We start from the raw sequence: 143310 nt of genomic DNA, 5'->3' as shown, positions 1-143310 counted from the left end.
TATCATCCATGGGACTAGAACCACATATGGAAGATGGCTCCTGGTGGAAGAATGGTGGGTCCTATTACTCTGACAGCCTTTTGCAACAAAAGCTGATGGTGACTTTTGTTTGTGGTTATTCTCAATGGCTGTGGCTCCTTCTCCCAACAAAATGGAGGGATTTCCACTTGGAGGAAGCAGAGCAAAATCTGGCACTGCAATCTACAGTCTATAAGCCAGAAGACTTCTGTTTTGATTTTAAAATATCTTTATAGCTTGATCTACAATCCAGTTAAGCCAGACTGCTAGGACTTCACTGAGATTCTTTTTAAGGCCTGGACATTTTCAGTAAGGCTGAACATCTGATCTGATGTGTCCTATGCATTTTTACTCAGAAGTAATTCCTACTGTGTTCAGTTGGGCTTTTTCTGTAATAAGCATGCATAGGATTGCGGCTTTAGGCAGCTATCATGAACACACTTATGTGAACACACACACACACACGGTGCTTAAAGTAGTATCAGGAATAAAGCCCATCCTATTTAAGCGGTGAGAGAAATGCCCTCAATCTATGTCCAGAGATACTCCAAATTCACATGTTTCAGGGCTGAACTCAACCAATGAAAGAAGAATTCTAGAACTGAACACTGTTGCAGCTTAAGATCTGCATATGTTCCATTCCAGTCAGTGAAATTTAGTCCAGACTAAATGCATTTAGGAAAGGGAGCTGGTTCCACCAAAGGTCCATGCAACTAAGGCCAAAGATACGTATCTTGGAAATATTATTGAGTTCAATACTACTGCCAGATAGGGGGCTTAAGAATAAGGGGACAACCATTTCCATAAATCTTCTCTACTTAAAAGATAGTGTGCTCTAGTTGTTAGAGTGCTGCCGATTTAGCCTCAAGGATTCAGGGTGCTTCCAGATGGAAGGCTCCTAGCATCACCAGTCAAAAGGCACCGTGCAGTGATTCCATCCTTTTTCCTTAATGGATTTTCTACAGTAAGGAAAAAGATGAAATAAGTGGTAGGAAAACATGGGAGGGCTACGATGGAAAGATGTCATCATCTGGACCCCCGATCAAATTCCGTGAATGAAGCAGAGCAATGGTGCCATAAAAGCCTCATCTGGAAGCATCCTCAGTCTCTTTAAGGACTGGGCAAGGATGCAGTTCAAGGACTCAGTTCCCCGTCTGTAAAACTAGAAGAGGAATATTGGTAGGACAGCCAGGTGTCTTCTTTTACAGAGTACAGTCCTCTGTTTGAAGGGCTGCCCAAAGACTGTCCTCTATTTTGAAAGGCTGCCCAGTCCATAGCAAGTTTAAAGGGAAAGACCCATCAGAAGGAAGAGCTGGGTCTTTACGTTGCCCATCCACAGCACCTGGACAGCAGACTGAGCAAGGCTCACAGCTCACTTGAGCCCCATCTACACAGAGACACTTTCTGAGGTGATTCCATTTGAATCCGGATTTTCATGAAATCAGGTTTGCTCCTCCCATGGCAAACGTTGCCAGTAAAGGGGTGTATACATTAAAATAAACCCTGCTTTCATGGGGCAAACGGCACCTGAAACCACCTCAGTTGGGGGTTGGGCAGGCAGAGTCCCGCGGGTACAACTGAATGCCATCAACTGCGCGGGTGCAGGGCAGCGAACGAGCAGAGGCGTGCTCCCCCTCCCTGCTCCCATGCTCAGTGGAGTGCAATAGGAGAGAGTGAGTTCCTTCCAAGTGGACATGATTAGCCAATACCTCTCCTCTTGTCCTCCCTTTCTCTGCAGGAATAAGGGTCATTTGGGGGCAATCAGCTTTTAAAATTGTTACAGTCCTGCGTACCTTCGCTCTTCTGGAAGAGTGGATATTTAAAACAGCAGGCTTGCTCCCCGCCCCTCTTTCCACTCATGTGCTCAGTGAAGTGCAGTGGAAGAGACTGAATGAGTTACTTGCGAGTAGACATGTTTTGCCCACTCCTCTCCTTGTGTCCACCCCTTCACGATGTGCTGCTCCCTCCAGCCTGCGCCCAAGCTAATTGAGGTCACACAGACTCCCAAACTGCACCGAAGCCGCCACAGCAGGAAAATCCGGCGCAGAATGACTTTGCAAAGAAGCACCTTTTCTGGCAGAAAAATGCATGGTTGATGCCAAGTGGGGGTTATGTCATCTGGGGGCAGTGGAACCGGAGTAAATCCCCCTCATAGATGGGGCCCTGGTCCTAGTCTTCCCCATTATGGTGAGATGTATCGTATGTCTGATTAAATTAGAATAATTATTTCTAAATGTGTGTGTATATGTATAAAAGAGCATATGCAAATCAGTGACTTCTTTTGGGGGGAAACCTTTCCTCTTTTTTAGCAATTCATGACTGGCCAATACATATTAGGGCAGACATATGCTGTGGTTGCTGCAGGAGATGTCAACCTTGTGTCTCCTGCAGAAAACTCACCACATGCAGACCTCACATACTAGTATATACAGATCTGGGATAGCTGATTGTGCCAGGGTTGGCTCAACTATTATGGGTTTGCTGCAGGAAACGCAAATGTAACCCAAGTGTTGTAATATATGGAGCTGCCCATCATTAATGGCATATCACTCAAGGACGCTTTAAGACAGTGGTGCCAAACCAATGGGGGGGGGGGCTGAATTGCTTCCCACTGGGCTCTGTGCAGGCCAAGCTCACTGATGTCATCACCTCGCCCATTTTGCCTTTCCCCATGCTGAGGAAAGCACAGAGTTCCATGCCTCTCTCAGCAAGGAGAAAGCACTGGAAGGAGCCACCACTCTTCTCAAAGTCACTGGCTTTCTGCAGTGGATGCTGTCCCAATGGAGACAGTGCCACTGCATGAAAAGACTCAGCCAGAGCTAGGAAGCAGCCACTCCTCCCAGTGCCGCCACTTGCCACCTGCATCCCTGTTATCTCCAATCTTGGACTGCAGATAACAGCAGGGATTCTTCCAGAGGGAAGGCTTCATCCTGGGGCTGGGGCTTAGAGACCAAGCCCCCCCCCCCCCCGAGGAACCCAAGGAGGCTCTATGGGCCGGATTCACCGTGTGGGCTAGAGTGTCCACATCCCTGCTTTAAGAGGGATGATGAGATATAAAATGTAATGACACCACAAGATCCCTTTGTACATATAGCTGTGGTCCTTTGGACTTATTTTCAAGTGAGTGTACTCGGGACTGGTGGGTAAAGAAAAAAAAAGATGCCTGTACTATTAATGATAATCCTGCATCACAAGGTTGCAGATGGGGCTTTCAGTCTTGACTAGGGATGTTTGGATTGTATTTAAGAACATAAAAACATTTAATCCGTTCCACAAAAGTACCATGGATTGGGTGGAATTTTGAAGTCCATCATTTGCAAACCCATGAAATCAGACTTTTTTTTCCCACTCAGAAACTTACGTAAATAAATTTGCTGCAAGTTATGGAAGTGTGGAATGTATGTAACAATTTGCAGAATTTATGTATTTATGTAATTTTTTAAAGCCTTAAAACTTGAATATTCATTACTGTAATATTTGTAAATTGCATGATGTTCTTCATCTAATGTGCAGTTTCGTCTACAAATTTATTTATGTAAATTTCAGAATGGTGTTTTTTTTAGCTGCATGTCCACAAAATCCACCTGTTGTGCAGAAGTCAGTCTGGCACGGAAACTGCAGACCGGATTACAAGAAATCCGGACTCATTTCAGTCCATTCCAGATTTCTCCAACATCCCTAGTCTTGACATTAGGAGAGCTGAACATGCTTAAGTGGTTTCTGGATCATGCTATGGACACTGAGTATTGGAGAGTTGTTTTTGAGAGTGGGGATGCTAAATGCTGGGATATGAAGCCTAGACTATCTCCCATTCCTGCTGCAAAAAAAGACATAGCCATGTGCTTTTCACTGTAATTGTTGGGCGCTGGGGGGCTGGGGAATAGAGAGACAGATTTTTAATGGAAGTCAGACATTTTCTGCTGTGCAATTTATATCTAAACAGCCTTTCAAGGGTCTTTAACAAGTCTATAAACAGTCTCAGAGTTGCCAAAAATCATTTACAAATAAAGCTTTTCCAGAGCCAGGCCCAATCTGAGCAAAGAATACAATGCTTTCCTCTTCTTCTTCTTCTTCTTCTTCTTCTTCTTCTTCTTCTTCTTCCTCTTCCTCTTCCTTTTAATAAATATTTAGCTTCAGGGAAGGATGGAGGAAAAGGCCAAGGGTAACAAAGAACATCGGTTGTTTAGATTGCCTGGCCCAAGCTGGAACTCCCTCTTTGCAGCTGACCAGTGGTACATATAGGTTAATTTCCACATGGAGCTGTAGAAATTCTATCCCTGGTTTGTGAAGTTTGGGTCAGCCAAAGCATGTTAATCTGTTTAGCATGTGTGCTCCATGGAGGAGTCAGACCACCACCAGGCAAAGTGAAGCAGCAGCAGCAGCCGCAGTCCTTGGGGGTAGTTAATAAAGAGCTGAAGGGAAAGACATTCATGAAGAGTTCAGCCTGCAAGCTGGTGTGGCTTGGGGCAGATGTTTAAGGGTTGCAGCCTCTAGGAAAACTGAGAACTCCACAGATTGCTTATAGCAGGAGCCACACACCCAAGTGCATAGGGACTGGGGAGGGAGGCGGCAGTGGGGGCTGGAAAGAAAAATGGTTGTTGGAGTCAACATGATTGAGGAGGTGTTAGGAACTACTGTTGCAGCAGGAGATACTGCTGAAGGATTCGGCCCAAACACTCAGAGACAAAAGTGGCAGAACAGACCATTTCCATAAATGTTGTGCGCTGACAGACTCTCGTCATGTTTTCTCAGATGTAACTCCCACTAAGCTTGATTAGACTGACTCTCAAGTTAACAGTGTATGGCAGGAGTGGCCAACTTGCAGCCCTCCAGATGTTTTGGCTTACAACTCTCATCAGCCCTCGCCAGCATCGCTAATCGTGAGGGATCGTGGGAGTTGCCGTCCAACAATATCTGGAAGGCCACAACTTGCTCACCCCTGGTGTAAGGGATTATGGGTTTTGTCACATGTTGTTCAGTCATTCAGTCATGCCATTTTAAACCAGGTTTAAAAATCATGGGTTAAATCCAACATCATGCCAGTGGAACTCTACTAACGCAGCAACACTTTCTCCTCCCCTGCCCACCACAGCCCTCTTCACCACCCAAAAATCTGCTCCAGAGGGTCTCCAGATTTTGAAGGCACACCAGGGGCCTACAAGGAGAGGGGGAATTGTCCCTCTCCTGGTTCCACTGGTGGAATCAGTTCCATCAGTGGAATGACAGCATTGGATCCAACCCCCGGTTTTTGTTAAAGCAGGTGTGGGCAACTTCTGGGGGGGGATGACATTGTCCTACCCACTTACCCTTACTTGCCCCCCAACTAAATTTCCCACCCAAAGTTTGGCAGTGGGGGGGAAAGCAATGATTTTTCTTTAAAACAAGGCATGAGGGGAACATGTACCTTGTTGCAAAGAAAAAGTGCTGCTTTTTCTTTTCTTTTGCTGCCACAGCAGCAAATTCTGCAACAGCAGCAGTGAGGGCCACAAGACAGGCTGGGCTGCATGTGGCCTGCAGGCTGTATGTTGCCCATCCCTGCTTAAGTAATCTGGGAGTTGTCAGAGCCAGTCTTACCGCTATGACACATGGAGGCTGTCTGAGGTCAATGAAAGTCTGTTTGAAATGCCTAGCTTCTGCAAAGAACTACAGTTCCCAGGGTTCCTTGGTTGGGACCCATGACAGTTACAGAAACTTGAAAGTGATTTAAACATGTAGTACAGGCCCACTCCTATGCACATTTACTTGAAAGTAAGCCCAAAACAATATGGGACTTAATTCTGAGTAAACATCCATAGGATCTGGCTGTATCATGTCCCAACAATTTCAGTGAAACTCGACCTTCAAGTAAGGACATGTGTACAGTATAAATTTAAACCAGTTTCAAGTTTGTTTAAAAATTATTCTGGCTTCCAAACTTGGAAAATGGGGAACTGTAAGGGTTAGAGTTCTCTAACAAAATTATTTCCAGCATGCTCACAAAAAGCTAAAATTCTCAGGGGTTGCCTTATTGTTTTTGGGAGCAAGTGATGAACATTCATCTGGTTGCCAAACTGATTTTTAAAGTTGTTGTTTAGACATGCCCTAAATGAACTAAGCAGGATGAGCTGGGAATCATTTGGTTCTTGGCTATAAACCTCCAGCTCTTGCTTTCTTCCTTTCTCGCCCCATTTCTCTTGCAGAGGTAGACACTTAAAGCATTTTAAGCTAATCAAAATATTTGCTGATGAGTATTTATTTTTACAAGCTCTTGCTTTTGGCTTTAGACATCCCTTTAAACAACATATCAACTGCAGTATTAATTTGTTATAAAACCAAATGTGGTTGAGATTATTCTGCCCTGACTCTGGAGATCAATCACTGATGAGAATATATCTATTAAGAGTAAAATAAGCAGTGAGAAGCACATCTTTTGGTGTTCAACAACATAACTTGCCATGCCCTAACCACATGTTCCCAAAAGCAAACAAGGCAGGGTGAGCTTTTGAAGCAAAGTGGGGGCCCTTTTTGGTATCATTCCACCAACCAGAAAGCTATGACTGAGCAAATACAGTAGAGGCAGTAAATAGACTGAAGGTGGTTTTAAAAACCTGAAAAAAGTTTTTCATCTCTGGAAGTTCTCCACACTGTCAGACTTCTGTCAGTTGCCCAGCAAAAATTTGCTGGGCCCCCTACCTATGGATGTGGGAGAAATTCATTCAGTTCACATTTTAATGCAAACCTACCTAATTTTGCACTTTTGAACCAATACACAAATTGAAACTCAATTATCCTCACCTCCCCAAATTTTGCAATCAAAAAATGTGTACAAAAATATGCATATTAGGGGAAGGTGCATGCAAAAAGGCACATATTAGTGAAAATAACACTTCAAAGTGTATTATACTAGGAAAATTGCTTGCAAAAATGTGTACATTAGACAAAGAAAATTGCACACATTAGGAGAATGCACACCAAAAATGCAATCAAATTTTCATACAAACATTTTCCAAAAATTCTCAAAGTTTGGGATGAACCAAATTTAAGACTGCAAAAATGAGAAACAAAGAGAAACTGAAATTGACAGATTTGGCCATCCATACCTCTACCTATTCCCTGTCTGCTCCAGAGTAGTCACCTGAAAACAGCACAGCCTTCACTGTAGAAGATGTAGTTTTTTATTCCACCTTTCTGTCCGTAACAGGACCCACACAGATCAGCTGACAGCATATGTTGAAAACAAAAATAGCCTAAAAACTACAAGAACCACTAACTGCTATTCAGTCAAAAACATCAGGAAGGGAAGATCAGCCTGGCCTGAAGTGCATTCCAATGTCCGCTTAGAGCTCACCACCTTGTTCTGGCCTTGAAAACTGTTCTCCGTCCTCTTCCTTTTCCCTCCACTCCCCTTCCCTTGTGTGTTGTCATTTTAGTTTGTAAGCTTGGTGGCAGGGTTGGTGGCCTCTCTTTTTGTATTGATGAGAGTGACTTTGGGGTCATTTTTGAGGAGAAAAATGCAGCAAATAGGTAAATAAATCAGTCACAAAACATATAACTTGCATATACAGCAGTCCTGCTGCTGAGGACATGGTGAGAGTTTCCTACATAGTTAGAATCCGTAGTTGGCCAGCTCCTGATGCAAACAGGGCAATCACAAGACATTTTTTCAGTGGCAGCCATGTGGTAAGCTTTTATCTGTTTTTTTTTCCAAAAGACAAATGTATCCAGGCTCCATAACACAGCCACACACTGTATACCCCCAACGTGGTAGTTTTGCCATCAACAACCATGGGATCAGGATGTAACACTCACGGACTTCTTATATGCTGTTGATTTTATGCTTCCAAATTTTTGCAGGCATTTCATTTTCAAATGATACTGAGTATACTTTTGAAAATACATATGCCTTACTATATATGGCTGGGATTCACCGCCTATTTTCTTCAGAGCAGCTCACCTTGTGTTCATCAGAGCAAATGAGTTGTAGATTACAATTTATAACTTACATGTTTCCAATTTGTTTCAGTAAGAGGCAAATTTGCAAAAGAGATCCATTCCTAATTTATCATTTTCTCAGGCAAAATATACTCCATTGAGATCTGGCATGCATTGCTAAGTGCTCATCGCACAGAACGTGTTTTCACCTAATTTCTTCTCCCTTTAGTCTTTAGAATTTAGTCCCTAATTTCTTCTCCCATTTGGAAAATCAGTCTGAAGATACCTTCTCATGTTTCTTCCCAAAGTAAAAGAAAAGAACAAAGCCAGTGAGTTAAAACCTGGTGCTGGTAAACACACTAAAACAAATGGTCTGTTGCACAGAGGATCTCAAACATGCATCAGCAGATATGTAGCTACATTTCAGAAATGAATTACAACATAGAAATCTGGTTAGTCTATTCCCACGTTAATGGTTTAGCCCTTATATTTTTCTATATCAAAAGAAAGTAGGTAGATATCTGCTAAATATTATAGTATAAAGGACAAATAGGATATAAAAACCTGTAATTGCTCTCCCAGTTCTTGGGGCTCCAAGCCTTATGGTCTGATAACTATCCAAGTCTAGGAAATACCTGAAGACATTAGTGAGGTTAAGTCTAGGTCTTGTCTTCACTCCCAATTTCTATCAATGTAACTGACCTCAGACTCTGCCCTTGCTCTCTGGAAGCCTTTGTTTGCACAAGGAAAGTGATGGATTGTGCACATCAGTTCCAGTCGGTCAGATAAATAGGGGGACAGATGAAACAGCAAGATAGATCTGTGCTGCATAGAACTTATACATTTATTACAGAAGGCAGCTTATGCTGGAAAGGCAGCAATCTGTATTCACTTGAAAACCATAGCAAAAATGTCCACTGATTATAATGGATAGAACTGCACTTTAGGCCAAATTTTCAATTGGCACAGAAGGCAATTGCTGGCAAATGGATCCCAAATGTGTTTCCTGGGAATAATGCAGAAATTCCAAACATACTTATTAGAAAAGAAGTCCCCTTGAACTCAGTGGGACTTACTTCTGAGAAAATGTATTTAGGATTGAGCTCCAAGTCTTGTTCATTTTGATGGAACTTAACTTTCATGTATGTATTCTTAGGAAAGAAGCCTTGTAAAGTGTGCACTTATGCCAGACAAAATGAGTTCCTATTAAAACCATCAGGCATAAGAGGACTGTACTGGGTATAGTTATACACATCAGGCCATCATATATATATATACAAAAGAACAGTGGAAATTAAACCATCTAAAGAACTTTCTTGGAGGCTCCTCTCAAACAAAAAGCCGTCTTCTCATTACAGCTGAGCAAACAATATAGTCGGAAAGCTTGCAGCGGTAAGGCCAGTTCTACTAACTTCAAAGAAAATATCATTGAAATAAAAAATTAGCAAGATCTCATATTTGAGTTTTAGAAACAAAGAACATCATGATTAGAAGTCCTAACCATTCTATTTCCCTTGATGCAATTAGTGCTTTGAAATCTCTGACTCAATCTGCTGGAAACTTTTCCTGCAAAGATTTCCATTAAAACTAACAGGAGCCAATATCCAAGACCACAGTGCAGAGGATGACATTTCTGAAGACTGAGAAGGACTTTTCTTGACCAGTGCTGGAGGTGGTAGTAACCTGTGTAGAAGACATAAACTGTGAAGTCATCTTGGTACCCCTGGCTTGTTCATGCTATTCCCTTACCACTTCCCCTCTGATATCTGCTCTTTGCTGAAGTCTGGAGTACCGTATTTACCATTCTGTAGAACTGCCAGCTTCACAGTGGGAGATAGTGTGGCCAACGTATGGGCCAAACGGCACATTATGCTGACTAAGAGAGCAATCCTGTGGCCTTTAGACAAGAGTCTGGGGGCCACAGGATACTTTAGATTCCTGGATCTGAGGTATGAGATGGTACTCCAACCGTGGACCCAGGAGTCTGAGCTCCCTGCCCCTTCCCCCGCCCCCTCACAGCCAGAGTGGAGAGAACTGTGCCAGCTGCCTCTCTGAGGTCACAAAGGTGACTTTGGAGGGGAGCGAAAGGGGGCCTGCAGGGAGGGGATGGCTTATGCCTTATCCCCAGGCCTCCCAAGCCTCCATCCCTCCCCACTGCCACAGCTAGATGGGCAAAAAAGCCCAGCTAGCTAAATTGCAGAGTGGGAGGTGCAGCAGAGGCGAATATCACCTCCTCCATGCCTCCTGCCTTGGTATGCCTCTGAGTTCAGAGGCCTATGAGTATCAAGGGTGGATCCAATAGCACTGCACCCAAACTGCTGGTGGGGGGATAGAAAATGATCAGGGAGGGCCAAAGGAATGGACTCTACTGAAAAGTAGGGATGGCGGAGAATTTCTCCCCGAAACTTCGGGGGGCCGAGCGCCAACGTGTTCAGCCCCCCGAACAAGTTTCGGGGAGAAATCCTCCGCACCCCCCCTGCCTCCCGCACCCCCCCCGGGATGGGACTTACCTTCACCGAATGTCCCTCCCGGTGGCTGGTCCGGCCGGCGGTTCGGCGGGTGTTCGAGCGAGGCGGGAGCGGCAGCCGGTCTTTCGACCGGCTGCCGCCGCCGCCATTGCAATGAAAGGAGGGGGGAAAAAAACGCCCCCTGATAGGCTACGTGACGATTCACGTAGCCTATCACGGCTAGATTTGCAAAGTCAGCCGTGATAGGCTACGTCAATCGTCACGTAGCCTATCACGGGTGACTTAAAAAAAAAAACAAAAAAGAGTGTACGGATATTGGCGGCCCCCATAGGGAGCCGCCATTCCCGTTCCTTATTTGGTCGCTGTAGTCTACGTAAATCTTTACGTAGACTACGGTGAAAAGAAGGGCAACACTATGCCCTTATCAGGGGGCGTTTTTTTTTTTTTTTTTTACTTTCGCGTTCGGGCGAGGCGAGGCGCCTCCTCCCCGGCCTGAATTTCGGCTGGGCGAGGCGGGAAGCCTCCCCCCCGGCCTGAATTTCGGCCGGGCAAGGCGGGAAGCCTCCCCCCCTGGCCTGAACTTTGCGGGGGGACCAGCGAAGCGCCTCCCCCCCACCGCGAACGGCCTTCGATGACAGGTAAGTGACTTTCGTCCACCCCTACTGAAAAGGAGCACTCCACACTCCGGCATTCTATTGCAAGTTCCCCTTGTTTGGGTATAAGTCCATTCTCAAGTCTGAGAAGGTCCTTTCTACCATCACTTGTCAGCCCTAGATAGTGGATCAAATTCTATAGTTCATGAAATAAATTTGATAGAATATTCCACTTTGAGCCAAGAACAGAGAAGATAGATACATTTGGTGCTAAAATCTCCTGTGAAGTTGATTTGACTTTGATTATGCCCAAGACTGGAATGATGAAATGGAGCTATCCTTGGGCCCCCCAAATCAGGATACATGTGTCGATATAGTAAAAACAAAAAACAAAAAATGATTTAGGTTTTTTTTTTAAGTAAAAAAGAAAAGAAAAAGAGGTCACTGTGTGGCCAATAAATGTCAAATTATCAAACACCTACTAGACCATATTTTTACACATAGAAATTGTCCTTGCATTTTTTTAATTGTCTCTGAACTAATGAATTCCAAAATCAGACAATAAAATTTACACTCACTGGAGTAACAGAAGCCTAAAATATTCCAAACATGTTCCTTGAGCAAATAACATAATCCCCGGCACATGGGAACACATGGTTTGCTTCAAACATGTTTCATTTTGTCATCGCATTGAGTGTACAGTATTTCTCTTTGGGTGCAAGAGTGATTGATGCCCTTGGAAGAGTCGCTTGTAAGAACATGCAAGTTGCCAAAGCAAACACATTGGAGGGAAGTGTGCAGAAGGGAGAGCTATATTCTTCGAAGGAGATCTTGGTTCGGGGAGTTCACGTAGAGGTGAGACAGCTCGCTGTAGAACAAATACAAACACTCCACACACTTCATCTAAATAAATTATATACACTATTTGGCTTTCGGTAGATGTTAACAGACCATTGAGCATCCTTCCCTTGTGCCCATATAGAATGTGGGCAGAATGCCAACTTTCTCCAGCTAATGATTTGCAACTTTCCCTCTAATAGATCTATTACTGTTGAGATCTCTTCCATTTTATTCTCCCAAAGCTGTTGCCATTCCAGAACAGAAAAATCTGGTTACCTTCTGTTCTAATGATTCAGGACTGGCTTACTGATTTGCATTATTACATTTTTTAAAACTTATGCTAAGTTGAGCCAAAGGATGTTTTCACAGAAACTGTTGATCCATCTCCCTTGTTCAAACCAATCACAGCACTCTCAGTAGAAGTACGAATCTGAATTTGCAAGGATCTTTTCTCTGTTAACTGAGGGTCAGATCGCCTCTGTTTAGATCACACAACCAGCAGACAAAATGGTAAAACTATTTTAGACTGCTCCATTTCAAGCTACAGGTGGGGATTTGGTTCCTTGTCTGTGTGTGGGAGGGGGGATTCCTTGTAACTACAAAACTATTTGTATCAGGGAGAATGACTTTCCCTTGACATACAGTTTTCTATCTGTATGGAGTTTGTATTCGAAGAAGGAGGAACTATAAATCATGCAATTCCCACACCAACCCACTGAACGTACAGTCCAGGAAAAGTTTTACCATCTAATCTATGTAAAGTAGGCTCTTGTGAAGGGGAATTGTGAATTTTAGCATTTCTGATAGCTGAATGGAAAACCTAAAAGCTAAACCTTAGTGATGTGGTTCTAAAGCAAGGATATCAAACCTCTTTCAGCCCAGGGGTCAAATTCACTTTCTGAGATGCTCTTGGGGGCTGCATTCTGGTGGCTGGGGGGCCAAAATGCCAACATATTTGAGTTTAAAGCTCTTAGGAGAGTTGTATCCAGTGGGGTGGTGAATCTGCTCCGGGTTTCAGTCAGAACTCTAAATGAGCTATCCAAGGTGGTTCTGGCTGAAACCCGGAGCGGATAAACTACCCCACTGACATTAGAGTCACCAGCCTCCACTGGGCATATCACTTATTTAGAATGGGAAGAAAGCCCACCCTGGAAAAGCTGGAAAACAATCAAATAATGAGTGGCCAGAAGAAGGGGGCACGGCCACCTGAGAAACCCCAGATGGCTGGATTGGGACCCCAGGCAGACCAGATTTGGTTCATGGGCCCAAGATTCAACACTGCTGTTCTAAAGGATATATATACAATAAATACAAGTGATCTCATGATAACACCCTGAATTTAATTTGGCTTTTAGCAGCACTATCCTAGATGCTGGTTCATCAGTCCACCGATGCGATGATGTGCTATCACCACCCAACAATGTTTTGTGAATGGCCACTGTGAATAAAGTAATTATCACTGTCTGTACTTTACGCACTTCATTTCCCTCCATTCTTCCCCTACCAACCATGTGTGTATATTATTAGGGCTGTGCACGGACCCCCTGCTTCACTTTGGATGCCACTTTGAACCTTCCAAAGCAGCCCCGTTGCTTCGGACCGATTCAGACCCCATCCACTTTGCTTTGGATTTGAATCAAGATTCAGATATCCAGATATTTGGATATGACGTTTTTGCATTGACTTGCATTGGCCGTAACGTTTTCAGTTTTTATGATAAATACATGAAATTTGGAGATCTGTTAGCCCCCATGGAAGGGATTCCATCTGCCAAATTTCAGACAGATTGGCCTAGTTGTTTTTGTGCTAGCTAGGTGTGGGCAAATTTTATTTTTTCAACAAAAACTCTCAAAGCAAAGAGCTATGGCTTTATCCACAGAAGTGCATGAAATCTGGGCACCTAGTGGCCCCCATGGAGGCAACTGAACCTGCCAAACTTCAGACAGTTTCACCCAGTAGTTTTTGTGCTAGGTACAGAGATGAAATGTGCTGTTCTCAGAAAGTCGAACCAATGGATGTAAAAGGATTATCAGATAAGTTTGGTGTTTACGTGATGATTAGGAGGTCACTATCCCTAATCTCTGCTGTAGGTTTCTTTGAAGTGCAAATAACCCCCTTCCCCTAGTACTTTCCTATTCAGGAAAGTCAATGACCTCAGGCTGTCAGTTGTCTTCCCTGACAGAGGCAGGAAGCAAACACAGCAACACTGCCAAGTGGGCACATTGACTGGAACTGAGAGGAAGGACAAGCTCCCTATTTCCACTACAGAAGGAGATCCTGCTCCTTTTGTAAGACTCCTGCTGCTGCTGCCTGCACCAGCCTCCTCAAACAGTGACCTCCGGGCCCTGCGACTGGCCTCTGCACTCTGCTGCCCTACAACAGGGCACGCTATCCGGACTGGGGGTGACCCAGCTTGGCTACTGGTGCTGCTGGTCCCACCAGCACCTTGCCCACTTCTGCCCCTCCCAAGGCCCTGAAAATGCCTCATATTGGGCTTGCTTTGCCACACAGTGTAGCATAAAATTTAAATAATACGTGTTGTGTAGTGCTTTCCCACTGTTTTTTGAAATGATGACTGCGTAGTGCTTTGCCACACACTGTTTGCTTGTCCACAACACAAGCACATACACGCACGCACACACACGAGCAAAAGGAAAGCAAATACAACTACCTACAAGCAAAGGGGCAGGGGAAGGACGATCTACAAATTTAACAGAAAAGAAAAGGGTTTTTTATTTTATTAGGTAGAAGAGATCAAAAATGGGAAGGAAAGAAAAACAGGAGTTGAGAAGGGTGGTGGTGGTGGTGAGCCAAGAACAAGGAAAGGATATATAGATATATAATAAATCTAGACAGAAAGTAAGGGGAAACTAATGGTTGAGAATTGAGAAGGGGGAAGCTAAAGAACAAGGCAAGGGAAGGAAAATTACAGTACTTTTTAGAATTTTTGGTTTTTTAAATTAAACTCTCAAGAAAAGAATGAAAGGTAAAACCTATTAGAGAAGCGGGGAGACAACGAACCAGGCAAGGAAAGGGGGAAACTCAAATTAAGTACTTTTTGAATGCTTGGTTTTTTAAATAAAGACTCTACAAAAGAAAGAAAGAGAATAGTTGAATTGGGAACGAAGAAGAAAGACAAAGCTGCAGTACAAACACATACACACACCACAGGTCTACCCAACTAAGTAACCAACAGCTCTCTCTAGTAACCACCTCTCTCACACACAGTGAAACGAAAGCAGGCTGATCTCTTGAATATATCCAGTATTCCCCCCTCCCCTTCACCACTGTCACTGATTGGAGACCGCTGGGTTAAGTTCAGCCCTAATTTGGCAACTAGAGTTGCCATTTGCCAAGGATCACCATTTCCCCTCTCCCTGATCTTTCACAAGTTGATACATTGAGAGACAGGCTGTCTGGGAATGACTTCAGTAGCTCCTAAGCACCGAGGTGAACCAAGGCACCTTGGCAACGAGCCACTTCGCTTCAGGGCACCTCGGTGCTGTTCTGATCCACTTCGGCTCACACCGAGGCACCTCCAAAGTAGCCCACTTTGCTCAGGGATTTGGACTGAAGCGATGCACAGCCCTATATATTATATTTGTAACTTGTGCATCTGATGAAGTGGACAGTGTCCATGAAAGCTTATACCATAATGAATGGGTTAATCTTTAGGTGCCACATTTGTTGTTAATGGATCAATGTTCATGTGAAAGCAAGTCCCACGAATTTCAGTGAAATGATGCTGTAGAAATTATGAGGAAGGAAAGGAGGAGGCGCAGCTGGGGACAGTGGCAGTGTGGGAGGCAGGCTCACTGAGGGAGGAGGGCTCATTGAGAGTGTCTTGTCCAAAGGCCCCCAAAGCCTGGAGCAGACATTGAATGGACACCCACCGCTCACTCCCATTGGCTGTGGAGAGTCAAAGGGGCCAGGAGCAGGGGTAATAAGGCTGGCTAATTGCCTTAGAAATGAAAGCCGGGGGGGGGGGGGCTGGAGGATGAGCATAATGTGAAATCCACAAGCCAAACCCCAATTGCCTCCCCCAGTTTTAAGCAGATCATGACCCTCCCATGTAGCCTTCAGAAAACAGTAGCTTAGGGGAATGACAGAAAAGGTAAGAGGTCTGACACATAATACCTAGCCCATCTGTTATTTGAGTACTGCTTACTATGCCAGGGCATATACCCTGGAACACATAGAATCATAGAACAGAAACATAGAATAGTAGGGTTGGAAGGGCCCTGCAAGGCCATCAAGTCCAACCCCCTGCTCAGTGCAGGAATCCAAATCAGAGCATCCCCGACAGATGGCTGTCCAGCCTCGTCTTGAAGGCCTCCAGTGTGGGAGGTAGTTGGTTCCATTGTCGTATTGCTCTAACAGTCAGGAAGTTTTTCCTGATGTTCAGCCTGAATCTGGCTTCCTGTAACTTGAGCCCATTCTTCCGTGTCCTGCACTCTGGGATGATCGAGAAGAGATCCTGGCCTTCCTCTCTGTGACAACCTTTCAAGTACGTGAAGAGCACTATCCTATCTCTCCTCAGTCTTCTCTTCTCAAGGCTAAACATGCCCAGTTCTTTCAGTCTCTTTTCATAGGGCCTTGTTTCCAGGCCCCTGATCATCTTTGTTGCCCTCCTCTGAACACTCTCCAGCTTGTCTGCATCCTTCTTAAAATGTGGTTCCCAGAACTGGATACCATACTCCAGATGATGCCTAACCAGTGCTGAGTAGAGGGAAACTAGTACTTCCCAGGATTTGGAAGCTATGTTCTTATTAATGCAGCCCAAAATAGCATTGGCCTTTTTTGCAGCCATATGACATTGTTGGCTCATATTCAGCTTGTGATCGACATCAGTTCCAAGATCCTGCTCGCTTGTGGTGTTGTTGAGCCAAGTATCCCCTACCTTGTAACTGTGTGTTGTTGTTCAGTCGTTAAGTCATGTCCAACTCTTTGTGACCCCATGGACCACAGCACGCCAGGTCCTCCTGTCCTCCGCTCTCTCCCGGAGTGTGCTCAGGTTCATATTCATTGCATCAGTGATGCTATCTAGCCATCTCATCCTCTGCCGTCCCCTTCTCCTTTTGCCTTCAGTCTTTCCCAGCATCAGAGTCTTTTCCAGAGAGTTTTCTCTTCGCATTAGGTGGCCAAAATATTGGAGCTTCAGCTTCAGTATCTGTCCTTCCAATGAGCACTCAGGGTTGATTTTCTTTAGGATTGACTGATTGGAACTCCTTGCAGTCCAGGGGACTCGTAAGAGTCTTCTCCAGCACCACAGTTCGAAAGCATCAATTCTTCGGCGCTCAGCCTTCCTTATAGTCCAGCTCTCACAGCCATACGTTACTACTGGGAAATGTAACTGTGTATTTGGGTTCTTTTTCTTAGGTGCAGAACTTGGCATTTATCCCTATTAAATTTCATTCTGTTGTTTTCTGGCCAGCGCTCCAGCCTATCCAGATCACTTTGAATTTTGTTTCTGTCTTCCAAAGTATTAGCTATCCTGCCCAATTTTGTGTCATCTGCAAATTTGATCAGCATTCCCTGCACCTCCTCCTCCAAGTCATTCATAAAAATGTGGAAGAGCACTGGGCCCAGGACTGAGCCCTGCGGTACCCCGCTCATTACCTCTCCCCAGTTTGAGAAGGTCCCATTGATAAGCACTCTCTGAGTCAGATTCTGTAGCCAACTGTGGATCCACATGATCATTGTTTCATCTAGCCCACTTTGAGCTAGTTTGCTAATCAGGATATCATGAGGCACTTTATCAAAAGCTTTGCTGAAGTCAAGATATATGAAGTCTACAGCATTCCCACAGTCCACAAGGGAGGTTACTTGGTCAAAAGATGAGATCAGATTCGTCTGGCAGGATTTGTTCTTGACAAATCCATGTTGGCTTTGAGTAATCACTGCATTGTTTTCAAATCACAGAGCTTCTGAGCATGAACAGAATGCAAGGACCTAACTACCACCAAGTGACTAAGCCAGGGCACACACCCCTGAGGTTAGATAGGAGAGGTTCCGAGGGCCTGAGCCACTGGGCTCTCTCAGAAATCCAGCACAGTCTGATGACTGAGCTTCTGTGCCTCTAACAGCTACTCCAGCCTTCCCCCAAACTGGGGCCCTCCAGGTGCATTGGACTACAACTCCCAGCAACCTTCAGTGGGAATTACATTTAGGTGAATATGTTGGGAGTTATAGTCCAAGTAGTGCTGTGCCGAAAATGTCTCCCACATATTTTTTGGTTATTCCCATTCAATTTGATAGAAAGTAAATTGCTTTAGAAAAGAAATTCAAATGAGAAGACGTTTTGAGGCAATTCTCATGGGTTTGATTCAGGGTTTTTGTGTTTCACTTACTTATCGGGCGGCTGAGGAGAGCGCGCAAGCGTCCTGTCTTTCATTGTACAGTTGTGTCTCTGGCGGCTTCCTTGGCTTCCCACACTTCAATTAAAGCCCAGGGGAAGGCATCATGAGGTAATTCCTCCCATAGGGCTTTTCCAGATCAGGAAGTGCAGGCGGCCTGGGAGATTGCAGAGCTGCGCAGAGATGTGTCACAGAAAGAAAAATAGACAGTTCCCTTGGCCACCTCACAGTGATTAGGTAAGGTCAAAAACACCACCCAAAGAAATTGAAAATACGTTATAAAATGCCCTGAGAATGAGGCAGAAAAGTGGAAGCATTTTCCCAACAGGTGCACCAGGTCAAATGATGGGAGAGTTTTCTTCACCTGTTGAAAATCTCCCTCCGGCGCCCTCCCCACAGGCGGCTTTGCCTTTAGCATCTGCTAAAGGCCCAGCAGTCATGGCGCCCTTCCAGAAACAGGGGTGGAAACAGGCCAAAAGCAGCAAAAAAGCTGGAGCTTGGTGGCACACAAATCGCGGAAGGAAAGCAAACGGCTCCCCAGGGAGGGCAGCCTGAAAAGCAGCCCGCCCCAGCCTTCGGGTTTTATTCCTCCCCTGGCGAGCTTTAAGAATCCGCCCTTGTATTTATTTTGGTTTGCGTCGGTGTTTGCCTTGCAATTATTTGAAACAGCAGCGCCGAGCAAAAGATACACAAGGTTAGGGTGCTTGGGAAGGGAATGTTCGGCTCGCGGCGCTCCCAGGACCCGAGAGGCCGCCCCCCCCTCCCCCGGAGGCAGGAAGAGTGTCCGGGCGGCCGCTTTTCTGGACTCTCCGTCCCCAGGCAGGAGGACTGGAGAGGAGCGGGGGCGGGGGACAGGCTGTCATCTCCAGCTGGGCCCTTCGCCCTTCTGGGGCCCTATGGATGTTTTGGACTACAAGCCCCATCCTCCCTTACCATTGTCTCTGCCGGCTGGGGCTGATGGGAGTCCAAACATCTCGGAGGGCACCAGCTTGGGGAAAGCTGGTCTACACCTAGAGAAGGCTAGTTTGCACTCGGTTCAGTGGGATTCCTCGGGAGGGAGGGGATCTGATGATGGGGGACCCAATATTTTCTTGCAGCGGCAGCTCCTGAATATCATGCTGGGACTGGGATGGCACGTTGCGTTCAAAATGTTACACACGCACCCCACGCCCTATGTCTGTTTACTCAGAAGTAAATCATGCTGAATTCAGTGGAACTTCCTCTCGTGTCAGTACGCAACAGGATTGCAGCCCAATCCCATACACGTGTTTACTCGGAAGTAATCCCCACTGAGGTCAATGGAGTTTATTCAAAGTCATAGGTTGTATCCAGTGTTAGTCCTCCTTAGAATAGACCCATTGGAATGAATGAAACTTGTTTACTTACAGTTCACTGGGTCTACTCCAAGCAGGACTAACATTGAATACAAAATGTGGGCTGCGATCCTATACACAGCTAACTTGGAATAAGTCCCATTGAAGTCAATGAGCCTTGCTTCTGAGTAGACATGCATAGGATTGTACTTTAAGCGTCCTTCAGTGGGAATTACCTCCGTGTAAGCATCCGTGGGAATGGACTGTTAGACACTTTTTCTTGCCCCCAGTGTCATCCTTGATCAAGAGCCTTTTGCAAATGCTTTTTGAGGGGTTGTGTTTTTTTTGGGGGGGGGGTGTGCCTGAATGAAAACTATTTCTGATTGTTCGCATTCAGAGAAATGGAGAGGTAAAATGACTGAGAATATAAAGCTTAATTACTGGAAGTAATGTTCAGACAGAAACCAGATATGGCTAGAAATGTGAAATATGTTTATGCCGCCACCACCCCTTAGGTGGTCATGTGCATCACTGCAGTTGAGAAGCACAAACCTAACATCCGTCTTATCGGCCCCCGCTCCACCATTCCGTGCTTCAGAACTGCTTCTATATTTCTAATCAGCGGCGCCTGGGGGCTCTGATGTCAGTGCTGCCTTGCACCTCGGATAGCTCCTTTAGAGAGCCATCCTTTGGCCCGCTAGACACAGTCCGGAGGGCCACAGGACATGCTCTTTTCTGGGAACCGACCTCGGAGCCCGCGCTCCAAGGTCGGTTCCGGAAATCCGACATCCCCCTCGTCCTCACTGCCTCGGAGGCAGCGTGGAGAAGCCCCGTCCTCCGCGCTCGGAAGACGAGCGCGGGACTGAAAGGGGGCGGCGCTGGGGGCGTCCTGGGGCGGGGAGGGCGGAGCTGCACGTGCGACGCATCCTGTGTGTCCTGCGGCCGCCTCCTCCCCCGGCCGGCCCCCCGCTGCTAGACAGCTGTCTAGCGAAAAAGAGCAAGGCAGGAGAGGCGGGGAGGGAACGATCCCCCCGTGCCTCTCCTGCCTTGCTTTGGATAGGTGGTCACCTCCGAGGTCGGAGGCGGCCGCCTATCTACTTAGGACTGTGCCCTTAGCGTTCTGACTGGTTCCGACTGAAACCCGGAGCAGATCCACTGCCCCACTGACACTGGAGCCACCAGCCTCCATTGCTTCTAATATTTTATACCACCCAGCTATCCCATACCACAACAAACAAAACAACAACAACAACAGCCAATCCTGATTTTTAAAAAGAAACATTATTACTCAGTTACTCATTTTTTAATGTACTGACTCGATTATGGTCTCGGGGAGGCAGGTCTCTCTCTTCCCTAAGACTAGAACCCAGAGTCATCCCATGAAACTGAATGGTGGGAGATTCAGGACAGATAAAAGAAAGAACGTCTTCACACAGAGCATAGTTGAACTATGGAATTTGCTACCACAAGAAATAATGAGGCGGGCCACAAATATGGATGGCTTTCAAAGCAAATGAGACAAATTCACGGAGGAGAGGGCTATCAATGGGTGCTAGCCACAATACCAGTCACCGGAAGAAACTTGTGGGAGGGTGCTGTTGTGCTCCTGTCCTCCTTGTAGACATCTGGTTGGCCACCGTGCGAACTGAAAGCTGGACTGGACGGACCCTTGGTCTGATCCAGTAGGCTTCTTCTTGTGTTCTTATCTGAGACTCACTTGGATCATAGCACCATCATGACTACGGGAATAACATTGAATTTGCTTCTGTGGCCCTAAATCCAAACACATTTACTTGGGAATAGGTACCATTTTCTTTTAGAAAAGGATCTCTTTCTTTAACTAAAAAAAGAGCATATGTAACTACATGCCTGTAGTCCCCTGACTATAAAATGTGTTTGTTTTTTCTTTTCTTTAAATAAGAAAGAAGGGATGTGGTAGCAGCAAGCAACAGCAGCCCTGGTGGGATGGGACCAGCAAGCCCATGCTAGCCCAGGTACTGGCGGTGGCAGGCCTAATTGGCCGTGCCCCCCAATCACCTGCTGCTCTCTGGGTGGTCGTTTGGGGATGCCCCCCTGGGCTGGGCTCTGCCTGAGCTCCATCCCCAACTATAGGATTGCAGCCTCTGGTTTTTCAATCCAAGCCCCTGAGCCCTCTTCTTCTAACCAGCTTAGGAGCATCACTCTCCAGGGATTCAGACAGGAGTTTTTCCTGGCCCAACCTGGAGATGCTGGGGATTGAACCTGGGACCTTCTGCATGCAATCAGGTGCTCCGCCACTGAGCCACGACCTCTTCCATGCTTCCAGTATGGAAGTCCCTGGTGGTGGGGGGGGGGGTTGCAGTTCTTTCTGCAGGCTTAACAATGCTAGATCTTTCTTCCTCAGTATCAGAAGCACGCAAGCACATTTCCAGAGCAGAAGAGATCCTCCGCCTGCACTGATCCTCTCAAAATCCAAATGTGAACATCCGCTTTCTTTAAGCCCTTGCTAAGTCAACAGAGCTCCAACTGCAAAGCAGCAGCGTGAGGCTCTCTGGTCCAGAGTGGAGACTTCCTCGGCCTCCTTCCAGGCCAAGGCCTCCCCCCACAATTTGCTACTTGGTTGTGATTATATTTAATTGGCCTTACCTCATTCCCATCTCCTGGAAGGCATAATAACTCAGCTCCCTAGAGCTTCAGGAGTGTGCAGACAAAATCTTGCATCCCCCCCCCCACCAAGTTTGGAGCGGAGACACGTCTCTACTTAGTGCATTCTGTTATTTTAAAAGCCTGTTCTGATTTGGGTCCATAATGAAAAGCTTTTCTTCTGGAGTCCCGGGGAGGAAGCAGTCATATGATTTGATCTGCTGTTGTCTTTAAACACCTACTGGGCAGGTTCGACCTGGTGTAAAAGCTACACCTAGAAATCACTTATTCAGGCCAGAAGCCTTTAACCACCCAAGATGTCCATCAGTGCAGCTGTTTCCCATTTGGTGATGCCCTGCATTTTATGGTTAGGGCTCTAGCTGCAGCTTGGTATATACATGTTTCGTCCTTTGGCAATTGTGTCGTATTAAGATCTGCCAAGGAAGCCCTGCTCTGGATACTACCAGCTGAGGATACTAGGCTGTCCTCAACAGGGAACAGGGCTTTTTGTTTTTCTTGTGGTCCCTGTTCTTTAGAACTGAGTCCCACTGGAGGTTCAGCAGGCACAATGTTTTTTTTTTAATCTATATTTACTTACTTCATTTCTATACCACCTGATAGCTAAAGCTCTCCTGGGCAGTTCATACAATTTAAAACCTCAAAATACAACATGATAAAATATAAAAGCTTTGTAAGTTTAAAACCAAATTGAAAACCAGAGTAAAAACCAGCAGCAGTGTAAAAATCTAAAAATGCAATAATGCATTTAAAAACAAAACTGAAGGACTAAAAAGCCTGAGAGAATAAGTGTGCAATCCTATGCATGTTTGGACAGGAAAAAAACTATACATGCCCAAGCCAAACATGTATAGGATTGTGCCCTAAAAGGTCTTCACCTGGTGCTGAAAATATCACTTCCTAGATTCCAGGCCAGCCTCTCTGGAAAGGCGTTCCACAACCAAGGTCCCACCACTGAAAAGGCCCTCTCCTTAGTAGCTACCTATCTCACCTCATTTGGCAGGGGAAGCTTCGATACTGGAGGTAGCTTCTAGCTATTGTGACTAGCACCCACAGGAAGGCCTCTGAAGGTGGTATATTCCAGGCAGGAATATACCCAACTCTCTACCTTTTCCACTGTGGCTCCAGCAATCAGAAGGAGCATTAATTTGTTTATTTATTCATTCATTGTTTGCTCTTTCCAACTCTCTGTTTGGATTTCATGTTGCTGGGTTAAACTTTGTCTCCTGCAATTTAGACTTACTTTTATACTTGAATTATTTTAATTTAATTTTACTGTAAGCTGCCTTGGGAGCCCTTAGTAAGTAAATAAATAGTCATCTTTTAAAACTACAGTCATCAGGATATGTCTGCTTCCATCTTTTCCTGGCAAGGCTCCTGCATCTTTGATAGCTACATAACAAGCACAAACTCAAGAGGTGAGGTTTTTTACATCACTGAAACTTCAGGCTGATGAAAGCTCCACCTGTTAGATATCTGCCTGTCATGCAGCTAAAGGCTCAGGAAGACTGCCATTTAAAAAATGGGGTGGAATGGCAAGCCTGTATCCTCCTGACACCTGTGGGTACTAAACAGGAATGCAATACATAACTTATACTATACATTTGTTGTAAGCAGTGAAATGTACTTCTAAGTAACATGTTATGAATCCTTTCTTTTATATTTGTTGTTGTTCAGTCGTTCAGTCGTGTCCGACTCTTCGTGACCCCATGGACCATAGCACGCCAGGCCTTCCTGTTCTGCGCTCTCTCCCGGAGCGTGCTCAAGTTCATATTCATTGCATCCGTGATGCTATCTAGCCATCTCATCCTCTGCCATCCCCTTCTCCTTTTGCCTTCAGTCTTTCCCAGCATCAGGGTCTTTTCCAGAGAGTTTTCTCTTCGCATTAGGTGGCCAAAATATTGGAGCTTCAGCTTCAGTATCTGTCCTTCCAATGAGCACTCAGGGTTGATTTCCTTTAGGATGGACTGATTTGACCTCCTTGCAGTCCAGGGGACTCGTAAGAGTCTTCTCCAGCACCACAGTTCGAAAGCATCAATTCTTCGGCGCTCAGCCTTCCTTATAGTCCAGCTCTCACAGCCATACATTACTACTGGGAAAACCATAGCTTTGATTAGACGGACCTTTGTCGGCAAGGTGATGTCTTTGCTTCTTACTATGCTGTCTAGGTTGGCCATAGCTTTCCTCCCCAGGAGCAAGCGTCTTTTAATTTCATGGCTACAGTCACCGTCTGCGGTGATCTTGGAGCCCAAGAAAGTAAAATCTGTCACTGCTTCCATTTCTTCCCCTTCTATATGCCAGGAAGTGATGGGGCCAGATGCCATGATCTTAGTTTTTTTAATGTTGAGTTTCAAACCAGCTTTTGCACTCTCCTCTTTCACCCTCAACAAGAGGCTCTTGAGATCCTCTTCACTTTCTGCCATTAGGGTGGTATCGTCTGCATATCGGAGGTTGTTGATAATTCTCCCAGCAATCTTAATTCCGACCTGTGATTCATCCAACCCGGCATTTCTCATGATGTACTCTGCATATAAGTTAAATAAGCAGGGTGACAATATGCAGCCTTGTTGTACTCCTTTCCCAATTTTGAACCAATCGGTTGTTCCATGTCTGGTTCTTACTGTTGCTTCTTGACCCTCGTACAGGTTTCTCAGGAGACAGGTAAGGTGGTCTGGTACTCCCATCACTTTAAGAATTTGCCACAGTTTGTTGTGATCCACACAATCAAAGGCTTTAGCGTAGTCAATGAAGCAGAGATAGACGTTTTTCTGGAATTCTCTTGCTTTCTCCATGATGCAGCGAATGTTGGCGATTTGATCTCTAGTTCCTCTGCCTCTTCGAAACCCAGCTTGTACTTCCGGTAGTTCTTGGTTCGCATACTGCTGAAGCCTAGCTTGTAGGATTTTGAGCATCACCTTGCTGGCATGTGAAATGAGCGCAATTGTGCGGTAGTTTGAACACTCTTTGGCGTTGCCCTTCTTTGGAATTGGAATGTAAACTGACCTTTTCCAGTCTTGTGGCCACTGTTGAGTGTTCCAGATTTGTTGGCATATTGAATGCAGCACTTTAACAGCATCATCTTTTAGGATTTTAAATAGTTTGGCTGGAATACTGTCATCTCCGCTAGCTTTGTTGTTACTAATGTGTGTATATGTGTGTACAGTGGAGGCTGCTATTTCAGTGGGACAGTGAATCTGCTCTGCGTTTCTCAGAAACCAGTCAAAACTCAACAGGAGATAGCCAAAATGCTGAACACTATCCACAAAATGGGTTCAGCACCTTGGATAGCTCCTTTGGAGTTCTGGCTGAAACCCAGAACAGATTTACTTCCCCACTGAAATAGGAGCCACCAGCCTCCACTGTATGTGCATGAACAGGCCTGTGTTTTATGCCTCACTGCAGCATCAGGATTTGCATGGAAGAAAGATGGATGCTGCAGTGACTATAAGCAATTTCCCAACGTGGTGTATAATTAAGAAAGAGAGAGAAAGAGGAGAAGGGGAGGGAGGGAGGTTAACTAAGAGTGCAAACCTATGCATGCTTAGAGAGAAAAAAAGTCCTGCAGCTCCCAGCATTCTGCAGCCAGCATGGCTGGCTGGGGAATGCTGGGAGTTGAAGGACTTTTTCTCTCTCCAAGCATGGATAGGCTTACACTCTAACTTATTGATTATTTCCCAGGGGATAATATTGCTTCCCCAGCAGAGCCAATATATATGTATCTTCCACCCCAACCCCCCTCTTCTCACCCAGTGTAATGCTGTCTTGGCTCTCCGATGCACCAGCATCTTCCTAACTAGCCATGCTCAGCATGGGCATCTGCTGACAGTGGCAAGGGGGTGCAACTGCCCCCCATCCCGATTCCGACCATGATGTCATTCTGACAGCAGCAAGAGGACCCCAGTGCTACGCCTGCCCTGTCTGTCTATACTTTCAGTTTCCAGCCACATGGGCAAGGCTCAGGACAGGACAGTTGGTGTTTTAGGGGAATGCAGGTGGGGCTGTGAAACTGACTGTAGCAGCAGCAGTGCATTTCATTAAGGTTTAGAATGGGTTGTTTTGAGAGTTTTACACACACACAACTGCCTCTTGGAACCCCTTCCCATCTCTCTCTTAGTGTTGGCCTTGGAGCTGAGACAGTGTGCCATGCAGCTCCACAGAAGTTAGTGTTTCTCATGTATTGTAGAAATAAAGGAACCCCTTGCAAAGGTACCTGAATCTATCATGTGTTGCTTGCAGAGCAGAAGGGCCATTACAGGGGTGAAGGGAGTCATGGAAAGAACTGTAGGGTTCAGCTGTGGGTGGAGACATTGTCTGGACACCAGTTGTACCTAATGAGAAACAACAGAGGGGTAGACCCTGGGATACAAATTTCTTAGAGGTCCAGATAGGTAGACCTGGTGTCCAGGCCTTCTCTGCTCAGTCACCAGATCTACCAGAAATGGTAGACCTGTTCTCTGATGATATTAGGGCTTTTTAAAAGTGTGCAACCATACACAAAAGGTACAGTTCAGGGGAAAATATGCAATTCCAAAAGAACTTCGCTGTAGTTCAAAATTCAAGCTGTACAAAAGTTGTATCGTTAGCTGATGTAAAAAGTGGCTGATAACAATGTGAATGAAGTCATTAGCCCAGGCTCCTCTACATCCCTAATCAAGCAGACTCATTCCCCTTCCACTGCTAACGGCACTCCCCACAGACTCCACTGCTGTGCTCTAGAGCTGCCTTCCCCAACCTGGCGCCCTTCAGTTGTTTCGGACTTCAGCTCCAATCAGCCCCAGTCAGCATGGCCAATGGGCCGGAATGCTGGGGTTGCAGTCCAAAACATCTGGAGGGCACCAGGTTAGGGAAGACTGTTCTAGAGAGTGTTCACCAATGTTTCCAAGATGAAGGAAATCATTCTAGAAAGAGTCATGTGAACTTGTCAGTGTTATGATAAGGCCACTGATGCCAAAAAATATACATTATGATATTCTTTAGACAGCTGTAGTGTATTTGTGCATCTGGGTGTTTTTTCCCCTCTTGTTCCTGTGTGTGTGTTTTTCTAATCTCTCACTCCAAATAAAGCTTTGTTGGAGTTCATGATGCTTCTTGAATACAACACTCCTGCATTGTTGTTGTTCAGTCATGTCCGACTCTTCGTGACCCCATGGACCATAGCACGCCAGGCCTTCCTGTTCTGCGCTCTCTCCCGGAGCGTGCTCAAGTTCATATTCATTGCATCGGTGATGCTATTTAGCCATCTCATCCTCTGCCGTCCCCTTCTCCTTTTGCCTTCAGTCTTTCCCAGCATCAGGGTCTTTTCCAGAGAGTTTTCTCTTCGCATTAGGTGGCCAAAATATTGGAGCTTCAGCTTCAGTATCTGTCCTTCCAATGAGCACTCAGGGTTGATTTCCTTTAGGATGGACTGATTTGACCTCCTTGCAGTCTAGGGGACTCGTAAGAGTCTTCTCCAGCACCACAGTTTGAAAGCATCAATTCTTTGGCGCTCAGCCTTCGTTATAGTCCAGCTCTCACAGCCATACATTGCTACTGGGAAAACCATAGCTTTGATTAGACGGACCTTTGTCAGCAAGGTGATGTCTCTGCTTCTTACTATGCTGTCTAGGTTGGCCATAGCTTTCCTCCCCAGGAGCAAGCGTCTTTTAATTTCATGGCTACAGTCACCGTCTGCGGTGATCTTGGAGCCCAAGAAAGTAAAATCTGTCACTGCTTCCATTTCTTCCCCTTCTAGATGCCAGGAAGTGATAGGGCCAGATGCCATGATCTTCGTTTTTTTAATGTTGAGTTTCAGACCAGCTTTTGCACTCTCCTCTTTCACCCTCAACAAGAGGCTCTTGAGATCCTCTTCGCTTTCTGCCATTAGGGTGGTATCGTCTGCATATCGGAGGTTGTTGATAATTCTCCCAGCAATCTTAATTCCGACCTGTGATTCATCCAACCCGGCATTTCTCATGATGTACTCTGCATATAAGTTAAATAAGCAGGGTGACAATATGCAGCCTTGTCGGACTCCTTTCCCAATTTTGAACCACTCAGTTGTTCCATGACTGGTTCTTACTGTTGCTTCTTGACCCTCGTACAGGTTTCTCAGGAGACAGGTAAGGTGGTCTGGTACTCCCATCACTTTAAGAATTTGCCACAGTTTGTTGTGATCCACACAATCAAAGGCTTTAACATAGTCAATGAAACAGAAATATACATTTTTCTGGAATTCTCTTGCTTTCTCCATGATGCAGCGAATGTTGGCGATTTGATCTCTAGTTCCTCTGCCTCTTCGAAACCCAGCTTGTACTTCCGGTAGTTCTCGGTTCGCATACTGCTAAAGCCTAGCTTGTAGGATTTTGAGCATCACCTTGCTGGCATGTGAAATGAGCGCAATGGTGTGGTAGTTTGAACACTCTTTGGCGTTGCCCTTCTTTGGAATTGGAATGTAAACTGACCTTTTCCAGTCTTGCGGCCATTGTTGAGTGTTCCAAATTTGTTGGCATATTGAATGCAGCACTTTAACAGCATCATCTTTTAGGATTTTAAATAGCTCAGCTGGAATACTGTCCGCTAGCTTTGTTGTTAGTAATGCTTCCTAAGGCCCACTTGACTTCACTCTCTAGGATGTCCGGCTCAAATTCAGTGACCGCACTATGATGGCTATCAGGGACATTTAGATCTTTCCTGTATAGTTCTTCTGTGTATTCTTTCCACCTCTTCTTAATCTCATCTGCATCTGTTAGGTCCCTGCCTTCCTTGTCCTTTATCATGCCCGTCTTTGCACAAAATGTTCCCTTGAGATCTCCAATTTTTTTGAAGAGATCTCTAGTCTTTCCCATTCTGTTGTTTTCCTTGATTTCTTTGCATTGTTCATTTAAGAAGGCCTTCTTGTCTCTCCTTGCTATTCTCTGGAACTCTGCATTCAGTTGGCTATATCTTCTCCTTTCTCCCTTGCTTTTCGCTTCCCTTCTTTCCTCAGCTACTTGTAAAGCCTCATCAGACAGCCACTTGGCTTTCTTGCATTTCTTTTTCTTTGGGATGGATTGAGTTGCTGCCTCCTGAACAATGTTATGGACCTCCGTCCATAGTTCCTCAGGCACTCTGTCTATCAGGTCTAATCCCTTAAATCTATTCCTCACCTCCACTGTATATTCATAAGGGATATGATTTAGGTCATACCTGAATGGTTTAGTGGTTTTCCCTACATTCTTCAATTTCAGCCGAAATTTTGCAACAAGAAGCTCACGATCTGAGCCACAGTCAGCTCCAGGTCTGGTTTTGACTGACTGTATAGAGCTTCTCCATCTTTGGCTGCAAAGGACATAATCAATCTGATTTTGATATTGACCATGGTGATGTCCATGTGTAGAGTCATCTCTTGTGCTGTTGGAAAAGAGTGTTTGCTATGATCAGCGTGTTCTCTTGGCAAAACTTGATTAGCTTTTGTCCTGCTTCATTTTGTACACCAAGGCCATGCCTGCCTGTTATCCCAGTGGTTTCTTGACTTCCTACTTTAGCATTCCAATCCCCTATGATGAAGAGTACATCTTTTTTTGGTGTTAGTTCTAGAAGGTGTTGTAGGTCTTCATAGAACCGATCAGCCTCAGCTTCTTTGGCATCAGTGGTTGGGGCATAGACTTGAATTACTGTGATGTTGAATGGTTTGCCTTGGATTCGTACTGAGATCATTCTATCATTTTAAGATTGTACCCCAGTACTGCTTTTCCCACCCTTTTGTTGACTATGAGTGCTACTCCATTTCTTCTAAGGGATTCTTGCCCACAGTAGTAGATATGATGGTCACCTGAATTAAATTCGCCCATGCCTGTCCATTTTAGTTCACTGATTCCCAAGATGTCGATGTTCAATCTTTCCATCTCATGTTTCACCACCTCCAGCTTACCTCGATTCATTGATCTTACATTCCCGGTTCCTAAACAATATTGTTCTTTACAGCATCTGATTTTCTTTTCACCACCAGACACATCCACAGCTGAGTGTCCTTTCGGCTTTGGCCCAGCCGCTTCACTCTTTCTGGCACTACTTGGAAATTCCCTCTGCTCTTCCCCAGTAGTATATTGGACACCTTCCGACCTGAGGGGCTCATCTTCCGGCGTCATCTCTTTTAGCCTTGTGATACGTTCCATGGGGTTTTCTTGGCAAGAATACTGGAGTGGGTTGCCATTTCCTTCTCCAGTGGACCAGATTTTGTCAGAACTCTCTGCCATGACCTGTCCGTCTTGGGTGGCCCTGCACGGCATAGCTTATGGCTTCACTGAGTTACGCAAGCCCCTTCGCCACAACAAGGCAGTGATCCATGAAGGGGACTCCTGCATTAGTGCTGTTCAATTCCCAGAATCTTCTACTACTCTGTGTAGGCTTCTAAATATCATAGAATGTAATGCTAAGCAACAAAGAGCACACACAAGGAAAGTGCCCAAGAGCACTGTAGCAGTGTGTGCTATGCACACAAATTACAACCACAAACTGCTGTGAAGCTTTGCCCCCACCCCTCCGCCGCCACCGCCGCCACCGCCAAATTCCAGCAGACGCCCATGTTGCTTGGTGAAATTGAGGGCCAAACTAAACGTTGGGCTAGTCAGGCCACAGTGTAACGAACTCTGCGTGATCGTCCTATTTAATTTCCTTCATGTAAGCCCCTGCGATCCCATTCAGATCAGGGCCACAGCGCCCGGGGAGGGGGTGGTTAAACCTCCCCCTCCCCGAGATTCCACTCCCCGCACGAGGGAGGTTTTTTAAAAAAAAAGTTGGAGGGAGCCTCCATCGGAGTGGCATTGACAAAGCGTTTTCTTGCGCCTTCCTTTCCGTGGCGTTTTAAAGTTTGCTTGCGACCGCGTAGAGCAGAGCGGGCTCTCGTAAGCCGGACAGAAGTATTAAGAGTCGAGAGGCCTGTGAGATCGTCTTACACCACTTTACAGTAGTTGTGTCTGACTTCAAAAAAGGAGCAAGAGAGAGCTTATGGTTCAAGGAGTTCTGAAAACAGCATGGGCTGACATTTAGTTAATAACATCTTTTGCTTAGGCTCCCTTTTTCTAACCTAACAAGATTAAGAACATTGACCTGATGATATTTCCTTGTACATCTGGCTCTTTTCCACTAAGAGGGATTATAGCAGAACCATAGGAAATCTTCCCCTGGCGGAACCCTCCGCTGTACAGACGGAAATGTCTTCTTGTTCCATCTTTAGAAACAGACCAGGCAAAACTAAGCTGGCGATTAGAAGGGAATTCAGTTGCATCAGGTGCGTCCACACTCTCCTCTTCCAAGCTGGGAAGTTCTTCTCTCGGTCCTACTTTTAAACAAACGCATGATATATTCATATCCCCTTTTCCTCAACCCTTTTTTTTGCGCAGGGGAGACAGATCCTGAAACCTTTGCCCAAGATCAGAGAGATGAATTGCGTAGGACACGCCAAGCGGGCACAACCATCCAACGTGAAAACAACGGTGCCCTGCTGGGAGCGGCCATAGCTCCGTGGGTGGGCGCTGCTTCGCATGCAGTAGGTCTCGGGTTCAATCGCCGGCTTGTCCCGTTAGAAGGATCAGCTAGCAGGCGATGGGTAATTCCGCTGAATACTCGAAGAAGAGCCGCTGCCAGTCAAAATAATAGACAATACTGGGCTAGGTGGACCAAAGAGTATCTCACCTTAAGGTAGCTTTTCTTCTGGGTTCTTTCACTTAACCAATAAAGTTAAATTATTTGGCTTTACCTCGTTTGGCACCATTCAGCCTCACTTAGATGGAAGTCTAATTGATGTCGATAGAACTTATTTCATAGTATGCCTAGACTTGGGAAAGATCTATTTGCAAGGGTGCTTAGGAATGTGGCCCAGTCTCTCTCTCTCTCACACACACACGCACGCGCGCGCGCGCACCCCCCCCCCCCAATACAGGATTTTCGAGTTAAATGTAATCAGACGGGCAGATGAATTGGGATGCTGGCTTGGGAAATGGCAGATTAAAAACAGGCATTAAGTGTATCTCTCAGCAGGGGAGAAGTGCCTCCTTTTGACACACTAGCAAGATCGCCTCCAACATCCAAACATCCCCGCTTTGTCGCCTTGAGAGGATCCCCCTCCCCCTCCCCCTCCCCCTCCCGCCACCAACCAACCCCCCCCCCCCGCAAATGTCGGGGTTAACTTCTAAATAGTAAGGTGCCGGCCTTGTCTGGCGGTCAACACCGTCTGAAGTGGAATAGTCCTGCCTCCTATCCATAAATCCGCGGGACTGGGGTGGGACTGCTTTAAGATCACAGAAATGCACTTTGCACAAGCTCAGAGGCTCTGACATATGTCACCCTTCCTGAGCTGGTTCAGGGGCTGAACGGTCGTGGGACCTGGATCCAAACACGCTCTCAAGGGAGGAGGGGCAGAAAGGACGCGGGAGACCTCCTAAGATCTGCCTCTGTGGGCGGCCGAGATGAAAAGAGAACGGCCGGTGCCTCTTTTCCCCCTCCGGCGCTGAAGGCCTGCGTTCTCTTTCTGCCTTCAGATCTGTCCAGCAAAGGCAAGAAGGCAAGAGCCTGGAAGGGGGGTCCTTCTCCCCCGCCCCCTTGCAGTGATCTCTCCGGGGCCCCTAATTAGGGCGGGATCGAGGGCGGCGAGAGTTGCCAAACATTTTAATCGAGCTCTTGTCAATGGGAAGGGATACATGGTAGCAACTGTTGCCGCCCTCCCAGGGCGGGTATTCAGGGGGCCTTTCAATAAACCCCTCAACACTTAGTCCGTGGGCCCCGCAAGAGCCCACAGATCTCCTAATTAGTCTAATTAGAACGGTGGATTGAGAGATGGCACGGCGGACAGAGCGAAGTTAAGGGAGCTGCTCAGGGCAGGTCTGCCGCTAGTCCGCATTGGGGAGCTGTTTCGTCTCTGTGGAAATGTAGAGGCGAAGACGAAGACGGAAGGGTCGCGGAGGCTGACAGGACGGGAAGGGATTCGCGGTGTGGCCAAGACGACAGAATAATGGACCGATGATCTGGTGGTGAAAAGCGACCACCAGCTTTCTTGCGGGCGAAGGTAGACTTCAAAGAGGCCACCCTTCTGGGGCTCTGGTCTAAACGGCGTCCCAGTCTGGGAGCGTCTGTATTGCCTAAAGAGCGGTTCATTCGAGGGGAAATAAGTGCTACAAGCTAGTGAAATCCTCCAGCTAATTTGCTTCAGATTGGTCTGCTGAAGCTGTCGCGGCATCCTAAGTAGTCTTACTTGGAAGTCCCAGGCCTTTTTCACTTGAGCCCGAATCGTGTGCGTAGTCCCCGTTGGAGTCAATGGGTCTGTACTGTATCCAATGTTAGTTTAACTTCAGTCCCATTCATTCCAATGGATCTACTACTCTAAGTAGGACTGTCATTGGAGACAACCTAATGGGATTTACGCAGTGGAGGCTGGTGGCTCCGATGTCAGTGGGGTGGTAAATCCGCTTGGGGTTTCGGTCAGAACCAGTCAGAACTCTAAAGGAGCTATCCATGGCGCGAAGCCTTTCTGACTGAAACTCGGAGTGGATTCCCTCCCCACTGACATCGGAGCCACCAGCCTCCACTGGATTTACTTCCGAATAAGGCGATAGGATGGGGCTGCTTGTCCTTGGGGTTAATGCCGTCCTTAAAAATGCATTGGGCAACATCCAATCAAAATTAAGCACTTGTAAATCCCATTATCTTCAGTGGAAGAGAGTGGTAGAGCGGAATCCGATCATATTTACCCCGAAGTAAGACCCACGGTGTTCAGTGAGGCTGAAGTGTGTATAGCAGAGGTTTGGCCTACCACCCCCATCATCCTACACCATTGGCAAGCTGGCTAGGTCTGATGGGAGTTCAAAACATTGAATACCATGGGACTTACCTTTGAGTAAGCATGCCTAGGATTGCATTGTAAAGTACAGAAATCTGCTTAGTATTTGCCGGATTGCACCCACAATGTAGAAACCGTATTGAAATAAATCGGGCTGCCTGCTGTGTAATAGGCTTATTGTAAGATCCTTGGACCAGGGATTTTTGCTGTTGTTTTGTTGTTCATTCCTTACTGTTATTCTGCAAACTTCCATGTTAATGGTACTTTAGAAATAAAACTTCCACGTTGATTTAATTGGTTTGTGGATACTGCTGCTTCTTTGGTAAACTTCATTACACTAACTTCTTCTTGGTGGCGTATGTCATATTGAAAGCAATAGACTTTGTTCCAAGTAAGAACTGGGTTTAGGAATCGGTGTGACATCCTAAAGTTTAAAAAAAGAAAGTGCTTGAATGAAGTAAATTAAAACTTGTCCCAGTCCCCATTATAGAAACGTTACTAAATCCAGTCCAAAGATGATGATGATTTTATATAATCCTTTAGAGTAATCCACAGGATCCGTTTATATATTCATTTATAGCTCAATCTTCCATATGCCCACTTAAAAGCAATCCCCACTGAATTCAGTGAGCTTACTCCCAGGAAAGTGTTATAGTATCGCATCCTTACAGCACGATCCTCTCTATATGTCTACTCAGAAGTAAGTCCTATTGCTTTCAATGAGGCTTACTCTCAGGTATGTGCGTGTAGGTTTTCAGCTTCAGAGTGTCTGAGTAATTCTTACAACAACCCTCCAAGGTAGTTTAGTAGTGTTTTCTCTTACATTCACGGGTGTGCCCTTCCGATGTTTTGTCGCTGTACTAAGAATTCTCTAAACTGCACTTTATCGGGCCGTTCGGCTGTCCTCCCGGGTTCCGTGACTTGGACTCGCCGCCACTATCTTGAGGGTAATACTGCGGCTGCTTCTGTAGCCTCACAAGATCGAGTGCCGCGCGCCCGGGAAAGTGCGCGCGCGGGCTGGGAGGAGCTCTTGCGCTCCGCTGGCTGGGGCGTTTCGAGGAGAGGGAGCCGCTGCGAGGGAGCGGCGCGGCGCGGCGCGGCTGCTTTGAGGAATGCTGAGCCTTGAATTGCGCTATAAATCAGCCAGGAACGAGAGCTAAGCCCCGTGTGCAGGTGTAAAAACACACACAGGGGAGGGGGGAGCGTCGGGCCAAGGAAAGATCCCCCTTCAGGCTCGCACAGCCACCGAGTGGCGGCAACGCAAGGGCAGAACTTGGAGGAAGGGGCGCCCCGACGCGGCAGGCATGAGCAGTGGAGGCTGGTGGCTCCGATTTCAGTGGGTCTATGCTTCCGTTCTGGGTTTCAGTCAGAAGCAGCTAGAACTCCAAAGGAGCTATCCGAGGTGCTGCGCCGTATCCCCAAAATGGGTTCAGCCCCGTGGATATCTCCTTCAGGGTTCTGGCTGAAACCCAGAGTGGATCTACCGCCACTGAAATATGAGCCACCAGCCTCCACTGGATAGGAACAGCAGCAGGAGCTCCCGAGGCCCGTTTGGAAGCGTCCTGTGCGCCTGGGCGAAACGCCCCGCCTCCTTTTTTCATGCACGGCCGCGCCTCCTCCTTGTGCACACATGGCCACGCCCCCCACGCTGCACTCGGGAACCCCGAGGCAATCGACTGGACAGCCCAGCGCCTGCTACAGCTGTGCAACGGCCGGCACAGCCACGCCCACCCTTTCCCTGCCTTTGCTCGCAGGCAACCGTCTGCTTCCTCCACGAACTCCAGCGATTCCTCCTCTGTCCCCTTTTCCACTTCCCTTGGCCAAGTGGTGCTCAAGTCTTGCGCAGAGCTTTTCCAACTTTTCGCTTCGCATGTCAATACAGGCTCTGGATAGGCGCGAACGCTCCTTCCTTGATCTCCTTGACCTCTCAGCGGCTTTTGACACCGTTGACCACGGTATCCTCCTGGAACGCCTGGAGGGGTTGGGCATGGCTGCTCACTTGTGGGGTGCCACCGGGTTCCACCCTCTCCCCGATGCTATTCAACATCTATGTGAAGCCGCTGGGGGCTATCATCAGCAGGTTTGGGGTGCGGTGTCATCAATATGCAGATGACACGCAGCTCTACCTCTCATTCAAATCTTCACCAAGGTTGGCCCTGGAATCCCTGTCCAAATGTCTGGAGACGGTGAGTGGCTGGATGGGGGGGAAACAAGCTGAACCCTGACAAGACCGAGGTACTTTTGGTGGGAGACAAGAGGTTGGGGGGTGTTGAATGGGGTACGGCTACCCCTGAAAGACCAGGTCCACAGCCTGGGGGTCATTTTGGACTCCCAGCTGTCCATGGAGGCTCAGGTGTCAGCTGTGAGCCGGACAGTGCTGTACCAACTCCATCTGATACAGCGGCTGCGCCCCTACCTTCCCGACCATCTGCTCCCATCGGTAGTACATGCCCTGGTCTCCTCTCGTTTAGACTACTGTAATGCACTTTACATGGGGTTACCCTTGAAGACGTTCGGAAGCTGCAGCTGGTACAGAACGCAGCGGCTCGCCTAGGCAGCCGCCGCTGGCATGATCACATCACTCCGGTGCTGAAGGAGTTGCACTGGTTACCAGTTGTTTGCCTGGCCAAATTCAAGGTGTTGGTTTTGACCTATAAACCCTATATGGTTCCGGCCCAGCCTGTCTTAAGGAGCACCTCCAGCAACACCAGACAGGCTGCTTAAAAAGATCAGCCTCAGATGGCCCTCTCTCTGTCCCATCAGCCAGGACAGCTAGACTGGTGAGGAAGAAGGAGAGGGCCTTCTCTGTGGTGGCCCCCACTCTGTGGAACTCCCTCCCTAGGGAACTCCACCATGCCCCCTCTTTAATGATCTTCTGCCACACATTAAAAATGTGGTTGTTCAGGCAGGCATTTGGGGTGGGTAGGGTATTTTTAGAAATATGATGTTTTTAATATAGAATTTTATTGTTTTAAACTGTTTCTATTATTGTACATCACCTAGAGTCGCTGGGTGACCAGACAGATGGGCGATTAATAAATTTAATAAATAAATAAATAGATACAAGCCCCGAAGAGAAGATCAACAGTCCAGTTAAAATGGAATTGGTTGGCTTTCGTAAGGGCATCAGAGACCACAATGGGGACTCCATCGGCTTTGATCAAATACTTGCGTCCCCACCCCTTTCAACAACTATATTTAATTAGTTTTTATTATTATCTTTACTGGCACCTCTGTCCTTTGCTGGTGCCCTATCCTAACCTCAACTGCTGTGACCTTAAGGGTGCAACCCTATGCATGGTTAGAAAGAAAAAAATCTTACTACTCCCAGTATGCCCCTGGCTGGGGCATACTGGGAGTAGTAGGACTTTTTTCTGTCTAAACATGCATAGGGTTGCACTCTAAGTCAATCACGTGGAATTTATTTCTAGGTAAAAATCCCAAATCATATATACACCATTCCTAAATGTATTTGTGTGTTGTCCCAATGATTTCAGTGGAAACTCCAAGCAAACAGGAAGTACAGGACTGAGAATTTGACTGCCTTCTTAAGAAAATGCAGCCCAAGCATTATTTATATTAAATTTATACTTTTATTGGAAGAACTGAAATGCAGGCTGTCAATCAAAAAGATTCTCAAAACTGGGGGGTTAGAATCAAGTTCTACTGAAATGAAATGAAAGCACTTTTAGGGCACAATCCTATGCATGTTTAGACAGAAAAAAGTCCTACAATTCCCAGCATGCCCAAGACAGCATGCCCCATGCTGGGAGTTTGTAGAACTTTTTTCTGTCTAAACATGCATAGGATTGTGCCCTCAAAGTATTACTTGGACAAAATAATAATTGGAATCAGTGAGGCAGCCTTCCCCAACCTGGTGCCTTCCAGATGTGTTGGGCTACAACTGGATGAGGGTTGCTGGGAGTTGTAGTCCTACACATCTGAAGGGCACCTGGTTGGGAAAGGCTGCGATAAAGTATAGTTCCAAGTAAAGATGTTTAGGGATGAGACTGTCGCTCATTGATATCCAAAGTGCATAGGACGCCATGTAGAGGTTGCAGTCCCATTAAAGCCAGTATCCTGTTTCTCAAAGTTGCCAGCTGTAGGCTTCTGGAAGCCCACTATCAGGGCCTGAAGCGTCTATGCTTCCTTGCTATGGACCCCAGCAACTCGTATTCAGAAACTGCATTGCATTGCATTTATTACATTTCTATACTCCCCAATAGTCAAAGCTCTGTGGGTGGTTAACAAAGATTAAAAACCTTAAAAAATGTATGCATAACAGGAAAACAGTTTAACTACAAACACAGAAACAGAGCAGACACACATACATATCCAAACAATCTCCCATGACCCATTTAAGAACCTATCATATGCTGCCAAATGCCTGGGAGCAGAGGAAGATCTTAATCTGGTGCTGAAAAGATAACAGTGTTGGATGTTCATTCCATAACTGGGGGGCTGCCACCAAGAAGGCCCTCTCCCTTGTTGCCACCTCCAGAGACAAACTGCCTCTGAACCTGGAGGTTAGATACATAGGAAGGTGCCTTGTACTAGTCAGACCATTGGGTCCATCATGCTCAGTATTGTCTACCCCCACTGACTGGTGGTGCTCTCCAGGGTTCCAGAGTAAAATCTTCCCCAGCCCAACCTGGGAATGCCAGAGATTGACCCTGGGACCTTCTGCATGCAAAGCAGGTGCTCTGCCATCATGTTAAACCCTTCAATTGGGCTATTATAATAATATCCTATATGTAATATAGTAATAGCAAGCTCACCCTCTGAGTTCTTCTCCTTATGCAGAGAAAACGGCACCATACATGCACAAGAGCAGGCCTGAGGGAATCCCAAAATGTTCAGAAATACAAAGACATATTTAAAAACATGGGGCAGGGAACCCCATTAGGCAGCTGTCCCAGAACAGCCCAGTGAAGACTGAGCCACCAGCCTCCACTGGGAGGAAGAATGGAATGCAGTAGTATCCTGGAAAATGGCACGATTGGGTGGGACCCCAAACAGGAGCATTCCACACAGCAACATCTTGTTGCAAGTCCCACTTGTAATGGCTAAGGGCACTTCAAGTGGGCTCATCATAACCCTATCCATCTAAGCTGGTAGCCATCACACAGGGAGGCTTGACTGAAAAGGAGAAGCTCCAGTTGAATCAATGAGGCCACCTCTCCAGTCCTAAACTCTTAGTTTGGTATAAAACTGCACTCATTTCCATATGACATAAGTCCATATGAAAGTGTCAAGGATGCTGATCTGAGTTTTCTAATTATGATCCATCTGTTTCCAAATAAATGTGTATATTATTTATTTAAGAAATGTGTATCCTATTTCCCCCCCCCCCCCGCCTACCCCCAGATCTCCAAAAGGGGAGTTGCTCAAAGTAGATTACAACAGAGAAAAGGCAAAAAACCTTATAACCAATCATTACAAAACACATTTACACATCAAAGCAGGAGCAAAAACAAGAACAAAAAGAAACAAACATTATGTGATTATATGCATTTTTACCCATTTTGCAGGCTGAATATCTGCTTCCTTGCCTTTAGTGTTTGCTGGAGCTAACATCCTTTTTTTGTGGTGGGAGCAGGGGGGAGATAGCTAGCTACTGACGTTTTAAATTTGGGAATTGGGTGTATGTGACATGTTGAAAAATATACAGATCTGTGGCAGCTAAAACCAAGAACATGAGCTTTCTGTGGTAGTCCTGCAGAGTAAGAGTTTCCACAGTCCAGTCACCAGCCTCCAGGTAGTATCTGCTTTGCATCATTTGTTCCCTGCCCCACTGTGGAAGAGCCTGACCAAAAAGAAAGGCGCCTATTTTCATCTGGCAAATAGTGGTGAGCATGTAGCCACTTTCCTCTTCCCTCCCCACCCCTTTCTCCTTTGTGTGGTATCTTTCAGATTGTAGGCCTGCAGGCAGGGACTGTCCTGTTTTCATTCCTTGTGTGGAAGCTACTCTGGGAACCTTATCAGTGCAGAGAAGGGTAAAAATGCCTGACATACATATATACATGCATAAGCTGAATTGCTGCTGATGCTGCCGCGAGTCACAAGAGTCACCCAGGCGTCGGTTCGGTTTCCGCAGCTGTTAGACTCAACCCCCGCTTTCCTTGTCCTCCTCCCCAGAAGAGACTGCAAAAGAAAGAGTGAGGAGGGAAACAAAAAGTGAAGGATTTAAACAATGAAATATTTTAGAAAAGTGAACAAAAAAATCTCACTTGTCAAAAGCCCGCATCAACTTTCTGGCAACAGCAGCCCAAGAGGGACCCGCAGGCCAGAAAGGCAAACAACAGAAAGCCCCGTTAGATCATTTTCTCTGGACGTTGTTTATGGCCTTGGGAAGGATCAATCGTTTCGAAATGTTGCCAGAAACGGGCGGGGGGGGGGGGAGATGATCCAGAGTGGAATGCGACTAATCCTCTGGGCTCCTGTCAACTGTTTCCATAGAAGGCAGCCGATTTTTCAACCCAAAGATGCAGATTTTGCTTGGCGAGGGATTTATGTGAACTCCTTAGGCCATGAATTCATCTTCTACTCCTCCCCCCCGCCCCCAAACCCCTCCCAAAATATGAAAACCTGTTGCTCTCCCTGAATACCTATCTGGGGTGTAAAGCAGAAGCATGCCAAGTTTCATTTTGGCTCCAGTCCACAAATCGACTCACTCCAGAGCATTCCAGCTGAAGCCAGTAGGGTTGTCTCCCCAGCAGACTCTGTGGGCGCACGGGCAACGCCATTGCATGCCCTTTCGCAGGCCTAATCGCGTTGAATGCTGCAGTTCCCAAGTACAGGGTAGCCATATGGTGCCCTCCAGATGTTTTGGACTATAATTCCTATGATTCCTAAACATTGGCCCTGCTTGCTAGGGCTGATGGGGGTTGTAATCTAAAACATCTGGAGGGCACAAGGGCAAAAATCCAACGTATGTCCTACTTAGAGTAGTCCCATTGAAATGTATGTGATTTAAGTGTGGTGTAGTGGCTAGAGTGCTGGACTGGGAGCCGAGAGATCCGGGTTCTAGTCCCCACTCAGCCATGGAAGCTCACTGGGTGACTTTGGGCCAGTCACAGACTCTCAGCCCAACTTACCTCACAGGGTTGTTGTTATGAGGACAAAATGGAGAGGAGGAGGATAATGTAAGCTGCCTTGGGTTCCTTGCAAGAGGAAAAAAGGCAGGATATAAATGCAATAAATAAATAAATAAATTAGTCATGTTAGCTAACTTAAGCCCCATTCATTTCAATGGGTCTACTTTGAGTAGGACTGACGTTGAATGTTTTGCCCTAGGTTGCCTACACCAGTACTAGAGCAGGCATTCCAAACCTGGTGCCCTCCAAATGTGTTGGACTACAATTCCCAGAATCCCCCAGCCGGCTGGAAGAAGGCTGTACTAGTTGAAGTTCTATTGGGATTACTCCCCAGTGAACATGCACAGGGTTGTGCTGAGCTGAAGTCAATGGCGTGTCCAAGCAAATGTGTTTCCCACGGGCTGGGCCCCTCTGCCTTCAGAAATGGGTTTAAAGATGGCCCTCAAGGAAGAAGGTCAGTTGACTGCCCAGACGCACGCTGCAGACAGTTGAGTTATGGCAAGGTTTTCTCGGTGCTAAACTCTGGACCTACAAATGCCAACTATGAAACGATTTAGAAAACTATTGGTATAACAACGACCCCCGCCCCACCAAACACACACACACACGTTAATCCGGAAGATTTTGAATTAAACCGGATTGTAGATTTCATTCCCAAGAAGAACTCGGTTTACCGCTCACAGTTCCCCGGGGACCTCTGCCTATTGTCCACTGAAATGAATGGCAGTGGGCAAAAAGAGGACGCCATTCATTCCAGTGGATAGCAGCGCGATCCTCTGCAGGTCTACTCAGAAGTAAGTCCTACAGAGTGAAGTAGGTCTTAACTGTGGGGCTACATACTACTTGTAGGGTACATACCTACTGTGTATGTAGCCTAACAGTGCGATCATATACATGCCCATTCAGAAGTAAGTGCCATTAAATTCAATGGGGCTTACTTCCGCGTAAGTGAGGAAAGGATTGCGGCCTCAGAGACCTTCCTGTTGAAGTACGCCCCTCAGATCCCTTCCTCCCAAGGCTATGTATTACTAGTACAGTGTGCTTATTTTTTCGTGTATATTTTGCGCTATCACTGAGGGCGGCAGCTTGAAACATTACTTTCTCCAGTAACCCCGTTCAACAGGTCACTCACTACCTTTGGCTTCCCGGTTTGCAGATGGAGCGTCCAGGCCGAAAAATAATATTAAGGCACATTTACTATTCACATTACTATTACTATTAATTAATTAATTTGTATCCCGCCTTTCCAGAGGAAAAAAGCCCTCAAGGCAGCTAACAACAAAATACAAGGTGAAAACAAAATCTATGCCCATTTACCTAGGAGTAAACTCACGGAACAGCTTCGGCTATTGGGCGGTATAGAAATATACTAAATAAATTAATCAATAAATAGGATGGGATTTACTTCCCAGAAACGATGCCTCAGGACGTCTGCAGGTGAATTCTGTCCCCAGTCCTTTTGATTTATATTGCTTGATATGTTATTTTGTAAGCTGCCTTGAGTTGTTCGCTTGTTTTTAAAGGTGGAATGTGAGTTTTAAAAATAAAATAAAATAATCAGTTCCCTCAGGCCAGCAACAATCCCCTAAACCAGACCAAATTTTTAAAAGTTGGGATCCGGGAGAGCATGAGTGATTAGTGGACCGGCACTTTTCCCACAGAAACCAGCGGGAAGTTGAAAAGGATGGGAGATGCGCAAAAGAACGGGAGGCGGCGGCTCCGGTTCTCTAGCGTGTGGCTGCCTCTTTCGCAGGAGAACTCCCCCTTGGATTGTGCGTGCTCGCCATCGTCTCTGGCTTCAATATAATTTCTATAGCCCAGTGATAGCCCGATCCTATGCTTAGTAACTCCGAAGTAAGTCCCCTGGAAAGAGCGTCCAGAGGGATATTTACTTCCGAGTATTTGGGCTGTGAGTTGGAATGGTCTTTGTAGTCTTCCGTCCCCAAAATGTCCCGTTATGTTCCGGGCACAGCACGTGATATCATCCGTATTTTACGGAGGATGTGCGTGCCGTGAGACACAGCAGTTCAGCCCAAGGGGTCCATATAAGCCCCTAGCCTCCGTTTCCCACTTTTTTCGTTGGCTTCCTTGGGGTTACTCGGGAGCAAGACTGCCCACATTTATTTGTTGCTGATGAGGATGAGTTTGACGCAAGATGATTCAGCCTTCGCCCTGACCGGGCGTTCTCCAGATGGGTTGGACTACAAATCATATCACCCCAGCCAGCTGTGGCTGGGGAAGATGGGAGTTGTGGATGCAGCCCCTCTAGAGAACGCAGGGCTGAGGAAGACTACTTTAGCCAGACACGGGGGCGGGCGGGGTATAGTCCTACTTGGAGTAGATCCATTAAAATGAATGGAGCTGCCGTTGGAGGCCAACATTGGATACAACCTACGTGGACGCTGGCAAGCGGACCGATGCAGCCGCGCAACAGCTCAACACAGTGGAGGCTGGTGGCTCAGATTTCGGTGGGGCTGTGGATCCATTCGGGGTTTTCGTCAGAACCAGCCAGACCTCTAAAGGAGGTCTTTATTCTTCCCCCGATTCCACTGCTTCAAGGGCGCGCCCACCACGAACAACGGTAGATCCCAAACCACAGAAATCAAGGGCAAACCTCGCATCAGTTCGCGCGTGTCGCCTGTCAGTCTGGGCGTTTCTATACTCTCATGACAAGGGGAAGTCGAGGTGCTTGAATTTAAGGCCAGGCGGGGATTTCAAAGTTGGCTGAGTTGTGGATTCGTCTACACGGAATACTTACGTCCTCCGACTTCAACAGGAACTTACAATATCAGTGCTGGTTATATTCCTTCCTTAAATTACCGCTCCTCATCACCATCATCGAATGAAAAACGAATTAAGTTGTTGGTCTAGTTGGTTTGGCTGATTCTATTGATCATTCTAAAGTGTTTCGAAGACACAGCTCATGCTTTATTTAGAAGTCATTAAATATCAATACATCTAATGCGGTAAGCACATTTTACGAAATAGTCACTTTAAGGCAGTAAATGTCCAGAATTTACCTGGAAACATAAGTATTTAATTTCCTATAATTTGTATGACTATAATTTTTATTGGAGACTTATAACAGCAGGGTCATAGTAACTCAGTTAAGGCTGTATTCCTGTACACACTTATCTGGGAGAAAGCCCCAATAAACTAAACAGGACTTGCTTCTGAGTAGGCAAGAGTAGGATTGCAGTGTTAACCTTTTTTTTTTTTTTAAGTGATCCATTCTGAAACTACTGGCATTGTGCAGGTTTGCTCAGAAGTAAGACCATTGAGTTCAATTGAGTTCTCTCAGGTAGAAATTGCACCCTTAATTGGCCTGTGACTTCACTGGATTAACCCCCCCCCCTTCCCCTCAGAAATTGATCTTTTTTAAAATGTTGGTGTAATTGGTAGCCAAACGCTGATAAGTATATAATACTTAAAATAAATAATTATTGTGTATTTCTTCTTTCAGTTCTTGCTGTGCAGACCCACTGATTTATTTGTTTGTTAGATCGTTCTTCTGAAATCGATCTTTTCAGAATAGCTGTAGTCCGAGAGTGAGATCTGGTTTGAGCTGGACTGAGGAACAAAGTTTTAATCCTTCGACGACTCCTCTTAAGGGATGAAAATTCGGGGGCAGGAACCATACAAGCTTAAGGATTTCTAAGGCTGCAGTCCTATGCACTTGGGCACAAACCCATTGGAAGAGAGCAATTTACTTCAGAATAAACACGTATAGGATACGAGCGGGCTGCAAATGTCCATCGATTGCACTTCGACCCTCTTCAGGTTGGGGCCTAAAAAGACCTTAGCTGAACGATCCGTGATTATTGGACACGCGCCTAACTTCCTCCCTTTGACATCAATAGGATTTACAGTCCATGCTTATGCATGTTTACTGGGAAATAAATCCCACTCTCCTCAGTGGGGCTTGCTCCCGATTAAATGTGTTGCCTTAAACCGTGGCCAGTTCATCTCTTTCGTCTTGCCTATTGCAACCTCCTCCTCCGTCGTCCAGCACCCAGTTCAGATAACTTCCTTGCGTCTAAGGCGACCGGCAATTTCCCCTAAATCGCATTTTCTCCGCAGTCAGTCCAGTTGGATTTCAGTGGAACTTACTTGCATGGGAACATGTTAAAGAGCCATACCCCCAGGCGACTGCTGCTCCCCGCTGTCCCATGGGAGAGTTTCACCAAAGCAGCGCCTGTCACTGATTTCAGATATTCCCCATCTTCCAAAAAATGTTTGTTTCCGAAGTGTCGGTCTGAACTTGGGCGTCACACATGTAGAAGTCCCCCCGTGAACCTCCTGGCCAAGTGGAGATTAGAACCCAGATCTCCCGGGTCCCAGTCCAACATTCCAACTGCTATACCACACTGGCTCTCAGTTGCGCAAAAGAGGGAATTTCGGCAGGAGTAGGTTGTCATGCAAGCAGCATCTGCTGAAATTGCCTCTTCTGTACAGGTGTACAGAATTAAAGGTGCAGGAGCCCTGTATCCCTCTGCATCTGGCCACCCTGTCACCAAGTGAAACACACGCGGGCGGACTCAGTACAAAAACTCCCATCCCTAATCAGCATCTCGAATCTACAGAATTTATTTTAACTGAGCAAGGCAATATATAATGTATGTATAACGGGTTGCACCCAGATTAAGTCGTACTTAGGGTTACATGACTAACATAAATCCCATTGATTTCAATGGGTCTACTCTAAGTATGACAAAACTATGGATCCAGCAATATTTTAGCAATGTATGGGTTCTGTCCCACGTTAGTTTTGCTTAGAGTGGACCCATTGAAATGAATGGGACCAGTTAGGCATGATTAACTTAAGCCCCGTTCATTTCAACTCTACTCTAAGTAGGACTAAGGTAGGCTATAACCCTATATCGCCCTTCAGTCAGAAGGAATCTCTCCCACTGAAATCAACAGCATTCACAACCCAAGTCTAAGCATATGTACTCTGAAATAAGTTCCGCCCCTTAGAACCATCAGAGAGGTGGCGCTTTCCCTTCCTTTCTGCTTGCGTAGGTAAAGGCGACAACTCTTAGGCTCTTCCTCCTCTCCCCACTCTGCTCCTGTTCCACCTTGTGCCTAGATATCAACCCGATCCACACATTTAAGTAGGAAGACGTAGATTTTCATTCTAGTCGATGGAACGAAACGTGAGCTTACTTGGAGTCCCATTGACCACCAAGGAATGTTGTAACTTCATTGCTTATGGCCAAAGGTCTTTGCAAACCTCACATCCATCAATCTAATCCACATATTAGTAATTTTCTAAATAAAATATACCTTGATGGCACATGCCACAATTAAAACCCATCTTAAAGGAGAACATAGGGGAAATCATTAACAGCATTCATTTAAAAAGCACGTAATAATGCCACATTATTAAATTGATCCTGGATTTGTTTTATGGTTTGGCGGATTGCTTACAGTTGTTTTTAGATATATGTTGTCTTTGTGTATAGTGTCTGTGTTTTTTATTTTTTAAAATTTTGCATATTGTACTTCTACTGTTTTAAAACCTTTGAAAACCACCCAGAGAGCTTCCGCTATGGGATGGCATAGAAATGTAATAAATCATCATCATCTAACTAATATCACGCTGGTTATCTAATAATATCACTGTCGACTCGGTGTGGCTTTCTTCTGTGTAGGCATGCAAAGGATTGCACTGTTAATTCACAGAAAAGAGAAAAGGCTTACAGTTCAATCCTGAACGTATTTGATGTAAATCCCTGGCTCAGTGCAGTCCAGCCTACTTGGGACTTCACCATTCACTAGCTTCCAATTGGATCTTTAACATCTTACTTGGGGGGCGGGAGGAAGAGAAATCCATTACTTATGTTAACAGTATGTAACGTAACAGTCTGTTAACAGAATCCTTTGTATGTACTTTATTTGCTCCACAATAACGTATTAAAACTGAACAACCAAATCCGACGGGAGAAGTTTACTGGCAAGTTATATCCACAGGATAGACCTTGGGAAGATATATCATTGTTATCCATACCATAGGAATGATTTAACAGCCCCAAGCCATGCACCCATAGGAAAGAAAAACATCTTCTAAGCATTGGTCTCGGAATAAGACATTTTGCCAGACCCCTTTCTAGGTTTGGAGAAAAAGCACGAGTATCCAATGCTGCATTCAATGGGTAGTATCCAATGTTATTACTACGTAAAGTAGACCCACTGAAATGGATGGGGTTCAAGTTAGTTGTGACTAATTTAAGTCTCATTCACTTCAGTGGGTCTCCTCTATGTAGGACTAACATTGGATACTACCCAATGTTAGTCCTACTTAGACTAGATGCATTGAAATGACTGGGACTTAAGTTAGCCTAACACTGGATGGTCCTTAAAGCGGCAACAATCCTGCGCAGACTGACCTAGGAGAACTGTGAGTCAGCTCCGTCGAATACCGTGGGTCTTACTTCTAGTAAAGGTACACAGGCTCTGCCTGCACTGCTTCTGGGGGTGGGGAGATAAGGAGGTTCTCTCTATTGATTCTCTCTCGTTGATACGTCTGAGGTGGACGGGACAGACACGGAGTTTGAATAAGTTAGGGACATCAGCAGGTTGAATCAGCAGGTTGAGTTTTGGCACTCCCAAAATGCCCTGGAGGCAAACGAAAGGCGCTTTCCCCAGTGGAACGAGCCCCGGAAGCGGCAGAAAACTCAAGCCTGGGAAGGGCTTCGGACCGGAGCCTCTCCTCAGCCTTGTTCTTTGAACTCTCGCTGTCATTATTTTTACATTTCACCTTTACCCGGAATCACCACAGCCTCTTCTTGCGTTTCCTTTCCTTCTGACGACCTTTCTGCTAACATTCCCCTCTCTCTACACCAGCCTTTCCCCATCCTGGCGCCCTGTAGCTGTGTTGGACTACAACTCCCAGCGTCCCCCAGCCAGACTGGGAGTTGCATCAGAAGGGGCTCTATAGTGGCAGCGACCCCCCGGCCTGTTCCCAACCCACCTCTGGAGAGAGATCCCCCCCCCCTCCAACCAGGTACATTTGCCCCACTGCTTCCAAGTGCCGCTCGTGCACAGAATATTGAGCACCTACCCCGTCCCCTGCCCCACCAGCTCCAATGGCCACTAGCCGCCACTGGTTGTAGTCCAACACATCTAGAAGGCCCAGCCGGGAACGCTCGCTCTACAGCCGTGGATGTCCATGCCTCTTCTGAAGCGGGCACTGGTCCACGGAAGCTGATGCCATCATCAGTGTGCTGGTCTTTAAGGTGCCATAAGGTTCCGTGTTGCATCTCCATCGCTGAGGAGCCCAGACTGCAGCAGCGGCTGCTCCAGCATCGGGGGGGGGGGGGATTTTCTTATTTCCAGGCGCGTCCTCCTGTCGTTATGGCAGAGCAGAAGGTGCTAAGAGGCCCTTTCATTGGCTTTTTTAACGCAGCCATCACCAGCAGGACCGTTCCCTGGAGAGGCCCTTCCCATCTGCCCTGCCTGCCCTCAGAAATCCGCTCAACTCCTCTCCGGAGACAACCAGGTTCAGCTCAACAGCTGGAACTGCAAGGCAGAGTTGCTGTTTAAGCCTGAGCTCCCTGATCTTCCACCCACAGAGCGAGGCCGAATTCCCCTATAGTCTCACCGTGCAGTCCTGTACATATATCTATGCAGAAATACCTTGCACTGAGTTCAGTGGGGCTCCCCCCACTTTGCCCCAGGTTTGTGTGCATAGGATTGCAGCCCTCACGATTTGCACACCACGTGACTTACACAGTATGATTTCCACACTGGAACACATTCCCTGGGAAGTAAAGCTTTCAAAATTGCAGCGGAGTTTACTTCCAGACTGACACTGGCCATCCACGGAAATCAATGATGTTATTTATTTGTTTATTTATTTCAGTTTATTTTTATTTTATTTTATTTATTAAATTTCTTAATCGCCCATCTGGCTGGTCACCCGACCACTCTGGGTGATGTACAATACAAACAGTTTTAAAACAATAAAATTATACATTAAAACATCAATTTTTATTGATGGATCCTAACCAACAGAGATGACTTAGTGGATAAAGTAGCAGTTACAGGAACTCTGGGGGAAAGCGACCATGTTGTACTTGAGTTCTTGGTTCTAAGGGAAGCAAAAGCCGAGTGTACTCAAACGCGTACCCTGGATTTTAGGAAAGCTGATTTTAATAAACTCAGAACAATGATCAGTAAGGTCCCATGGCAAACAATGCTAGCGAGAAAAGGAGTCCAAGATGGGTGGGAACTTTTAAAAAAGGAAATTCTCAAGGCACAATCACAAACAATTCCAACAAGAAGAAAAGGTGGAAGACAACAGAAGAAGCCAATGTGGCTTCACAAAAAGCTTAGGGATGACCTGAAAACAAAAAAGGACACATATAGGAAGTGGAAAGAAGGCCAAGGAGCAAAGGAAGAGTACAGGCAGGTAGCACAGAATTGCAGGGATGGCGTCAGGAAGGCTAAAGCGGAGAACGAGGTGAGGTTAGCGAGGGATGCTAAAAACAACAAAAAGGCTTTCTTCAGCTACGTGCATAGTAAAAGGCAGAGGAAAGAAATGGTTGTTCAGCTATTAAATAAGGATGGCAAAATGATAACAGATGACAAAGAAAAGGCAGAGGTGCTCAATTCCTACTTTGGCTCAGTCTTCTCCCAAAAGAGGGTCTATGACCCCCCTGGCAAAGGCGAAGTACAGGCTGAAGGGGCAGGATTGCAGCTTGAGATCAACAGGCATATGGTCAAGGAACACCTCATTACTTTGAATGAGTTCAAATCTCCAGAGCCAGATGAACTGCATCCTAGAGTAATAAAGGAACTGGCAGAATTACTCTCAGAACCGCTGTCTATTCTCTTTGAGAAATCATGGAGGACCGGGGAAGTGCCAGATGACTGGAGGAGGGCTAACGTTGTCCCTATCTTCAAAAAGGGTAAAAAGGAGGAACCTGGGAACTACAGACCAGTCAGTCTGACATCAATCCCTGGGAAAATTCTGGAGCAGATCATAAAGCAATCCATCTGGAAGCACCTTGACAACAATGCCGTGATTACTCGAAGCCAACATGGATTTGTCAAAAACAAGTCCTGCCAGACAAATCTGATCTCATTTTTTGATCAAGTCACCTCCCTTGTAGACCGTGGGAATGCTGTAGACATCATATACCTCGACTTCAGCAAAGCTTTCGACAAAGTGCCCCATGATATCCTGATGAGCAAACTAGCTCGAAGTGGGCTAGATGAAACAACGATCCGGTGGATCCACAGTTGGCTACAGAATCGGACTCAAAGAGTGCTTATCAATGGGACCTTCTCAAGCTGGGGAGAGGTAACGAGTGGGGTACCGCAGGGCTCAGTCCTGGGCCCAGTGCTCTTCAACATTTTTATTAATGACTTGGAGGAGGAGGTGCAGGGAATGCTGATCAAATTTGCAGATGACACAAAATTGGGAGGGATAGCTAATACTTTGGAAGACAGAAACAAAATTCAAAGTGATCTGGATAGACTGGAGTGCTGGGCAGAAAACAACAGAATGGCATTTAATAGGGACAAATGCCAAGTTCTGCACCTAGGAAAAAGAAACCAAATGCACAGTTACAAGATGGGGGATACGTGGCTCAACCACACTACGAGCGAGAAGGATCTTGGAATTGTCGTCGATCACAAGCTGAATATGAGCCAACAATGTGATGTGGCTGCAAAAAAGGCCAACGCTATTTTGGGCTGCATTAATAGAAGCATAGCTTTCAAATCCCGGGAAGTACTAGTTCCCCTCTACTCAGCACTGGTTAGGCCTCATCTGGAGTACTGTGTCCAGTTCTGGGCACCACACTTTAAGAAGGATGCAGACAAGCTGGAGAGGGTTCAAAGGAGGGCAACAAAGATGATCAGGGGACTGGAAACAAAGCCCTATGAAGAGAGACTGAAAGAACTGGGCATGTTTAGCCTTGAGAAGAGAAGACTGAGGGGAGATATGATAGCACTCTTCAAGTACTTGAAAGGTTGTCACAGAGAAGAAGGCCAGGATCTCTTCTTGATCATCCCAGAGTGCAGGACACGGAATAATGGGCTCAAGTTACAGGAAGCCAGATTCCGGCTGAACATCAGGAAAAACTTCCTGAGTGTCAGAGCAATACGGCAATGGAACCAATTACCTGGGGAGGTGGTGGGCTCTCCCACACTGGAGGCCTTTAAGACGAGGCTGGACAGCCATTTGTCAGGGATGCTCTGACTTGGATTCCTGCATTGAGCAGGGGGTTGGACTCGATGGCCTTGTAGGCCCCTTCCAACCCTACTATTCTATGATTCTATGATTCTATCATATTTCTAAAAATACCCAAACCCACCCCAAATGCCTGCCTGAACAACCACATTTTTAATGTGTGGCGGAAGATCATTAAAGAGGGGCATGGCGGAGTTCCCTAGGGAGGGAGTTCCACAGAGTGGGGGCCATCACAGAGAAGGCCCTCTCCCTCGTCCCCACCAGTCTAGCTGTCCTGGCTGATGGGACAGAGAGAAGGCCATCCGAGGCTGATCTTGTTAAGCAGCCTGTCTGGTGTTGCTGGAAGCGCTCCTTAAGACAGGCTGGGCCGGAACCATATAGGGTTTTAAAGGTCAAAAACAACACCTTGAATTTGGCCAGGCAAACAACTGGTAACCAGTGCAACTCCTTCAGCACCGGAGTGATGTGATCATGCCAGCGGCGGCTGCCTAGGCGAGCCGCTGCGTTCTGTACCAGCTGCAGCTTCCGAACGTCTTCAAGGGTAACCCCACGTAGAGGACATTACAGTAGTAGCCCACTTTTCGTCCCTGTGAGGTAGGTTAGGCTGAGATATTGTGTGACTTCCCAACCAGAGAGCTTCATGTCTGTATAGGGATTTGAATCCGGTTCTCTACAGTCCTGTGTTAATAATGTTTAGGATCAGGGGGCTACTAAGTTAAGGATCACAACCATACATTCCAGAACAGTGTAAGACAGGAAAACTTTTGAGACTTCAAAAATGCAGGGGCATCACTTTCAAACCATCTTCATTATTACTGGGAAAGTACCTGTACCTTTGGCACCTCTAAGGTATACAAATAATATTAAAATTGCCTCCCTCCTTTTTTTGCGGGGTATTTAAACTTAAGTATTTCAAGATCCTTTGAGCCTTGTTGCGGTGAATCTTGCTCGGTCCTGGAACCTCAAATAGGCGCCGATGGGAGTTCTGAATTTAGGTATGACTACCCAGGAAAAATATCTTGGGGTCGTGGCTGACAGCTCACTAAAAACAAAAATAAAAAAATTAGTCAGCTTCATGTGTGTCAGCAGTGAAAAAATAGGGAGATATTTGGAAAGAAGCTAAAAACAAAACTGCCAGTCTTATAATGCCTTCGCCTAATAGTAGAACTCTGGATCACCCAATGACAGTAGGTTGGGTTCAGAAGCAAGAACTATTCAGAAGGAAGAACCTGTTGCACACATGGCCGAATTAACTCAAGAAATTTACTAACACAGGACGTGGTGATGATAGTCGCTGGTGTAAATGGCTTTCTTTAAAGCCATAGGCCAAATTCATGGACGACAGGTCTATTAATAGCAGTCCACCGTACAACCTCAATAGAACCGCCATGCTTAAAGGCAATCTACCACTGAATATTAAATGCTGGAGAGGGACGTACACGAGCGAGGGCAGAGACCTCTGGCGACCCTGTTAGAAACAAGATGACGGGCCACCTAAACCCTCGCTCGGATCAGCGGGGAGGGATCTGATGCACTTACGAAATGGCTCCTTAGAACTTCAGGGACGGTGTTTAGGCTTGGGTGATATCCTGAAGAACATGGCCCTGGAGGCGTGCATTTAGCAGCTTCTGTATACATTATAAGAGCATGATCCTATACATTCGGAAGTAAATCCCACGGATTTCAGCCTCAACTTGAAATAATCCGTCCCAGACTGTCTGTGGTTTGAGAGGTTACTCCTCTCGGCTTCAACAGGGCCTGCACCACCACCCCTGAATATTATTTCCACTCCATCCTGAACACGTTTATGTGGAAGTAAGTCCTACTGGGGTTTGTTTCCTAGTAATCGATGTTCAGGAGCGCAGCCTGTTATTGCACGCCCACTGTTTGCAGAATAGCGTCTCTCCCCCATCCACATTGTTCGGAATTAAACCACACTGGCTTCAAGCAACGCTGTTTAACTTCCCAGGCAGCTGTGACTAGAACAGGGTCACCAACTTGCTCCGGTCCCTTGCCTCAGTTTCCTTGAGCTATGGATCCGTCTCACCCAGCCCAAGTCAAGCCCAGTAGACACCACGGCTGCGAATCCAGGAAAAGGCAGGCGCACGGGTGGGCCGTCCTGCACAGACCGGGTGCTGCACGCGGACAGCCTCCTGCGCCGCAGGCCATTGCGTGCGAGCCTCGGCCCATCTCCTTGCGGCGCTCAGTACCTCGCTCCCGCGGGCGGATTTTTGCATCCGCTCGACCCGTCTGCATTGCCACACTCGCCCACCCATCAAATCCCCCCTGGATACTTATCAGCCTCTCTTCCAATTCCCACCTTTTCCAGAAACTCTTTACATAATAATAGTAATAATAATGAATGATGATGATGATGATGATAATGATAATAATAATAATTTAAAAATACCTTACCCGGAACCACAAATGAACACGAGGCGCAGTTTGCTTACTGCATCTGGTCAATTTCCTCTGGAGGGGGGCGGGATTGTTTCAAGAGGGCCGAGAGTTCCAGCAGGAAAAATCCCAAAGGAAACAGACCCACAAGAAAAGCAGGAGGAGCATCTGAGAAAGGAGCATAAGCCGACGGCTATGAACCACAACACGACTGCAACTGAAAGCAGTATAAATAAAGCATCCGCAAGTGTGTGGTTTGCATCCCCGAGTTCCTGTTCTCCTCCACCGATTCTCAGTCTACACCTCTGCATCTAGCTTTTGCTTACTGGAGCAGCGCGGACCCAACATTAATAGCCACCAGGCCTCGCTTTCTTTAAAACAGAATAAAGCGATGTGACAGTCAATCCGATGTGGACATTTTCTCTCTCTTTCTTTCTCACTGTCGTGGGAGGGGGAGGGGATGCTCCACTGAAATCCAGGATTTGTTGTTGTTGTTCAGTCGTTCAGTCGTGTCCGACTCTTCGTGACCCCATGGGCCATAGCACGCCAGGCCTTCCTGTCCTCCGCTCTCTCCCGGGGTGTGCTCAAGTTCATATCCACTGCATCGGTGATGCTATCTAGCCATCTCATCGGTGATGCTATGTCCAAGTCAGAGGCATTGAGGGATACGAGAGCCGCCTCGGCCCTGTGCTAAACGCAGCTCGCATCTGCTTGCGAACATCAAGACCTCAAAACAGATGAAAGGGGCCGTCCACCCGTGACCCACCATCCTGCCTCAGGTGCAAGTAGATTCTAGGCTAAATGGATTAAAACACACCGTGAAACCTGACAGTCCCATCCCATGGGCGCCTCATTCAGCAAAGGATCCTCCTCCGTATGGCAAGCTGCTTTTGAAACCGAGAGGAGTTTCAAAAGCAGTTTGTGATATGAGCCATCTGCGTCAGCTGTTCGGGGGCGGGGGGAGGAAAACACATTTTTTTCTGGCCTCTATAAACATAAAATACAATCCTCTCCACACTTACTAGGATGTAAGTTCCAGTTGAGCAAAGTAGGACTAACACCCGAGTAAACCAGCATAGGATGCAGCGACACATGTTGCACGTAGGTTCTTTTGGATCTTATTCACGCCAATAGAGAGAAGGGAAAATGTTAATCAAATAAGGTCTGCGTTCTGAATAAAGGCATAACATACGCAGTAGTATGTATTTACGAGTTACTCGAGGCTAGTTCCAGGCTTGGAGACCCATGTAATAATATAGAACAAACCTGCTAAAGAACCTGTGAGGAAAGAAAAAGTGAAATCTACACAGAGCGTTTACAGACTCCTTTTCCTGCAGAATAGCCTTAAAGTAAATAAACTCCACAAAGTGAGAGAGCCTTCACAGTAACAACTGCTCTAAGGGAAACGGGATTGAGTTATGGGAGCATAAATTCAAACAGGAGGGAACAGATGGTCATGATCTCCATTTCGATCCCCCCCCCCCCCCGTCAAATAATAACGCGTTTCAGTGAGGGCGATCGGAGTACTTACTGTGACTGATGGGGGAAAGTGTTAAAGGCAGAGAAGCGCGGAAGAAGCACAAGTCTCTCGCCTACGGCAGGAGAAGCCGGGCCTGTTTTCTAGCCGACCCGCAGGCTACGTTGGAGGTCAGAAAACCGAAGATTCTTTCCGCAACGCCACGTCCAAGCAGGTCTGAATGAGCATTACAGAGTTTCAAAAGCAGTTTGTCATATCAGCTATCGGAATCAGCTGTTCAAAGGGGGGGGGGGGAGAAAACGCATTTTCTTCAGGCCACCATAAGCATAAAATACAATCCTCTCCACATTTACTAGGAAGTAAGTTCCAGTTGAGCAAAGTAGGACTAACACCCGAGTAAACCAGCATAGGATGCAGCGACACATGTTGCACGTAGGTTCTTTTGGATCTTATTCACACCAATAGAGGGGGGGGGGAATGCGAATCAAATGAGAAAGGGCGAGACACCGCTTCTCTTATGCGGATGCTGCGGCCCATCTCCATGTTCAACAAGAATCCTCAAATGAGGTGGCAAATTCATCAAGCATCAAGGAAGGTGGAACTCGGAAAGGAAAGACCATTCTATTCCTCTCATCGTTCATAAGGCATTTTTTTAAGGTTATAGCAGAAATAAACAAGTCCCCTTGCCCTTGGAAAATGTTTGTTCAATTAGCAAAGGAAAAGCTTGATGGTAGGGAAATCAGAGAACCGCAGACTCAAGTTAACCCGAAACACGTGGATTTATCCATCCCTGGTTCTAAACACTTGAAAGAGAAGTATGTATGGATTTTTGACAGACCTTACTTCCGAAAAGGAGCAAAGGAAAGCCATGCTGATCCATAACAAATAATTCCCAAAGCCACAGCTGGGCAATAACTTCCCAAAGAAACCTGAGTTGGAGCTCAGGCAGCCAAAATCGAGGACATCCCCAAAACTTTTATGTACCTAAATTGCAGATAAGGGTTGGTAGTAATTCGCCTCCCCTTATTCAAAAGTGTTTGTGCTTTTTTTACACACACAACAAATCCCGCAGTATCCTGCTCTGCATCTGGGAAGGGCAGCAGAATTACTCAATTTGCGAATAAAGTGGACCTTTTCTTGGTATTCTTTGTTTTCACAAAAAAGAAAATGCCCAGCGCTATGGAGAGAAATGCTCTAAAAAGATAGCTAGGAATAGTGTGTGCGTGTGTGGGGGAATAGGAGAAAGACAGCAACCTAACTAAAAGCGAATGAATCACAGAACCATTTTTAAAGAGACGGCTCTGCTCTGCGGATAGAAACAGCACTGTTGGTTACGTTTAAGAGACACCGTGTGTGGCATTCATAAAAGCCCGACTGCATACATAAGGGCTTCATTAAGTTCCCAATAGATAACATTTGGTTAAGTCCATCCCTGGATTAAAGCGCGACATAATAGAACCATAAACGAAGACGTGGCTTTTTGTGTGGTCCTTTTGGGGGGCACTGATTGAAACATTAGCTCTTCCTTGGACAAGCAATTCCCTCCCAATTCGTCCCTCTCTGGCCTACGGGGGGGATATGATTGGGGGGGGGCGGGAAGAGACCACAAATGTAGTTCGGGGAGAAAAGAGGCGAAGGAAGAAGATGGGGTGGCTGGGAGGGAGGGCAGGTTGACACCGTCCCACCAGTTTGTTTTTCGGGTCGATCAGCCAATCAGTCGGGCTTGATCTCTGCGAATACCCTTTGGCCGTGCCTTCAAAGCAGACGGGGACCCCGGGCTCCATTTGCATGCCAGTGGGGAGCCCCTCTTCAACGAGGTTGTTCTGAGTCCCATCAAAGGCTCCCCGGCCTTTGTTAACAGCAGCACCTGCTCTGGCAAACGCAGCCAGCGGGAGCAGCAGCCGAGGCCCTTTCTGCTGCTGGCTCAGCTACCCACCCAGGGCCGCGGGCTCAGGCAAGCCATCCTGCGCCAGGCCAAGGGATGAGGATGTGCCGCCGCCGCCGCCGCCACGCTGACGGGCCGCTTCCAGGAGCCCAGACATAACAAACCCTCAGATGTCTGGGCTGCCCCTTTGGAAGCGACCGAACACGCGCCGGCCGGCCTTGGCCCGCCTTCGCCCTGCAGCCGAACCATTTCCGCGCGGAGCCGTTGTCCGGCGCAGGCCCGCGGTCCAGCCTCCAGACCAAACGCCGGCATCAAAAAAACGTATGTCAAGAGCGAAGGGATGGGGGGTTCCCCGCAGCACCTCGGAGTACGAGTTGCCTCTTGAGAAACCGGGGGTGGGGGGATCAGGCACGCGCAGCCTGGCATCAGGACATTGTGCCTAGAAACCTGGACTTGGCATCGGCCCCCTCGCCTCCTTCCTCCTCCTCGCCCCACGCCGCTGGTCCGCTATTTCTGTGGTTAATAGGCAAACAGATTCAAAAACTGACAAGCGAACCAACTGGACGCTGCCAAGGCTTTGGTCGAATAAAACTGATTTGGAAGTCACCTATGGGGGAAATCAGAACATCACGGTGATTCTGCGTTTTTAGGAAATGGACGTATTTGGGCACACATACGCAGGCAGGCCTGGACCTTTAAAATGGCCATCGTAAAACAGGCAACACGCATGGAGAACACTTTGAATTAAGTTGCATCGGTTGTCCTTCTGTCTTGCTGTTTACAATTCTTCCCTCCCCACCCCGTATATGTCCTGTATAAAAAACCTGAATCTCTCCATAATACTCTATGCGTCCGCTGAAGTGGACGGAAGGTTATGCCAGACCAGAATAAAATTGTCCGTCTAAAAGGTTCCACAAGACTCTTTGTTGTTTTTACTGAAACGAATGGCATTTGTTTTACATCCAGGTAAACGTCTTCAGGCCCGAGGTATTACACTTTCAGCAAATCAAAATGGTATTGTCACTGTTTTTGGGAATTAGTTTCAAGTTAGGCAACTAAATTCGAAGTTATACCGGATAGGTCATTAATACATATCTTGGAAGTCAGCAGCATTGAAATCAGTATGATCACAAGTGAGCGAGTTTAGGATAGAGATGTCAGTTTCCTGTTTTCCTGTTAAGCACCTGCTGCTTCAGGCTAACCAACCAAGGTGTTTTTTTTTAAGTGAGATTATATTAAAAGTTTCACTATGGATCTCAGTTGTGTGACTACTAGGACTCTAAACGGCTAATGAAATTCTCCTGCTACCTGGTAGCCGAAATGTATTATGTATTTCCTCATAGTTATAATAATCTCACCAAGTCAAGAGAACTTAAAGCGTTCTCTTCCTATTCCTACATTTTTTTTTAAATGAAGAGGGTAAACTTTCATAAAATGACTTGGTAAATCATTTGTATAATAAAGTACAATGCTTTCCCTGCCTACAAATGAATGTAGTTGAAATATACTCTTAATTTATTTTAATGAAAGGGACAGTTTGTGTTGGTCTTGACTTGAAGACATCTCGAAAACCGAGAGTTATTTATCACTGTGTCCTTTTAGCACACAGATCTTTTTAAGTGGGATCTCCACAATTATTCCACTATCATTGTGGCTTTAGTGTTCCTAGACAGATCCGTACTATTGTACAGCCTTGTAAGAAGAAAATTGAAATATACATCTATAAAACCATACAGAATCTCTCCCCTACCCCCTGCCCATTAATTAGTCTTCTCCAGGTTTTGGGGAAGTCACACCTCAACCCTAAAAACATTTGCTTGGAGCAAAAGTTCCTTTTATTTGAACTGGAACTTATTTTGAAGATAATGATATGTAAGACCAAGATATTTCACACAATTAGGAACACAATTAGGAAAGATATCTTTCCACAGTTTAAAATGTTCTGCAGTTTTAAAAGTGACAAACCATAACAAACGGGTCTACCAACCCTTTACATATTTAAAAGCTAAATGTATTTAATACCAGTCTGCATTTTAACGTCAACTTTCTTCCTAGTTAACTGAATCTTTTCTATTTCATTATGCAGACATAACACTGTTTCTTGATTTCTAGAACGAATGAGTTTCAAAGTAGGCACTTATTTCTGTTATCTCTGCTAAACACAATCACCCCTCCCCCAATTGTCAATCGCATTGCCTTTTTGGTACCCATAATTGTGATGCAGTTGCAATGAAAATTACACTTCAAAATTCTTAAAAGAATCTCCATTCATTTGATCGAAGTACAAAAACCTGTAGTTATGGAATATCATAGCCTGCAGAAACCTGAAATTATCCATCAGCAACAGAGATACTTTGTTTTGTTTGGTTAGTCTTTACTCTATTTTGATTCATTTATTTTTATTTATGAAGGCTTGAATACAATATTTTCACTGCTTGGTATAGCGCAACAGTATCTATGCCAAGATCCATGCATGAATAAAATCTAAATATGGTCCAAAAGGTAAGCTGATTGGTGTCACATTTAACTAGAAAGCAAGTCCCATTGATTCCAACTGAACTTGTAAGTTCTTTCAAGATGATGGTCCTGAGTACTTATTTAGATTAGAATTCCAATTGAAAGAAAAGGGAGACTTTTATCCTAGTAAACCTGCATATTTAGCGTGCCAGTCCCATTGAATACAATATAACGGGCTTAAATGCTTGTTTCCCCGTCTAGTTTAGCTAGATTGTGGATGATTCCGAGAACTTATTACTTATCTGAGAAAGCATTGTTCTGCATTTCTTTGCAATAATAGATGATTCATCTACCCTGGAATCAAAACTGTTCATGATCAACTATATAGGTAAGCCTAGTATTCAACATTCATAGAGGAAAGCACTGGAGATCTGAAGGCCTAAAGGTAGTTCCTGTATTTATTATGTTGAAAATTAATTGCTTTATTTTCAAAAATGTGTAAAAAAAGAAGATATCATCATCATCATCTTACAGTTAGAATGGTACAATAATACTTGCCAGTAATCTTAACAATATTCCTGGTAAAGAATATGCATAAAGTACAAAATAAAAAGGGGGGGACTCCATAAGCCTATTATGATGCAAAAACACAGGTTAAAATAAGAAATTATAATCTCGACTTTCTTCTGTGTAAACATGTTAATCTTTTCATGTATAAAAGTACAAAAGTGAAGTACAGTGGAAGAAAGCATTGCTTGGCGGTCCTCCCGCAAGATTTTCTTTTTGTCCCCTCCCCCCTCGCCTTGCCCGGGATCGTGCGTATATGTGGGTCTTCTTGGAATAGTTTAGAGGTTGTTAGCGACTGGTGTCTGTTTTTAAAGGAAAGAATTAAGGGCCACTCGTCCGCCGTTTGTCTTTCTGTCTATGCCGCATAGAGAAATGGCTTTGTATAAATAGAGGGACCGAAGAGGAAGCACGCCGGAAGGGCCAGAAAAGGAAGAAAGAAAAGAAAAACAAAACCCCAAACAAGCAAGCAAAAAAGAGGCTCTGTCTAGCAAAGGTCTCTCTGCGTTCCTCGCAAAAGCAAAATGGAGAGCCCGGAGATTCTCCTACCTTCGCCAATTAACAATTGGAAATCCTAGCGGTGAAGTTCTCGACACCGGCCAAGGCTGCGCCGGGGTGCAGAGCGCCCAAGGAGGCGGCCGCGACCGCCGCGACCGCCGCCGCAGCAGCAGCGGGCGGCGGCGGCGAAGGCAGCGAAGGCGCAGAGGCCGCCAAGGATCTCGCCAGCGCCGGCAGCACGGCGGCCGGCTGGGAGGCGCAGCCGCCGCCCGCCGCGGGGCTCAGCCTGCCCCCGATGAGGCTCTCGATGGAGAAGGGGGACCTGGCCAAGGCCGAGCCGGATTTGGCGGCGGCGGCGCGCAAGGAGGCCGCCAGCGACGGGCTGAGCTGGGCCGCCGCCGGGTAGCTGAAGCTCGTAGTCCCGGCCAGCTCCGCCCCAGCCGGCGCCGGCGGGAGGGAAGGCGGCCCGGCGGCGGGCGGCAGGACGGGCGCGGCGGGCGGCGGCCTGGCCGGGGGCTGGAAGGCGAAGAGCGCCGCGGGCGGGTGGCGGGGCTGCAGCGGGAGGCCGTAGCCGCAGCCGCAGGGCCCGCAGGCGTAGGGCGGCGGGGCCGGCGGCGGCGGCGGCGCGGGCTGGGGCGGGCGCGCCGCGTGCAGGAAGGCGGCGGCGGCGGCGGGCTCGAGGCCGCGCAGGAGGAGGTCGGGCGCGGGCAGCGGCTGCCGCTTGAAGCGCTTCCTGCGCCGCAGGAAGGAGCCGTTGTCGAACATGTCGGCCGACTCCGGGTCCAGCGTCCAGTAGTTGCCCTTGCCCGGGTTGCCCGGCTCGCGCGGGACCTTGACGAAGCAGTCGTTGAGCGACAGGTTGTGGCGGATGGAGTTCTGCCAGGCCGGGAACTTCTCCCGGTAGTAGGGGAAGCGCGCGCTGATGAACTCGCAGATCTCGCTCAGCGTCAGCCGCTTCTTGGCGCTCTGCAGGATGGCCATGGTGATGAGCGCGATGTACGAGTAGGGCGGCTTCACCGGGCTGCCCTTGCCGGCCCCGCCGGGCGCCCTGGAAGGGCCCTGCTGCGGCGAGGGCGACGGCGGCGGCGACGGGGAGGAGGCGGGCGAGCCGGAGCCGCAGCCGCAGCCGGAGCCGCAGCCGCAGCCGGAGCCGGGGGAGCCCGCTGGCGCGCGCGCCCGGGGCGACCTGGCCAGCGCGGTCGCCTCCCCGTCCTCGTCCGCGTCCGCGTCGTCGTCCTCGCCGACCTCCGCGTCCCCCTCGCCCACCACGTCGATGTCCGCCTCTTCGGCCAGCACCGAGGCGGCATCGGACATCTCCGAGCTCAGAGTCATCGCTTGGCGCAGCCGGGCCTCACGGCAGGAGGGGCGGCGGCGGCGCGGGGCGGCGGCGGCGGGGCGCCGGGGCGGGCAGCCAAGCGGGGCGCACACGCGCGGCTCCCCCCGCCCCCCGGGGCAGGAGCGCGCCCGAGGCTGCCGTCGAGCCGAGCCTCTCCCGCCGGGCCGAGGGCTGCTCTGCCCCGGCCGCTCTCCTCGGGCGCGCCCGGAGAAGTCGCGCGCGCTCTCTGCCGCTGCCCTCAGACATGAATGGGGCGGGGGGGGGAGCGCGCGACTACTTACTTACTGGGGAGGGGGTGAGAGGAGGAGGAAGGGGCGGCGGCGGCCGCAGCGACGTCCCGAGCAAGAGCTCGGCAAGGCTGGGTCGGAGTCCACAGGGGGCGGCCTTTGCTCCTTCTGCCCTCCCGCCCGCCGAACTGGGGGCTGTCACGTGGCTCCCGACGTCAGAGCCGCAACAGGGAAAGGGCAGTCCTGGAATAGGGGAGGGGGGGAGAGAGAGAGAGAGAGAGAGGCGGTATGGAGTGGTGGGGAATTCGCACGGTAGGCTGGTGGGGGCGGGGAAGAAGGTAAAATAAATAAATAAGCCCCCCATCCCGGGCCTTGAATAGCCCCATTGTTGAGCGTTAGGGTGGCCGAGGGAGCTGGGACAAGTAGTTCTCCTCTTGGCTCCCTCCACTCTCCACTTACCCCCCCCCCCGCCCTAGAGGTGGCCAGTGTGATCCTCCTTCCCAGCCCGCCCACTTCAGCCTCCCCAACCCTCCTCTTGCTTGGATTGTGGGGTGTGTATTTAGAGAGAGAGAGAGAGAGAGAGATCGTTGGAAAACACATTTGGAAGTAAAATCCGTCACTGCCCCCGGCCCTCAGCGATTTTCCAAGGGAAAAGCGCCCGATGTGTCTGTGTGGTAACAGGTCTCCAGCCTTGCCAAGCATAACAGAGTGAGGAAGAAAAGGAAAGTGGCGGGGGGAGTCGACATCCAAAACCGGTCATTGCAAGAGTGTTTCCTTGTCAAGGGAGGCTGAGCCGGCACCAGATGGTTAACATTGATTAAAGGGGTGGGAGATTTCAGCTAAAATAGGGAAGAAACCCCTGGAAAACTTGAGCAAATCATATCTGCTCATTCGTTTTAATGGGATGGCCCAAGCCATTTTCATGTCAATAAAGTGAGTTCAGCGTGCTGGGAGGAAATGCTCCTGATAAAGCGGACAAATAACATTTGGGTAAGATTTTAATTCTGTAACAAATTCCATGGGGGGGGGGAGACTGATAGGAACACAAAATAATTTTAACGTTTCCCAACACTCCCCCTAGGTGAGTTTGTTGCATGTGTGTCGGGATGGTGGTGGTGGAGGTATCTTTCTATAAAATTCTTCTCCAGGCAGGAACTTATTCAAGTTCTGTCCTCCACTAAGGTAGCCGAAGGGGACGATCAAGGGAAAGTTATCTTGGGCAACTAACAGCTGCCATTGGTGTCAATGGCGTTTGTGCGTGAGAATTTTCCGAAGGATGGTGGTGTTCTAAAACAATGTAGTTGAGATTAAAAATGCATTATTTCACTATACAAAAAGACGATAGATTTAAAGAAAGATTCCTCATCCCAGTTTTTGTTTGGTTGTTTAAATGAACTGAAATTGGAACCCTGGGTAGAGATGAAATGAGTGTGTGTGTGTGTGTGTGGGGGGGGTTATTTCCTTTAAAAAACAACCCCACCCCTCACCCCGAAAGCTGAAAGCCAAATAATTCAATAGAAAGATTCCAAAACTTGAGATGAAAACCCGGGTCCTAATGGTGCGATCCTATGCATGTCTACTCAGAAGTAGATCCCATTGAGTTAAATGGGTCTTACTCCCGGGTAAGTGAATATAGGATTGCAGCCTTTTCTTAGAAATTCCACTGCAATTGAAGAGAATCCGAAGGGATGTGGTGAGTAAAGCGAGCCGGTCATTGTGGTCCCTCCTTTGACTAAAGGCAATGAGAGTAACTTTATGTACTTCCGCGAACTCTATCAAGAGAAGCGACCTAAGCGGCACCACTCATTCTTACCACTCATCATCCTAAACAAATTCTTGGAAAGTCTAATTGATTTTCCTACGACTAACCTCCGGAATCGCCGGGAGGGCTCAAAATCTTCACTGACCACCCCCCCAATTGTTATTGAGGCAGTCAATTAAGGATGATTTAAAATATGATTTAATTGGTAATTTCTCACACGAGAGGCATACGGTGTTTGTTGTTGTTGTTGTTGTTTTCCATGACCATAGGGGATTATTCAGGTACTTTAAACAAACAAACAACACCTTAATATGCAGCGATTTACAGATAGATTTAGAAAGTCTTTTAAAGTAGGGCATTCTCTACGAACAAGTAATATGTAATATTCTGATTGTATTTATTATTTCAGGAGAATATCATTATCCACGGGTCACAAGATACCATTTTTTTCATTAAATGACAGCTTTCCTAATAGTTGAAACTATAGTAATCAGATCCATTCCCACATAATCATACCACTCCTTACACTGTTAGGTTTATAGCATGAACAAGGATTTCTGAAGTAAAATACGACCCTCATACCTTGGCCATAAATACGATATGTTAAAATATTTCTTTAAGTCATTAACAGTGCAATCCTGTACGTGTCTACTCAAAAGTAAGCCCCAGTGAGCTCAATGGGACTTACTCCCAGGTAAGCATGCAGTGGATTGCAGCCTTTATCCCACTTTCCCGTAAAAGGAGCCAGGCAGTTGATAACAACATGATTTGAAACCGTATTAGCCATGGGATATTATTTTCCAAGTAATGGGCCTAGTAGAAACAGTGTGCTGACTTGGACAGTAACAGCAATCCTATGTATGTCTACTCAGGAGTAAGACATATTGCATTCAATGGGACTTACTCCCTGTTAAGTTTGTATAGGACTGGAACCTTCGGTTGTAGTAAGTCCCACTGAGTTCAATGCACCTTATTTCTGAGTAGACATCCACAGGATTGTACAGAATGGACATCTGTAACCAGGTCTTCAGATCAGTCTAAGGTCAGACTTTCCAAACATGTAAGAATTAACAGATCTCACGAAAATCAATGGCAAAAGTCCCACAGATTTTAACAGAGCAGGATTTTAATTTTCTCGAAAGTTCTCATGTTTGTTTGTTTCTGGGTTACCAAGCTAGTTAGTTCATTTTCACCAGTGATTTTAATTCAGGTAGGTAGTCTTACAGGTAAAGAAAAATAAAACCTAACAATTTGTAGGAATTTGGAATTATTAATAAAGAAAAATAATTTTATTTACCTCCTATCCACAGCTTTAGAAGTCTCCTGATAATAACAAGTGGGAAACTGCTCTATATTGTGTTTAACTACCCTTATTTCAGTTTTCTTGATATTTCAGAATGGAATTAGGTTTCATGGGACAAAGCTGGCCGTCTAGACTTACTTCCAAGTAATTTTAGGGGGTGGGACACTGTGTCAAAGCCTTTAAAGTTTAAATGCAACTAAAGAATTTACCTAAATGGGAGAATTTCCAGAGGAGTAGCCCAGCAACGCAGAGTTTTGTGGCACCTTAAAGGCTGAGGCATTTGTAATGGCATCAGCTTTCAGACGAAGCGGGTCCACGAAAGCTTATGCCAAAATAAATTTGTTAGTCTTTAAGGTGTCACAAGGCTTTTTGTTATTTCAGCTTGAGATGGGGGTGGGTGGGGTGGGAGCATAAATGTAACTCTTCCATTGACATTATAATGGGCTTAAGTTTAGCTGGAAGTTGGAGATATTTAGGAGGGTGAGATGGGGGTTAAGTTCCATGAACAGGAGGCACCTCGATCCTCAAAATGTTGAACTAATCATCAGCCTCTCTGATTCCAACTAGACTTACTTCCAAGTAAGGGTGTTTAGGATCGCAGCCTAAAAACGAGGGGAAAGGTTAGCGATTTCAATGGTATCTGACCAAATCCAGTTTTTGTTTTTTTAAAAAAGAAGTTGCATGGTTTTATTAGCTTGTTAACATAGAAGCAAGGAGTGAGAACTTGTGTGAAAGTTAAAATCCTGCTTCGTTAAAATGTGGGACTTTTGCCATTGATTTATTCGACTACAGTTTGTATCAATCTCTCGTAAACGTCCTTCAGTCCGGGTTGTGTTTTGTTTTGTTTTAATTATCAGTCTCCAGGAAATTGCACGCCGGAGATGTACTTTTAGGTAAAGGGTGTGACCACGTCTCGAGTCATATTTCTGGGGGAAGCAGAACTTCTGTTGCAGAAGGTGGGGGATTGTGTGTGTGTGTGTGTAGGGGGCGTGTGTGTCTTTGTTAAGCGCGACACACCAGCTCTGAAGTCAAGCTGGTGGCTTTAAGAGGCCGCTCTTGTGTGCTTTCTAGAGATCATCCCTGTTTTTCTCCCACCCTTCCTTCCTCCAAGCCAGGCTGGTGAGGGGGTCAGGCGAAGAGCGAACAAGGTCTTAGAATGGCAGCCTAAAAAACGAGGAAGAAGGCCCGCGATTTCCAGGCCACCCGACCCGGCGAGCGCGGATTCGATCCCCGGGCGCCCCCCCCCCCGAGCCCCCCACACCACACCGGCTATATGGCGGGGGGACGGGGGGGGAGGCGGAGAAGCTCCTCGAGTTTCTTCCGGTCCTGGATCCCTGCGCCCGGGCGGCGATCGGCGAGTGATCCGACAGGACTGGCCGAGGGGGTCTGGCCTTCCGCGCTGGAGGCTGCCCTGCGACATCTCCCTCCGGGCTGCGAATCTCGCTGCCGGGAAAGCAGGGTCGAAGCGGCGGGCGGGCGGGCGCGTGCGGCAGCCAGCCGGGCATTGCCAGGCACGCCCCGCCTCGGAAAGCAACGCGGCCCCGTCACGGCCCCGGGGGTGAAGCTGCTTGCCGCGCAGGCAGGATCTGCCAGGACCGCCCCGCAACCCAGGCCTTGGACGGCCCTCTGGCGGCGGCTCTCTGCCGCGGGGCGTCTCAGCGCGGGGAGCGTGTGTGTGGACGAATGACGCCACCTGCCGGCGAAGAGGGAGCCCAGGCCCGAGCGCGCCGCCGCGGCGCTCCGCGCGGGAGACTCAGCCGCGACCAAAGCGGCTCGGCTCGGCTCGGCTCGGCTCCGATCCTCCCGGCCGCTGGCGCACTTCGCGCTGCACATCTGGGCAGGCCCGGAGCCAGCCTGAAAGTTCGCGGCGGGGGGGCGGGGCGGGGGCAGGTCCTCTGGTCTGCGGGCCTTTTAAAGACAACAGTGTAACCTGTTTTGTAATTGTTTGTAAAAATATTTAGGCGGGCAGCCCACCCCGTCCGGCCCTGGCTACAGGCCTGCGTCTGGGCCGAAGCCCAGCCCCACCCCCCGATGACCACCCCGAAAGTGCTGGCGTCAGCAACTGGGCCCGTGCCAGACACGTAGCCAGCCTAAAAGCTCCGGGGCGAACCCCTCGAAAGTAGGGGGGAAGTTCATGTGGTCTGCAGGCCAGAAAAACTTCCCTTATTTAATTACTTGTTTGTAAAAAAAAATGGGGGGGAGAGAAAATTTAGGGGTGGCGGCCCTCCCTGGACCCCCCTCCCCCATGGCCCAACCCATACTGGGGCCCACCAAAACTGAGGCTGGTCATCGCAGCATCCTGGTTTCATGTATATGGTTACAGATGTCCATTTTATTATTATTATTATTATTATTATTATTATTATTATTATTATTATTATTACAATAGCAATAATAAAACATATTCTCACTTTCCACAACAAAATGGTGCTTATTCCCAAGTAAATGTATTTCGCATCAGGGCAGCAAAGACAACTCCGTTTTATTCTTGAAGTCGTGATGGCGCCACAGGATTGTAGTGGTGGCGGTGGTTTGTTCTTTTGCTTCAGCGTGGAAGCAGTTGTAAAGCATAGAATGACGCTGGGGGTGTGTGTGGGTGTGTGGGGGATAAAGAAGTGAATTGTGTGCTGCACAACCAGTGGAGGCTGGTGGCTCCGATGTCAGTGAGGCTGTGCATCCACTCCGAAGTTTCAATCAGAGCCAGTCAGAACTCTAGGGGAACTATCCAACGTGCCGAACCCATTGGGGGGGGGCAGAGTTCAGAACCTTGGATAGCTCTTTAAGAGTTCTGACCGAAAGCCAGAGCGGATGCACAGCCCCACTGACATCAGAGCCACCAGCCTCCACTGGTCACAACTGAAGTAATACACCCGGCCTTCTAAGGGAGGGGGGCTCACATAAGACCAGGAAGTCCAGGGTCTCCAACGACCCAGCTGCCCCACTGCCTCCAGCCAGACCGCCTTTCAGCCACGGCGTTGATATCTGGGAGCCGATGGGGAGCTGTTCCGCCCCCTGCCCCGAACTGTCGTTTCCTGCGACAACAACAGGAGTCTTTTCAATGAGAAAGAGCAAAGTATCGAAAGGAAGGGGGGAGGTGGGTGGCGTGACGTGGTGATTATTTCCAAGCAACCGAAGCAGTCCTAAACGTGAAGCGTGTCTCGGGCGGAACGGATCGGATTGGTTTGTTTACACGCCTTCTCCCGGCTTGATTCGATCCCGTCTTTAAAGACTCGCGCCGCTCTGGTGGGCGTGTCTCATTCAGATGCTAACCCGATGCCTGGTGGGGCTTCTTCTCTTCGTCCTTTCGTGGACGCTAGCCCCTTGGCGTGCCACTAACCTCATTCTGCCAGACTGAGCTAGAGCTGTAAACCCCTCGCCCCCAAACCGGGGGGACGGGGCGGGGGACCGACGAATTTTGTTTCCAATTTGTCCAGTGGAAACACTGTACATTTAAGGGGAGATTTAAATTTTTTTAAAAATAAACAAAGCAACTACTACAATGTCCAGATCCTCTTATGAAGTATTTTCTCTTTCAGAACGATGCAGAAATACCTTTAAAACCTACATTTCAAAATAATATCGTTCCTAATTCATGCTGCTGCAAGATTTAAAGATAGTCATGTTTAAGAGCGTTTCCCAATTTGTCACTCTCCAGATGTGTTGGGCTACACATGTATCATCATTTATTTTTATTAATTAAATAAATTTATTAATCGCCCATCTGATTGTCTGGTCACCCAGCCACTCTGGCAATGTACAATAATAGAAACAGTTTAAAACAATAAAATTCTACTTTAAAAACATCATATATCTAAGAATACCCTAACCCACCCCAAATGCCTGCCTGAACAACCACGTTTTTCATGTGTGGCGGAAGCTCATTAAAGAGGGGTCATCATCCCCAGCCAGCATGGTTCAAGTAGGGCTGGACCGTGGGGCCTTAAGTGCAGAGACACTCCAAATAGTGGAGGCTGGTGGCTCCGATGTCAGTGGGGCGGTGAGGTCCCTCTGGGTTTCAGTCAGAACTCTAAAGGAGCTATCCAAGAGCACCTAGGATAGCTCCTTTAGAGTTCTGACTGGTTCTGACTGAAACCTGGAGTGGATTCATCTCCCCACTGACATCGGAGCCATCAGCCTCCACTGCCCCCAAATGTCCAGAGAGTGGCGGGTGGGGTGGGGTGGGGTGGGGGCAGCAGAAACAGGCCTCAGCATCTGGGCTGGCATGGGCATGCTGTGGTTCACTGGGGCTGACACTGCTTGCCACAGTACTCTTCCTTTGCTGTTTTAAAAATATTTTGTAGTCAGGGGCAGGCGGGAAGGTACATGGTTAAAGATGTCCATGTTGTTGTTTTTACTTTTAAAAATGTAGTATCCTTTTCTACAACTTGATGGTGTTTATTCCCAGCAAATGTGTTCAGTATCAGGGCAGCGGAAACAAACTCCATTTTATTCCTGTAGATATGATGGTGCTGTGATTTAAGTGAGTTCAAATACAAAACTCAATATGCTTAGAGGTGTGTGTTGTTGTTTTATACAGGGTTGGCAAACATGTTTCGGGAGTGGAGGGAGTTGCTCTAAGCTATCAGGAATGCAGAAGCAGTTGCAAAGCATGGAATGGTGGTGTGTGTGTGGGGGGGAGAAGAGAAATGTGAATTGTTTATGTCACAACTGAAGTAATGTACATGGCTGCATAAAGGGCAGTCCATGGTCTAAAATTACCAAGCTGTCCCATTACCAGTCAGCATGGCAATCGGTACCAGATCAGGGAAGGCTTAACTTGTTTCTGAATGTTGTAAAATGCAGAACATATTATTTAACAATATTTATGAATAGCTTAAATAAATTTCTAAGCAGTGCCCCCAAACAGTTTTTCATATAAATGATAAGATTACCTTCCTGGGAATGCCTGCTGGAAAAGGTATGTTTTCAGTAGGTGCCAAAACCCCAGAAGGCTTGGCACCTGATAATTTGTAGTTGTTCCAGAGAGTGGGCGCTACAATACTTAAGGCCCTGCTTTGAGTCATGACAGACCAGACCTATGAAATCTTGGGTACCACCAGGATAGCTTCCTGGTACTAGGTCCAATGGTGTAGTGGAGGCAGGGCTCGCAGGAACGCAGCCCTGGCACTTTTTCATTAGCAGGGACTCTGATGTCATCTGCCACCCCCCAGAGAATTCCCTGTTCCCTCTGAGCTTAGCTGCGATCCTCACTGTAGCTGTGGGGGGAATTAATTTTCCAAGCAACAATATGCTGTTCCATGTTGGAATGTAAAGTATTTGGGATGACTTGGTCTGGAATGGGCAATTAAGACCTATTCGCTTTCTTGAAGACGTGCTCTTGGTGGAGATGAAAACTCCTAGAACTGCCTTGTTGATATGGATCGACACAGCTGCCTGAAATTTTTGGACTGCCCTTGGAGACTGTCACAATGAGCTCCTGCATTTCCAGATTTACCACTATACCACTGACTAGGTCCAGGAGTCATAACCTGGGAGTCTGCCAAGAAGCCCATTGCTTGCTCCTGCAACATGGTGGCAAGGCCTTTGGGCAACATAGCTTCTGGTTTCACCTCTCACTCGCTTCACATCCCTCCATCTTCTGCACCAGATGATCGTAACTGATGGATGTTTGAAAACACACAGGAGCTAGGCACAACCAAGGAACAAGCTAACAGATGCAAAAACTGAGAATCTTGTCTCGCTTTGGACTGAAGGCCATGAAGCTCAAGGTAAAAGTTCAGAATCAGGTGCTGTGGATCTTTCAGACATTGATATAAAATAATCTTGAGTTATGCTAGTATCTTCAAGAATATACTATTTACGGAGATGGACAGGGATATATATATTTTAAAAATGGATTCAGAATAGCTTCTGCCACCCCCTTCTGCACTTACTGTGTTAGCCTGGTCCTCTGGTGTTTGATCAGAAGAAAGTCCCACTGCATTCAATGGGATGCACTTCCAAGTAAGCATGCATAGTACTGCTGCCTTATTGTGTTCCATGATGATTGATTGATTTACTTATTTATTTACAGTACTTTTATCCCGCCCTTCAGCGCCAAAGGCTCCCAGGACATCTTACAAAAATAAGAAATAAGACAATCACTGCCTGCAGGCTTACAACCTAAAAGATAACACAAAAGGAAAGGGGATTGGAAGGGAGGAGGAAAAAAGCAAATTCTTATTTGCAATAGTCAGCAGGTCATGAAGTTGGAATTAAATATACTGGAAGAGCTACTGCTTCCTCTTCGAATGAGGATTACAAATATACCCAGTATGCACCCTAATGCTGGAATCCTACTGTCCTGCTTTGGGGAGGGGGATGACCAGCAGTCACCAGGGGGCTCTCAGACCTCCTTTTTATTATTTCTTAAATATACATGCATTAATTTGTATATACCCATAGCAATAAATATAGATGAATTGCATATACAGTACACACACATACACACACACTGTTCCAGCAATTATGCATAGGCTTCAACAAAAATGGACCAGATATCCAAATAAGTATCCATTTAAAGGTGGATGCCACCCACTCAATTGTTGAAAGTGTAAAAAGGTCCTCAATTTAGATCCTTTGCATTATAGGAGGTGAGCATGTATCCTTCCAATGTTGTAATATCAGTCTTTTAGCTGTCAAAAGGGCAAAGATAATCCATTTACATTGACCAGTAATTAATTTCCATAAAGCAGGAAAGTAATTTAAAAGTGTGTGTATATCATAGAATCATAGAATAGTAGGGTTGGAAGGGACCTATAAGACCATCGAGTCCAACCCCCTGCTCAATGCAGGAATCCAAGTCAAAGCATCCCTGACAGATGGCTGTCCAGCCTCATCTTAAATGCCTCCAGTGTGGGAGAGCCCCCCACCCCCCTAGGTAATTGGTTCCATTGTTGTATTGCTCTAACAGTCAGGAACTTTTTCCTGATGTTCAGCCGGAATCTGGCTTCCTGTAACTTGAGCCCATTATTCCATGTCCTGCATTCTGGGATGATCAAGAAGAGATCCTGGCCTTCCTCTCTGTGACAGCCTTTCAAGTACTTGAACAGTGCTATCATATCTCCCCTCAGTCTTCTCTTGTCAAGGCTAAGCATGCCCAGTTCTTTCAGTCTCTCTTCATAGGGCTTTGTTTCCAGTCCCCTGATCATCTTTGCTGCCCTCCTCTGAACCCTCTCCAGCTTGTCTGCCTCCTTCTTAAAGTGAAGTGCCCAGAACTGGACACAGTACTCCAGATGAGGCCTAACCAGTGCTGAGTAGAGGGGAACTAATACTTCCCGGGATTTGGAAGCTATGCTCCTATTAATGCATCCCAAATTGGCATTTGCCTTTTTTGCAGCCACATCACCTTGTTGGCTCATATTCAGCTTGTGATCTACAACAATCCCAAGATCCTTCTCGCTTGTAGTGTTGTTGAGCTACATATCCCCCATCTTGTAACTGTGCATTTGGTTTCTTTTTCCTAGGTGCAGAATTTGGCATTGATCTCTATTAAATTTCATTCTGTTGTTTTCTGCCCAGCACTCCAGTCTATCAAGATCATTTGAATTTTGTTTCTGTCTTCCAAGGTATTAGCTATCCTGCCCAATTCTGTGTCATCTGCAGATTTAATCAGCATTCCCTGCAGCTCCTCCTCCAAGTCATGAATAAAAATGTGGAAGAGCACTGGGCCCAGGACTGAGCCCTGCAGTACCCCGATTGTTACCTCTCCCCAGTTTGAGAAGGTCACATTGATAAGCACTCTTTGAGTCTGATTCTGTAGCCAACTGTGGATCCACCGGATCGTTGTTTCATCTAGCCCACTTTGAGCTAGTTTTCTCATCAGGAGATCATGGGGCACTTTGTCAAAAGCTTTGCTGAAGTCGAAGTATACGATTTCCACAGCATTCCCACAGTCCACAAGGGAGGTTACCTGATCCAGAATGAGATCAGATTCGTCTGGCAGGATTTGTCCTTGACAAATCCATGTTTGCTTTGAGTAATCACTACATTGTTTTCAAGGTGCTTACAGACTGATTCCTTTATCATCTTCTCCAGAATTTTCCCAGGGATTGATGTCAGACTGACTGGTCTGTAGTTCCCAGGTTCCTCCTTTTTACCCTTTTTGAAGATAGGGACAACGTTAGCTCTCCTCCAGTCCTCTGGAACTTCACCCATCCTCCCTGATTTCTGAAAGATAATAGACAGTGGCTCTGAGAGTTCTTCTGCCAGTTCCTTTATTACTCTAGGATGCAATTCATCTGGCCCTGGAGAATTGAACTCATTCAAAGTAATGAGGTGTTCCTTGACCGTATGCCTATCGACCTCAAGCTGCAATCCTGCCCCTTCAGCCTGTACTTTGCCTTTGCCAGGGGGGTCATAGACCCTCTTTTGGGAAAAGACTGAGCCAAAGTAGGAATTGAGCACTTCTGCTTTTTCTTTGTCCTCTGTTATCATTTTGCCATCCTTATTTAATAGTTGAACCACCATTTCTTTCCTCTGTCTTTTACTATGCAGCAAATATTAAAGACTGTTCCAGTACAAAATGTATCCATATAATAACCTCCTCCCCAAAAGAAGCAACTACTGGACATTGCCAAAACATATGTTTAAAAGAAGCATTAGCTGCATTGTACTGCAAGTAATTAGCCAAATTAGACAATCACTTATTACAGAGATGTTGCAGTGTCCAATAGACATGAAACAAATTTTGTTGCTGAATAAGACACAGCCTAAGACCATTTAAACTGCTAGTGTGATGTAGGAACTCAATCAAAGAAAAGTAAAATCTATGTCAGCCTTCCCTGATCAGGTATCCTTCAGATGTGTTGGATTAGAGCTCCCATCATCCCCAACCAGCAAAGCAGAGTCCTGGTGGACTGTATAACTTCAGGCTACAACTCCAGGATGCTATGTTTTGCCTCCCACCTCAAAACCCTTCTTGCAAGTAAAAGCCTAGTTCTTCAGGCAGGAACATTCTAGCTTAGGCTGCTCTTTTCTGTGTCAGATTTCTTCTAGCCAGGACCTCCTTTTCCATAGGGCAACATTCAAAAAGTGTGTTCGTGTATTTGGATCTGGATTGCACCTTTGATTTTACCTTTGTGTACAGTGTTCTACCTCTGTGACTTCTTACAGTGGTTTTGATTACTGCTCAATCACTTGCCCCCCGATACTTTTTCTGTACTTTGTTTTTTGAAAGCTCTTGATGATTACTTGTGCTTATATCCATCTCCAGAATGAGGCAGCTGTCTCAGGCAGCCAATTTTGAGTGTCATGAAAAGGCAGCATGTTGATAGCTATTAAGGGCACAGTCCTATTGATTGCACCCTCCATGATCAGAATCCCCTGAACTTGGAGGCTTCCGATTATCCAATGCAGGGCAGGAGGAGCAGCGGAGGCTATCTTTCCCTCCCCGTCCCCCTACCCTGCAGTTTTTGCAACCACACTTCAGAGGGGGAAGAAGATGAAAGAGGTTCAGGATAGCTCATATGCTGGCCATTCTGGTCTCCTCCCCTCCCTGCCCATCAAAAAGCTCCCTTTCCCCCCCTCTCCAAGGTTGATTTTCTGTGCCAGCTGTGAGAGGCAGGGGAGAGGGGGCAGATCTGCAACTCCCCCTTCTGAGGGTGGAATCATCAATATCGTATGGCTCCCTCAGACAATGTCTAATTTGTTAATTTATTATTGTATGTTTATTGTCAGGGAAGGGGGGCAGCTTGTCAGATTTTCTGATTCAGATGCCAAAAAACCTTGACTAGCTGTAGGTACTATACACTTTGACTTGGGGAGTGGGAGAAAAGGCCCCACTTGCTGCTCTGCCCCAGGTAGCAAATGTCTTGGACTGGCCCTGTGTGTAGTGTGAATCATTTTTATCAGAAATGGAAGACCAGGAGGGTATGACAATCAATGGTTATATTTAATTGCCACTCTGTAAAATATTTATGTTTGTGACAAACAAATATGTCCGCACCTCCACCCTCTGAGGTAGGATAGGCTACAATATATCCTTTTGTCTATATTCATCAAAGGTAGCACTCCCACCACTCCCACGTCTTTTTAATATCCAGCCCACAGGAGAAGACAGGTTTATGGAATTTATAAATGGAGAAGGATAGGGCCCCTTTCTAGAGCTTCCTTTAAACACCCTAACAGCCTGGTCAGCATGTTTGCCAAGCAGTGCAGTGCATGGGTGAGGCCGACTACAGGTTAGACAAGAGAATAAAATTCTCTTGGGGCCAGGTTATCTGAAGGATCGCTTCCTCCCATATGTGCCTGCCCGGACCTTAAGGTCATCATCAGCGGCCCTTCTCCATGAGCCTCTGCCAAAGGAAGTGAGGCGGGTGGCTACTAGGAGGAGGGCTTTTTCTGCTGTGGCACCCCGGCTCTGGAATGAGCTCCCTAGTGAGGTTCACCTGGCACCTACATTGTATTCCTTTCAGTGCCAGGTGAAGACCTTTTTATTTTCCCAGGCATTTTAGCATTTTAGCTTTCTAAACTTTTAGCTTTGCCGTTTTAAATCTGTATTTTAAACTCCTGCACTGCTGCTAGGTTTTATTGTGGTTGTATTGTTATATTGTGGTTTTAATGTTCTATATATTTTAAATTGTTTTATTGTGTGCTGTTTGGTTTTACTTTTTGTGACCCACCCAGAGAGCTTTGGCTATTGGGCAGTATAGAAATAAAATAAATAAATAAATAAATCACCTTGTTTCCATGTATTTATTATGTATTTATTGAAGAACCAAGCAAAAAGATGTTAAACAGTCAGTTGCTTTTAAAAATAAAATGAAACGTTAAACTAGCTAAACCTTACTTATCAAGATCCTAAGAGTAACTGACCAAAGCAGCCTACATGGGGTGTGTGTTTAGGGGTGGCCCCCTGGGTCTCTAGGGGGTGCAAGACTCTCTGCCCACCAGCCTGATCAAGACAAGATTTCCCAACACAGACTGCTATGGGGGCTGGGCAGCTCCCAGGGAAGGAAAATTCAAGCTGACCAATCAACTGCCTCGGGGGATCTGGTCACGCATCCTCCAGGCGATCTCTACAGTACCTCTTTTACATGAACGGAGTCACGGAAGAATGTTTGGGGTTTTATCACAGTCTGGCCTCGGTCTTTGTTCAGAGCGGAGGATTGAACCAAAGACACCTGGCAATCCGCGAAATACAGGCAGATTTAACAAAAGCCCAAGTGTGCGTGGGAAGGTTTGGTTTATCACAGCGCTCCACAAACAAAACTTATAAATTAAGCCTTACCTAAGGGCACAATCCTATGCATGTTTAGACAAAAAAAGTCCTACAACTCCCAGCATGCCCCAGCCAGGATCACCATACTGGGAGTTGTACGACTTTTTTTTTTTTTTCTGTCTAAACGTGCATAGGATTGCGTCCTAGATCGAGTGCTAGTCCTACATAGAGTAGACCCATTGAAATGAATGGGACGTACGTTAGTTGTGATTACCTTGCCTCATGCGTTTCAATGGGTCTACTCTTCATAGGACTAACACGGGATGCTACGCAACGTTTTGTCCCTGGGCCCACCCGGGGCAAAGTCCCGCTCCGTCCAGCCCCTCGTTCAGCGGCCCGTGCCAGACCTGCCGCCGCGCGCCGGCGGACGGCCGAGCGCCGACCACAGCGAAGGAGGAGGGGACCGAGCTGGAGGGCAACGCGCCTGCGCGCCGAAGCCGCTTCCGTCACAGCGTCGTCGCGGCCCGTTGTCCTTTCCGGCCGCCATCTTGGCTTCTTCGGCGTGTGCCCGCCAGGCTCCGCGCGTCCACCCAGCAGGCTCCCGCTTCTTGCCCTGCCCAGACTGGGCTCCTTCCTCCTGAGAAGGTACAAAGAGGCCGCGCAGGGAAGGCGGGAGGGAGGAAAGTTGCCCGCAGCAGCAGCGGGCGCCTTGCCTGGCAGAAGCCTCCGAGGGCCTGTGGGTCGGGAAGAAGCCTCGGGCCTTGGCGCGGAGGGGCTCCCGCTGCCTGGCACCGGGAAGCGGGCCTCAGGCTCCGGGTGTTTTCGTCCTCGTCCAAGCCGCCGACGTCTCAAGGACGCCGCCCCAGACTTCCCGCCCTCCGTTGGGCCTTGTGCTGATCCCCTGGGCTTGTGTCCCGCCAGAGGGTCAGTCCGCGAGGGACGGAGGTTGCCTTGTGACTAGGGAAGCTGTAGTTCCTCACGGGCCGGCAGCGTGTGAGGCTCCCCTTCAGTCCCGCAGGCCCGGGAGAGCAGGGAGGCTTCGAGGCGCCGCCACGCCATCGACCTAATCACACCCTTTCTGTTTTTTCCTTAGATGAAAGAAATTATCATGAATCAAGAAAAACTAGCCAAGCTCCAAGCACAAGTGCGCATTGGTGGGAAGGTAAGGCTGCATTTTTCTCTGTTACTCGCGCCTCATTTGGCTGCCTTCTCTTTTTTGCTTCTCCAAAAATAATTTTTGCATTACCTTTCTTATTGGCTACTGCTGTGTTAGCTCATCTAATTCTTCTCTTGTTCTTGACCTAGTAAAGCCACATTCATGCTTTCATTTTTTTTTTTTTTTAGTTTGCTTTCTGTACAAAGTGGTTAGGATCTAGTTAGTGAGTTGGGGGTGGGAGGAGGCTGCAATTGAGCCATGCATTGCAACCCTAGGTCTCCTTAGCCCCATTCAGTTCATTGAGGTTTAATTCACAGAAGTGTGTATAGGACTACAGACTTAACTAAATATGTAAGCCGATGATATACTTACTCATGAGCTAATGTGTTATGAGGAGTGTGTCAGACTTGGAACAGGGAGACCCAAATTAAAGTGCCTAAACAGGCCTGAAGCCCACTGGGTGATTCTGAGCCAGTTTTGTGTGTCAGTCTAATCCAGGAGTAGGGAACATGTGGCCTTCCAGATGTTGTACTGCAACTCCCATCACTTCTCACTTTTCTAAATGGGATTCTGTTATTTAAAGTTTAAAGGTGGTCTCTGTACCAGAATGTGTATGTCATCATAATATTTTCTGTAATAATGTTGGCAACCTTCATTACATGTAGCTTGTGTCAGAAACCTGTCTCTAATTGAGGTGCAGCCAGTAGAATTTCAGGTTGTAGCTAAGGAAGTGCTTTACAGCTGAAACCTATAATTTCATCATGCAAGCTACTTTAAGGTGGCTGCTTGCTATCAGTTTGACATAAACAAGCCTAGCCTTTGAAATAAAAGCAGTTCCTGCTGTCTTAAAATACACTGGCATAGGGATATTGTAGGATATTGTGGGCTACATTTTATTTATTAAATAATTATTAAAGATTTCTGTAATGTTTGCCGTAAACTTTAAAAACCCCCAACTTTTGCTAGATAGAATTTTGCTGTGGCTGAGGAACAGCAGTTCATCTAATTTTAACAGTTTAGTCTAGAGTTGCTTAGCTACCAAAGTATTGCACAACAACCTATCCTGGCATTGCAGTGAGTTGTGCTAATGTTCATCTCAATTTCTTGTAACTCTGGATTGTGTGATGTGAGTCAGTCTACCAATACTGAAAGACTTGTAGGGTGTGGCAGTGGTTATGCTAAATTGCTTCTCTTTTCTGCACAGAATTTTTGTGTGTTAGTCCCTGAAGGTCCTACACAAACTTCTGTTAAAACCGTATTTACATTTAACTACATGATATAAAATGCAAATACTTCATCTTAACTCAGTGTTGCGGGTACATCTACAGAAACATTGTTCTATCCAATGAAACTTTACTGAGTGATCTGCCTAGATATACTTGTGTTGCTCATTTGTGGCATATTAATAGCCTGAAAAAAATAGCAACTCTCTTCCAGTGTTTGAAAGCTTCTCTGGCTGCTTCCAAGGGGTGAGTGTTTGCTGAGGGATACCAGAGAAGTATAAGTCTCTCTCTTCAACTAATTGTTGGTAGGAATTATGGCGAGATGTGTCTTGCTTCTGTTTAGCGGTGAATGGGGTGGTGTTGCCTAGCTTTTGCAGTAGAAGCAGAAACTCCACTTTGCCACTGTCAGGGATAAGATTGGGTTGCTTGCCATTTAGATACTTTGGCTTTGAGGGTTTAAAATTATACTCTTTATCCATAGGGTACTGCCCGCAGAAAGAAGAAGGTAGTTCATAGAACAGCTACAGCAGATGACAAGAAGCTTCAGTTTTCCTTAAAGAAGCTGGGAGTAAATAATATCTCTGGTATTGAAGAGGTAACATCTACATTTTGTTTTTGTTTCATAAATAGTTATTTTTTCTGAGGAAATGCTGGTTTTAGCAAATCAAGCTTAATATGGAATTTGCTATTGAATTAAAGTTCACCATAACTGTGTGTTATTGTTCAAATAGCTTTGTCTTGTTTTGCAGGTAAACATGTTTACCAACCAGGGTACTGTCATCCACTTCAACAACCCTAAGGTTCAGGCTTCTCTAGCTGCTAACACTTTCACAATCACAGGCCATGCTGAGACAAAGCAGCTAACTGAAATGCTGCCTAGCATCTTAAACCAGCTTGGTGCTGACAGTCTGACAAGCTTGAGGAGACTAGCAGAGGCTCTACCCAAACAACGTAAGTACGACGTGAAGATACTTTATAATTGAGAATTAATATTCTTGTATTTTTTAAAGCATAGCCATCAAATGCCAGCCCAGGTATAGGGCTTCCAGTTTCCCTAGATGATACTCAGATTTGATCTTGGAGTTTCCATGTGAGTGCACTCTGTAGCTAGAGCCATTGTGATAATTATGGCCCTTGTAATTTGCATGATGCACAGACAGGGCTTTGGGTTCTGGTAAAGGGAATCAGTTGTCTTTGAGAAACAAGACACAGGCTCAATGTTTAGACCATACCCAGCACTCTGAATTTTGCTGAGAAGGCTATAGAATGCTGGGATAGCCAGCTCTAGCATTAGTGGAATGTAGGGTGCGAAGATTCCTTTGTAGTGGCCAAGAAAAAATTGAAAGCCACAGATCAGTAGTATATTAGTATTCTTAATTACAAGAGATTGTTATATTGCTAACTAAAAGAATAGCAAATTTGAATTGAATTGTCACATTTAGACTTCCTTTTAAAGCTTCAAGTAGCTGTATACTATCTGAGGGGAAATGGCACTGTGTTGCTCTCTGGTTGTCAGACCTCTTTTATGAATGATGCAATATTGTGGGTTCAGTTTGTTGTAGAGGTCAAAAGTAAATTGGTATATATGAAATATTTGGAACAGAGGACAACCCTTATCTAAAACTTCCAAGATAGTGGGGCCTGTTCAGATGTCCTTCTTTTTTGCCCCCCTGCCCCAGAAAGAAATGAGAGTGGGTCCCTCCCCATTGATAGGGTTGGAGGAAATCCTGCACAATTTGGGGGCAGGAGAGGACAAAGCAAACCCATTATTTTTCCTAAACCAGGAAGAACGCACCTGAACAATGTTAAGAGAAGCTTAACACTGGGTTAAAGGGGCAAACTAGTACCATGTTATGGATGCATATGGATATGACAGATTATGTACAAGCAAAGACATTTCAGCTGCTGCTTCTCAAAACAAATGGTGGATGGATATACTCTGTCTGCTTTGTCTTTCAGTCTAGGGTTCTTTGAAGATGTGTTGAGAAGTATATTTGATCGGTTACTTTTTGAATACAAGAGTGAAATCAAACTCCTTTCTACTTAACATGATGGGAAGGCTCTTGGTTCAAGGAACTGAATTTGGGCCACTTGTTCCTTAATTTGTCAGATGCAGTTTGAGGTCATTATCTACTTTTAGTCTGTACTTTACCAAGCAACATGTATATAAAGTCTGTTGCCTACTATGGAAAGCAGTGATCACCAAGTACAATACTCTGGAGCTGGTACGTACTGGGTGAACTGTACTTCTGTTGAATGTACTATGTTTACATTGCTTACAGCACAATCCTATCATGTCTGTTCAGAAGTAAGTCCCATTAAGTTCAATGGGCGTTTATTCCAGGTAAGCAGGTATAGGATTGCAGGCTCTGTTACTATTATTGTAAACTGGGATATTCCTGGGAAAAAACATGGCTTTGAGATACTTCATCTGTGTGTCTATATATTTGTGATTACAGCTGTGGATGGAAAAGCACCTCTTGCTACTGGAGAAGACGATGATGATGAAGTTCCAGGTAAGAATAGCTGGCTTCATTTTTTCTCTTGCATAAATCATGTAAGCATGTGTCAGAAGCTGTTTTGGAATGGATGAGAGTGGACAAGCTGAAACCAATCTAGTTAAGGTGGGGGTACTGTTCATGAGCAAATCAACTAATCTGGGTGGAGTTGTACCCCCTCTGAAAAACTGCACTTGCAGCTTGGAGGTCCTCCTGAACTCAGTGCTATATCTGGAAGCACAGTTGGTGGGGGTGGCTAGGAGTACCTTGTATCAGCTTAGGCTGATAAACTAGCAAACAGTGGACCTTGCCTTAGTTACTCATGCCTGGTTACATTCAGACTAGACTATTCCATGCCCAATTTAAAGTGCTGGCATTGCTTTTTGAAGTCCTGTGACTAGGTTACTTCATACCTGCACCGTATGAATCTGCCAGGGCCTTAAGATTGGCATGGGGCTGTGCTTGCACACTTGTCCCCAGGATCAATCAGATTGTTGAGCACAAGAGACAGGACCTCTTTCAGTGGTGGTCCCATATTTCGAACTCCTTCAGGAGGTATGTTTGATTCCCTCTTTTTTACTTTTTAAGTAGGCCCTCAACTGTTTAATTTAAATCTACCTTTGAGTAAGGAGAGTGGGCTGGGTTTTAAATTGATAGTGCTCTTTGTTTTAAATTGGTTTAGAACTGTGATACTACTTGACTGTATATTGGATTGTTGGTCTGAGGTGTTCTATGCTGCTTTGTCATACACTAAGATCTAAAATATTTAAACTAACAAATTGGTGTATTGGTGTTTTCATACTGTGAGCCACCTTGGAACAACTTTGTTTTGAAGGGTGGCATATAAATGTTTCAAATAAAATGTGATATTGCCAAAATAAGGTGAGGAATTGAGAAGGCATTAGACATCTTGGTAACAATTATTGATAATAAAGAAACAAAACAAGGCTGCACAAGAAGAATTCTGACAATTATTTTGTGGCTTCTGCCTAAGGATTGTAGTAGGTTGTAAACTTGCAGATTGACCTGGTTCACATGTCAAGGCAAGTTGTGGGTTAATTAACCCATGATTTGTGGGGGAGATGAGGAGTGGTAATAGATTTAACCCATAAACAACCCAGAGTGTCTGGGTTAGCACATCAAGCAACAACCTGTGAATGGGACATTTGTACATTGTTTATGCAAAATGGATGCAGCTTGCACGTATCCCACCAAATCCTGGGTTAATTATCCCATGATTTGCCACCAGGGCGTGCAGACTGCTCTATTGTTTGATCTGATGTTGTACTTCATAGTAGAACAGCTTTATCATAGCACTTCATTTTAAGCTCTGGATATTGGCTTGGCTCCTAACTTCTGGGAGCAGAGTCCTGGTCATGGAATGGAGCTTTCTTGCTTCCCTTTTTCTGCTACAGCCCCCTGTGCTGCCAGAAAATCTGCTCCTAGAGGCTGGGGCAGATTTGAACACTGTGGGAAGGAGAATGAGAACTCCAGTAAGAAAAAGGGATAATTAAAATCAGATAGCCCCTTTTATGAGTGGAAGTGCATAGCTGGGCACCTGTTCAGAGGGGTTAATGCTTAATGCTCTGTGATGGATCATTTGCTGAACTATAAAGAAGCCTATTTTAGCATGAGAGACCTGCAAACTGCAACTGTGATAGTCTTTGCACTTTAACCTGACTCTTGCTAACTCCTTTTCAGATCTTGTGGAGAACTTTGATGAAGCTTCAAAGAATGAAGCAATCTGAACTGTCACTTTAAGTAAAACTTGAAAATTATATGGAGCTGCTATTTTATATTGTGACTTTTATTTGTTACATTTTTGTACTGATCTTAAGTCGTAAGATCTGTAATACTTGGAAATGCCCTCAAATTGCAGCTCTCTTCAGTTACTGCTAGTGCACGGAGATTTAATTGCAGCTGGGTTGGAAGTACACAATCAAAAAGTATTAAGTCAAAATGCTAATAAAGACTAAATGTTTAGGCAAATATTTTAAGTCGTATTTTGTACATAGGTAAAAATGGATGTCTAGTGACTTGTAAAATGGTTTTAAAGCCTTGTTAATGTAGAGTTAACTTACTGAATAATACTGTTCCAAGGTCTTCTAAGTTCATTTGTGTTGCATTTTGTATAAGAGGCTGTGGTAGATACTTATACCAGCTTACTTCGATGAAGCATAGTTCAAAACTGCTGAAGCTCACAAGGCAGTCAATTGATGGTAGTCCAAATTTAATCCAGATGGAATACAGATAATTGACAAGAATTACAACCAGATTATCATCAGGTGTCGAGTTAGAGTTTTGAGGATAGGGTCTTAGTATCCTTTTAGTTAAAGGCATGAATGTTGGCTTAGAAGGGCTAAATTGTATGTGCCCCCGCCTTTCAGTCATGCGTATATAGAATTTAAATAAGAGTTCCCTATCAAACAACTATAACCTGACTTTACCAGAAGCAACCACAAACTGTTGTTTGCTGAGTGCAGAGCAAGTTCTTATCACATCAAAATCATATGTTCAGGAGCTTGAAAACTCCTACAATATACACCCAGAGAATACATATGTGTACTCTTATGAGACTTAATTGGGTTGTATATGTTTTTTAAAAGGTCATGCTATCAATGTAGTGGATTTTTTTGGAGGAATTTAGTTATTTTATCAGTGCCATAATGGCTGCCATAGTGCTTTCTATGTGAAAATATGTATACACTTTTTCTCTGCTTTTAATGTAAATGCTGCAACTGCCACCGTCAAATTATGTGAAGAATTGCTTATTCTGGCTTTCATCTTGTTTTTACATTTAAGTGAGTGTTACGTTGACAAGTTTGAGTGATGTCATCAAGAAAGCAGTAATAGTGAAGGGACTGTACACTTTCTAGAAGATGGATCACTAAGAATCATTTACATTAATTGTTCCCCTCTACAAGGTAGAACACTGAGCTAGCAACAGGTTTTTTGTGTTTGGAGAGATTGGCTACACCCCATGGAAAAAACTTTTAACAAGAGCTCTGCTGGTGCCTGTGGACTATAGTACATATGATAGATGCTAATAGTGAATGTAGCAGCAGTAAACATCTGTTGTACTTCAGTGAATGTTCTCTCATAAGTTCTTATACTGTAGCAGAATAGCATTGATCTTGATTCTTCAGCAGGATGATTAGCCAGTGTGGTCCAATAGCCTGAGCTTTGGGCAAAAACTTGACCTAAAAACCCTATTTCAGTCATGGATAAACTACAGGAAGGTTTTGGTTGTGTTACTCATTCAATTTCCCCATCAAAATGGGGATAGATATCTAATCAAGTAGGTTTAGAGAGTCAAATGACTGTGAAGGCAGTTGACACATGCTATATAAAGGCGTGGTGATTGGGAACCTTAGCTTATCAGTAAAAAAGTAAAATGTACCTTTTTTGTAGAGGGATGGATGAATTACTATTGCATAATGATAGGTGTTAATATGCACAAAGGAGTACAGAATGCTAACCTATACAATCTCTAGAAAAATTATCACTCAAAAGTACTTCAGTGGGCCAGAGATTCTCAGATGGGTTCATCACCTCTACTCAGGTGTTTTAGAACTGCAAATGTCCTGGTTTGTATGTAATGCTAAACCATGGTTTATTTAACCCATGAGTTGTGATGTGTGAATGTGGCTGTGCTAACAAACCATGGTTTGTTAACTACAAACAACCCACAAAGAAAACCCATGGTTTGTTGTTGGGGTGTGAACACTGGGTTGTTCAAAGCATGGGTTATATGTCAGTCTAGAACCATGGGATGTTCATGTATTTTGTCAGGCTACAGAGATAGAGGGCAAAAGTTGTTAACACCCACCCCCTGCTGCTCTACATGCCAGTACTGCAAAGGCATTTGGCTGGTCCCTGTATCTCGAAGGAGGAGGGAAACAAACAACCCAGGGATTGAGAAAGCAAACCATGTGTTCAACCATCTGCCAGACAAACCCTGGGTAGGGCAACAAACTAATAAACCATGGCTTAGTATTATGTGCAAACCAGCTCAATATCTGCACTTCATGTTTTTTATTATGAATATTGAGGCCATTTTGACCATGGATTGATTATATTGCACTGGTACAGTCTACCAGTCTTACCCCCTCCCCCCAAACACAAATTTAGCAGTTCAGGGAAGTTAAGTGGTCTGCTCTCACCCCCACCAATTTTCAAGTCTCTATGAAAAAAGGGTTGAAAACCACTAGCAGGTCAAGCTCTATATACACTGGGACTGCCCTTGTTCAGTTAGAGTAACCACAACCTACTCTACTGCTATTGAGTGTCATTTAGGAGGAAAAGTGTGTGGTTGTGTATTTTTCTGAGAACACGACTAAGATAAAAACAGATTTGGAAAGCAAGCAGGGTAGATAATTGTTTACAAGCATTCTATTTGCACTATATGTTGAACCTACAACTTTGAAAACAGTTAATAAAAGACATCTAAAATCAGTCTTAAGTCACAAATTTACAAAATCAAAACAATATTGTAGCTGAATGTCCTGACAGAAAAAACATTTTGAACTTTTGACATGCTAATACATCTAATACGTCATCTGTAAAGGTACACTTTGTATATGACCACCTTGAAAAACACAGGGACATTTAAATAGTCCTCTTTGGCTAATAAGATTCGGAGAATGGGGGAAACTACTTCATAGCCAATGTTGCACAATTACTCCTTAGCTGTGTAGAGAAAAATGTTTATTTTCATTACTGGAAACATGCATTTTAAAGAGATGCTAAACATGCTTCTAAATTTATAATAAAACATGCTTTATCTCTTCCCTTAGGGTTTTTGTTTTTTCACTGTGAAAAATAACACTTCCATCCAACTTGTGTGAGAGGTGATAGAAATATGTAGCAAATTAATGTTCATCTCTTAGAACCAGGAAAGGATGCCTTGTGCCAAAATCCAAAATAATTTGAGAAGTTTTAGCAGACTTTAATTCCAAGTACCTGCAGTTGGTATCCTAGCCCTTAGGCGCTGACCACACTGCACTACTTTAAAATGAAAGCTTTTTATTCAAACATCTTTACTGTTAACTCTTTTATGCATTTCAACTTCACTGGAGCAGGCACAGGAATGAGACACAGTCCAGTTTCTGTTTGAGGTGGTCCTTAGCTAAATCCCTGTTCGACAGTCCGTGTATTTTCATTCATGGTTTACTTCATCTTAGCCTGTAGCCATCAGAAGCTCACAGTACTGACCATTTGAACATCTTGGCTCTTTGGATGTGACAGAAAAAAGTAAGAGCAAAGCACATATGCGGAGTATAAGTCTTGACCTGAAGTAGAGAATCATGTCAAAAGCCTGTGGATTTCAAGCTTTCAGAAAGGCTAAACGTGTATTTGTTTAGATGCCAATCTACCTTCTCCACCTCATGGAGCCAGTTGTGCTCTAGATGACCAGAAAACACATGTGGTCCCAGAACGTTGCCACTTTAGAATGTAGATTATTGGAACCACCCTATTCTTAGATATGCAGTATAAAGGACACGATTACTGAAATGGCCTACATTCCGCTTTGATAAGCTATATTTCTATAAATGGGTTTTTTTTAACATGCATGTACAGTCAATTTCCCCACCTGCATTCTGAAGCACAGTCCCAAGGGGGCTGTACCGCTTTCTCTCCTCTGTGTTAGGAATAAAGCACCAGAGGGAAAAGCCATTACGAAAGCTCCAAATGAACTACCAGCAGGGGCAATCCGCTTCCATTTTTCAGATGACTTGATGGAAAGGTGTTTAACAAATACAGCAGTGGAGTAGCTTTGTATGTCAGGACTAGCTGCCTCCACATCCATCATAGAAATGCAGGGACAGAGCTTTCTGTACCCTAGCAGGCTACTAAACTATTTTTGCAGGGTGTTAACTATGGACGTATGGATTTGTTAAATCTGTTCCATCTGTGTTCCATGTGTCAGGCAACTTTTGTTCCATTGTCCACTCATTGACAGTAGTAGTAACTATTGCTTGGAGCCATAAACCACCACAATATCTACTCAGGGATCTGATTTTTTTAAGGATGTGTGAGAATTTCATTCCACAAGTGTGAATTTATACCCCCCCCATAAAAAAAAAACAATCTGTGGAATTCACAGGATTCAATAAAAGCCAGTCTGCTGCAGAATCCACAGGTTCCTTCGATTCCTAGAAATCTGAATTCATTTGAATCTGTTTCAGATTTATCCAATATTCCTACTAATAACTTTGGTAGGCTTACTTAAAAGGTTGTGGTTAGAGCAGAACTAGAAGGAAACCTTCCTCTACCCACTGAAGAACTGGCTAGGCACCTTAGTCTTAAGTGCAAATGTTATGTTAAAAAATAAAAGGATCACTTGAGCTGCATTTTACAGTGCCTTCCCTGGCATCAGATGAATTAATTTCTGTAGCATTTAATCAATGCAGTGCTCCAAGTGTCATCTTGTATGCTTTTAATACATTCTGAAGATTTTATGTTGCTAGCCACTTAAAAGTGTCCAAGTGTATATAAAACTACATAATGTGTCGGACAGAATGAGTTATGGTATTTTATATAACATGAAATACTCTGTAATTCCTTTTTTTCTAATATACAGCATATTACATTACATGAAATATTTACAAATAGGATAGGTTTCATAAATGTCTACAGACATCAGTCAAATATATAAAATGGAACTGTGTTAAAATCCTACCAAAGAAAGGAAGAATGTACAACATTGACTGAGCAAACCCTCAGAAAGCTTTCCTGAATCCAACCTTCAAGCAATATGAGATGCTTGATATTTGACACCTACCTCCTTGGCCAATCATAGCCTAGAGAATTTCTTATATAACAATCCCTACCAAGCCATTTTGGATACCGAGTCCTGCTGGGAAGATACACCAACAGTATGGCAGAGGAGATAGGCCTGCTGGGGCAACGGTCAAATCACAGTCTAGACTAGGGCTCTGATGCTAACTATTCTATCTACACAAACAGTACCTGCTAAACATGTGCATGTCATCAGGAAAATGCCAAAACTTCAGGTCTGGGTGGCAAACTAGAAATGCACTGTTGCTCATAAATAGGCAATTTTCACTCTAAAATGGTAAGTAATGACAGTCTTCCTCTCCCCACCTTCCCCCCACCCCAAGATTTGAGTAAGGTATTGATTTAAAAATAAATAGACCCAAGTCTTTATGACATTGATCAGTGCTAAAACAAAGTCCAAATCTTTACATACAAAGTCTTGTTCCATAACTGCAATGCCATTATTCCTTGATGTTTTGAAGGAGTGTTAATAAATGCGATTCAATAACCTGTTGAACTGGAGTGGGAAAAACACACAATTAGTGTTCAACTCTAATTTATATCCTGCCTTTTTGCCAAGTAATGGCGCTCAAAGTGGGTAACAGCAACATCTGGATTACAAACAAAATATGAATTAAAATATACATTAAAAACAATTTAAAAATCTTGTGGTGGTCTATCATATTTTGGAGGTGTAAATAGGGGTTAAAAATGTGGCGGTTGTACTGAGATTTTGTAGTAATCCATATATGCTATACCCCCTATCAGTTCCCAACATTCCATTGTATTAACTAGTGTGGAGAAAAAGAACCCAGATGACACTATGAAGCTAGGAATACGGTTAATTCCCAATGGCGGGGGTCAGCAGTCTTTGGAACCAGTTGAGCCCACCTCAATGGTGTTTTTGAGTGAATGACTGCCATCCATTCCTATGGGGAACAATAAAGCACTGCACTTAAGGAAAACAGCTGTGGTGAAGTGAAATATGTCCTCCATCCCTGTTGGTGACTCAGCCACCATCAACAGATACCACAATACGCTGTGTATAAAGCACACTAAACCTTCAAGAGTCTTGGCAAATACAAGCACTCCCGCTACACTCTGACCTAGCCCCAGCCTTGTCATCTAACAGGCATTTTGTCAGTCATACAAGTCAGTTCTTGGGCTCCATCTCTTGGTCACACTAGCGTAACCAAGAAATGGAACATGGTCTCACCCTATGTGTATAGGGGCAAGCTCAGTTCTCAGTATCCTCTAACCCATCTGGCAGTTTTATAGACCAAAGTAAGCAGACAGCAACCTACAACATGAAAGAGGCAAATGTGTCTTTGACCCTAAGCAGTGAGGTTATTATACCCTAAACAGTGTTGCAGAAGGGAGGCTTTTGCAACAAAATCTGTAGAGGGAGGTGGAGTTACACTATACGTTAAAAATACGTATCTCTGCACAGAAATATAGGAGGATGAGCTTGGTAGTCCCATCGAGAGCATCTGGGTTAAAATACAAGGAGCTAAGAATAAAAGGAACATGGTGGTCGGTCTACTACCATACGTTAAAATACGTATCTCTGCACAGAAATATAGGAGGATGAGCTTGGTAGTCCCATCGAGAGCATCTGGGTTAAAACACAAGGAGCTAAGAATAAAAGGAACATGGTGGTCGGAGTCTACTACCAGCCACCCAATCAAGGAAAAGATGATGAAACTTTTGAAAACCAAATTGCCAAGGTTTCAAGGAAGCATGATGTAGTTGTAATGGAGGACTTCGATTTCCCCAATATTTGTTGGGAGACAAATTCTGCAAAACATGGCCCCTCCAGGGAATTCCTGACTTGTGTTGCTGATAACTTCCTCCTACAGAAAGTGGAGGAAGGAACTAGAGGATAGGTTATCCTTGACTTGATCCTAACCAACAGAGATGACTTAGTGGATAAAGTAGCAGTTACGGGAACTCTGGGGGAAAGTGACCATGTTATACTTGAGTTTTTGGTTCTAAAGGAAGCAAAAGCCGAGTGCAGCCAAACATATACCCTGGGTTTTAGGAAAGCCAATTTTAATAAACTCAGAACAATGATAAGTAAGGTCCCATGGCAAGCAACTCTAACGAGAAAAGGAGTCCAAGATGGGTGGGAGTTTTTAAAAAAGGAAATTCTAAAGGCACAATTACAAACAATTCCAACAAGAAGAAAAGGTGGAAGACAACAGAAGACGCCCATGTGGCTTCACAAAAAGCTTAGGGATGACCTGAAAACAAAAAAGGACACATACAGGAAGTGGAGAGAAGGCCAAGCAACAAAGGAAGAGTACAGGCAGGTAGCACAGAATTGCAGGGATGGTGTCAGGAAGGCTAAAGCTGAGAACAAGCTGAGGTTAGCGAGGGATGCTAAAAGCGACGAAAAGGCTTTCTTCAGATACGTGCAAAGTAAAAGACTTCAGTCTTCTCCCAAAAGAGGGTCTATGAGCCCCCTGGCTAAGGAGAAGTACAGGCTGAAGGGGCAGGATTGCAGCTTGAGATTGATAGGCGCATGGTCAAGGAACACCTAATTGCTTTGAATGAGTTCAAATCTCCAGGGCCAGATGAACTGCACCCTAGAGTAATAAAGGAACTGGCAGAAGAACTCTCAGGACCACTGTCTGTTATCTTTGAGAAATCATGGAGGATGGGTGAAGTGCCAGATGACTGGAGGAGGGCTAATGACCCTGTCTTCAACAAGGGCAGAAAGGAGGAACCTGGGAACTACAGACCAGTCAGTCTGACATCAATCCCTGGGAAAATTCTGGAGCAGATTTTAAAGCAATCCCTCTGTAAGCACCTTGAAAACAATGCAGTGATTACTCAAAGCCAACATGGATTTGTCAAGAACAAATCCTGCCAGATGAATCTGATCTCATTTCTGGATCAGGTAACCTCCCTTGTGGACTGTGGGAATGCTGTAGACATCATATACTTCGACTTCAGCAAAGCTTTTGACAAAGTGCCCCATGATAACCTGATAAGCAAACTAGCTCAAAGTGGGCTAGATGAAACAACGATCAGGTGGATCCACAGTTGGCTACAGAATCAGACTCAAAGAGTGCTGATCAGTGGGATCTTCTCAAACTGGGGAGAAGTAATGAGCGGGGTGTTGCAGGGCTCAGTCTTGGGCCCAATGCTCTTCAACATTTTTATTAATGACATGGATGAGGAGGTGCAGGGAATGCTGATCAAATTTGCAGATGACACAAAATTGGGCAGGATAGCTAATACTTTGGAAGACAGAAACAGAATTCAAAGTGATCTTGATGGGCTGGAGTGCTGGGCCGAAAATAACAGAATGAAATTTAACAGGAATAAATGCCAAGTTCTGCATCTAGGAAAAAGAAACCAAATGCACAGTGATGAGATGGGGGATACTTGGCTAGACAATACTACAAGCAAGAAGGATCTTGGAAGTGTTGTCAATCACAAGCTGAATATGAGCCAACAAGGTGATGTTGCTGCAAGAAAGGCAAATGCCATTTTGGGTTGCATTAATAGAGGTATAGCTTCCAAATCACGTGAAGTACTAGTTCCCCTCTGCTCAGCACTGGTTAGGCCTCATGTGTCCAGTTCTGGGCACCACACTAAGAAGGATGCAGACAAACTGGACTGGAAACAAAGCTCTATGAGGAGAGACTGAAAGAACTGGGCATGTTTAGCCTTGACAAGACCGAGGGGAGATATGATAGCACTGTTCAAGTACTTGAAAGGCTGTAACAGAGAGGAAGGCCAGGATCTCGATCATCCCAGAGGGCAGGACACGGAATAATGGGCTCAAGTTATAGGAAGCCAGATTCCGGCTGAACATCAGGAAAAATTTCCTGACTGTTAGAGCAATACGTCAATGGAACCAATTACCTAGGGAGGTAGTGGGCTCTCCTGCACTGGAGGCATTCAAGATGAAGCTGGACAGCCATCTGTCAGGGATGCTTTGACTTACATTCCTGCATTGATGGGAATCGATGCAGGGGTTGGACTCGATGGTCTTATAGGCCCCTTCCAACCATACTATTCTATGATTAGGTACATTGGTAAGTTATCTTCTCACAGCTCTGCATATGCTATCACTGCTGTAAATCGTGATAAAGGAGGACTGTCCAGGAGCAACAGTAAAAACATGGGATTCCCACTGATTTCTGTAGAACTTGCTTCTAAATAAATAGGCTTAGGGTCACAGACAAAAATGGTGACATTTTCATACATTTTGGGAGCCCACAGGTAAAGCTTTAACTTGCTGATACAAAAAGAAAGCAACAATAATTGAACTAAGTTCTTCAGTGCTTGAATACTCACCGCTACGATGGCCCAGGGCTACAGCCAGATCCATGGAATTATACCCAGAATCTGTCTCTATAGTTGGATCTGCACCATGCTCTATTTAAAACATGAAATTGAAGTCATTAATTTATTCGCATACTGCATTTCTTACAGTCCATATTGACTAATGCCATCTTCAGAACACTCACCTAAGAGTATTTTGACACATTTCACATGGTTTCCATGTACAGCATAGAGCAAGGGTGTACCACCGTTCTGTAAAAACACACACACACAAGGAAATTTTAAATCTAAGAATTCATGCTTAACAAGCTATACATGCACAGGGGTCCACAAATTGTGACTTGGTTTACTAGCCAAATGTATGATCTGTGATTCAAAATCCACAATCTGGAGGCTTGTAGGGAGAGAAAGGGTGGGGAAGTCAGCTTCCACCTGCTCCCTTCTGTGTGGATGGCTATCTGGATCCAACCTACTGTGGTTAAACAATTAACATTTTAAGTCTACAACCATTTACATCCCAATGCAGCTTTGAACTTCCATTATATATCAACTCAAATATTCTCTGAATTCTCTTTTCTGATCCCAGTTTGGTTGCCTGCCAGGCTCATATTCCAGAGCATCATGATATATTTCTACTGTCAGGAATCAACAAAATTGCAGTTAGGGAGCAACCAAAGATTTAGGGCATGGCAAGAAAGCTCTAATCCCTAGAGGTAAGTCATACCAAGGGACAATACTCAAAAGTGTTTAATGCTAATTCTAAATTCACACTCATCTATGCGAGAGGTACAGAACCTCAGGCCCAGAGGCTCGCTCCAGTGTTCCCCAGATGGCTATCCCCTTTCCCCTGCTGACTGTCTGGTGGTTTCCCAGCTTGAAATACTTCTCCTAAGGCTTAATTGCTGGCAGTAAAAATACCAGCATGATTTGGGTTAAAACATGTTGGTATGTTTTGGTATTCCCCCCGCCGCCCCTGGAATGTTCCCCAGCTCTGAAATGGAATTCAGCCCTCGGGTTGAAAGAGGTTCAACAGCCTGCTCCATATGCTCAACCCCTGAAAAAGGGACACGGTCAGGAACTGGATTGCAGTAGACCATTGCCAGGCCCCTAGTACCTGGAGATGGCAGAAACTGTAGACAGACCAGACACAACAAATATTCCCATCCACAATTAGTTGGTGGCGAACACGTTTCTGGGTCATGTCAGTTCTCTGGGATGTGCAGCTAGACACATACAGTCATGTTGCAGGACAGAAGAGAGTCACCTGTGTTTAAACCACTGACTCACCATAGCTCCTATACAGCAACTACATAAAGAGGAACAATTACAACCCAACCTCTGAGGAGTGAATTCACTCTTGATGGTTTGCCAGATTGGTGTCAAGTTCATAACGTAATAGAAGATTAAGGCAGCAGCAACCCTAGGAAGAGACTTACCCAGTCATACTCATTTACATCAACACCACAGTCAAGCAGCATCTTGACGATGTCTGTGTATCCTTTGCTACAGGCCAATGACAGGGCACTCTCTCGCCCTTTCCCCAAGATCTGTGGGTCTGCACCCTGGCAGAAAAAGCAGTGGTGGTAAAAGTGTTGTTACGTGTTTTATGATTAACGTCAGCCATGTGCAGAACACCCCGGGCCCAACCAAATGTTGTCAAGATTCTCTCCTCTAACGAACTCACTTTCTGATCAACTCACTCAAAACACTTTCTTCTTTGGAAGTAGAAGAGAAATTCTAAACGTTCCATGGATAATTTGTTCAACTTCCCAGCTGTTTACACTTTTTCTTCACTTAAATACAGCCAAAACCTGCTCTGTTGCAGCTTAAGGCTGCAATCCTATACATACTCTCCTGGGAGCAAGTCCCACTGAGCTCAATGAGACTTCTGAATAGACATGCACAGGATTGTGCTATACTTATTTATTACATTCCTATACTGCCCAATAGCTGAAGCTCTCTCGGTGGTTCACAACACTGTAAAATTATTGCTTCTTGTGTATGGTCCTGGTAAGTATCTGTTCTCTTAATTCTTTATAAGAGCTTGCACATTTTTGAAAATGATCACCTCTCCTCATTCACTGTTCTTCCCCACTCTAGAACAGGAATACCCCATGCTCTTCTAACTGAGGTGGGAGGCCATAAAATTTTGCATCCAACTACTTTGAGGACTGGTTCATTCATGCCCTCTGAAAAGTTATGGGGACAGTTATACTATCCATAAGGGTATCAGAAGCTAGGATTTGTAAAGGCAGGCAGCTATTTAACTAGGCTCAGCCACGACGTTGTTGCTGTAAGTGGAAGAAATGGCTTCCTCAAGATGGGGCCAACACAGAACCATCCATAAGGACAGCTCAGGACCCTCAGCGACCAGATAAAATCACTTTGAGGACTATCGCTGCTCTAGACTAAACACAGTCCAGTTTCTTCAGACTTTCTGTGTACATCAAGCATTGGTGCTTCTCCTCTGAATCTCATTTGGAGCACTGTTAAAAAAAAAGTAATGACCAAATCTAGGTGAAAAGTTCAAATATGGAATTTAACTCAAGCAAAATACGGTAATATTATTACTGCTTATGTAAGCCTATGCAGAGGGCTTTCACAGGCCTACTAATAAGTTCTTTCTGGGTTTACAATGCTACATTTGTTGACTGATTCACTAGAAATGTATGAAGTAGAACAAATTTTCACTTACATTTTGAAGCAGAAATTCTACCACTGCTATCTGCCCGTGAGCTGCAGCCCACATCAGAGGGGTAAAGCCTTCTTCATCTGTATGGTTGATTACATTTTCTATTTAACAGAATGTACACATCAGCTATCTTTCCACAGTTGTCTCCATATAATGCACGAATAAAGCTATTATGGATGGCTTGCGCTACAATTATTCTGTAAGCCCACAAATGTAGGTGTATAACACAGAGGAATTTGATTAATGAATTAAGGGTGAAATCCAGTGTTGTACAGGACTTTCCTCTCCTCTCCTTCCCCTGCATCCCTCCAAATTCCATACCAAAGAGTCCCCCAATTCTCCAGAGCAGATTTTGAAGGGGGGGGGAGCAGGAATCACCCCCCGCCCCTTCCCAGTTCCGCAGACAGAAGTAGTTCCTTCAGCAGGAGGGTCTCATTGGATACAACCCTAAGGGTGTGAATCTCTATTCACAGATTCATTGTTTGCTTTCCACAAGCGTTTACAATTTCTTCTCTACATGTATTTATTAGATTTGTACACCACCCACCTGGCTAATGACCTTTAATGCCCTTCAGGGCACTTTACAATCATAAAACCAGACAACAGCAAAATAACAACAACAATACAATGATAAAAGAATCAAAATAATACAGTATTTTACAAAATATTTAAAACATTTTCACATTCATCAAATGTAAAATCAAAATGCTAGACAGCTTTCATACTGAAGGTAACAGAGCTTATTTTGTTACAGACATCAATCAAATAGAGCTCAGTACTAATAAAGCAGGGGAGGTCAACTTGTGACCCTCCAAGATGTTTTGGCCTACAACTCCCATCAGCCCTAGCCAGCATAGCCAATGCCCAGTGATAAGGGCTAATAGGAGTTGTAGGCTAAAACATCTGGAGGGTCACAAGTTGCCCATTCCTGCTCTAAAGCAAGGATTCCCAAACTAGTACGTTCAACTAAAGTAAGTAATCTGCCAAATTATCCTGCCTAGTCTGCTTCACCTAGGCCGGAAAGGAGACCTGTAAGACAATGCTGGTTAGCAGCTGATACGAAGGAAGGAAATCTAAATTTCCAGCTTTAGCAACTAAACCTCCAGAACACATACTGCTCCTTGAAGGTAGAAAATTGGTGGCTGCAAGTAACTTTGGCTAAGGCATGTTGATGAATGCCTCTGACACTGCACTGAGGCACAGGGATCCACAAACATGGTCACTGATAGAGGTGGCTGTACCTATGGCTCTGGATGTGGTTATTCTCATGCCCAGCACACAGAGGCCTCCTTCCCTGCCTTGAGTTCTCCATGCATCACAGAGAACTGGGGGTCTGGGAGGAGAGGTTTCTCATTTTGTGCGGGGCATGATGGAGGAGACCCCCCCCCCCCGCCCCGTGCTTCCACAAGTCCTCTGGGAAAGGCAGAGGATGGGTTGGGTCATAACTCACTTTGTGCTGGGCTTTAGAGGAAGGCAGAAAAACAGTGAAACTTCTTTTCAAAGGCCAGCGCCAAGTGAGAGGCAAGATGCCCCCTCCCCACAAAATCCTCCGGGACCCACAGAGAACTTGGCGGGGGATACTGGCTGCAACCATGAATACAGGCTGACTACTAAGCCAAGCCATCATTCGTGGATCTCTGATATGGTGACACTGCAAAGTAGGCACTGTCACAGGAGCTGCTACCAGAACTGAGTGAGAAGGGGGCAACGGAGGCAGCCCCTCCCACTTCTGCACAAGGGAAACAAGGCTTGCTAGGGTGAGGGGCAAGGGGAACCTCTCCTACTCTTTGGAACATGCCCCCTTGCCCAAGTTGCAGGATTCACCCACATCACAGGATAAGAGTTATAAGCAGAACATCACAGCACTCAGTGAACAGGTTTTCTTCTATGTTTCTTTCCCCAAAGAAGAGCAATTAGACAGCATGAAACCTCTGCTATTTCTGAATCTTCTGCTCCTGTAGTGCTGATACATGATAGTCTGTAACATGTTTTGACAACCCAGGGTGGGCAACCTGGTGCCTTCCAGATGTTTTGGACCTCAACTGCCATCAGCCCCAGCCAGCATGGCCAAAGACCAGGGACTGCAGGAATTTTGGTCCAGAACATCTGGAGGTTGCCTACCCCAACTAGGCAAAAACTTTTGGGAGCCACTTTCACAGTAAATGGAGAACAGGAATGAAAAACAAATGAAAACTATGTATGTAAAAGGGACCTGCTGCTGCCACACGCAACTCAATCTGACAGCTTATCATTTCTGTCCCTGCCAACCTGCCACAAGAAAGAGAGACCATACCAAATTCTCACCTTGCTCTATGCGTGTAGCCAAATACAACATTTCCCCCTGAGCTGCTAGCTGGTGAACAGACAGAGCTGCAAAAGACAACAGCAGAAAAATATGTCATCATCTCCTGTGGTACAACCCTGGCATGAATTGGAGACTACAATGCTGAGTGCATGTCATTAGAGCATGGGTGGGCAACCCTTTTGGCATCGAGGGCTGCATGTGGGGCTGGGAGAAAGGTCATTGGTTGTGTGCGCATGCGCGCACACACACACACTCTTTCCCCACCCCAGGTTTAAGGGTGCAGGGAAAGGGGGGCTTAAACCATCCCTCCCTGCCCACTCAGATCTAGAGATGGGATCCCCCCTGCTGAGACTGTTTCCCCAAAAAACAATCTCAGCTGCCTGGAAATCACTCTAGGGTGAAGGACATGAAAGATCGCCACTGAGATTATGTCCCAGCACTGCTGATAGCAGTGCCAGAACAGCGTGCCAGATGCCTAATCAGCTGGGATACAGGGTTATGTGGGTGTGGCTCTCCTTACCCATGGAGAGCCAACTGTGATCCATGGGTTGCCCACATATGCACTAGAGGAATGCATCACAAAAATGTGGATCACGCAGCTGACATCGGCTGAATGACTATTATTACTTATTCTATAATACTTTCTAGTACACAAATTACAACTCTGATCTCGTTTACTCTTGTGTATATAGACTATAGTCTGTGTTTGCAGAGTATAAAGGCAATGTTGATAGCACCTACTACACCAGCATTAGAATCTGGACAGTGTTGCATGTGCTGGAACCCTCACACCCAATTCTATGAGCTACATTTGGAGAAGAATTGGTTAACTGTCTCATTAGATTCAACAGGCAACAACGTATAGCAGATAAATGGTATGTGGCAGTTTTTGTCTTCTTAGTACTGCACACTAACAGGCCTAGTCCATTTATTATTTGAAAAAGCTTTGCTTCCTACAATGACAAAGACAATGCTTTCATTAAAAGAGAACCAACCTGTCCCAAACTGATTAAACAATAAATCCTTGACTAGCTGGTTTAAAGGGAATGCAAAGACCAGCTTCTTGTAACGTGCCAACGAAAGCTCCTAAAACAAAACATTACATTTACCATTTTACAGAGAAACACTTACAGTTTACAAGCAAAGGTGTTGTAGAAACTTCATTTCCTCTGTGCTTGTTAGTTAAAGTGGTTGATTGTTTTATAGGTGAAAAATGCTTAGTAGTTGATGGAGTATAGACATGTCTTACTTGAATCCCAGGAGAAGGAGAAGTATGGATGTTGCACTCGGCTAAGTGAGAAAAGAAAAACAAATAGTAGCTGTCAGAAGAATGAATAAAGGTAACTTATATTTTAAAGATAACATTCCGAGCATACTTTATTCCACCAAAACAATGGGGTCGCTTCACACTTTATTTGGGTAGTATGGTTGCCAGTGAGGATTGGGTTTCTCTGGTGTGGATAAAATCAGCCAAAACTAAGGGCGCAATCCTATGGGGATAGGCAGCCACCTCCCCCACTTCAGCCACCCTGCATTTGCGGCTAGACAGCTGATTTCAGAGCGGGGGGGGGGGGAACACTGGACAATGCATAGGAAGTGTCAGAACGGCACTTCCGCCCTCCCCGCCCCGGCACGCCCCCAGGAATGCCCCGTTTTCGCCGCTCCACGCTCCTCTTCCGAGTGCAGGGCAGTTCCACACTGCCTACGAGGAAGTGCGGGAGGGGGTGGAGGTCAGTTCTCAGGGAACCAACCTCAGAGTGTGGGCTCTGACGTTGGTTGCCGGGAACCAACCTATCCTATGGCCATCTAGCCACTGACTAGCAGCCACAGGATTGAGCCCTAAGTGGGCACTGACTCGCTCAAGCACTCAGCTGCATCGAGAGACACCTACCTTGCTTGGATTCTTGCAGGAAACTACACTTCTAGGATGTGAAGCAGATCTTATGTCAACACAGTGACCCCAGTTCAGAGCTGCATACATGTTCCTGTGAGAACTTAAGTGTTTCCACATCCACAAGTAGTGAATGGAGAGTCAAGCTGAACATGCTCTTAGAACTCCCGTTTGTAAGAAATGGCCGGCTCATTTAGCATCAGAGTGAAAAACGCACTGAAGTGTCCTGATATAACCTATAATGATCCTAAGTACATTCACTTCGAAGTGTTTTGCTGAAATCATTGAGTACACATTTAGGATCAATGTGTACATTTTACATAAACAGTCTTATTTTGAACAGTTTTACAGTAGGATTATTTGCCACAACAGAATTTACCTCAAGTAAGTGTTCTTATGACTGCAAGTTTAAACAAAACTTGACAGTGTCCTTCCCTCTATTCTTTCAGTCAATTAAGAATATACTGAAAGAAGGAAAGAAATGACTAGCATAGGAGTACTTATTACTTTGGATCAGACTGACCTGTCTCAAATGCAAAATCTATCAGGTGTCTTATATCTGGATCCTCAAACAAATTTTGTCAGATACCTGAGATGAAATATCTAGAAGTTCCATATGCATGAAAATCTCCATGCCACTTTACATACAACAATGGCATAAAGTCCAGTGCATGCAATGAAAGAGAATATGTTTCTGAATAACCACGTCTGCATGAACACCGCAGCTGACCATGGCTTATTTAAGGCACAGTGGGTTGCAGCGTGCATCTGTGGCCATTTGGAATATCCAACCCGTAGGCTGTTTTAGGGTTAAGTGAGGGTTGTTTAACCCTTGCATAAGCTACACTCACTGGAATCGCACAACACACTAAGGCATGGCAACCACCCTCCACAGCTTGAATATTCAAAAGGGCAGCTGGCACACACCACAACCCACTGTGGCTTAAATAAGAAATGGTCGGCTGTGGCAATCGTGCAAACCGGCCCATCAGGTCAATTACAATGGAACACCAAGCCATGGTTTGTCCAAACCTTTCCCTAACTTTTAAGAGCATTCTATAAATAAGAAAAATGAGCGGTGTTCATATGTGCCTATGCATTCCTTTGTCATTATAGCATTATCCCTAAGGGAAAGATCATTTTAAAATGCTGACCTTTAAATAATACAGAAGCCACTTCAAGATCAGAGTTCACTTGATCTTGAATGTTTTTGCTGTCTTCTTCATTCAAGGACTTAACAAACCGAGAACACACATTCATATCAAACCTATTGGGCAAAATGAATTTCATTCCCATGGCAACACTCTGAGCTGGTCCTTCCTCAACACTGGAATCGAGGTGGTGCTCCACTTTAATATCTGGCATGTGAGAGAGGCTATAGCTGCCAGCACAGTCTTCTACAATTAACTGGGCATCAACGTCTAGATTTGTTGAAGATTCCATTATCTGAGTCCGTTACATAAAGTGCTTTCTTACGGCTTTTACTTCTAGTGTGCACTTCTTACAAATCTCAATGGCTGAAGTCTACGACAATCTGCAGATGAAACAAAATATTAATAGTTTAGAGCATAATGCCACAAACTTGTGAAAATATAAAAGTAAAAAAGCAAAACAAAAACAGATCATTCTGAACAGCTGCAATTATTTATTCTGAGCACTACAGAATATTCCACACCTTGCTGCATGATTAAAAATCCCAAAACAGCAACGCAAATTTAGATGAAGGATGCAATCCTGCAGACAGGCTACTTTGAATCATACTGATTTCAAAGCAACGTAACTGTGGACAGCATTAAGGCCTTTTGTTTTAAACATTTACCTGTACTGAGAAAGTCTACTGAAGTAATTTTTTCTACTTCAGTATCTGGCTATCTTATTAGCTACACTGAGACATTTGATTAACTGTAGACAAGTACTGTTAGAGCTTCATAAGTGTTTTTGTCATTCATTTTAATAGTGCAATCATAGATGGTCCTAGTATTTGGATGAAAAACAAAACAGAATGTTTCAAATGTTATGATCCATGAGGTCAGTTCTGCCTATAGTAAGAGAATTTGGTACAGCGCATGCTTTGCATGCAGAAGTTCAATCCTTGGCATCTCCCATTAAAATAATCAAGTAGCATGTGCTGGAAGGACCTCTGCCTGTCTCTGGAGAGCTGCTGTTAATCTGAGTAGACAGTATTGGGAGAGATGGACAAAGAGTCTGACCTGGTATAAGACAGCTTCCTATGTTCCTTCCTTATAGAGGGCACAGAATAACATATTTTAAAATTATCATTATTAACTTATATTCTCCAAAGAGCTCAGACAGTTCCCTCTTCTCAGCACTGAAAGTGAGTGATTGCCTGCCTGCCTGCCTGCCCATACTTCTTAATGTAGGGCTTAGGGCACAATCCTATGCATGTTTAGATGGAAAACAGTCTTAGAACTCCCAGCATTCCCCAGCCAGCATAGCTGGGAGTTGTAGGATTTTCTATCTAAACACACATAAGATTTTCGGCACCAGGTTAAGACCATTCTCTTCTTCCAGGCATTCGACAGTATATGGTAAGTGTTGTTTGATCCTGGAATGGCTATGGCTATGATTGTTTGTTTCTGAGATTGTTTGAAGTTGTTTTAGATATGTTTCTTTTGTGTATATTGCCTGTTCATGTGTTTTTTATGTAAATGGTTTTTAATCTCTGTATATTGTAATTTTAATGGTTTTAATCTTTGTAAACCGCCCACAGAGCTCCGGCTCTTGGGTGGTATAGAAATGTAAAGATGATGATGATGATGATGCACCCTTAATAAGCTTATGGAACTGGCTGCCACAAGATGTGGTGATAGCCACCAACTCGGATGGCTTTAAAAGGGTATTAGACAAATTCATGGCGAAGAAGACTATCAATGGCTACTAGTAGTGATGGCTATATATCACCTCTAGTAACGGAGGCAATGTGTCTCTGAATACCAGTTGCTGGGGGACAAGAGCAGGAGAGGACTGTTGCCTTCCTGTCCTGCTTGTGGGCTTCCCATTGAGGCCTCTGGTTGGCCACTGTGGGAAACAAGATGCTGGAATAGCTAGGCTTTTGGTCTGACCCAGCAGAGCTCTTCCTATATTTTTATCTAGTTATTATATATTATTTTATTTAATGCATATACATACTGCATAACTAAAGAAGTAATCAAAGCAGCGTACAATACAAAAATGATTACAACACAAAATAAAATAATAAAATGTCCACTTAAAATATACATATCTAAAAGGGTAACCAGCAACCAATTCTATCAACAAAAATTAAACTGTTCTTAGAGAAGCGGCATTGCTAATAACAAGGCAGCAGGAGACGACAGTATCCCAGCTGAACTGTTTAAAATCATGAAAGATGATGCTGTCAGGGTGATGCATGCTATATGCCAGCAAATTTGGAAAACACAAGAATGGCCAACAGATTGGAAAAAATCAATTTATATCCCCATACCAAAAAAGGGAAGCACCAAAGAATGTTCAAACTATTGAACAGTGACACTTATTTCACATGCCAGTAAGGTAATGCTCAAGATCTTGCAAGGTAGACTCCAGCAATTCATGGAACAAGAACTGCCAGATGTACAAGCTGGGTTTAGAAAAGGCAGAGCAACCAGAGACCAAATTGCCAATATCTGCTGGATATTGGAGAAAGCCAGGGAGTTTCAGAAAAACATCTATTTCTGTTTTATTGACTATTCTAAAGCCTTTGACTGTGTGGATCATCACAAATTGTGGCAAGTTCTTGGTGGTATGGGGATACCAAACCATCTTGTCTGCCTCCTGAGGAATCTGTATAATGATTAATGACCAAGTAGCAACGGTAAGAACAGACCATGGAACAATGGACTGATATAACATTGGGAAAGGAGTATGGCAGGGTTGTATACTCTCACCCTACCTATTCAACCTGTATGCAGAACACATCATGTGATGTGCTGGGCTTGATGAAGCCAAGGCTGGAGTTAAAATCGCTAGAAGAAACATTAACAATCTCCGATATGCAGGTGATACCACTTTGATGGCTGAAAGCGAGGAGGAGCTGAGGAACCTCATGACCAAAGTGAAAGAAGAAAGTGCAAAAGCTGGGTTGCAGTTAAACCTCAAAAAAACCAAGATTATGGCAACCAGCTTGATGGATAACTGGCAAATAGAGGGAGAAAACGTGGAGGCAGTGACAGACTTTGTCTTTCTAGGTGCAAAGATTACTGCAGACGCTGACTGCAGCCAGGAAATCAGAAGACGTTTACTTTATTTATTTTATTTATTTATTGCATTTATACCCCGCCTTTCTCCCTCTCGCAAGGAACTCAAGGCGGCTTACATTATCCTCCTCCTCACCGTTGTATCCTCACAACAACAACCCTGTGAGGTAGGTTGGGCTGACAGTCTGTGACTGGCCCAAAGTCACCCAGTGAGCTTCCATGGCCAAGTGGGGACTAGAACCCGGATCTCCCGGCTCCCAGTCCGTCACTCTCACCACTACACTACACTGGTTCTCTACTTCTTGGGAGGACAGCAATGACAAATCTGGATAAAATAGTTAAGAGCCGAGACATCACACTGACAACAAAGGTCTGCATAGTTCAAGCAATGGTATTCCCCGTAGTAAGCTATGGCTGCGAGAGCTGGACCGTAAGGAAGGCTGAGTGAAGGAAGGTAGATGCTTTTGAACTGTGGTGCTGCAGGAAAATTCTGAGAGTGCCTTGGACTGCAAGAAGATCAAACCAGTCCATCCTCCAGGAAATCAAGCCAGACTGCTCACTTGAGGGAAGGATATTAAGGGCAAAACTGAAGTACTTTGGCCACATCATGAGAAGACAGGACACCCTGGAGAAGATGCTGATGCTCGGGAAAGTGGAAGGCAAAAGGAAGAGGGGCCGACCAAGGGCAAGATGGATGGATGATATTCTGGAGGTGACGGACTCGAGCTTGGGGGAGCTGGGGGTGGCGACGGCCGACAGGAAGCTCAGGCGTGGGCTGGTCCATGAAGTCACGAAGAGTCGGAGGCGACTGACCGAATAAACAACAAGAGATGCGGCAAAGCCGGAATCTGAACCTGGGCCTTTCCGGTCCGAGCGTGACACACTAACCACTACGCCGCAGGACAGGGGCTGCCGTTTAGCCGCCGCCGCCGCCACGTACTGACTTCTTCTCCCCCTCCCCTCCGCACCTTTTATCCCCGCGGCTTCGTGCTGTTCTTCGCTGACGTTATCAACCGAGACGCTGTTGTTATTACCGTTGTACTTCATGACGCCACTTCCGGTTAAGGCACAAGGGAGACCCGGAACGAAACGGACAAGCAGTCCGGAAGACTGCGTCAGCTTCAGGAAGGCGAAGCCAGTATTCTACGTCCCCACAAAAGCTCCTCCCTCCCTCTTTCCCTTCGGTCGCAACATAGAGATAAGAGAAAAGATTAAAAAAAGAAGTCGCCATGAAGATAGCGCGACAGTCCCAGGAATAGAACGAGAGGGTATGACTGATGCGAACGAATACGCAGAGACTGGGGAGGGAGGTGGGGGTGTGGAGCGGCTCTCCCGCGCGTCCTTATGTTTCCGCCCCTCAGAAGACGGCGTTCCAATGGAAAGTGGAAGTGGGGGTGGTGCGTCACTCTATTTTTTCTATCTCTATAAGGAAAAGGGATCGCTATTAGAAAATAGCGCGCCTCAGGTGGCAGCGGCGGCGCGGCTCTGATGACGGAGACCTCCGCTGAAGCCTGTTTGCGATGGTGATGATGGCGGCTTCCTTGCGGAGCAACGTGACGGCGAAGTGTTGAGGAAGGGATCCTGAGGTAAGAGCGGACCCCTGGGGTTAGGCCGCGGAGGGGCTCCGGGGGGACCGAGCCACCGTCCTGTCCCGCAGGAAGACCTTCCCTCCCAGTACAGCTGCGGCGCGTTAAGCCGTTAGACCTCCCACTCCAGGGTGGCCGCACCCCCCCCCCCCCCAAGACTCTGGTGCTTTTATTCGCTGCCGGATAGGCAGCAATTCGGCGGGCGGGGCTTTTTCCGTCGCTGAGCCGCCGTTCCCGGGAAAGCTCCAGGAGAGCCCTGTTAGATCAGACCGAAAGCTCCACCTGGTCCAGCGTCCTATTTCTGACAGGCAGCCAGAGGCTGCTGAGAAGACTGCAAACAGGGGTAAGTAACTTGGCGCCCTCCAGATGTTTTGGACTACAACTCCCATCAACCCCAGCCAGCATGGCCAATGGTCAGGGGTTTTGGGAGTTGTAGTTCAAAACATTTGGGGGGCATTGGATTGCCCAGTCCTGGCACAAAGGCAGTGGCTCTCCACGCTTGTTACGTTCCTAGTTGCTGGCATTCAGGGGAGGTTCTGTTGACCTGTTCTTGCTAACAACTGTTGATGGTCTCTAATCCTTTTCTAAATCTGCCTATGCCAGTAAACATCTTGTGGCAGTAAACTCCATACTTACTGTGTGAAGTACATTTGTCTGTACTGGATCTACTGCCAATCCATTTTCATTGGGTTAGTAAACATGCTTACTCTCTGGCTGTGGGAGCTAACTTTAATTGAGAGTTCTGCATGTGTTCAGGCAATGTTAACTTACTATTATTTAATCACAGATTCCTTCCATATATTCCTCTCAGTGCAATTAGTGGTTATTCTGTATGATGATGATGCATATTTTAACCCACCTTTCAGGGCGCATTGCCCACACAAGGTGGCTTATAATATTTTAAAACATGAGCATATAACTGTAATTACACACGCAGGAGCAGCAACTGATTTATATGAGAAAGCTCCTTGTGCTGTGATCCTGCACTTAGACAGTGCAGAATTGTTTTGAAATCACTTATTGCATTGATGTTTACATGATCAGAGCCTATAGTTTTTGGATTTTAGGTGAAATACTAATCTTGAGTTAGGTTAGATGGGTTTGTGCAGCTCTTTATTCTGATTTAGATATAGAAGACTGCCAAATATTGGGGTTGTGTGACTGCAAAAGAGGAGTAACATACTTTCTGTTGTAAAAGCTGAGGCTGAAATTGTGTAAAGTAGATTACTGTGGAGACCTGCCATTTCCGTTTCACTCAAACTGAGGGAAGGTAGGTTAGCCCATAGCACTAACAAGTAGTATGTGAGTAGTTGTAACATCTGCAGTAAATGCTTGTTTGCTCTTGTAGATTGACTTTAATGTTTTGTGTGTCCTTGTTTTGTTTTTTCCTTTCAAAAGCCTGGTTGACTTTTTGTGTTTATGAAGTTCGCATCACTGAAAGATTACGCTTTGCTACTTGAAGAAATTCTGTTTAAGAAATAATGGCTAGTTACAAGCCTGTCATAGTCCAGTCTTTTCCAAAGCTTGGTGAGAAAGTAACAAAGGATACTTTGTACTGGAAGAATTACAAGGTAATAAATACATAGTTAATTACTGGGATTCGGACTGATATGTCTAGTTTGTTTGTAAGCCATAGGTATTGGATATGACACTGATATTGGAGGAAAAATCCATGTGAACTTTGTATTTAACTTCTGCACTTCCCTACATTACCAAGGACAATAGTTTGATGCTCTTAAAATATATATGGTGTTTTGAATTTCATTTTAATAGATTTAGTTCGATTATGTTGCTCCACTAAAATATAAAGAAATATTAGAAAACCTTTTTTTAAATTAAAGGACTTTTAAAAGTCCTAATCACATTCTTTTAAAAATGGTTTTGGCTTGCTTTGCTCATTTAAAATATTGTACTAAAGAAACTCTTCTTAATGAAATATGTTAAAATTGTGCTACCATTTTTTTAGGCTCCCATTCAGATAAAGGAGTTTGGTGCAGTGAATAAAATAGACTTTTCTCCAATTCCTCCATATAACTATGCTGTCACAGCCTCATCAAGGGTAAGGTTCAAAATACAATCCTGTTTTCCTTAACAGTTTCCGCAGCTTTTCACAGCCTTTTTGTATACTCTATTATATTAGGCTTCATTGAATTTGCCTATTGTAGATTCCCACGTTTGTTGCAGTGCAAGTTGCTTGTGCTGCAACTGCTGAAGTAACACCCAGGACTCTGTTGCCTTTGTGCACAAGGGGCGTTTAGAATCCTGTTTCTTCCTACAAAGTCCAGTTAGGGCTAAACCTCTATCTAGGTAGTGTTGCTATATGCACACTTTTCCTTTCTCCTATATAAGTAAATGGTTGCTATTCAGACCAAAAGGGGAAAGGAAGTTCTCAGTGGCATCACTGCAGTGAAGGGAAACCCTGCCCCATCCCTTTGCCTACCCAGGCTCCTAAAGTCTTGGCTTTCCCTGAGAAGGAGGGGCTCCTTTATCTCTATGTGTCACGCCTACAGGCAGTGATTCTGCCCCTCATAGAGCCCCTGTCCTCTTTCCCCCTCCCCCCCATCCATGACAGGCCTTTTCCTAGCAATAGGTGGAGTGGTCCAAGGCAAGCACTATATCATTGGGCCAAAGAGACGTCTCGGTTTTTCAGTTGCTTTCTCCAGTCATTCTGTATGGCAATGTATATACTACATTTTGTTCCAGATTCACATTTATGGTCGATATTCACAAGAACCAATCAAGACGTTTTCTCGCTTCAAAGATGTAGCCTATTGTGCTACATATCGAGATGATGGGAAGCTGCTCGTTGCTGGCAGCGAAGAAGGCAGTGTTCGACTCTTTGATATCAGTGGGAGAGCACCACTGAGGCAGTTCGATGGCCATACAAAGTAAGAGAACACAGTTTTATTTAAGCAGATGCATTATGGCTTCAATCACAACCTTACTCTGAAGTATTCCTGTTATTTGAATGTCATAAAAGCTCTTCTGAAGTCCATGGCTGCTCAATTGCAGTCAACATGTTTGTTAGGCTGTAAATGTGACATTACAACAGTAAAGCTAGAAGCCTACATTGTTTGGCCAACTGTTTGGTCCATTCTGCAAGGATCATTAGATATAATAGCACTTTAAAGGGTGCTATTTGTGTATTCATGATGTGAGTTGCAAACGTTGACTGGGTTCACAGCATGATAATCTACACTCAAGGTTGAGTTTGGCTTGAACTGTGGGTCATTGTTGAAACATAGGTTGTTGTGGTGTCTGAACCCAGCCACGCTAATAAACAATGGTTTGTTAACTAAGAACAACCCATAAAGAAAACCCATGGTATGTTGTTGGGTTGTGTACTGTGGGTTGTTTGTGGTTAATAAACCATGGTTTGCTATTGTGGCTGGGTTCAGACAACTCAACCCACAGGTCAGCAACAACCCACAGTTCAATGACAACCTACACTCAACCCATACTTAACCATGAGTGTGGGTTATTGTGTTGTGTAAACCCGGTCATTGTCTGTACGATACTGCTACATTTTGTTCTAGATTTTTTTTTGCGTTTTGCACTGAATTATCTGTCCAACTTTGCCCCATGTGAGCCCTCTAGTCAACCATGATTGGAGGCTCTCTGCTTGAGATTACTTTGTCTTGAGAAGTTTGGTTATTGATCTAGGCAGAACTTTTTCAGATGCTTTATTATTGGTCCAGGCCCTGTTGCTCTGGAAAATTAGTTGCCTATGTAGTAGACTTGCCTCAGCCCATTCATTCACTTTTCTTGAAAGTGATAATTAAGATGTGTTTTATGCAGCTGTATTTTAAATTATCTTTGTACTTCCCTTCTGAAATGTGTTTACTGCTTCTCCTTTGTAATAGAGACTATTTTGTAGCAGATTTTAATGTGTCATTGTTTCTCAACTGTGTTAATGATATGTGTCCTTCAAATATATTCTGGAAATAGAACATAAATTACTGAAATAAGTAAATGAGGGAGAAGTTCAAAACAGGCCAAAATGGAAATACTAGAGACTGGTGTATGTGTGTGTGTTGTTTTTTTTAAAGATAACAATAGTTTAACTATATCAGCCTTCCCCAACCTGGTGTCCTCGATATCTTGTTAGACTTCAATTCCTTTTACATGCTGTCCCACTTGGCTTGTTGGTGAATTCATTGCAGTACCTGTATGTAGGCCACAGACCTACAAACCTAAGCATTGATTAGGTTTGCCAATGGTAATAATAGGAAGTTATATATGAACAAGTGTTGTGAGGGACTAATTGGGGATATTTTTGATCTTGGTTTTTAGAGCTGTCCATGTTGTGAGCTTCCTATCTGACAAATACCGAATTGTCTCTGGAGCAGATGATTACACATCAAAGGTGTGGGACGTTTCATCCTCATCAGAAATAGTATCCTACAAAGAGCACACAGATTATGTAAGATGTGGCTGTACAAGTAGACTGAATGCAGATCTTTTTGTAACAGGTTTGTAGTTCACTTTATACTTATTTCAGTCACATTGGCATCCTGAATGAACATTTTTCTTGACGGATACTGTGGTTTCACCACTGAATTGATTTTCAGCACTTCTCTTTACTGTTTTTTGCTTCTCTGCTCTGTACCTTCCTAATGATGTTTGTGATTTGTGTTCAGGTGGAAATATTTTCTGCTTAAGCTAAACTCTGTTTCTTGCTTGTTTCACTTTGTTTTCCTTCATTATAAATATTATACTTCCCCTCTAATTATTACTCATTACAACTGATTATAATATAGTCTGCTCTAAAGTCAGCATCCAAGACGTTATGGGGTGATAGGAGAAGTCACTGAGCAATCCTATGGCTGCTAATCAGCAGCTAGATGGCCATAGGATACCTTGTTTTCTGGGAACCGACCTCAGAGCCTGTGCTCCGAGGTCAGTTCCTAGAGAGCTGACCTTCCCCTCCTTCCGCACTGCCTTGCAGTGCAGAAAAGCCCCGAGCTCCATGCTAGCAAGAGGAGCGCAGAGTGGCCAAAACAGCGCATTCCAGAGGGCATTCTGGGGCAGGGAGGGCGGAAATGCCGGTACAACACATCCAGTGTGTTGTCCAGCAGCCTCCTACCCTGCTCAACCATCCCACAGCTAGACAGCCAAAACTGCAGGGCTGGAGAAGTGCGGAAGGAACAATCCCCTCCTTGCGTTTCCTGCCCTGCATTGAATAGGTGGTTGCCTCCAAGCTCGGAGGCGGCCACCTATCTGCATAGGATTGCACCCTAAATGGCTTCTCCGGCTCGAAATGGTAAAATAAATGAAAATGAAATACAAAGCCCACACCTGTTCATTATACTGAGTGGAAAATGAACAGCCATAGAACCCTCTGGAGCAGATTTTGAGGACACAGTGCTGAGGGAGGCGGAATTGCCCCCACCCGATTCCCACTGACTGAAGCTATTCCATTAGTAGGATATGTTACTTGGATTCCACCTACTCTAAACTGCTCAGTAGAAAAAATTATTTGAGATTTGTCTAGTAACTTCTGGGATCAAGCAGCATGCTAGAGTAAGGTGATGTGTGTATTCAGAACAGTTACTTTGATGTTGTTATTTGGCATGGATAGGGGTTTGACTATTGATATCTAGTCAGTGGCTATTTCAACGTTATTAGTGTGTTTTCTACTCTCGGTTTTAGGTCTAAACAAAAATATTGCAGCTGCAGCAACATGTCATTCTTTCACGTATGTTAAAGTCTCAAACTTTTTCCTTTCTCTTGGATGTCTTCTAGGTTCGTATGATCATACTGTGAAAGTCTTCGATACACGGACAGAAAAAAGCATCATGATGATAGAACATGGACAGCCAGTTGAGAGTGTAAATCTCTTTCCGTCTGAAGGCCTTCTTGTAACTGCAGGTATTTCATCCAGTGGGCGGTTTTCTTCTTCTTTCTCCCTGCCCCCATACACTTGCAGCCATACAGCTAGTCTTTTATTTAAATCTGCAGACTCATTTTCTTTTCCTCTTTTAGCTGATCGATGGTGCAGACAATATTGGCAAGAGTGTATTGCCATATGTTCTGCATCATTCATGCACCTGTGTTGCATCTTCTAAGAGGCCTTCACAACTTGTGACTACCCAGGAAAAATGCAGGCCAGCAGCTATGCATGGCAGTTCACCGTGAGCCTAATCTGTTTTCTCTGCCTATTTGGGACTATAAAAATGGGGGTGGAGGGAGAGACCGTCAAGCTCTTGGTAGGGTGCAATACATGGCTGGTGGACTGCAGCTGGCTAAACTGGTGCTGGTTTGTGCAGGCCTTTCTCAAGACAGGTGTCACTAAGTCCATTCCATCTCACACAGTTCTACAGATCAGATTGAAAGGGTTGTATGCAGTAGTAGCCATTCCACTGATGGAAGGTGTCTGTGAGCAGACCAGGAAGGTGGGCAATTTTTGGAGATTCCCTGCCCCCCAGTTCTGCTCCGATAGGTCCTCCAACTCTCTGAAGCAGCAGGGGTGGACTTGAGAGGGAAGGGGAATTACCCCAGTAGCCTTCCTCCCTGTTCCAGTGGCAGATATATTCCATCAGTGGATTGACAACTGTTAGAAACAACCCATTGTGTTAGAATTGGAAGATGGGTTATGTGAATGAGAAATGTCTATCACGGAATTTATTCTCAGTTGTGTGAATATCTTTTAGTAATTTTCTGAAACATAGTCTGATTGGTTTGTGCTTCAGACTATGGGTGTTATCCAGTGTTAGTCCTACTTAAAGTAGACCCATTGAAATGAATGGTGCTTCAGTTAGTCATAACTAACTTAAGTCCCATTCATTTCACTAGGTCTACTCTAAGTAGGACTAACATTGGATAGTCCCAGTAGATCCTGATGATAACTCTTTATTGAGTCTCAAACAAGGTTGTTCAAAGTATAGATTTGAACTTTTAATAGGAAAATCCCCACTTTTTGAAACTTACCCCCCAAAGTAATCAGTAATTGAAACGTCAAAATTGCACATCAGGAAGTTAGGGTTTATCATGACACTTTTATCGCAGTTGATTCTGTAGAAGACTTTTTACCTTTTTCAAGTATATACTCAAACTGTGTTCTTAGTTTTCATTTTCTGAATCTTAGTTCTCTATCAACTTGTGTGTGTGTTTTTGTTTTTTTTTAAGAAAAGGTTGAATTTGTATTGCGTGTGCCTGTTCCCTTTATGTGCATTCCATGTGGGTCTTTGGGCTTAATGAAATCTATATGGGTGACAAGATTTTTTTCGTAGCTCAATAAAATACCATTCTTTTTTTGGGAAGGTTTTCTCATCTCTCCCACATTTATTGTAGCACTGTGTGACAATACAAGCAGTATATCAGGTTGGCAGCCTGGTATCCTCCACATGTTTTGTACTACAACTCCAGTCCCTAACCATTGGCCATGCAGGGTGGGGCTTATGGGATGTACAGTCTAAAACATCAGGAGGGCACCAGGTTGTCTATTAATGCTGCACTACACAGTACTGGAATACTAAGCAAACTGGAGGAGATTCACTATATAATTCTGTCAAGAAGTGTCTAAAAATGGAACTCCCAAATACTGCTCCCAAACCTGGTAACCAGCTATAAAGGACACATGAGCCCCCTTCATTCAGAAATTCCATGAAGGAGGCATCACATGATCACCACGGAGTGGGGATGCGCTACTGCCTGTGTGCAGTCTTCATCACTTTAGATGTCTGTGCCAGGATGAGGGTATCCAGGAGTGGGGCCGACAAGGCAGCCTCGCTCCATGTTAACTGCATGATCCACCCTTCATGTGTGAAAGGAAGCTATAATGATCGTGTCAACTGAATCTGACTATACGCCAGAACACTGTCTTTGGCTTTACTTGAGTTTGCTTCTGAAATTCCTCACCTTGTGAAGAAAACTATGTGGAAATAAAAAGTGCTTGCCTTTCTCTTACAGGCGGTCGGTACGTTAAAGTGTGGGACATCCTAAAAGGAGGACAGCTGCTAGTGTCCTTGAGAAATCACCATAAGACTGTCACCTGTTTGTGTCTGAGTAGCTCTGGTCAGAGACTGCTCTCTGGCTCACTAGATAGGTTTGTATTTTTAAGTGTTTAGCTTCCTGGCTTTTCTAGAGAGAGCCCCCCATGGCTGAGGAATTCACTTCACAGAGCTGGGTGTATTCTGCTTTGCAGCTGCAGAATGGGAAACAGGACAGGCAGTTTAGCAGCACCCCAAGACTGTTGCTTTGCTCTCTCGCTCTCTCTTTGCTTTTTTAAAAAATAAAATGGTTAGGCTTGCTATTATAGGCAATTCCCAGTGCATCTCCAAGACCAGAAGCTATAAAGATTTCTAGAGACCAGAGCGGGGAACTTTAGTATCCTAAATCATTACTGGCCTTTCCACTTGAGTAGAGGAAATGGAATTAATTATGGAAATATATGCTTCATGTGCATGATTTTCAGTACAAACCTGTACGTGTCTTCTCAGCAGTAAGTCCCATTGAGTTCGATAAGACTTACTTCCAAGTAAGTGAGTGTATGATTGCAGACTTATGCAGGATTCTTAGCAAAGAGTTTGGCTTATCCTTGGTGGACTATGGCTTGGATCCAGACCTTGCATTCTACAAATGGAAAGGCTCCTTCTGTCTGCAGAAGAAGTGGAGTATTTTTGCTGGCAAAATCGGGGAGAAGGCAACTTTTGCTGATTCTCCCATCCTGCAATCCATTGTCTCCCGCCTCTCCCCTAGATCTGCTTTATACGGTTGGAGGATCCTGCAGAACAATGTGGGAGGTGATATTTGGGGGAGGAGGACACCAGTGAAAGTTGCCCTTCCCACCAGCCAGAATGGCCTTTGTAGAACTCTGCTCATGGAGTGCTTCCAATGGCAAGAGCAAACTCTAAACCCAATCTAACGTTTTTTCACCACAGCCCTGTTATCAAGGCAATTGGTCTGAAGGTCTGAGTATCCCCCTGCGTTCTTGTTCATTGGCTAAATAGTAGAATTCCATGCAAAATAGAGATGCATTCCAGTTCTCAATCATTTAATGGTAAACATCCTGCAATTTCTATTAAGCTGAGAACTTCTTGACTCAGCCCAACCAACCATAAATCCTTGCCAAGTCACTTGCATCGTTTTAAAACTCCGCACCAAAATTTTGTTTCTTGTACAAGTCTGTTTTAATTTGGAAGAAGTAGTTGCATTTCCCAAAAAACCATTTTAAGTTGGACCATGCTGGGTTGCTTGAATCCACAGCATATTTTAAAAGAGTAAATTTCTTCGCTAACTCTTTTGTGTTCTTTGGGCCTCCTTTATAGCACTTCTTACTTCCAAAACAAGTGACAACCTGTCAGCAACCTGGTGCAAGTCAATTTCCTGTGAAATACTTTACAGATCTCAAAAGAAGAACTCACCCTGTTGGTTGTTTTTCGCAGGCATGTGAAGGTTTACAGTACAACTTCCTACAAGGTTGTTCACAGCTTTAACTATGAAGCCTCGATTCTCAGTCTTGCATTAGCAGTAAGTACTCTAAACAAAGGTTCTAGTAGGTGTGTAGGTAATGACTTGCCCATGCAAAACTTTTGTGTGTTTTTTTTCCCCCTATTCTAAAAGGTCAAGATATCTCTTCTAAGGCTTAGTTACTGGCTTAAGAGCTTTAAGTTAAGGCTTAAGAGCTTTAAGGTACAATATGCTGGGTTTTGAGGGGTATTTTTGGCCCTTTTGCCTTTGGCCTTGGCCACTACTGGAATGCAGCTCCTGAGTGCTTCTCTTAAATTGTATTTGGCCCTTGGGCTGAAAGAGGTTCTCCACCCCTGGGGGCCAGGCATTAAAGCAGGGATGGGGAACCCTTTTCCAGCCTGAGGGCCAAATTGTAAAATGGGAACGGGGTGGGGGGAGAGACACTCAACATTCCATCTGTGGGCAAGACAGAAGACAGAGTAGGCAGATCCAAATGTGATTATTGCCATTTATGGCCTCAGAAGTAAGCAGGACAAGGCTTCAGCATGTCTACTCAGAAGTAAGCAGGACAGAATCACTCAGCAGCACTTCCAAATAGCATCCCAAGTACCAAGCCTCTGCATGTCTACTCACAGGTAACCAGGTCTCCTTCCTGCAAAATGCACATGTGCAGCTGCTTGATTCTTTGCAGGGTATTTAAAGGTTAATTGCTGAGTGGGGAAAATCCCCGGGGCACTCCTGGCCAGGTGGTGGCCCTACTTTAAAGTGTCTTAACCAGGAGCTACTTTAGATAGCTTGGTGAAGTATACTTCAACACAAGTATAAAAAGAGCAAGTGGGTGATTTTTTTAAAGTGCTCTATTAAGAACATGTTGTCTCATGTATTCTTTAATTGGGCTCCTTTTTTTTTTTTTTGCATCGGAAGGCCAAATGATTACAGTGGAGTTGACTACAGTTTTGAGGTTGATAGCTGGAGTTATCTTGGGTCACTTTAATTGTAAATAGTTGTGTGAATCATTGAACCTAGCAAGCTAAAGGCTGCTGACTGTGATGCTGATCATCTAACTCCCTCAAGCATTGGACAGCATGATCCTAGGTACGCTAACCTGGCAGTAAGCCCCATTGAACACAATAGAACTTCCAAATAAACATGAACAAGATTGCACTGTTGAGCTAGAAAAACCGGTTGGGCTTAACTTCACTAGGCCAGGTAACTTGGGGCAGGCTGTAATTTCATCCCATTCTTCCTGTTTGGGATTGTTTAGGATGCAAGTCATTTCATGGGTCTCCTCTGCTCAGAAGGAAATGTTCGAAGCCATTTTCTCTGTGCTGCAATTCTCCTGAAAAACCAAAAAGACATTGTCGGAAACAAATCTTTGAACTAGAGTTCCCAATTAAGCAAACCTGTTTCTTCTCCCTTTTAGCCTGAAGATGAAACTCTGGTTGTAGGCATGACAAATGGGATCCTGAATGTTAAGCATCGGAAGCACGAAGGAGAAAAAGCACGTTTTCACAGAAGGAGAAGGCCCACATATAGGACTTTTGTGAAAGGAAGAAATTACATGCCAAAGCAGGTATGGAGAGAAGCATACACTGAGCAGGTCCTGTTTTCTGCTAGCAGATGGCTGTGTCTTGTATTTGAATAACAAGGATTTAAGGGGAAATTAGTTGACCAGCAACTTTTAATTGATCAGTTAGAGCAGCCTGGCTCTGTTGCCTGGGGATGATGGGATTTGGAGTCTAACACATCGGAGGGCACCAGGTTGTGGAAGGCTGAGTTAGTCATCAATTAAAAATGCTTGAACAATTAAAAAGGCACTCCTGTTTAAGTGGATAGCAGAATTTAAAATTAAAATATTTACAAAAGCCTTGCATGACAGGTTCTGCCCCTCTTACTTTCTCACACAGAAGGAGATGACTCTTCTAAGATGTTTGTTGCTACACAGACATGCATCATCTGAAAATGGAGTAAATATGTTTTTCCTCCCTAACTGTTGAGCATAAGGGGAGCTGTGATGGGTCAGACCAAAGGCCTTGTTCCCACAGTGGCCAACCAGATGCCTATGGGAAGACTACAAGCAGAACATGAGTGCAACAGCACCCGCCTGCATGCTGCCTCTAATCATGGAGATAGCATGTAGCCATCATGACTAGTAGCTGTTGATAGCCTTCTCCTCCATGAATTTGTCTAATCCCTTTTTACAACCACCCAAGGTGGTGGCCATCACTATGTCTTGTGGTAGTGAATTCCATAGTTTAACTATGTCCTGTGTGAAGAAGTACTTCTTTTGATCTGTCCTGAATCTCCTGCAATATAGCTTCATTGGATGGCCTAAGGTTTTTAGTACTGTGGCAGAAGAAAAAAAAAACACTTCTCCCTATCCACTTTTTCCACACCATGCATAATTGTATACACCTCTATCATGTCTACCCCTTACTCACCTTTTTTTCCTAAGTGAAATCCCCCCAACTGTTGTAACCTTTCCTCATAAGGGAGTTTCCCCAGCCCCTTGATAATTTTGGTTCCGTTTTTCAGCTCTACAATATCAGTAAATGTGTATGGGATTGTAGCCTTGCTCCCTAGTGGAACGGTTTAAGATCGCAGCCTAAGATTCCTTTAATCAAGTGATACATCTGGCAGTGAATGACTTGTTTCCCTTGTGTAATGTGAAGGGGGTGGAGAATCTTGACATGAACAGCATACATCTGGCTATAGACTTCCATTGCAGCTTTTATCATGGACTGCCTCTCCCCCCCACCCCCTTTTTTAAACCCCACCCCCTTTTCTAAAGGAGGATTTCTTTGTCAGTAAGCCTGTAAAAAACCATCTGAAAAAATATGACAAGCTCCTGAGAAGTTTTGAGGTTTCCAAGGCACTGGATGCAGTACTTCAGGTAAGGTGGTCATCTTCTGGTTTCTATTATTCTGCTGATCTATAAAGCTCTCTAGTGAATCTGCCACGATCTGATCCATAACATGCATATTCTGTTCTTCATCCTGTGCAGTGCGGCAGCTTCCATTAATAGTGGAAAACACTATTACAATTCTATGAAAACGTTGGGGGAACATAGGAAGCTGCCCCATACTGAGTCAGACCATTGGTCCCTCTAGCCCGGTATTGTTGACACTGACTGGCAGCGGCTTTCCAGGGTGTCAGGCCGGATTCTTTCCTAGCCCTACCTGGAGAAGCCTGGGATCGAACCTGGGACCTTCTGCGTGCCAAGCATGTGCCCTATCACAATGAGATAGGGTTGCTCGCGTTCCCAGCCAACGTGGCCAATGGCTATGCTGGCTGGGGGATGCTGGGAGTTGCAGTCCAACACATCTGCAGGGCACCAGGGTGGGGCAGGCTAGTTTCCACTGACTGGCAAGTGTCTTCTAGGGTTTCAGACCTGAGTCTTTCCCAGCCCTACCTGGACATGCCAGGGATCGAACCAGGAACCTCTTCCTTGCAAAGCACGGGCCCTACCAGGCTGAATCTACACATAGCAGTTTTACCGTTTTCATATTGCAGTGATAACTATTGGTGCCTATTGGTGTCATGTGCACCAATAGTTATCACTGCAGTATGATAACAGTAAAACTGCTACGTGTAGATTCAGCCCCAGTGAGCTGCCGCCCATCTACAACGGTGTTGTTTCACACCTGCTATGTGTATTTTAAGGAGCAGTAGAGCTAAAAATACACTTCATATGACTTTTCATATTTGATGACCCATGCTTATGTTTTATATATTTCTACCTACCAGAAAGCAAAATACCTTGTAACCATTGGTTCAGGACTAACTGTAGAGTACTCCCAGGAGTTGTGGTCCCAAACATCTGGAGGGTACCAGGCCGAGGAAGGCTGTTACAGGGTGCTTTACTTGACACTCAAAAGACAGAATGTCCCAGGCCCAGGAACTGGAAACCAAGAGCACAACAAGCTACTCCTTGAGTGGTTGTTAGATTCAGAATGATTGCCTCCGTTGTTGAGCACGAAGAAGTTCTAATTGCTTAAATGTGTATGCTCATCTTGCTGCAAAGTGTGCTACTGAATGCTTTGTGCCTCTAGGCTCCTGTAAGGAAGAACCCACCTGAAGTTACAGTTGCTGTCATGCAGGAATTAAACCGCAGAGGAACATTGAAAAATGCACTTGCAGGGCGAGATGAGAAACAGCTTAGCGTCCTCCTTTCTTTCTTGATAAGGTAATTGCCAAGACCGTGCTCTTTGGCCCCAAAATTTTGTGGTATGAATCTGAAGAAATAGCATAAGGCATTCTACCTTCAACATCAAGGTTTTTTCAGAGTTTGGAACCTTTTGACAAGGTCTGTGATGTCAAAGGGGAATGGAGAAAGCCCAGGAAGTGAAAGTTGTAGTTAGATGGCCACAAGAATACTGGTATTGGTGGAAACACTACTTGTACTTGTACATCTGCATGACTACATGCTGCCAGGTAATTGGTTCAAATCAGCACATGAAATTCAGCCCCCTTCCTCCTGCTTCCTAGGGTTAGAGTCATAATGCTTCTCTGATAGCCAGAATGGGCAGAATTCTCCTGCCAGGAGCTAGATTCTAGACGAAAGGTGGGGAAGCTCTGGCCCACAACCCCATCCAGCTCCCACTCCCTGGAGGCTGGCAGGGAGAGGAACCCATACTGTTATCTCCAATCAGTGGTAACAGCATGGGTTCAGAGATTCCCCTTAGCGTGCCATTTGCTGTCCCAATTGGGAGGACGAGTGGCGCACTAAGTGCTTCACTTGCCTTGCGTTCTCCCCAATGGGGGAAGGTGCAGGGTATGCCATGCCTCCCTTACTGAAGTGCTGGGTGGAGGAGTTTTGAACCCCGCTCCTGATGCCCTGCCCCTGCCTGTGGAGCGGTGGTGGGAGGTGATTCCCCTTGCCCCAAAATAAGTTTCCAACCACTGCTCTAGTTTTAACAGCTTTATGTCCCTTGGGCTCCTTAAATGTCCAAACTGCCTCTGCCTGCCTGCTTTCTTCCTGCCAGTGGTATACAGCTCTACTTAGACTGAAAGAACTGGGCATGTTTAGCCTTGAGAAGAGAAGACTGAGGGGAGATATGATAGCGCTGTTCAAGTAGTTGAAAGGTTGTCACAGAGAGGAAGGCCAGGATCTCTTCTCAGTCATCCCAGAGTGCAGGACACGGAATAATGGGCTCAAGTTACAGGAAGCCAGATTCTGGCTGAACATTAGGAAAAACTTCCTGACTGTTAGAGCAATATGACAATGGAACCAATTACCTAGGGAGGTGGTGGGCTCTCCCACACTGGAGGCATTCAAGACGAGGCTGGACATCCATTTGTCAGGGATGCTCTGACTTGGATTCCTGCACTGAGCAGGGGGTTGGACTCGATGGCCTTGTAGGCCCCTTCCAACCTTACTATTCTATGATTCTATGACTTCTACTTTCCAGTTTTGCCTCAGTCCTTCTTTCTTCAGCTAAGTGAATCCAGCAGTCCCCATGGTTGGCCTAGGGTTATCCAAGGGTCATTTAACCCTCAAATAACCCACGAAGCCTGGGTTTGCATGCCCCCACCATTATCCGAACCCCCCCCCATTACCATTATCCGAACCCTTCAGACCGAACCCTTAGAATCGACTGGCTATGTTGGGTTTGCATGCAGCACACACCACCACCACACCCCGCTGTGGCTTGCATATTCAAAATGGCAGCTGGCACACATCTTGGAGCCCTGCAGATGAATTAACCCACTGTGATTTATCGTGACGTATGAACTGGTCATTGTTTCCCTCTTGTTCAGCCGCAGCCTGTTCTTGTTCTTTAGCAAACTCATTTCTCCCGACCCTCCCTAACACTCCTCCCCTCCCTTCTCTCTCCATACTATGCAGCCTTTCCTGACTTCAGCTGCTGTGAAGACTTTCAAAGCATCCTCTGGTTAGCCTGCTTCAAATCCCTGTCTTCGCTGCCCTTTTCCTCAGGCCTTATTCTCCAGCCTTCCTTTAGATTCATGTCTCAGTCCGTGGTTCTGCTTGGCACCCTTTGTTCAGTCTGGTTGCCTGGCGCTCCCTGTCCTGAGCTTCCCTGTATCCCAAGCCCTTCCCCAGAACTTCGGCCTGCCCGTGTGGGGTTTTAATCCAAACCAAAGTGACACTTTCCCTTTCCTTACAGGGAGCTGCAATAAGTACAGTACAATACTGACCAAAACTTGTGTATCTTTTGGGTTGTGTTCCTGTCTTTTTAATGTAAGCACTAATTTATTCCTGTCACCGTTGTAAGAGAGGGAGTGGGGTGACTGAGAACAGCCAAGGCTGTTTTGTCCCCTTCATGGGCTTGTTTGTTCTGTGCACCTTCCTCCATGTGTACAGGTGGTGGATCTTGGCATCTGTTCTTATTTTTAAGGAGCCTGCATACATGCTGACTTCTTGAAAACAAGCTCTTTGGTTAAAAGTTGCGTTTCTCTTCTACTTTTTCCATTTCATATGTCAGCTCCACTTTCAAGATTCTCAGCTTTTAGATTGCTTAGACTGGCTGCAAGTCCTCCATATATTTGGTCTTAATATAGACATAAGTGCAGTATGGTCTTATTTCTTCTGAATAGGTGATTTGTAGTACATCCGGTTATGTCCTGAATGCAGAGTTAAATATGATTGGTAGGGATAACTCTTCATTTTTTCCCTCTTCATGGAAATGATGTTGGGGAAGAAAACGTTTTGTTTACTAAGTGGAGAATGTGAGTTTGTTTTTTGTAGCCACTATTTTCTCTCTATTTCTCACTTGCATCTTACCAATTTCCTTGGCTTGGTTCTTCATGCAATGGAGAAAAGAGTCTCCAGTGTTGTCTTCCTGTAAGTCGTAAAAATGAAAATTTCTGGACTTGGATATGAAGGTTAACAGGTGATTAACTTGATTTGCAGACATGTGACTGACACAAGATTTGCCCCTGTGCTGATAAATGTTGTGGAAATGATTATAGGTAAGTACTAAGATCCAACAGCAGTACTAAAATTGATTTACGCCCAGGAGCCCACTCTTAGTGTGTGTGTGTTGCTCACAAAGAAGGGTGGAATTCAAAACTGTTAAAACAGCATTCCTTTATTTGCACTAGCTGTGTTTTGGGGTGGTCTATGGCCCTCAAATTGTATACAACTGGAGCCATTACAAGGCTTGCTATGCTACCAACATAGCCAGTCGATTCTAAGGGCTTGGTCTGAAGGGTTCAGGTAATGTAGCAAGCTGAGGTTCATCTAAAATGGAAGCAAACGCTTCCAAACTCCTTGTGTCTGTGCCATTGGGGTGGGTGGGGGGGAACGTGGAGTTAGAGGCTTGCTGTGATACATTCTCGTAACAGTAAAGTATGGCTTGCATTCAAACCAGCCCAGTATCATGTTATCCTTGCAACAATCCTGTAGGTTGCTTAATTATTATCTTCCTATTGCAGATTGGAGGGCAGGGGAGCTGAGCCTAAGAGTGTGGCTTCCCTAAGGCCACCAACTGAGTTCATGGCAGAGGGGACACTTGAACCAGAGACAGTAGATGCTGTAGACCCTAACAGATGCTGGCCTACAAGACATCATGCACTGTCAATACAATGAGTTTAGTTAGTCTTTAAGAGAATGATCCTAACCCCAATATCCACTGGCTGGAGGGGGTTAGGATGGTGCAGAGGTGCCGCCTTCCCTTGCCAGGGGAGAGGAGCTCTGCTGTTGGGGCAGGGAGCTCCACCCCACCAGCTGCAGTTACACTGATGGAAAGGTCTACAGCATAGATCTACTACCTGCCCTAGGCCTCCAAATGGGGCCTTCTGGATGTGGGCCGGGGCGGTTTTGTATTCAAAGCACCTCTATTCCTTCCTCAGGCTGATATAGGTACTTCTCCTCCCATTGATTTCAGTGGGAGGGGGGAAGGGAATTGCCGGGAGAACAGGTGGTAAAAAAAGGGTCCCCACACTTGTGTGTGTCCAGATGCTGCAGTGGTTCTGCAGCAGATCTCCTGTTCATGCCCCATGTAAGCTTGCTCTGTAAAAGATGCAGTTGGAAACTGAGGTTATATGTTAAGCCCCATTAAGTGCAGAAGTGCTGTTAACTTGCATCTTTTCCTTGCCAGATATCTACATGCCTGTGATTGGACAGTCCTCAGTTATTGATAAGCAATTTTTGAAACTTCAAAACCTCGTAGAAAAAGAGATTGATTACCAAGAGGAATTACTAGAAGTCTTGGGGATGATGGATGCACTGTTTGCTACTATGGCAAGAAAAAAGTCCACTGCTCTGGATGAGAACAAAGCTGATGGTTTATAGAAAGTACTGGAACGATTTCCAGTATTGTGCAATTTCACCAGATAATTTACTTCATTTGACTCCTTTCACCAAATATGTTGACACATTGGTTTTCAAAAGTATTGCTTTGGAACAGGAAAAAACCCCAAGGTATCTTTTTGAAGGGTCCAAACTACTGGAGAACAACCTCCCCCCACCCGGCGGAAACTTTTATTGCCATCAGGGTTTTTTATTACTAAAAAGCTATTTAACTGTTAAAATATTTCTGCCAGTATTGTATAAAGTTGAACTTTATTTATACAAATCTACTGAGCCTTAAATTTTTATGGTTGCATACAGATAATAATTCAACTCCGTCTTATTCTCTCAATTTTCTTGAAGAGCCATTTATTTGCTGCTCAGATAGAAATAAATATAGCACGGTTTCAACAAAACTATATCACATTGATTTCTATTTCAGATCCCATATGAAACCGTTTGTGGTAAGGGGCCTACTTTCATATAGAAAAACAAGGTGTGTGGTAATTTGTTCTACTCTGAACTTCTCAACAAAATCCTTGCTGTACAGACAAGATCTAGTTTTCATATTTAATAACATATAAGGGTGCTTATGCCAAATAAATTTCCCTCTTGAAAATAACTTTGAAAATAACTTTAAATTCTAAGGCAAAGCATTTCACATCAAAGTGGACTTGGGTGGCATTCTTTCTTATTCCAGCTGATTAAAATAAACATTGAGAGGCTTGGCTAAACACATAGTTGGCTGATGTCTTTCTGGTCCTGCCTCCCATCACATGGTACAAATAGGATCTGTGTGTTAGCCAAAGACCATGATTATTCAGGAATCTCTAATCCAAGTGACAAGGCAGTCTTGTACAATGTTGTCAGGATTACCCGATGGCTGATTAGTGTGTTTCTAATTGCCAGGTATGCGAGAAGTTTAGACTTGGTTGGTACTGTGATATCATGCTTCAGGTTGGTGAGTTGTTGGGGGAGGGGAACATGTGTGATGGGAAGACAGTTAAAACTATAGACTTACCTTATGGTGTACAGTAGTGGCTTGGGCAAGGTCTTACTCATTGGGTTCTGCATGTATAAAGATCTTCACTATATAAAAGGCATATTTTCTTTTATTACTTGCCAGTATCTGTATAATGTATAAATATAGAACTGTTGGCTAAAAGGAAGGAGTACTGTACCTAGGCAGCATGCTGGTAGCAGCTTTTTTGCTAGGTTTTAAGGACTTTTATTCAAGCAGTTCTTGTGTTCCCATCTGTGTAACACCAGCCAAGTTAGAACAGTTACTTTAGTTTACCAAACTATGAAAAAGCCTATCTCCGTATTTTCTGCTGTAACTCTCTTCTTTCAGTATAGACGGAAAAGAAATGCAGACTCTATTCCTGAGCTGCTTGCTTATGTGAATGTTGCCAGAGTAGGTTCCGTTCTGCCCCTCCACATGATGCCATTGTTAGTTACAGAGGAAGTTAACCCATCTTTCTCTCTAGAAAACAGGAAAGAGGACTTGCAAGTAGCCTCAAGTGACTTGACTGAACACAGTCCTCCTTACTTCAGAAAGTGTTTGTAAGAAAGGGAGACGTAAATCGTGCTGTCCTGAATTGCCCGTTCATGAATGCCTCTTGCTTGTCTGTCTTTTCCATACATATGCAGCATGACTGAGCACCCACACTGTCCCATTCATCTCTTACTTAGCAAGTACTAGACCTGTTTCTGTACTGCTGACCCTGATTCCATTTTGAGCAGTAATCTACCTTTAAGAAGACATCTAAAGTAGCTACTACATCTTTAGAGAGCATATACGTTGGCACATAACATCCTGCTCATGATTTAGGCCTTTGCTGGATGTTTTCAGTGTATAAATAGCTCAGTCTGGACTCGTTTGAGATTGGATTGAATTTTCCCTCCCCTCCTGCAGCTCCTCTGCGTCCCTCCAGCTGTGTTCCAGAGGGTTGGAGGACCCTTCAGAGCAGATCTGGGGGGCTATGGGGGAAGAGGAGGAAGGGAAACTAATGTTGGATTTAGCCTATGGCCAAGATGCTATATATGTATAAGGATGTTACAGGTGGACTTAAGGTTAAAGTCATTGGGGAAAAAAGGGGTAGACATGCAGGATCCTGATGCAGAGTAGAAATGCAGGATTTCTCCCCCCCCCTTAAGAAGCTCAAATGGCAATGCTTTGATTTATTGCTTAACTGTAGTTTTTAAATCCTGGAGGTGGCATTGCTTTCTCCAGGCTGATCCACACTTACCTACAGTGGCACGGGCAGCCCTTCCCCCTGGCTTGATCCCATGCTGTTTTGGGAGGGTGTATGAAGGAATGAACAGTGTGGGTGGAGCCAGTGGTGTGGTTTCTTCCCCTGTGAAACTGGCCTCCCAGTCTGATAACTCTCAAGTGGGAGAGAACTGGGGAACGTGACCCAGACCATGCTGGTTTCTTAATGCCCAAGTTCCCAGAGTGGTAGTGGGCAATTGCAGGAAAGAGCAGCGGCTCCCATGCTGCTATGAGTAAATATGAACTTGCCCTCGGTTTCTCGACCCTGGTATCTTCCTCTTGCTTATGTGGATGACTTAAGTTTTGAAGATAAAAATGTTAGGCAGGTAAACCTATAACATTGCTATAATTATTTTGAGGCCTCATTGCAAATCTTAACCTAGGGTCATTCTACATTTTTTTAAAAAGACCTCCCAACACATTTATGCCCGTGTGGACTCCTAGCAGGCAAGGCTTTTAATGAATGGGTAGAAGAGCAAATTTTGGAACCTTGCAGCTTCCTTTTATCCTTGTAAAACAATGCAGCGATGGCTGCATCTGCTGAGATTTCCCCCTTCTACACACTTCCTGGAGGTACAGGAGTTCTGTCCTTTCCTATTATCTGGTCATGTGAGGGGTATTTTTTTCTCCATCAATTTTAGGAATGGTCCTTTAAAAAAAAAAAAAAGGTACTACTAGTAGAGTTGCTAAGTCGCAGCTCTGAGAGCATAAGCATCAAAGGGAGCAATCCTATCAGGATACGTGACTGCCTATCCAAAGCAAGATGGGAGGAGCGTTGAGAGGATCTTGCTGTCCCCACTCCAGCTGTCCTACATTCACGGCTAGATGGCCGATTTCGGCTGTCTAGCTGCGGGACATCAGAGCGCAGGGCAGAGAGGCCGGATGACATGTAGGAAGCGTCGGAACAGCACTTCCCCACTCCCCGCCCCTCCCCACTCCTGGGAATGCCCCCTTTTGCCCCACCCTGCACTGCTCTTACGATGATCTGTGCTGCCTATGAGGCAGTGGGGGTGGGGAGGCAGCTCTCCAGGAACCCACCAATCCTATGGCCGTCTAGCCACTGTCTAGTGGCCATAGGATTGCTCCCCAACTCAGCTTTCAGCAATGAAAGTTCATGCTGAGGGAACGTGAACCTTTGTTACCATCCTTGCTCATGCTGAAGTCTGAGTTTAGACATTTATAGATACACAAACCTTCTCTGCAGTAATAGAACCCTCATAGTAAGTATGAAACCTTGTCTTCTGGTGCTATTAACTTGATATGGTTAACACATGCTTAGTTCCCTATTTCAAGGTGAGTCAATCCTATCTCCATGTAATGTTGTAGCCTCCAGAGAAGTCTCTAAGTACTGAGTCTCCTGACATAGTCTTTTCATAGAGGACCTTTAACTTGCTCTTAAATAATTGGCAACTGATGACCTTGTGCTAAAGCACATGAGGAAAGGTCAGGTGACCGGTTTAGTTAGAGGTGATAAAGTTTCCTCCTCTCTTCTCTCTCCCCCACATCGCACAGTGGCACAGACATAGTCATGAAATGCAACCCAAGCAGTTTCAGTGAAAGATAAGAAATGCAAGATCCTTCCGGGGTCACTGGGAAAGCCTGTACAGTCGGCTGGCTTGCTGTGCATTCATCAGGACTAGCTGTTCCAGTGCTACAGTGTAAGGATAGTTGTGAACTGCACAAACAATATTTTCAGACTTAGCTGGAAGCTTTCCTGCACTGAAACATGTTCGTAGAAACTATGTTTATTTTACCGGAGGCCTTTTTTCTTTTTGGCAGGACTGCAAAGTTTAATTGGTTTCATCTTTAGATGAATCAATTGGTACTTTTGTTGCTTTCTCAGTAGGGGGCAATTTTGGTGGGTGGGATGAGAGTTAATAGCACCACCACAAACAGGCCATTTTGGTTCCCATGTGCAGCTAGAGCAGGGATGGGGAAAATGTTACTTTGCAACAGTGAGTAGGAGTCCTTGTTAAATTGTAAGTTATCTCACACTTCCTTCAAGACCTGAAAAGACACATATTGTTTGAACCTGGTAATATACATGTTTATTTAAATGTAATTGACTAATCTCTTTGTCAAAAGGCAGGTAACTGATTTACATTTTTGATTGATAAGCTTACTTTTATGAACAACCACCTCCAACTTTATCACTGTCACTACAAAAGTGAAAAACTGTGAAATTTAGAAAAACGTGAAAACTGTGGGTTGTCAAGTCTGAAGAGTGCATTCTTATCTGTTCCACTGCCTGTAAATGTATTAGGAAAGCACTGAGCAAATCAGTTACCTGCCTTTTGACAGAGAGATAGGGCATACATCAACTACTTGCAGTATTCCTGGCAGTGTTAGGTCCTGAAACAGGACATTCCAGGGGTGGGTTGAAGGCAGCCTCAGATCCACTGGATCCAAAGTCCCTCTGCCCTCTTGAGAGGTCCCACAGTTGAGCTCCTCAGCTACACCAGCGTCTCAGTATTTTCTGCATTTAATTTCCTTCTGATCTCACTGTTTATAGTTTCCCACCCTGTCCCCGCAAGTGTGTATATACATATGTATAATTATGTGTGTGTGTGTGTATATACACACACACACACACACACACACGTATTATATATAATAATGAACACTCCATGCATCTAATGGAGTAGGCTATAGACCACAAAAACTTATGCCAGAATAAGGGGGCAATCCTATGTCCCCTAGACAGCTAGACATAGGATTTTTTGATTTCTGAGCTCTGAGGTTGGAACCAGGGCTCTGACCTTGGAGCCCCAAAACTGCGCTCCCCATCCCCTTGTAGCTGATGTAGCCAGCATGGAGAAAACTGCACCTCCACGCTCAGGAAGGCAGCATGGAGAAGTGGAAAAGGGGGTGGTGAGGGGAGGAGACTGTGGGAGCTGCATTCACTTTCCTATGCCCCCCTCCCGCTCCAAAGCTCCCCGGCTAGACAGATGAAATCACCTGTCTAGCCAAAAATGCCGGGTGGCCAGAGCACTGAGGAGTTCAGAGGCTGACAACTGTCTCCATAGGATAGCGCCATAAATGTGTAAAGTCTTTAAGGTGCCACAGGACTCCTATATGCAATGTATGTGTGTGTATACCTGCCAATGTAGGGTGTTATTATGTATCTTGTGAAGTGGACCCAGAAGCTAATGCTATAATATATTTGTTAGTATTTAAGAGGTACCACAAGACGTTAGGGGTTGTTTTTTTTGCTGCAACAGACTTAAGAGAGATACCCCTCTGCAAGTTTATTTCTGTTACGCTGTCCTCCGATTAAACAGGGTTTGAATTTTTGGTCACACTTTTTGTTGTTCAGTCGTTCAGTCGTGTCTGACTCTTCGTGACCCCATGGACCATAGCACGCCAGGCCTTCCTGTCCTGCGCACTCTCCCGGAGTGTGCTCAGGTTCATATTCATTGCATCGGTGATGCTATCTAGCCATCTCATCCTCTGCCGTCCCCTTCTCCTTTTGCCTTCAGTCTTTCCCAGCATCAGGATCTTTTCCAGAGAGTTTTCTCTTCACATTAGGTGGCCAAAATATTTGAGCTTCAGCTTCACTATCTGTCCTTCCAATGAGCACTCAGGGTTGATTTCCTTTAGGATTGACTGATTTGACCTCCTTGCAGTCCAGGGGACTCGTAAGAGTCTTCTCCAGCACCACAGTTCGAAAGCATCAATTCTTTGGCGCTCAGCCTTCCTTATAGTCCAGCTCTCACAGCCATACATTACTACTGGGAAAACCATAGCTTTGATTAGATGGACCTTTGTCGGCAAGGTGATGTCTCTGCTTCTTACTATGCTGTCTAGGTTTGCCATAGCTTTCCTCCCAAGGAACAAGCGTCTTTTAATTTCATGGCTACAGTCACCGTCTGCGGTGATCTTGGAGCCCAAGAAAATAAAATCTGTCACAGCTTCCATTTCTTCCCCTTCCATATGCCAGGAAGTGATGGGGCCAGATGCCATGATCTTTGTTTTTTTAATGTTGAGTTTCAAACCAGCTTTTGCACTCTCCTCTTTCACCCTCAACAAGAGGCTCTTTAGATCCTCTTCGCTTTCTGCCATTAGGGTGGTATCGTCTGCGTATCTGAGGTTGTTGATAATTCTCCCGGCAATCTTAATTCCGACCTGTGATTCATCCAACCCTGCGTTTCTCATGATGTACTCTGCATATAAGTTAAAAAAGCAGGGTGACGATATGCAGCCTTGTTGTACTCCTTTCCCAATTTTGAACCAATCGGTTGTTCCATGACTGGTTCTTACTGTTGCTTCTTGACCCTTGTACAGGTTTCTCAGGAGACAGGTAAGGTGGTCTGGTACTCCCATCACTTTAAGAATTTGCCACAGTTTGTTGTGATCCACACAATCAAAGGCTTTAGCGTAGTCAATGAAGCAGAAATAGACGTTTTTCTGGAATTCTCTTGCTTTCTCCATGATCCAGCAAATGTTGGCGATTTGATCTCTAGTTCCTCTGCCTCTTCGAAACCCAGCTTGTACTTCCGGTAGTTCTCAGTTCGCATACTGCTGAAGCCTAGCTTGTAGGATTTTGAGCATCACCTTGCTGGCATGTGAAATGAGCGCATTTGTGTGGTAGTTTGAACACTCTTTGGCGTTTCCCTACTTTGGAATTGGAATGTAAACTGACCTTTTCCAGCCTTGTGGCCACTGTTGAGTGTTCCAAATTTGTTGGCATATTGAGTGCAGCACTTTAACAGCATCATCTTTTAGGATTTTAAATAGCTCAGCTGGAATACTGTCATCTCCACTAGCTTTATTGTTAGTAATGCTTCCTAAGGCCCACTTGACTTCACTCTCTAGGATGTCCGGCTCAAGTTCAGTGACCGCACTCTCATGGCTATCAGGGACATTCAGATCTTTCCTGTATAGTTCTTCTGTGTATTCTTGCCACCTCTTCTTCATCTCATCTGCTTCTGTTAGGTCCCTGCCTACTTTGTCCTTTATCATGCCTGTCTTTGCACAAAACGTTCCCTTGAGATCTCCGATTTTCTTGAAGAGATTCTAGTCTTTCCCTTTCTGTTGTTTTCCTCGATTTCTTTGCATTGTTCATTTAAGACGGCCTTCTTGTCTCTCCTTGCTATTCTCTGGAACTCTGCATTCAGTTGGGTATATCTTCCCCTTTCTCCCTTGCTTTTCGCTTCCCTTCTTTCCTCAGCTACTTGTAAAGCCTCATCAGATAGCCACTTTGCTTTCTTGCATTTCTTTTTCTTTGGGATGGATTTCATTGCTGCCTCCTGAACAATGTTATGGACCTCCGTCCATAGTTCCTCAGGCACTCTGTCTGTCAGGTCTAATCCCTCAAATCTATTCCTCACCTCCACTGTATATTCGTAAGGGATATGATTTAGGTCATACCTGAATGGTTTAGTGGTTTTCCCCACGTTCTTCAATTTGAGCCGAAATTTTGCAACAAGAAGCTCATGATCTGAGCCACAGTCAGCTCCAGGTCTTGTTTTTACTGACTGTATAGAGCTTCTCCATCTTTGGCTGCAAAGGACATAATCAATCTGATTTGGATATTGACCATCTGGTGATGTCCATGTGTAGAGTCGCCTCTTGTGCTGTTGGAAAAGAATGTTTGCTATGATCAGCGTGTTCTCTTGGCAAAACTCTATTAGCTTTTGTCCTGCTTCATTTTGTACACCAAGGCCATGCCTGCCTGTTATCCCGGTGATTTCTTGACTTCCTACTTTAGCATTCTAATCCCCTATGATGAAGAGGACATCTTTTTTTGGTGTTAGTTCTAGAAGGTGTTGTAGGTCTTCAAAGAACCGATCAACCTCAGCTTCTTCAACCTCAGTGGTTGGGGCATAAACTTGAATTACTGTGATGTTGAATGGTTTGCCTTGGATTCGTACTGAGATCATTCTATCATTTTTGAGATTGTACCCCAGTACTGCTTTTCCCACGTTTTTATTGACTATGAGTGCTACTCCATTTCTTCTAAGGGTTTCTTGTCAACAGTAGTAGATATGATGGTCACCTGAATTAAATTCGCCCATGCCTGTCCATTTTAGTTCGCTGATTCCCAATGTTCAATCTTGCCATCTCATGTTTGACCACCTCCAGCTTACCTTGATTCATTGATCTGACATTCCAGGTTGCTAAACAATATTGTTCTTTACAGCATCGGATTTTCTTTTCACCACCAGACACATCCACAGCTGAGTGTCCTTTCGGCTTTGGCCCAGCCGCTTCACCTTCCAACCTGAGGGGCTCATCTTCCGGCTCTTTTAGCCTTGTGATACGTTCCATGGGGTTCTCTTGGCAAGAATACTGGAGTGGGTTGCCATTTCCTTCTCCAGTGAACCACATTTTGTCAGAACTCTCTGCCATGACCTGTCCATCTTGGGTGGCCCTGCACAGCATAGCTTATGGCTTCACTGAGTTACGCAAGCCCCTTCGCCACAACAAGGCAGTGATCCATGAAGGGGGGGTCACACTTTAAAAACCTGCAAAATGTGAGAAAACCAAAGGATCAGACCAAAGATCTATCTAGTCCAGCATCCTGTTTCCCTAGACAGCCAACCTCCACAGGCCTCTAGGAAGCTTACAAGCAGGACATGAGCACAACAGCACACTTTCCTGCTTGCATTCCCCAGCAACTGGTATTGACATGAAATAAAGGCATGCTGTTTCTGACCCTGAAGGCAGCATATAACCATCAGGACTAGTAGCCACTGATAGCCTTATCCTCAGTGAATTTGTCTAATTCCCTTTTAAAACCTTCCATGTTGGTGACCATAACTACAGTTTGTGGCAGCAAATTCCATGGTTTAGCTATGTACTGCGGGAGGAAGTGCTTCCTTGTATCTGTCCTCAATCTCTCACCATTTAGCTTCATTGGATGACCCAAAGTTCTAGTATTATGGGAGAGTGAGAAAAACCTCCCTATCCTTTTTCTCCACACCATGCATGCTGCCCTACTTCCCTCCCTTTTTTCTAAACCAAATTCCCCCAAATATTATAATCCTTCATAGGGGAGTTAACTATTTTAGCTGCCCTTTTCTGCAACTGTTCCAGCTCTACAATATCATTTTTGAAGTGCAGTAATCAAAACTGTCTTTTTTTTACAACAGCTACAATAGTTTTTATTGGAACTATCTGCGGTAACCCCAAGATCCCTTTCCCTCTCAGTCACCAGCAGCTCAAACCCCATCAGTGTATCCTATGGGGATGGGTGGCCGCCTCTGAACTCGGAGGTGACCGCCTATCCAATGCAGGGCAGGAGAAGCACGGAGGGGATCATTCCCTCTGCGCTTCTCCTGCCCTGCATTTGCGGCTAGACAGGTGATTTCGGCTGTCCAGCTGCAGGAAGGCGGAGTGGGGGAGGAGGCTGCCGGACGACACATAGGATGTGTCGTACTGGCATTTCCGCCTTCCCCGCCCCAGAACACCCTGTTTTGGCCGCTCCATGCTCCTCTTTGGAGCATAGGCTCCGAGGTCGGTTCTTGGAAAACCAGATATTCTGTGGCTGTCTAGCCGCTGACTAGTGGCCATAGGATTGCTCCCCCCATGAAGTTAAATCTGTGAGAACTGTGGGCCAAAAGAAATCGGTGTGAGCACTACAGATGACCACTTTCAGTGTGAAAAGGGCCTTTAAATGAATCTGTTCAGGTGATTTAAATAGTGGTAAAAGGATGGACTTCTGCTATACTTTCAGTACAGGCTTATGGTGATGAGAAACTCCTAATCCTCATCGGTGATTTTGAAAATTGAATTCAGGAGTTAAAAATTATTCCATGTTAACGTAGCCCTACTCCCATTTGCCCACAGTTATCCCCCTTTTTCTAGAAATGTGTTAACTGCTACATAATAGGCAGACATCCAACAGGTGATTCCCCCCCCCCCCCAGAGATGCAGCAGTAAAAGCTTTAGTATGAAAACTTCTGCCTGCTATGCAGCTGTGTACAGGGCTCTGATAATATGGTGGCAATTTTACTGCTAATATGGCGGTAATTTTAAAAGGACAATAGAATGATCCAAAAGAATGTACTACGGCATAAGTCCCACTGACGTCCTCAATCAAATCAAGGAAGTAAACTTTATTCTGGGAAATTTTGCACTTGTGCTTTGAGCTTATTTTCTCTTTCTCCTGCCATGCAGACACAGGCATATCTGCAGTGTGGTATGACTGTATGCAAGTGTGACACCATATCTCCCCCACCCCCATGAGGGCAATTTAACCCCATCTCTCTTTGGCTTAGTTTAATTCTATTGCAATGTGTTTTGGCAAATATTTAGGAACAATTAATAACTGCAGTAGAGTCATCCAGGCCCCTCTCAGGCCCTCTACTGAGAGTGACTTTCCTCCACCTTGTGCGAAATGCACATTTCCAGACAGGGGCAGCCTTAGGCTGTCTCAGGTAGCAGAAGCTGGATGGAAAGGAGGAGCGGCAGCCCTGTCTTGAAGGACAGAGCTGTGTGCGTGCCACACAGCCGGCCCTGAGTCCTCGCGGCTGTCCTACTGCAAGTGTTGAAGCAATACTGAACTGCTAGTCCAGGCTGCTTCTGTATATATACAGAGTGGCCCAAAAGTAGGTATACAGTATAGTTTATTTGCATATAAATTTTTGCATAGAAAAATACTAAAAAACTAAACAACTGTATACCTACTTAAGGGCCTCACTCCCCTCACTCTCTACACTTAACTGATTTAACTGTCACTCCCTGTCACTCACTCTTCCCAACTGTCAGAATCCACTCATACATCTTCTACTCACACATTCTCTCCCCCTCCCATCAACATTCTAAACCACATTCTAAAGAACTGTATGTTGTTGTTCAGTCGTTCAGTCGTGTCCGACTCTTCGTGACCCCATGGACCATAGCACGCCAGGCCTTCCTGTCCTGCGCTCTCTCCCGGAGCGTGCTCAAGTTCATATTCATTGCATCCGTGATGCTATCTAGCCATCTCATCCTCTGCTGTCCCCTTCTCCTTTTGCCTTCAGTCTTTCCCAGCATCAGGGTCTTTTCCAGGGAGTTTTCTCTTCGCATTAGGTGGCCAAAATATTGGAGCTTCAGCTTCAGTATCTGTCCTTCCAATGAGCACTCAGGGTTGATTTCCTTTAGGATGGACTGATTTGACCTCCTTGCAGTCCAGGGGACTCGTAAGAGTCTTCTCCAGCACCACAGTTCGAAAGCATCAATTCTTCGGCGCTCAGCCTTCCTTATAGTCCAGCTCTCACAGCCATACATTACTACTGGGAAAACCATAGCTTTGATTAGACGGACCTTTGTCGGCAAGGTGATGTCTCTGCTTCTTACTATGCTGTCTAGGTTGGCCATAGCTTTCCTCCCAAGGAGCAAGCATCTTTTAATTTCATGGCTACAGTGACCGTCTGCGGTGATCTTGGAGCCCAAGAAAGTAAAATCTGTCACTGCTTCCATTTCTTCCCCTTCTATATGCCAGGAAGTGATGGGGCCAGATGCCATGATCTTAGTTTTTTTAATGTTGAGTTTCAAGCCAGCTTTTGCACTCTCCTCTTTCACCCTCAACAAGAGGCTCTTGAGATCCTCTTCGCTTTCTGCCATTAGGGTGGTATCGTCTGCATATCGGAGGTTGTTGATAATTCTCCCAGCAATCTTAATTCCGACCTCTGATTCATCCAACCCGGCATTTCTCATGATGTACTCTGCATATAAGTTAAATAAGCAGGGTGACAATATGCAGCCTTGTCGTACTCCTTTCCCAATTTTGAACCAATCGGTTGTTCCATGTCTGGTTCTTACTGTTGCTTCTTGACCCTCGTACAGGTTTCTCAGGAGACAGGTAAGGTGGTCTGGTACTCCCATTACTTTAAGAATTTGCCACAGTTTGTTGTGATCCACACAATCAAAGGCTTTAGCGTAGTCAATGAAGCAGAAATAGACGTTTTTCTGGAATTCTCTTGCTTTCTCCATGATGCAGCGAATGTTGGCGATTTGATCTCTAGTTCCTCTGCCTCTTCGAAACCCAGCTTGTACTTCCGGTAGTTCTCGGTTCACATGCTGCTGAAGCCTAGCTTGTAGGATTTTGAGCATCACCTTGCTGGCATGTGAAATGAGCGCAATGGTGCGGTAGTTTGAACACTCTTTGGCGTTGCCCTTCTTTGGAATTGGAATGTAAACTGACCTTTTCCAGTCTTGTGGCCACTGTTGAGTGTTCCAGATTTGTTGGCATATTGAATGCAGCACTTTAACAGCATCATCTTTTAGGATTTTAAATAGCTCGGCTGGAATACTGTCATCTCCGCTAGCTTTATTGTTAGTAATGCTTCCTAAGGCCCACTTGACTTCACTCTCTAGGATGTCCGGCTCAAGTTCAGTGACCGCACTCTCATGGCTATCAGGGACATTCAGATCTTTCCTGTATAGTTCTTCTGTGTATTCTTGCCACCTCTTCTTCATCTCATCTGCTTCTGTTAGGTCCCTGCCTACTTTGTCCTTTATCATGCCTGTCTTTGCACGAAACGTTCCCTTGAGATCTCCGATTTTCTTGAAGAGATTCTAGTCTTTCCCTTTCTGTTGTTTTCCTCGATTTCTTTGCATTGTTCATTTAAGACGGCCTTCTTGTCTCTCCTTGCTATTCTCTGGAACTCTGCATTCAGTTGGGTATATCTTCCCCTTTCTCCCTTGCTTTTCGCTTCCCTTCTTTCCTCAGCTACTTGTAAAGCCTCATCAGATAGCCACTTTGCTTTCTTGCATTTCTTTTTCTTTGGGATGGATTTCATTGCTGCCTCCTGAACAATGTTATGGACCTCCGTCCATAGTTCCTCAGGCACTCTGACTGTCAGGTCTAATCCCTCAAATCTATTCCTCACCTCCACTGTATATTCGTAAGGGATATGATTTAGGTCATACCTGAATGGTTTAGTGGTTTTCCCCACGTTCTTCAATTTGAGCCGAAATTTTGCAACAAGAAGCTCATGATCTGAGCCACAGTCAGCTCCAGGTCTTGTTTTTACTGACTGTATAGAGCTTCTCCATCTTTGGCTGCAAAGGACATAATCAATCTGATTTTGATATTGACCATCTGGTGATGTCCATGTGTAGAGTCGCCTCTTGTGCTGTTGGAAAAGAATGTTTGCTATGATCAGCGTGTTCTCTTGGCAAAACTCTATTAGCTTTTGTCCTGCTTCATTTTGTACACCAAGGCCATGCCTGCCTGTTATCCCGGTGATTTCTTGACTTCCTACTTTAGCATTCCAATCCCCTATGATGAAGAGGACATCTTTTTTTGGTGTTAGTTCTAGAAGGTGTTGTAGGTCTTCAAAGAACCGATCAACCTCAGCTTCTTCAACCTCAGTGGTTGGGGCATAAACTTGAATTACTGTGATGTTGAATGGTTTGCCTTGGATTCGTACTGAGATCATTCTATCATTTTTGAGATTGTACCCCAGTACTGCTTTTCCCACTTTTTTATTGACTATGAGTGCTACTCCATTTCTTCTAAGGGTTTCTTGTCAACAGTAGTAGATATGATGGTCACCTGAATTAAATTCGCCCATGCCTGTCCATTTTAGTTCGCTGATTCCCAATGTTCAATCTTGCCATCTCATGTTTGACCACCTCCAGCTTACCTTGATTCATTGATCTGACATTCCAGGTTGCTAAACAATATTGTTCTTTACAGCATCGGATTTTCTTTTCACCACCAGACACATCCACAGCTGAGTGTCCTTTCGGCTTTGGCCCAGCCGCTTCACCTTCCAACCTGAGGGGCTCATCTTCCGGCTCTTTTAGCCTTGTGATACGTTCCATGGGGTTCTCTTGGCAAGAATACTGGAGTGGGTTGCCATTTCCTTCTCCAGTGAACCACATTTTGTCAGAACTCTCTGCCATGACCTGTCCATCTTGGGTGGCCCTGCACAGCATAGCTTATGGCTTCACTGAGTTACGCAAGCCCCTTCGCCACAACAAGGCAGTGATCCATGAAGGGGGGGTCACACTTTAAAAACCTGCAAAATGTGAGAAAACCAAAGGATCAGACCAAAGATCTATCTAGTCCAGCATCCTGTTTCCCTAGATAGCCAACCTCCACAGGCCTCTAGGAAGCCTACAAGCAGGACATGAGCACAACAGCACACTTTCCTGCTTGCATTCCCCAGCAACTGGTATTGACATGAAATAAAGGCATGCTGTTTCTGACCCTGAAGGCAGCATATAACCATCAGGACTAGTAGCCACTGATAGCCTTATCCTCAGTGAATTTGTCTAATTCCCTTTTAAAACCTTCCATGTTGGTGACCATAACTACAGTTTGTGGCAGCAAATTCCATGGTTTAGCTATGTACTGCGGGAGGAAGTGCTTCCTTGTATCTGTCCTCAATCTCTCACCATTTAGCTTCATTGGATGACCCAAAGTTCTAGTATTATGGGAGAGTGAGAAAAACCTCCCTATCCTTTTTCTCCACACCATGCATGCTGCCCTACTTCCCTCCCTTTTTTCTAAACCAAATTCCCCCAAATATTATAATCCTTCATAGGGGAGTTAACTATTTTAGCTGCCCTTTTCTGCAACTGTTCCAGCTCTACAATATCATTTTTGAAGTGCAGTAATCAAAACTGTCTTTTTTTTACAACAGCTACAATAGTTTTTATTGGAACTATCTGCGGTAACCCCAAGATCCCTTTCCCTCTCAGTCACCAGCAGCTCAAACCCCATCAGTGTATCCTATGGGGATGGGTGGCCGCCTCTGAACTCGGAGGTGACCGCCTATCCAATGCAGGGCAGGAGAAGCACGGAGGGGATCATTCCCTCTGCGCTTCTCCTGCCCTGCATTTGCGGCTAGACAGGTGATTTCGGCTGTCCAGCTGCAGGAAGGCGGAGTGGGGGAGGAGGCTGCCGGACGACACATAGGATGTGTCGTACTGGCATTTCCGCCTTCCCCGCCCCAGAACACCCTGTTTTGGCCGCTCCATGCTCCTCTTTGGAGCATAGGCTCCGAGGTCGGTTCTTGGAAAACCAGATATTCTGTGGCTGTCTAGCCGCTGACTAGTGGCCATAGGATTGCTCCCCCCATGAAGTTAAATCTGTGAGAACTGTGGGCCAAAAGAAATCGGTGTGAGCACTACAGATGACCACTTTCAGTGTGAAAAGGGCCTTTAAATGAATCTGTTCAGGTGATTTAAATAGTGGTAAAAGGATGGACTTCTGCTATACTTTCAGTACAGGCTTATGGTGATGAGAAACTCCTAATCCTCATCGGTGATTTTGAAAATTGAATTCAGGAGTTAAAAATTATTCCATGTTAACGTAGCCCTACTCCCATTTGCCCACAGTTATCCCCCTTTTTCTAGAAATGTGTTAACTGCTACATAATAGGCAGACATCCAACAGGTGATTCCCCCCCCCCCCCAGAGATGCAGCAGTAAAAGCTTTAGTATGAAAACTTCTGCCTGCTATGCAGCTGTGTACAGGGCTCTGATAATCTGGTGGCAATTTTACTGCTAATATGGCGGTAATTTTAAAAGGACAATAGAATGATCCAAAAGAATGTACTACGGCATAAGTCCCACTGACGTCCTCAATCAAATCAAGGAAGTAAACTTTATTCTGGGAAATTTTGCACTTGTGCTTTGAGCTTATTTTCTCTTTCTCCTGCCATGCAGACACAGGCATATCTGCAGTGTGGTATGACTGTATGCAAGTGTGACACCATATCTCCCCCACCCCCATGAGGGCAATTTAACCCCATCTCTCTTTGGCTTAGTTTAATTCTATTGCAATGTGTTTTGGCAAATATTTAGGAACAATTAATAACTGCAGTAGAGTCATCCAGGCCCCTCTCAGGCCCTCTACTGAGAGTGACTTTCCTCCACCTTGTGCGAAATGCACATTTCCAGACAGGGGCAGCCTTAGGCTGTCTCAGGTAGCAGAAGCTGGATGGAAAGGAGGAGCGGCAGCCCTGTCTTGAAGGACAGAGCTGTGTGCGTGCCACACAGCCGGCCCTGAGTCCTCGCGGCTGTCCTACTGCAAGTGTTGAAGCAATACTGAACTGCTAGTCCAGGCTGCTTCTGTATATATACAGAGTGGCCCAAAAGTAGGTATACAGTATAGTTTATTTGCATATAAATTTTTGCATAGAAAAATACTAAAAAACTAAACAACTGTATACCTACTTAAGGGCCTCACTCCCCTCACTCTCTACACTTAACTGATTTAACTGTCACTCCCTGTCACTCACTCTTCCCAACTGTCAGAATCCACTCATACATCTTCTACTCACACATTCTCTCCCCCTCCCATCAACATTCTAAACCACATTCTAAAGAACTGTATGTTGTTGTTCAGTCGTTCAGTCGTGTCCGACTCTTCGTGACCCCATGGACCATAGCACGCCAGGCCTTCCTGTCCTGCGCTCTCTCCCGGAGCGTGCTCAAGTTCATATTCATTGCATCCGTGATGCTATCTAGCCATCTCATCCTCTGCTGTCCCCTTCTCCTTTTGCCTTCAGTCTTTCCCAGCATCAGGGTCTTTTCCAGGGAGTTTTCTCTTCGCATTAGGTGGCCAAAATATTGGAGCTTCAGCTTCAGTATCTGTCCTTCCAATGAGCACTCAGGGTTGATTTCCTTTAGGATGGACTGATTTGACCTCCTTGCAGTCCAGGGGACTCGTAAGAGTCTTCTCCAGCACCACAGTTCGAAAGCATCAATTCTTCGGCGCTCAGCCTTCCTTATAGTCCAGCTCTCACAGCCATACATTACTACTGGGAAAACCATAGCTTTGATTAGACGGACCTTTGTCGGCAAGGTGATGTCTCTGCTTCTTACTATGCTGTCTAGGTTGGCCATAGCTTTCCTCCCAAGGAGCAAGCATCTTTTAATTTCATGGCTACAGTGACCGTCTGCGGTGATCTTGGAGCCCAAGAAAGTAAAATCTGTCACTGCTTCCATTTCTTCCCCTTCTATATGCCAGGAAGTGATGGGGCCAGATGCCATGATCTTAGTTTTTTTAATGTTGAGTTTCAAGCCAGCTTTTGCACTCTCCTCTTTCACCCTCAACAAGAGGCTCTTGAGATCCTCTTCGCTTTCTGCCATTAGGGTGGTATCGTCTGCATATCGGAGGTTGTTGATAATTCTCCCAGCAATCTTAATTCCGACCTCTGATTCATCCAACCCGGCATTTCTCATGATGTACTCTGCATATAAGTTAAATAAGCAGGGTGACAATATGCAGCCTTGTCGTACTCCTTTCCCAATTTTGAACCAATCGGTTGTTCCATGTCTGGTTCTTACTGTTGCTTCTTGACCCTCGTACAGGTTTCTCAGGAGACAGGTAAGGTGGTCTGGTACTCCCATTACTTTAAGAATTTGCCACAGTTTGTTGTGATCCACACAATCAAAGGCTTTAGCGTAGTCAATGAAGCAGAAATAGACGTTTTTCTGGAATTCTCTTGCTTTCTCCATGATGCAGCGAATGTTGGCGATTTGATCTCTAGTTCCTCTGCCTCTTCTAAACCCAGCTTGTACTTCCGGTAGTTCTCGGTTCACATGCTGCTGAAGCCTAGCTTGTAGGATTTTGAGCATCACCTTGCTGGCATGTGAAATGAGCGCAATGGTGCGGTAGTTTGAACACTCTTTGGCGTTGCCCTTCTTTGGAATTGGAATGTAAACTGACCTTTTCCAGTCTTGTGGCCACTGTTGAGTGTTCCAGATTTGTTGGCATATTGAATGCAGCACTTTAACAGCATCATCTTTTAGGATTTTAAATAGCTCGGCTGGAATACTGTCATCTCCGCTAGCTTTATTGTTAGTAATGCTTCCTAAGGCCCACTTGACTTCACTCTCTAGGATGTCCGGCTCAAGTTCAGTGACCGCACTCTCATGGCTATCAGGGACATTCAGATCTTTCCTGTATAGTTCTTCTGTGTATTCTTGCCACCTCTTCTTCATCTCATCTGCTTCTGTTAGGTCCCTGCCTACTTTGTCCTTTATCATGCCTGTCTTTGCACGAAACGTTCCCTTGAGATCTCCGATTTTCTTGAAGAGATTCTAGTCTTTCCCTTTCTGTTGTTTTCCTCGATTTCTTTGCATTGTTCATTTAAGACGGCCTTCTTGTCTCTCCTTGCTATTCTCTGGAACTCTGCATTCAGTTGGGTATATCTTCCCCTTTCTCCCTTGCTTTTCGCTTCCCTTCTTTCCTCAGCTACTTGTAAAGCCTCATCAGATAGCCACTTTGCTTTCTTGCATTTCTTTTTCTTTGGGATGGATTTCATTGCTGCCTCCTGAACAATGTTATGGACCTCCGTCCATAGTTCCTCAGGCACTCTGACTGTCAGGTCTAATCCCTCAAATCTATTCCTCACCTCCACTGTATATTCGTAAGGGATATGATTTAGGTCATACCTGAATGGTTTAGTGGTTTTCCCCACGTTCTTCAATTTGAGCCGAAATTTTGCAACAAGAAGCTCATGATCTGAGCCACAGTCAGCTCCAGGTCTTGTTTTTACTGACTGTATAGAGCTTCTCCATCTTTGGCTGCAAAGGACATAATCAATCTGATTTTGATATTGACCATCTGGTGATGTCCATGTGTAGAGTCGCCTCTTGTGCTGTTGGAAAAGAATGTTTGCTATGATCAGCGTGTTCTCTTGGCAAAACTCTATTAGCTTTTGTCCTGCTTCATTTTGTACACCAAGGCCATGCCTGCCTGTTATCCCGGTGATTTCTTGACTTCCTACTTTAGCATTCCAATCCCCTATGATGAAGAGGACATCTTTTTTTGGTGTTAGTTCTAGAAGGTGTTGTAGGTCTTCAAAGAACCGATCAACCTCAGCTTCTTCAACCTCAGTGGTTGGGGCATAAACTTGAATTACTGTGATGTTGAATGGTTTGCCTTGGATTCGTACTGAGATCATTCTATCATTTTTGAGATTGTACCCCAGTACTGCTTTTCCCACTTTTTTATTGACTATGAGTGCTACTCCATTTCTTCTAAGGGTTTCTTGTCAACAGTAGTAGATATGATGGTCACCTGAATTAAATTCGCCCATGCCTGTCCATTTTAGTTCGCTGATTCCCAATGTTCAATCTTGCCATCTCATGTTTGACCACCTCCAGCTTACCTTGATTCATTGATCTGACATTCCAGGTTGCTAAACAATATTGTTCTTTACAGCATCGGATTTTCTTTTCACCACCAGACACATCCACAGCTGAGTGTCCTTTCGGCTTTGGCCCAGCCGCTTCACCTTCCAACCTGAGGGGCTCATCTTCCGGCTCTTTTAGCCTTGTGATACGTTCCATGGGGTTCTCTTGGCAAGAATACTGGAGTGGGTTGCCATTTCCTTCTCCAGTGAACCACATTTTGTCAGAACTCTCTGCCATGACCTGTCCATCTTGGGTGGCCCTGCACAGCATAGCTTATGGCTTCACTGAGTTACGCAAGCCCCTTCGCCACAACAAGGCAGTGATCCATGAAGGGGGGGTCACACTTTAAAAACCTGCAAAATGTGAGAAAACCAAAGGATCAGACCAAAGATCTATCTAGTCCAGCATCCTGTTTCCCTAGATAGCCAACCTCCACAGGCCTCTAGGAAGCCTACAAGCAGGACATGAGCACAACAGCACACTTTCCTGCTTGCATTCCCCAGCAACTGGTATTGACATGAAATAAAGGCATGCTGTTTCTGACCCTGAAGGCAGCATATAACCATCAGGACTAGTAGCCACTGATAGCCTTATCCTCAGTGAATTTGTCTAATTCCCTTTTAAAACCTTCCATGTTGGTGACCATAACTACAGTTTGTGGCAGCAAATTCCATGGTTTAGCTATGTACTGCGGGAGGAAGTGCTTCCTTGTATCTGTCCTCAATCTCTCACCATTTAGCTTCATTGGATGACCCAAAGTTCTAGTATTATGGGAGAGTGAGAAAAACCTCCCTATCCTTTTTCTCCACACCATGCATGCTGCCCTACTTCCCTCCCTTTTTTCTAAACCAAATTCCCCCAAATATTATAATCCTTCATAGGGGAGTTAACTATTTTAGCTGCCCTTTTCTGCAACTGTTCCAGCTCTACAATATCATTTTTGAAGTGCAGTAATCAAAACTGTCTTTTTTTTACAACAGCTACAATAGTTTTTATTGGAACTATCTGCGGTAACCCCAAGATCCCTTTCCCTCTCAGTCACCAGCAGCTCAAACCCCATCAGTGTATCCTATGGGGATGGGTGGCCGCCTCTGAACTCGGAGGTGACCGCCTATCCAATGCAGGGCAGGAGAAGCACGGAGGGGATCATTCCCTCTGCGCTTCTCCTGCCCTGCATTTGCGGCTAGACAGGTGATTTCGGCTGTCCAGCTGCAGGAAGGCGGAGTGGGGGAGGAGGCTGCCGGACGACACATAGGATGTGTCGTACTGGCATTTCCGCCTTCCCCGCCCCAGAACACCCTGTTTTGGCCGCTCCATGCTCCTCTTTGGAGCATAGGCTCCGA

The 143310-nt window shown here is 45.3% G+C and overlaps 4 protein-coding genes across 10 annotated transcripts; 2 read left to right on the top strand and 2 right to left on the bottom strand.

Annotated features, from left to right (window-relative positions):
* Positions 1 to 60566: 60566 nt before the first annotated feature.
* Positions 60567 to 61863, bottom strand: FOXD1 (forkhead box D1). Its single transcript, XM_084832071.1, has one exon. It carries the CDS (start codon positions 61836 to 61838, stop codon positions 60567 to 60569), a length of 1272 nt encoding a protein of 423 aa, XP_084688197.1. The 5' UTR covers positions 61839 to 61863.
* A 14964-nt stretch (positions 61864 to 76827) lies between these two features.
* On the top strand, positions 76828 to 84352 carry BTF3 (basic transcription factor 3). Its single transcript, XM_084833491.1, has 6 exons — positions 76828 to 76940; positions 77389 to 77457; positions 79156 to 79269; positions 79424 to 79625; positions 81134 to 81190; positions 82874 to 84352. Exons 2-6 carry the CDS (start codon positions 77389 to 77391, stop codon positions 82918 to 82920), a joined length of 489 nt encoding a protein of 162 aa, XP_084689617.1. The 5' UTR covers positions 76828 to 76940; the 3' UTR covers positions 82921 to 84352.
* A 1155-nt stretch (positions 84353 to 85507) lies between these two features.
* Positions 85508 to 104424, bottom strand: ANKRA2 (ankyrin repeat family A member 2). 2 transcript variants are annotated; one of them, XM_084833489.1, is made up of 9 exons: positions 104325 to 104424; positions 100294 to 100673; positions 98380 to 98538; positions 97248 to 97313; positions 94947 to 95044; positions 93688 to 93813; positions 92437 to 92503; positions 92264 to 92344; positions 85508 to 88469 (listed from the first exon to the last, which is right to left on the bottom strand). In XM_084833489.1, the coding sequence occupies exons 2-9, from the start codon at positions 100580 to 100582 to the stop codon at positions 88414 to 88416; spliced, it is 942 nt and encodes a 313-aa protein (XP_084689615.1). In that variant the 5' UTR covers positions 100583 to 100673; positions 104325 to 104424; the 3' UTR covers positions 85508 to 88413. The 2 variants fall into 2 exon arrangements, with proteins under 2 accessions (XP_084689615.1, XP_084689616.1); XM_084833490.1 differs by having other exon boundaries at positions 104391 to 104424.
* A 435-nt stretch (positions 104425 to 104859) lies between these two features.
* Positions 104860 to 123930, top strand: UTP15 (UTP15 small subunit processome component). Of its 6 annotated transcripts, XM_084833483.1 has the most exons (14): positions 104860 to 104942; positions 106341 to 106513; positions 106909 to 107001; positions 107646 to 107830; positions 109236 to 109414; positions 110688 to 110813; positions 112854 to 112989; positions 114329 to 114413; positions 115777 to 115926; positions 116261 to 116320; positions 117145 to 117246; positions 118406 to 118539; positions 121228 to 121286; positions 122417 to 123715. In XM_084833483.1, exons 2-14 carry the CDS (start codon positions 106424 to 106426, stop codon positions 122608 to 122610), a joined length of 1593 nt encoding a protein of 530 aa, XP_084689609.1. In that variant the 5' UTR covers positions 104860 to 104942; positions 106341 to 106423; the 3' UTR covers positions 122611 to 123715. The 6 variants fall into 6 exon arrangements, with proteins under 6 accessions (XP_084689609.1, XP_084689611.1, XP_084689610.1 ...); XM_084833485.1 differs by lacking the exon at positions 116261 to 116320 and having other exon boundaries at positions 104860 to 105285; positions 122417 to 123930; XM_084833484.1 differs by lacking the exon at positions 116261 to 116320 and having other exon boundaries at positions 122417 to 123767.
* Positions 123931 to 143310: the final 19380 nt, after the last annotated feature.

The sequence above is a fragment of the Heloderma suspectum genome, chromosome 2 (genome assembly GCF_057233095.1).
Source record: "Heloderma suspectum isolate Gila_16-S chromosome 2, 16-S_ref, whole genome shotgun sequence".
Lineage (NCBI taxonomy): Eukaryota > Metazoa > Chordata > Lepidosauria > Squamata > Helodermatidae > Heloderma > Heloderma suspectum.
Note: the sequence above shows the minus strand (reverse complement) of the source record. Positions and strands in the feature narration are given on the sequence as shown.

Coding starts and splice junctions, on each gene's coding strand:
- FOXD1 (XM_084832071.1), bottom strand. CDS start 61,838: ATGACTCTGAGCTCGGAGATGTCCGATGCCGCCTCGGTGCTGGCCGAA.
- BTF3 (XM_084833491.1), top strand. CDS start 77,389: ATGAAAGAAATTATCATGAATCAAGAAAAACTAGCCAAGCTCCAAGCA. Junction 79,270..79,423: donor ATATCTCTGGTATTGAAGAG/GTAACATCTACA, acceptor CTTGTTTTGCAG/GTAAACATGTTTACCAACCA. Junction 81,191..82,873: donor CGATGATGATGAAGTTCCAG/GTAAGAATAGCT, acceptor ACTCCTTTTCAG/ATCTTGTGGAGAACTTTGAT.
- ANKRA2 (XM_084833489.1), bottom strand. CDS start 100,582: ATGGAATCTTCAACAAATCTAGACGTTGATGCCCAGTTAATTGTAGAA. Junction 93,814..94,946: donor TAGAATTTCTGCTTCAAAAT/GTAAGTGAAAAT, acceptor TTTTTCTGCCAG/GGTGCAGACCCACAGATCTT. Junction 92,345..92,436: donor ATGTGTCAAAATACTCTTAG/GTGAGTGTTCTG, acceptor TGTTTTAAATAG/AGCATGGTGCAGATCCAACT.
- UTP15 (XM_084833483.1), top strand. CDS start 106,424: ATGGCTAGTTACAAGCCTGTCATAGTCCAGTCTTTTCCAAAGCTTGGT. Junction 112,990..114,328: donor CTCTCTGGCTCACTAGATAG/GTTTGTATTTTT, acceptor TGTTTTTCGCAG/GCATGTGAAGGTTTACAGTA. Junction 114,414..115,776: donor TTCTCAGTCTTGCATTAGCA/GTAAGTACTCTA, acceptor TCTCCCTTTTAG/CCTGAAGATGAAACTCTGGT.